The 115,374-nt window shown below is 35.9% G+C and overlaps 2 protein-coding genes across 2 annotated transcripts; one reads left to right on the plus strand and one right to left on the minus strand.

Annotated features, from left to right (window-relative positions):
* The first annotated feature begins 23,400 nt into the window (after positions 1–23,400).
* Positions 23,401–53,957, plus strand: LOC128989057 (urokinase-type plasminogen activator-like). The gene is made up of 4 exons (XM_054410913.1): positions 23,401–24,642; positions 33,258–33,455; positions 34,265–34,428; positions 53,729–53,957. Exons 1-4 carry the CDS (start codon positions 24,286–24,288, stop codon positions 53,955–53,957), a joined length of 948 nt encoding a protein of 315 aa, XP_054266888.1. The 5' UTR covers positions 23,401–24,285.
* Positions 53,958–81,205: 27,248 nt separating this feature from the next.
* Positions 81,206–86,196, minus strand: LOC128989681 (protein odd-skipped). Its single transcript, XM_054411669.1, has 3 exons — positions 86,059–86,196; positions 82,446–83,010; positions 81,206–82,110 (listed from the first exon to the last, which is right to left on the minus strand). The coding sequence occupies exons 1-3, from the start codon at positions 86,105–86,107 to the stop codon at positions 81,837–81,839; spliced, it is 888 nt and encodes a 295-aa protein (XP_054267644.1). The 5' UTR covers positions 86,108–86,196; the 3' UTR covers positions 81,206–81,836.
* Between the last annotated feature and the right edge of the window lie 29,178 nt (positions 86,197–115,374).

Below are 115,374 nucleotides of genomic sequence, written 5' to 3' on the forward strand. Positions count from 1 at the left end.
ACCAAGCAATAAACGTAAGGTACGTTTTCATATTACTCTTACAAATTACTAATTTAAAATCAATAATTAATTCTAAATACTCACCCTTTTAAAGCTGCTGTTTCTTGTAAATTCGTAGGATTTTTTGTTGAGCGGTAACTGACATAACAAAGAGATCAAAAGCGTGCGTATCACCCAAGTAGCACATATCTTAACAACTTTCTGCTACGGATCACGTAATCTCCGTTGAATGATTGCAGAAGAGTGTTGGAATGGAATCGATGATCTATGTAGCTTTGTAATTTAATTTGTTTATTTAGAAAGGATAATTGTAGAGCGAAGCTCTTTGGGATCGGCTTCAATGCAAACTTTCTAACACTATCACTCAATAACAGGTGAACATATTTTAGCCAAACTTACCAAGGTTTGGAAAGTTTAAGACGAAACAATTTCATTTTTTGACAATGCCTATAATAGGTATAATGTAAAAGTAACTCGAAGTTTTTAAATTTTTACATTGGCCTTATGGTTGCCTTGCCATATCTTAACAAATAAGGTATCATTACAAACTACATAAAATGTACTAACTATTGTGTCCCTTGCAATTTTTTTGTAAAGCTAACCGTTTTCGTGAAATTTGTCATTAAATATTTTAAATGGGTGCCATTTTGAAACTGTTGATGATTTTTTAGTAACAATTAAAAAAAGGCTCCAATAAGATAAACATTTTTGCAAAACCTCAACGCTGTAAGTCAAACCATTTAGGATTTATTAATTTTTTTGTAAAAAACTCATATATACAGACAGACAAAAAACTAGGCACCACGGAACCATGTTCCTATGGTGAAATGTGTTTGTATTGACCTAAGCAATAACGCTATATACATGTGTCTAGAGAGTTACGGGACACCGTGTATACGTGCTAACATTTGTGCTAGTCCATCCCAAAGTTACTCCATATAGCAAGTTATATTATAACAATTGTTGATTATTAATAAGGTTAAACGGTGTCCGGCACGGTAAAGGACCAATTCTGTGGTGTGGATAAACAGGCGTTTTGATGGATAACTGGAAGGACTGCAGGGTTTGGATACAAACTGTTTGCATCGATTCACCGCGGACCATCCTTTATATAACAATGTTTCTATATTTATTTTTGAATGAACCTTTTATACGAACCCTTCGTCTTTTGATTTTTAATCTTCAAATCTATTATATTTGAACATATCACCGAACATTTTTTCAATGCCCTTCAAATAATATGAATGAGTTACTTAACACGTGGTTCTATTTTGATAGCTTTGAGTATTCTCACCCCATTATTATCCACAATCTACAACAATAACGGCCCTATAAGTGTTGCATTCAAATTACCACGGTAAATTAGCGTATTAAAAGCAAGGTGGGTGGACACACGGAAGGTGAGTCAAAGGAATTGTCGTCTATCACGAGGCACTTAACACTAACACAGTCACAACCGTGTTGTAAGGTTTATGGCTACGATCCTGTCTTATCTCTCCGAGACTTCGTCCTGCTTCACGATCAAAAACAGGCAAAGCCACCTGAGGAGGAGATTGGAGTAACCCAAGATGATCAGCTTCTGGGAGGTCATTCGGGAAGATTCCTTTGTTTGTTGACCAATTTGTTTCCTTGCACCATTAATATATGAGGATAGTCGTTGGAATGTCTTGAGTAAAATCTGATAGAAGAATTGTTGGCCATTTTTATAAAAATAAACGAATTTTTCACCTATTGCACGATGTCAAAAATAGACTAGTATTTCGTCCACTAATGTTCATCAATAAACAATTTTTTTTAAGTTTTTTAATTTACCAGGAAGGTGCCCGATGGACCTTTAAAAATATAAGAGCATTTAGCCCGGTGTTAAAACACAGATCGACATGTCTCCTTATCCTCTCTACCTGGGACTGGGCAATGGTGTAAAGCCCGGGCCGGTCCCAGATAGTCGGATTAGAATTAAGATTTTTGTCTGTACATTGCTCAGAATTATTGATTTGTTTGTTATTTTTCCGATTTATACATTAAAGAAGCCGAAACCCCCCCCCCCCGTCTTATCTCAATTTCTGTCTGTCTGTCACGGCCCATAAGACAGTTTACGCGGCCTTCTCCTGAAAAACCAGAGAATCAATCGGGATTCAAATAGTCTTTTTGTATTCACTGGATTGGCTATAGTGTCTTTAGCCATTAACATATGGCCTCACTAATTTTGAAATAAAATAACAGACGTTCAAAACCCAAATTTTGTGCGATTTCTGTTTTCTCTAATGTTTACCATGTAATACGGCATTTATGAAATACTCATCTGTTTGGAGAGTACTAAATCTATGAAGTAATGAACAACTGATTGGATGAAGATTATCTTTTCTAGCTGTCACTGGACATGTTTACATTAAATGTTATTTACAAATACTGGAACCATTTCCAATCACGTTTTGTAAGAAAATCCAAAACCAAGAAAAATTAAAAACGTTGTGCCTTACATAAAATATTTTATTAATTGCAAGTGCAATAATGTGTAACTGTAAATGAAATTATTTTTCTAGGCATAATTCAGGTTGCTGGCCGGAGATTCTGTATGTGTGTGTGTCAAACTGTACTTGAGTTTTGATAACCAAGAAACAGACCCTGAAACTGTGCTGTATTCGGAGTTTTGCCTGCATATCTGGAAAAAGTCACACTAAATATGCAAACCAACTGCTGTTCTGATTATAAGGCTTCAACTGACTGCATGATCCCATCCGTCGGACGGGTACACAGCTAGTTTGCACTATAGACCAAACGAGAAACAGCCTTTTTTAAAGAAATTTGTAATTCTCTCATCTTTAAGAACCATCTCACACATTGAATATCTCCACTAACCCCAAGACAGAGCAGAGAGCAGAGGTGACTCTAGAACCAAGCTCCAACGCCTTTCAAAACATATCTCTGCTCACTCATCGAAAAAGTTCTTAACATAATAAATTGTACAAACTGTAATGTATTGCTTAACAGTTTGCCCGGAGATTATACATCGCACTGGACATGTTATTGTGAGATTTACTCCGACATTCCGATCGGCGAATCAAAGGCGGGATTTTTCTCGAATATTGAACCGGTAAAGTACGACCGCGATCGCGACCGTGGTCTTACACCGTCACATCCCGGGGCGCACAATGAGACATGGGTATGGATGGTCGTCTCTCACGGCGACAGACGCCCACGCGCCGCCGAAACTTGGCCTCTTGTCGCCCGTCATCAGCCTCGTAAAGCGCCGCTGGCGATCATGGTGGCTGTGTAACCGGATGTCACCATCAATCGATGTTATCTAGTACTTCAGAGTCAGAATCAGGATGCTCAATAGGCGAGTCTTATAACGGCCCCAGTGGGCTCATTAATGAAAAACCTTGTATTGTAAATAAAAGATACTATGGTAAAGAATTTAAAAACTTTCATACCCTTGCAAACACAGCTGGTGATGCAGTTACCGGGTGATCATGGTAGTTGTGTATTATGTAACATACCAACGAGTCGTCACTGTCAAACGATGTTATCTAGGCTTAAATAGATTTCTTAAGAGATAAGTCCTAAGACCTTCCAAGTACGCTCATCACCAACTGAAACACGCCAGAAAGCTTCTTTATGGTATACTGGAAAATCTTATCGATTACAACATTGTTCATTGTACTGAGAGTTTCTTGAAAACGAAAAGGCAGCGATCACAGAAGCGGCTGTCGCTGTGCAGCCTATCCCAAACATTGTCCTCTCCTCGTCAATCAATGTTCCAAGATGAACCGTCATCTGAATATGTATAATAGTTTAGAATCTTTTAAACCTAAAAATCTAGCGAGCTATTTCCAAATGATCCATTTCAAACTTGTTGACAGCGCTGTAGATTTTCTTGAAAATGGCTGTCCATGATTGCTGTACATAATTAGAAAAATGTAGATAGAAAACGAATATTATTAAACCATGAACTATCGTAACCATGAACTAACGAAGTATTCCAAAAGTTATAAGAATTCAACAGTCTAAGAAGTGATGTTGGTTAAATTCAATTAATTGGTAGTTTAGACACGTTTAAGGGTCTTTAATTGTTTATCGTGACACGGGGAAGGAGTGTATTCAACGTGCGCAAAATGTTACTGTACTACTTTTGACCCATCTTTTCCTACAATTGAGAACATATCAGCAAGCTCGAGTGTCAACATTACTCAGATCTAAAATTATTCTGGAATCTCCAGATAAACTTCCTGTTTCTATAAGACACATGTTGTAGAGTTTCCAAGGCGAGAGATGTCACCGTCACAGATAAACTATCTTTGACAAACTGTTAAGTGGTACAAGATTTATGTCACACCTTGTTCGCTTGTTGGCATCGTTATTTAACTTATCGTTGATTCTTTACGCCTTAGCGACACGGATTTGACAATGTTTCCACCTTGTATTTTATTATTTGATAATTATTGAATTTTAAGGGAGCTTTGCGTTTTATTCAAATTGGCACATACTATTTATTTGGGGTTATGAGAATTATGTTTATAACCAACGATAATGATGAACCAAATAACTATGATGATATCTCAAGTAACACCACTAAAACGTATAAAATCCAACTAAGCATTTGTATCACAACTACAACACTGTTGCGAAACCGAAACCGTTTCATTGCAAGATCGACATTGCCTTAGCTACACTAGCGATTTCCCAGACCTTGTGTTTCATTTGTTACACAACACATATTGCACGCAACTCAATCTTTGATTTATTGATGGCATGAGCTACAAAAATAGCAATCAGTTGATCGCGTGCTTGGTTGATTGAACAAGTAGTGCGGTCTGCGCAGGCGCAGTAATAGTACTGATGAGGATGGATGACTGGTTACCACGCGAGCGCTACTGGACCGGTCATTGAAAAAATAATATATTGGACATTCCTGAGAAAACAACTCAATTTGGTGGGCAATCTAATCGGGCTACCAGCTGGCGGTGTTAATTTCCAGCATGGACGTCTTAGATTGCACGTATACACTTATACGTTGAAATTTGTTTGAACGTGTTTGATGTTTTTTTTATCAGAAACCCACTGTAGGTAAACATATCACTGAACGGTTATTAGAGAGTTTGCCGAAACAAGTTCAACCTACTTCTGTGATAATAGCTGAAATCTACTTAATCTGTAAATAAATATTAAATTTGTTTTACATAATATATTATTGACTAGCTGTGTACCCGTTCTACTCACGGGGATCTTTTAGTATTCAGTTGAAACCTTCATATATAATAACAGCAGTTGGTTTGCATATTTTCAGATATGCTGGCCAAACTATTATACATAACTTCATTTTATGTTGTTTGTTGTTTTTCCGGATCGGTATGACAATCAATAAAAGGTTAAATTACCTGTGTCCGCCGGTCGATCCTAATTATTTATCATATTACAGGAGATGCATTTCGGCAAAATTAAATCGCCATCATCAGTCCTAATATCTAGACGGTCTTGAGCTTCCCATTAGGTGCGTCTTGGAGTTTTTGAAACACATACATGAACTGTACACTTATACACATGAGGAATAAAACTTAAATACATGGTATGCCTACTTTGATTTTTACTATGGACATGTAGACTAGCGTCAGTCGTGTGCCGAGTCTCGACTGAAAACGCTCATTTAAAAAATTTAAGTTTCCCAGCCATATACAACACTGATTCAAGGTCTTTTTCCCGGTTATCAAAACTCAAGAACAATTTTATACACAAAGAATCTCTATTTTCATTTAAGGATACCCTACAATTTATTGCACTTGCGATTAATTAAATCCGTTACGTAAGGAAAAACGTTTTTAATCTTACTTGTTTGGATTTGCTTTCAAAACGTGATCGGAAATGGTTGCGGTATTTGTAAACAACATTCAATGTAAACATATCAGTGACAGCTAGAAGAAATAATCTTGATTCGAACAGCTGTCCGTTATTTCATAGATGAATATGTGATAAACATTGGGAAAACTCTAAAAAAAATCGCACAAAATGAGGTTTTTAAACGTCCGTCATTTTATTTACATATTGAGTGACGCCATATTGTAATGGCTAAAGACAATCTCGCCAATCCAGTGAATACATTAAAATGATTTGGAACTTGATAGGTACTCTCGTTTTTCAGGAGAAGGCCGCGTAAAATGGCTCTTGGGCCGTGACAGACAGGAAGACAGACAGAAATTTAGATGAGGCCTGTTTTGGTTTCTTTAATGTATAAAACGTAAAAATAACTTAAATTTTTTAATTCTGAGCAATGTACAGTCAAAACTCTAATTTTATTTGTATAATATATTGTTATTTTCAACGATTTTAATATTTGTAGATGGAAAAGCGTATGGGAGGTTTAAATCCATGGTAAATTCTAAGACACAGTGAGGCGTAAATGACATATCATACTCGCATCCAGAGCCGAAATTATGGTGTTGCAGGACGAGATTGTATTTTTTATCCGAGACAGTCAACAACAATTCCTTTTGTAAAGTAAAATGCTAACTTAGTCTTTTGTTGATAAGTGTTGTAAAGTAAATATCAGTGAAATAAAAATGGAGATTATTGGAGAGTCTTATTTGTTACTTACTTTGCTTCATCGTTTTAAGCGTGAATTTGTTTTATTGGTGAACTTGTATGTAATAGGCCGAAATTACATTTGTACTGATATGTTGATGGGGTTTATCAGTAAGTTTGAAAAAGGTTCGGCCTCTTCAAAAAAATCATAAGCTTTCATCGTTGTTGACTGTTTCAAAACCTCAAATGCCATCTCAAGCTGCAACAGTAAAATTTAAACAGTAAAAAGTATGGACCGTGACAATTTTTTTTAGTTCAACACATATAATTTGTAAATTTATCCCGATATTTTTACAGTACGATTTATTATGATACCAAAATGGTGAAAATTACTGCAGGAAATATAAGTATGACGAAACCTAATACTATGTTAAAAATGTAATGCTATTTGCAGCGGTAGAAAACACGTTTTCCGCAGTCCGCGCCATATGGTACGTATTATTAATGTTGCTCGTCGCAGACGGGATTGAGACAAGACTATTCATCCGCCCAGATTACTTTCCTGATTATTTCCAAGATTAATAATTCCCCGGGTCGCCTTTTTTGGAATCTATTGTTTAAACAAAGTAGCTACTTGTAAGCACCCCCGTAGCGACTCCGGAATTGAATTTAATCGTCGAGATACGGTAGGTAGATAACGGGGACCCGTGGCTAGGGGTCCTCTTCATATATCACTGGTAGCCACCGACCATGGACAAGCGACCAACGATGTGGGTGTGGGCGATGACATGGAAGTTTGTCATCCGATGGGAGATATGCGATGATGTGTGGTCGAAAACCAGGGGTTGGCTTGTACTGCATTACTGACGACGTTGGAAAATATGTTTTGGACTACCATTCTTTTGGCTTTGACCTCAGGATGAATCGCCTCTCCGGTTGAAATCGAGGATGTAAGGAGCGTTAGCCATAGTCCTAGACAGCAGCATTGTAGCCACCTCAACTTGAAGTACCTCGACTTTGCCCATACCAGAGGAATTCTATAGCAATGTTTTCAACCATACTTCATGCACCGCCTAAAACTCACCATCAACAAACCGACAAATCCAAACCCAAAATACCCGACCAACCACTATAACAACCACCATGAACACTTACCAGACAACCCCCATAAACAATAAACCAAATAATCTTACCATCACCAGCACCTGTAACAGGTAGATAACTCTCGACCAAAAGTCCTACCAGCCCAGAAACTTAACGACCACTTCTTATTATTATATTATTAACTGATATCGTGTCTTAGAACGAGCTAGAATCACACACTTTCAAATTCATTATAGTTCATGAAGTATTTTCTACAACTTTCCTACTCCTCCCGTTTCCAGCGTTAAAGTTTGTATTTATTTATTGACGAATACTTTATTAAATTCCCAATACGGAGAGGTTGCGACCCCCATTAGGTTGGACGCAGGACGGCATCTCTAATGTAATTACTGTAAGGGCCCCCCGCTGCTCCCTACATTAACTACTGTTTCATATATCATCCGGCCCGATAATGATGATATCATTGCTGGATAAATCACCAGCCGCAGTTCCATTAAAATGCATGTTTCCACAGCGATACTCACGCATGGTAACTTTTTCACAGTTGAAACTAATCAAGTTCATTAGTCAAGTGTGAGAACGGATTTCCAATTAACACTTCGGACTACTGTCAGAATATATGGAATGAAGATCTCAAATGAAGATCCGTTCATCACGCAATCGTTCAAATTTTAGTTCTCGCTTGGAAACTATTAGCCAATGGGGTTATTGGGTGGAGGATAATGCAAACGAAACGTAGTTAGTTGTGAAAGTTAATGCGTATGAGATATATCTACCAACCAGTACCAACAAATAGCTTACATTTACCTAAGGTTTAAAATTGAAAATACTGCAACTGAAATCGGACGGAAATCATCTACATTTTTACGATGACATTTTCTAAAGCTCCAACTGTAAAACAAAGAGCGGAGTCAGCTGGTTCACACAACACAGTACCACGAAGACACAGTTATGCCTCCAACCCGGATGATGATGTACTTATAAAGCTATAATGTAAATCTGTGACACTGTGGTGCGACACGGGGGGCCTGTTCACAGTGTTTACAGACCAACCCTGCAGTTACCCCTGATTTATCCTTCCTTTATAGGGCTTCTCATTTAGATACTTGTCATCAACGTCTTCTCAGGACTTCCACAGAACGTCGTCTCAGCGGGATGTCGTCGGTTGATCTACAATGTGGAGTCTTGAAAACTCTTGGCTGTGTAAAGGCCCGTTTTGCCAGAAGCGTCTCGTGCGTCTGACGCTCAGCGTCTATCGCTCTGCGTCAATCGCTGCCCACTGCTTTGCATTGTTTTAGTTAAGTCTATTTTGCCAGAAGCGTCTATCGCTATAGCCGCCAGCGTCTGTAACTGAGACGCAAGCGTCTGACGCGGACCACTGCTCCTGGAGCAGACGGAGACGCAGTCGCTAGCAATTATTACTGGAATAAGCACGTGTTTAGTTGTTGACTTAACTTTTGTTTCTTTAAATAAGTTGTGTTTTCAAGTTTAGTGACATGTCACAAACAAAGTGGGGATTCAATAGTGAAGAAGATGAAAAACTGATTGAATCCATTTCAGCACACGACTGTTAAGTCAATCGTTAACTGATTTTCAATTAACAATTTAAAATATCTTTCTTCAGGCCTCTTTAAAAACATAGTACGCACTTCTTTCCTAGGTTTGGTTTGCACAACATTTCTAATATCTCATCATCGTCGAATTCCTCAGCTAACAAATACTTTACTATTTGCTTTTTATAGGTCATTTTCAGAAACACTCCTTTTGCCACCAAAGTAAACCACTTACTGATCAAATAATCGCAAGGAACAGACGCTTCTGGCAAAATAGGCCCGAGCGATAGACGCTGAGCGATTATTGCTCTAGCGATCATCGCTGAGCGTCAGACGCACCAGACGCTTCTGGCAAAACGGGCCTTAACAGAGGGTCTACCTGAGAGGAGGATATTTAAAGTGGTGACCTTTTACTAGTGATCTATCCTAGAAGGATGTTAATAAATGTGTAACTTGGTTGAGAATAAGATTCTTGAGGTGGGTCAAATGTTTTAAAATATGACCAAATGTTTGCAATCGTGGATCAGCTTTAGACTGCAAATTGACTCTGCAAATAACATTTTTGCTGACTAATTCATTATGAAAATATTAAAAAATCTGAAAAACTTAACTCCGATGCATGCAAATGCATACTACTTTCAACCGCTGATTTATTACGTAGAAATGCCTCTTACGTCCAACCTTCTCTTTAAAGACGGTTGTCCAATGTCGGGTTACGTTCCAGAAACACTTCACGAGCGGGAAATCAACATTATCTGAGACCGGTGGACACCTATAAACCACAATTAGACTCCAACTAACGCGCTCTGGATAAATATTATGAAGTGTGTCTCATAAATATGTGCTCCTACTTAGACCTGTAATTATAAAATATCGTGCAATTTGCCCGAGTTACATTTACATACAATCTGCCGGCTTGTTCAAATAATTAACTTACCATAAATCCGAGGTCGATGGTAATGTTTTCGTTACGGTTCATTATTGTGGAACCTGACTTGTCAACACTGGCATTGGGCGGCAAAGCGTGCCGAGTCATTTAGATGGATTGTTTAGTACGTTGAGTATGTAAAAGAATCTCAGGTAGGTCTACAATAAAAACGAAATAGTACCATCTAACTATTGACTATAAATAAAAGACATAAAAATTTTCCTTAATACTTGTACAACTTCATACACATGTAGGTAAACAACTATCATAAGTGGAATAAGGTATGTTTCTGACCGTTTAGAGCAGTGTTTTCTTATGCATATTACCGGTATTCAATTCATTATTCATTTTACGAACTTAAACTACTTAGGATTACTTGCATCAAACAAGATAAAGTTAATATATGTATGCAAAGCAAATATTACACCGGAATTAACTGTAGTTTAAAAGAGAGGAAAAGGGTTACTTATAGTTTCAAAGTTATACCGTATCACTTTGAATATTGGAGAAGATATTATAAACACACGTTTACTTATTTTAAGACAATTCACCGTATAAACAATACGCCAATACCGTAGGTCTCATGGTAAGACCTAGGCCCGGGATCGATTTACTTTTTCGTTTTGATGTCTCCCAGAGACCAAAAACGCCATCCGTTTAAAATGTTGTATATGTATTTATACTACTAAAATTGTAGATGGATTATTATATATGTTACACTCAAACTCCGAATTCGGACAAAGTCCGAAATTTTTACCCACTTCGCGATGTGGACTGCGTGTAATACCCACGTCGCGGAGTGAGCATTTTGTTCGAACATTGGCCGAAGCGAAATGTCCAGACCGCGTTGTGGGTAAACTGATTTACTCAAATAACGAAGTTAAAACGTTCTTCTGCGATTGAGAAAATCCAAAATACCCAAAACGCGGTGTGAACAAAAGCACAGATAATATAACCCCTACTAGTAGGGGTTATATTATCTATGACAAAAGTAATTGTCCACGTCGGGTTTTGGGTATTTCTGTCATGCGTAAACGCCGAATTCTCGTTCTCACAGGACATCCATAATGAAGACCTAAGTAGAGAGCAGTTAGTGTACCTTTGTGCACTCTTTGCCCAAGAAAATTTGCTATACAAACATGGGAAAACTGTGTAACTTCCTTAAACATCCAGACACAAAAAATTTCCAGAACACGGATAGAAAGTTAATCTCAGTTTCAGTCAGAGACAACGTAATGGGCATCATTCCTGATGTTGACCGGGGACTCTTGGTACTTTAGAAACCAATTCAAGGTGACTCCAAATAAATTTATTTGCACCGAGGATGTACCTGATGAGCAAGTAAACGTACGCAAAGAAGCATCTGGATCCAAGCAAGGTTTTATCAGGTGTGTTTGCAAGAGGACTGTTTAGGTAAATTGCGTAACGTATTAACGTTACTAACGTTGTGTTAACGTATTAGGTTGTTGTTGTATTAATAGTCAAAGGTTATACATAAAATGCAATTCTATATTGCATTGCAGTACATACTGAGCCAACAGCATAAATTCTATTCTACCTAGTGATTGTGGATTTCATGTCAATTTTGTGTATGCGGTAGTTTATACAGGCTATTTGGCGTTGGCGCAAACTAGAAATACCCACTTAATCGCCGAAGAACGTTTTGACTTCGGCATTTGAGTAAACAAGTTTACCCACAACGCGGTCTGGGCATTTCGCTTCTGCCAATGTACGAAAAGAAATGCTCACTCCGCGACGTGGTATTTTACACTGTCCACATCGCGAACATATTTATACGTCCGTATACGCGAGAGTAATGTTTGTGAAATTTTGCTTAAAGATGTAGGGCAGGATATACTTGACTGAGTTCATGAACCAGCACGATCGGATTATGAGAACGGGGTTTTATTGGGGGGAATTAAGGTCTAAAAAAAGGGGTTTCTCATATTTTACCCTAGAAACATTAAATTTTCCAATTTATCTGAATTTTGCAGAGCTTAAAAACAAACAATTTAGTATAGGTATTGAAGTGTTTTTGTACGGTTATTGGTTATGGAGAAATTAAAAAAATGTAAAACCCCCATGTAATTCTCATAGAGAATAAGTAAACTGTCGTATAGTTTGCATTTTTATGAATATTCTTTTCCCAAACTTGGCAAATTCATTAACTATACTAATCTATATTTTAATAAAACAAACTTTATAACCCTCCTTGTAGCAGAAAACCTAGATCCTCATTAAACCTAATGTTATTGAAATAGATCTAATTGAAAATCAAATCAGGCAAATGGAAATCCGCTTAGTCTGCAGGATTGCTGCAGTGGGGGTATTATTAAAACCATCGATATTCAAACAAAGCACACTTGAATGATCCCTAAAAACAGTGGAGTTATGTCAATACAATATTTCCCTTCAATAATCCTAATGGTACCATGAACGTTGTTGTCACATGACATATACTAGGCCTATAGCTAACATTGAGTTGTGCTTTCAAATTGGCTTGGCTTAACAGTCGGCTTTTTCTTTTCTTTTTACAGAAATTAATGCATGAAAGCAACAAAAACTGTCGGTGGGAGTATTGAATTATTTTCATTTTGGCATTGGGTCTTTCGGTGCTATTCTAGAAGGTGACCGTCACTCTTTTACGGTGAGCTGTGCCTACTAGTAGGTTATGTTTGCTTTGTTTAGTTTAGTCACAGAGAAGTAATATAATATTTATATAATGCATATGATATAATTTAATACATATTATATAACGTAATATATATTTATACTATACTACTTCCTCTCTGTGGTTTAGTTTGGTTTAGAATAGTATAGCTTATAATAATAACGATATGGCAACATAAAAAATAATACAATACTTATCTTTTTGTCAAACCTCTTATCCCTATCAAACCATTACCCTCTCTTCTGTTTGATGATTAAGAAAAAGGTTAATTTGGAAATTTTACCATATTTGTCATTATCAAAAAAATAAACCAACCTAACCTAAGCGCCAGCAGTACTCTGTAAAAGTGGCGGTACTCTTTTCGGAAGTCCCCCTGTTTCAGCTTGTCCTTATACAGCCTTTACCACATTCAGAGAGTTGCAAATAGTAATTACTAGTATGTCTAATGATCTGATTTCATCATGCTAGATAGATTAATCAGGTGCTATCAGGAACTTAAGCATTCCTCGGATCGCATTTCAGCCAATTTGGCAAACCTGTTGGCCGAATGCAAGTTGTGCACTCTATAAATAAGTGATAATAACAATGTTTAAGCGTCATTATCGCATATATTACACAGATCAAGGCCGCTCACGCCCCCTTCCCTCCCCCCTCTCCTTGGCCCCTGGATGACGTCACGTGACCCCGGCGTCACGTCTGGTCACGTTGTGTGACGTCACACTTGCAACAGTCTGCGTTGTGCTTGAATCAGCACAGGAACACGAGAAACAGTGTTTAAACTGAAGGGGAAAACTTGGAAACGAAACAGCTGAAATAAACCAAAACAGATCGTCCACTTCATCCAGCTCTTATCACTTTTGTGTACTAATTTAGTGGAAAGTACCTAGGGACCGAGCCATGGCTCGGTATAGTTTATTTCCATTGTAAAAGCAATTTATAAATGAAAATCACGTTTTAATTGCAACTAATTTTGGCTTTTATTGAGCGGAGCGAGCGAAGCGAGCGAAGCTCTTTGGGATCAACTTCAATGCAAACAATATAACACCATCACTCAATAACGGCTGAACACATTTCAGCCAAACTTAACAAGACTACTTAGACTAATAATGAGATGGTTTGTAAACAAACAAATTTCAATTAGATAATGCTAATGCAATTTAAAACGAACTTAAATTTTTAAATTTTTAACATTAGGCTTATGGGACTAAAGTAGCTATGAAAGTTTTTTTGTTTACAAGAAAAATGTAAACAAGAGAATCATAAGGTATTTCTGAACTTTCTATACTTTTCTTTTAAACGTTTTTAAACCATTCCTATGATTTTAATAAACAAGAAAATGCCGTTACAACATTTTTTTAAGGCGCGGAATTCACTGAAAATCGAGAAAATATACGGAACTACTTTCTCAATGCGCGGAGCATAAACAAGGAGCGGAGGGATACGGACCAGTGACTACTTTCTTGGGAACCTATTTGTGTTGCCAGCTGATTAGAAACAGCCAATGTTAGAAATCAGGATTTAATAAGCGATATATCGAACCACATCGAAATCTATATTTAATCCGATAGTACATCACAGATTATATTATGTTGAATTACATCGACGGTGCAGTAAGTTATTACACTTATAAATAAAACGCAGATTGAACACTGATCTAATTTAGGCATGTGGGGAAGGTAGGTCGGGGTTTATGAGTACTCGTGACTACATTAAATGTTTTGAAGTAAGGTTAGATTAGGAAGGTAAAGTGTAGGTTATAGGTAGGTGATCGAGTTGTTTATTTGTGATGCACCATATAATTTTTATCTTTTGGAATAGTTGGTTAAATGGGGAAACGATTCCAAAAATGTTTGCATATGGTCTTAACAAACCATCTACTGTATAGCATTGACTTTATATAAAGTCAATGATTGTAGCAAATTACTACATAAAAACCAAAAGAAAAGAACATTTGGATTTGGACCTTTGCCCATAGCAAAACTAACATATAATTTATGAAATGTGAAAGGTTGTACATCATTAAATACTATTCTGTAATATTAATAATTGTTCGGCAAATCCTCATTTTAATGGCTCGGCTGAAATGGAATCTGCATTTTGTGAAACAGTAATTTGGTAACAATTCAGTAATTTCAAATGTTGATAACAGTAGCCTATCCTAAATGAATACTGTTATTTGATTGCCAAGCCACGGACTGTACATACGTCCAGTTATAACCGTAATAAGTAAATAATTAATTACCTGGACTTATAGAAGTACACTTTTAACCACGGTTATCTTTGACTATCAATACAACTAGACATTCCATCCCCATGTTAAATTTATAGCCAGCTTTTTCATCAAAATCTTCTGTATCCAATGGTCAATGGTTTTATTAAGGCCAGTATTAAAATGCCGTCTCTAAATCGTCCCAATAATGGTGGAAGACCTACATTCCAGTTACATTACAATCATATCAAGAATACTTGGTATTAACAATCATAAATTATTTTCAGCAAAGAAAGCTGATTTTAACCGATTGCAAGGGTTGAAATGAAGACCAATGTTTATGTTGCACAGTTGAATTTAAATGTCAAATTTTCCCTCCTGATGTTATACTTTAATACTCACGTGTTTTTTAAATAGTTACTGTTTTTTATACTTAAATACTTTAAACCGATTGTAAGGGTGAAAAATGAACACCAATGTTTTTGTTGTAGGCTAAAGTTGAATTTGAATGTTAAATTTCCTTTCTCTTTTTTATACTTTAATGCCCTTTTTGGATGTTAATATCAGATTCCAACTACTGTAATATTTTCCTGGTCAAAACTACCAATGCACTTCTGGAAGAGGTGTCTGAATAACAAGATGTAGTAAAAACAAATTTGAATTATTACAATTATAATCAATAAAACAAGCATTAATACATCTATCGACTTTTTTACATTTAGTTACTTATACAAATATCAAATCACGTTTGTTCCGCTCAACTGGCTTTCACCTCTCTGAAAGCAACCCTAGTTATTTAAATTTCAGCGGAATTTCAAATTATTATGATGGGAATTTTTACCTGGCAAACCACAACACGTTAATTTATTTTACAGTCAATGGTAAAAACACTCCTTTATAATAGCCTATACTTGCATGATCATTGATTTGATAGTGTGTTTAAATTAAAATAGCTTTTTGTTTTAATTCTAATTTACATATAATAAATATTATATCATTAAATATTTATTTCACTACTAAACCAAAGTTTGTTGAAAATTGCCTCAGTACTTTATGGATTAAGTTTTGGTAGGAGTAAGATAATCAGTATTTGATCGGAACTATTTTCACCTATATCGAGAAATCCTCAGTGTAATCTTTGCTCAATGGTAACAACTGATGTTTTTCCCTTTGTACTGTATTTTGTAATTTGCTAGTATACTGTGGATGGCTTGTAATAAACACATGTTACAAGTCTTTTGTTTACTTTATCCTTGATATTTGGTTCAACCAACATACAGTAGTTACTTGGCAACCCATAGGGCGAATGTTTAAAAAATCGACTTACAATTTAATTTTCTTACGTAATTAGATTTTGGTTGGCAGTTGTAACTGCACGAAACACGTTTCATTAATCGAATAAGATGTAAAATCATTAAGCGAAATCTTCGAAGCAGTTTTCGAGATCTTTGTGCATACAAACAAGCAATCATTGCTCATATAAGAGTATAGGATAGGATATGATAGTTAACCTCCTTGTGAACATCTAGAAGAATTTCTGTTTATTTGTTTTGATTTATTTACCTTCGCTGGCTGTTTCATTGACAAGAGCAAGTGGATTCAGATCTGTGCCCCCTGTTTACTGCACGGTAAAATGGTAAATATAATGGTTCATTTCTAGTTTTGAAAGTTACTATACAGTTTCCACACTCCAAGACGAGAGCGCTTACGTGAGGAAGAACTGTGAGCTAGTTTTTACAGTATTTGTCCAGCCTTATAATTTATGCATCAATATTCAATACAATTATAACAAACAATTGGCATTTAAATTAAATCCTGATTCTATTGCTAATAACTATTATGTGGTAGGAAGACAATAAATGAGTAATCTAAACAAAATAAACTAATGTGAGTGGATGAAATGAGTTTTCTAGTTTTATTATTGTATTAGACTAATTTCTTTGATCACAAGATCGACTACAAAAATCATTTTAACAACAACAAAAAATACTAATGTAATGTGAGATATAATTCTTGAAGCTTTGTTACTGACTAAGACTAACTAAGTTTATTTCTTAAGTCATGATCATTTATCCAAGGACCGATGATGAAGGAAAGCTGGTCCATCGGTTGAGTTTTGAACCATCTAAAGCTACTGGATTTTCTCACAACACAATAGAACCGGCGACCTTCTGATTGTTTTTTTAGCAATAACCACCCAACTATGTCCAGTAAAATGTTTATTCTTCAGCCTGGGTCATTTATTAAAACACAATTGTCTAACATCGGCTAGGCTTCACTTTAATCCATCAGAGAGCCACTGAATGCCCTTGAATTGTACCTCATGAATTGTACACGTGAGCTATATCAAAACAGCATTAATCCAACAAGGATTATCACTATCAGTATTGTTAGTATGGGGTAGTTAGGGGGTTATGGAGGGGGGTAGTTAATAGTTACACTTTGAAACTAACTACAGTACGGGAAATCACGTTTAGATGATTCAATTCAGCTCTTCATGACACACGTCATACAGTACCAGCGTTATCTAAACGTAGTCTTCAAACACCTTTATAATTTATGCTAAAATAAATCAACCCGTCCTTGAACCCGGGAACCCTTGTTCAGCAATGTTGAATAATTATCAAATATTACCAATAGCATTATAAACGCTTGCAATGCAGACCCCTCATTACCTCCCGCCAAAATAATTATGCGCGAAGATTCGCGTCCACAGATGATGGATTTCCGGCGGGTAACAAAGTTCAATAAATCTGTGGGAGTGTGGGCAGTGGTGAAACAATTACAAGCTCGGTCTGCCTGCATATGCAACAGGTGAGCCCCCCAGGTGATGTCGCATTTACATGAGTGGGTGGACCGCGCATGCCTAGTCACTAGTCACCTCCTCCCCCCCTACTCTGGTCACCACTTTACACGGAACAGACTGTACTCGCGCCTCAATACCCGAGTGGAATATCAATTGCTAACTGCAATTATGGGGATTGTGAAGGTTGACATTTAATATTTCTTGACAATGTAAAAGAAAAACCAATAATGTATTCGATTTTGAGCAAGTTTTATCATAATGCACATTGATTAAAATTAGCGTACTAATGTATATAGCTTGAATCGCGTCTGGTTATGTGTTTGTCAATTAGTTAAATATTGTTTTTATTAAGGGCAATTGATTAAGGGTGTTTGATAGTACAGGGGGACCAAGCCTTGCTCGGTTGTAGTTAAAAGGGGAGCAGTGCGTGAAAATGCTCAAAAAATTAACTTTCATTAAATGATGACAAAATATTGTGTATTTTGTGCAGTTTAAGAAAATATATAACACTTTATACTTGGATATTTTCTTACATAAGAAGGAATCTTTAATCCTCCATTAAGATAAATTAAGGAAACTACCCATTTTCCCGGGTTTTCCTCATTTACTAAGCTTGTAATAGTCTTATCTTCAATCAAACTGCATATTTGCATTTAGGATACAAAAACTGAACGATTTTAAGTACCCATAGTCTTATATTGTAAATAAAAATAATTTTCCTGGACTTTTGAAAGAGGGCCCTTCTGGATTCTACTGAGCCTACCCTTCAAGGGTTCAAATGTGAATATCCGAAAGTTAGTTTTTAGAAGATTAGGTACCATTCTAAAGAAAAAAAACTACTAAACTCATCAAGCTCAAATTTTACACAATAATTCCTGTTACCATGGTGAATAGTTTCATGCATTTTTAGAATGTTACCATTAATTTTACTTTAAAAAAATTGTTTATTATAAAAAAAAACACAATTAAAAATTAGTAATTTTTATAAAATTTTATATTTTAAAAACTAGACCTAATTTCTTGTTTATATAGCATGAAATCATAGAAAACAATCTAAGGAATGAATATAAAAAAAAATTTAAGTCAATATCTCTAACGGTTTTAAAAATAAATGTACCTATCTAATCACATGTTTTCCCATAAGAATAACATGGAAGTAATATTTGCGCACTGCTCCCCTTTTAATTGGGTTTAAAAGTTAAAATTAAAACAATATTGTGAACATACATTTAATAATTACGAAAAACATTTTTATTACCAACCATAACCAGACGTTGGATCACTGAAATCATAACAAACTGTGTAATGTAAGAGCATCCAATTTAACAAAAATACGTCATTTTTAAGGTCTAAGTTTTTTAGTTAAATTGCTACTCACACAGAATTTTCCTCCCCTCTAAAGTCATTGAAACCCGTTGTTCGACTTGCACTCTCACTAAAGACAGCAGATTAAAATTTTACTAGTGTACCTGTTGCTTGAATTCGAGCAATTGCTAAGTATTACAGGTGTAATTTTTAAACTAATAACAATCATAACTTCTGATGAATTTAAAAGATTTGTCTCAAATATTATGGAAATACTCAAGATGTACATAACAGATCGATGTAATCAACATTTCTTGTAAATAATCATTTTTCAAGAGCTGATCTTGTTTTTTTAGTTTTTTCTACAAATACCTTACTCAAAACCGCATTAGGTTGGCCACAATAACGATTATAAATTCTAAAAAAAAAATTAAAAAAAATATTTCTACAGTATGTCTTCTCCTTGGTGGTGTTCTATGACTTTCCTATCTTTCCTTAGTTAACTGTTAAATTAACTGTTAAATTAATTGTAAAACTTATTGACTGTTTACGATTAACATATGCTCTTCTTCTCACTTTTAATTTCTGACAACAGCTGGAGTTTCATAACAATGATGGTTTCCCATGTTAATCTTATGGAGAGATACGACACTTTAAAGGGCCCCAGTGCCTCACTCTCTAATTATTAAGATACCAAAAACATGTAAATCGGTTCAGTAGTTTTGGAGGAGTAATTGTCACAAAAAACCTGCTTGCGTATTAAATAAGTATATAGATACCACGGTCAATAGACCACCATGACCAGTCTATTCTCTGTGATCATACAAACAAAATCATATTAGTTTCAGAATAGCTTGTGACTTTTCGCTTTTTCGATACTACTCTTAAGAAATTGAGATTCTGTTGGTTTTTTTCCATTTGGATTTAGCATACGGTAATCGTTTTATGCCAATTAAACCCCCCAGTTGTAATTAGCTTACGTGGAATGCCTCAGTACTTCGGGAATTAAGTTTTGGTGGGAGAGGGCTAAGTAAAATAATCATTATTTGATCGAAACTATTTTCTCCTATGACGAGTAGTCTTCAGTGTAATCATAACCTTTGCTCAATAGTTACAAACTGATGTGTTTACCCTTTTACTGTATTTTTACTTTCTCCCCCTATACCATAGTATATGGAGAAAGTATTGTTTTCGTCAAAATTTTCGAGTTTGAGTTTTGAGTGGATATATCAGTTTTGGGTCCCCCTGGACCCAAAAAAGTGGTTTTCGAAGTGATGTCTCTCTGTGTGTGTGTGTGTGTGTGTGTGTGTGTGTGTGTGTGTGAGTGTGTCCGTTAGCACGATAACTCAAACAAAAACCATCCGATTTTGATTAAATTTGGTATAAACGTGTAAACCTACGTCATTTATTCGAACGAGTTCGCGAACCAGCATGATCGGACATGGGAATGGGGGTTTATGGGGTAAAAGTGGGGTTTTCCCATTTTATGCCCTAAAAACATTAAATTTTGGAATTTCTTTCCCAACCATTTTGTAGATTCTTTGTTTGAAGTTCATTGGGTGTGATGTTGAGTTAATGTTGTTCAAAGGTTTATTGCGGACATTTTGATTTATGGTTTACTTAACATTTGACCATCGTGATGGAAAATTTCCGAAATAAACCTTTGAACAACATTTTGTAGAGCTTAAAAAAAGAAATAATTCAGTATATTGAAGCATTGTTGTATGCCTAATGGTTACGGAGAAAATTCAAAAAATTGCAAATTTAAAATTCCCATGTTATTCTTATGAAGAAAAATTAAACTGTTGTAATTTACTTGTTTATGGATACATGTTGATCAAATTTGGCAAATTTATTTATTTCATCCTATACTATTGATGTTTGGTCAAAAAACACTGTTTACCTTCCCCAGCAGCAAACCTGAGCACTTGTTAAATCTAATGTTATTTAAACCGGGAATAAATATATTTTATTAAGAAAATATTTTAGTGAATATGTAATCAGACAAGTTGAAATTCGCTTAGTTTGCAGGTTTGCTGCGGCGGGGGTATTAGGGATTTTTGTTTTTCCCTATCTTATATGTTATAGAGCTGGGTAGCTTATCGGTTATATTGCTCGCGTATTAACCAGACGATCGGTAGTTCATCCCTGAGAAAAGTCAGTAGCGTTGTGATGGCTCTAATCGGGATGCTGCTGTCCGTTATTACTACTGTAATCCTAGGTCACTGTTTTATGGCGGTTCATTTGAATTGATCTAAAAATACCTTTGAATCTATAATGCCCTAAATTACATGTTATTGTAAATCTCGCTAAGAAGTCAACCTTGATAAGAAATCGTATATGATAATCCCTAGAGGCTTGCTATAGAGGTTCTACTGCACCTTCTATAATGACATTTTTCCCAGTCCCATATTGATTATGTTTCAGGATATCTGTCCATTTCTTCCATGGATCAATGAGCACACGAACGTCTTCAATGGAACGAAAATCTCGAAGAAATGTAAATATAGTGGATCAGCACGAACTAATAACTCATATGGTTTATTATTTATTAATATCGTATTGATTGTTTTAATAAATTCATTTCTCAGGTAATGAACTGTTTTATTTATTTACTTAACTAGCAGTAGGCTACGCTTATTCTGCGCGTAACGACAATGTCATTTGTATGGGCAAATCAACCAAATCTCAGTCAACAACAGTCCTAACTTCTTGTCGATTAATTAACCAAAGTCATTGTTAATATACGTAATGGATTTCCTGAACTGTTATCAAAAAGAGAGAAATCCATCGTACCTGTACAAAACAAGTTGATTAATTGAAGCCTATTTCCTTATTTGTAATGAGGCCTATCATAAACAAAACTAAGCTAAACTGAACTAATATAAACCAGACGATTTTTAATACCGAAAAATCAAGGATATCTGGGCCTAGTTTTGAACCATATTAATAGTATATTTCGTACCTAGGGCCGAAAATGAGGTTTTGCCGGCTCGAGATAGTTTTTAAGTTCGAGACGAAGTCGAGAACTTAAATCGATCGAGAGCTGCAAAACCATTTCGGCCCGTGGTACGAACGCTATTTTTCACCACACTATACCACTATACCCTATTACACCACTATAATAATGCACACTGATAGTCAACACAACTACAACTTTAAGGTTATGTAAAGAAATAATTTGAGGAATCAGCAAAAATAAAAATAAATAGTTGCTAGGCAACGGCGACAATAACACAATTCTTTTGCAATGCTATGGATTTTGATTGTGTATTTAAAATGCATTCATGTTTTAAGAAAGTAAGCTGACAGCTGATTTTGCGGCCCCGGCCTGTAAAAACCTGCTCGGTCCCCAAATTATGGACAGCTGGCATCGCCAGCAAAACGTAACTTTCAGCCACCAATTAACGTATGTAATACAGCCAAAAACATCATAGTGTGGTGAAAAACAATTGAAGTTCCTCATGATTTAACCGACAACCTTTTGATTTTCATGCGAGTACTATTACTAATCAGCTGTCCAGTTATCAATCCATATACGAAAATGCAAGATCATCACACACAATCAACCGGGTAGGGAATGTGCATACGGGAGGGACGATGGGTAAAGTTGTGGTGACGTCATATCTATAGTGGCTAATGTCTTATCTTGAGGCAACACGATTACCGTAACGAGATGAGCGGATCCAGCGGCGTTCGTGGCATAGTTGGTAGCGCATCATACTAGTCTACAGGAATCTCGAGTTCGAGACCCGTCGGAGATATTAATTTTTGACAAAGATTTTCTATATTTGAATTTTATCTTATATCTTTTTTATATTATCAGCAAGTTTGGTTGGTTAGGTTAGGTTATGACAGTTTAATTTTATAATTAAAAAGTCAATTTTATAACTAAAAGCTATAAAATAACTTTATTTAAATTTTTCAACTTAGCGGTTCTAGCGGCGAACGCTGACAATATCTTAGCCATCGTCCCTCCCGTGTGTCCCACCGATCAGGGTAGCCAATGCACACACTGTCTACACAGTACACATATCACCAACGGTCATTAAAATGATCGAATGCAGTAAAATATTCTCATCATTGAATACTTGGAGATTCATATGTATATGTACATTCATTAGCTAACTGATAACCTATGGCATAGAGTAACCAACACATGGGACTATGTTTAATCTATGGCTATGGCTAATTCAAATCGTCCAGTCTGTCAATTTGATCACATGTCGTTGTTTTATACAATGTTGGTAAACAAACATAAATACTCCTAAACTTTTGCATTAAATTCAAAATTGTGTTGTTTCGGTTTCAAAATCATCAATGAAATTGATACTTGGATTATTTACTTTCTATTTTCAAACAATAGTCGTATTTAACCAAAATGTAGCCGGGGAAACAAATGGAGAACAGACCCAAACTTTATCAACAGGAACCAACCATTCTAACGATGAAACACATCTATTAAATACCAACCGAAGTACTGATGTCAATTTTACTAAAAATGTTAAGGATATGCACATTGTTTATGCTTTGGAGAGAACTCAAGATGTACCTGTAACAAATTCTACAAGTCTAGAGAACACAAAATTAGTGCATTTTAAAGTCAACAAGACAAAAAAGATTGTCTTCAACCAAATTGAGATTCCTAGCAAAGTCGTTGAAGACGGAGTTACAACGACATCTAAAAATGATATGCATAAAGCAACATTTGAATCAGACGTCATCCAAGCAGAACCCGAAGGGTCTTTCAATAATGGTCAAAACGTAGATATCGCTATGCATCGCTCAGACGTCGGGCACACGGAAGGCACTGAATTCAACGTCACCCAAACAGAAGGTTTGCATAGTAAGCCAACTGCATATTTTAACGAAGATGGAAATTTGAACAATTTGACTCATCCCACTGAAAAATTTCAATTTGACAACAAAAAATAACAGAAAATCTTGCACGACTCGCAGTTTAACAGTGAAAACAGTGAATACCCAGACACTTTCGACTGGAGAAGAAGAGAAGATTCTTACAATCTGACAGAACCAGAGCAATCCCCGTATTCTGTGCTCCTCATCGTAGTACGAGGCGGTGAAGTGGCAGGTCGGTGCACATGTTCGATCATAACTGAGGAATGGGTCTTGACAGCGGCACATTGCCTCGTTGAGGGTGAAAAATGTATAGTATACGCCGGGGGTCACTCGATGGAGGAGTTAAAAAAATTCGTAAATGGAAGCGGCCCCAGGCCTCCTACAGCCCAGCTGCTCCAATCCTCTAGTTTTATCATTCATCCTCGGTATGGGGGAGAAGATTTTGACGTGGGGCTGATCAAAGTGAAGGGAAAGTTCAACTTTACGCGGGCTGTGAGCTCGATACAGCTGACCACGACACCTTGGATGGAGAGTTACCATGGATATACGACGTGCGTTTTTACGGGATTCGGTACTGTTCAGATAGGAGAGGAGAACAAGGACGATGGCTACAGGAAGACGACTCGTCTGGAGATTAAAAGCCCTTGCCTCTGCTCGTTCAATCTGCGCATGCGATTTGGATCAGAGACGGTGAGTAAGTGTGTGGGCCTAGTGTAGTTTTAAAGTAAATGCAAATGGTATACGAAAGTCCAAATTTAATTTGGTAAATATTTCTTAATGATATATTTTTTAAGTCGCATTGTTGATGTCAAGTTCAAAAGTCTGTCACTGATAGTTTTTAAATAATTTAGCTTATTCTGTTTCATTGGGCACTTGTGAAGAGTACTTTAAGTAGGCCTATAGATAAAAGACTTTATAAAACAACTCTTTTACTTTTAAAATTGTAAGCTTCTTAGATTTTGTAAAATGGTTCAATATTTTATTCATACAATGTTAATGCGGTGAAAACATTTTGACTCGTTACAACTGACTTCGGCAATACTTTTCACAGCTGAGTTATGATAACATTTTTTTCACCACACTATGATGTTTTTGGCTGTATTACATACGTTAATTGGTGGCTGAAAGTTACGTTTTGCTGGCCATGCCAGCTGTCATCGTAATTTGGGGACCGAGCAGGTTTTTACAGGCCGGGGCCGCAAAATCAGCTGTCCGCTTACTTACTTAGAACGTGAATGCATTTTAAATACACAATCAAAATCCATAGCATTGCAATATAATTGTGTTATTGTCACCGTTGCCTAGCAACTATTCATTTTTATTTTTGCTGATTCCTCAAATTATTTCTTCACATAACCTTAATGTTGTAGTTGTCTTGACTATCAGTGTGCATTAATATAGTGGTGAATAGTGGTAATAGGGTAAAGTGCGGTGAAAAATAGCGTTCGTACCACGGACCGAAATGGGTTTGCAGCTCTCGATCGATTTAAGTTCTCGACTTCGTCTCGAACTTAAAAAAGGGGATTGCCCAACTCCGCGCAGTGGTCAAATTTAATCCGAGGAAAAATTTTATGGCCCCCGAAGGGTTCAGCCCAACTCCGCGCGGTGGTCACTTTTAGTGTCAAGTCTAACTCCGCGCAGTGGTCACTCCTAATATCTACGGTATTTGCTTTGGTAAAGTTTTTACCAAAACAAAGGCTACAGCACATTTGCATGGACGTGAGTTGAAGTTTCCAAAAGGTTTGCTGCTGCTATTACAATAATATCCCCGCCGCTTCAAAACTGCAGACTGAGCGAACTTCCATTTGATTGATTGCATTACCAGTAAAATATCTCTTTCAAAATATACTATTTATTCCCTATTTAAATATCATTAGTTTAATGAGTACACATAAGTTTGCTGCAAGAGGCGGGGTAATAAGTGTTTTTGTGAAATGTCAATAGTTAAGTGTAAAATAAATGCATTTCCAAATTTAATCAAAATACGCTCCTTTTACAGGAAATTACAACAATTTACTTATTCTCCATAAGAATAACATGGGAATTATAAAATTAAAATTTGTTGGCATTTTTTCTGTAACCATTATGGCGCATAATAACACTTCAATATACTAAATTATTTGTCTTTAAGCACTACAAATTGCTTTAAAAAGAAATTGCAAAAATGTATGCTTTTAGGCTCAAAATTGGGAAAACTCGATTTTTCCCCTTAAACCCCAGTTTCCATGGTTCCATGGCAAGATCGTGCTGGTTCGTGAACTCGTTCGAATAAATGTAGGTTTAACGTTCATATCAAATTTAATCAAAATTGTATCATTTTTGCTCGAATTATCGTGCTAACGGACATATATATATTTATATGAATTCGAATGGATGGTGATTTCGGCCTTTGGGACATAAAACCGAAAAATTAAATCAGTGGATCTCAGTGGAGTCTTACCATAATATCTACGGTAATAACTTATTCCCTATATGGGAAATTCGCTAAAACGTTGGTCCGGGTCTGGCTTCAATGGAAAATCCTCTTCATAGACGTCAAATTCGCCATTTAATAAGACGTAAAAGAAATATTTTAGCTTATTATACAAGCAAAATTATAGATTCACAACTGGAGGTGAAACTTGAAAACCACTAGGCTATGTAATATTTTCAAAAAGTCCGTGCGAAGAGTGGATACGTATGAAAGTTTCTGAAATTCACAGTTCACAATTATTTAATATGCTAATACATTTTATTAACGATTTCATGAGCTTTACGTTACACTTGTGTGCTGCGATCACGGATTTTACCTTTTTATACAGCAATATACTGCAAATTAGCTGTAATCTCTTTTTTTGTAAAAAAAAAACTTAGCTCTGCATTTAAAAGTGGCTACAATGAACTTTTTAAATAATAAAAAAACTTAATTATCTCTTCCAATAACATTTAACAAAGGAAACATTTTAAAATTCTTTTTGTAATCAAATTTAAAGTATAAGATTGTTTTTGAGGTTTGCCAATAATGTGATTTGGTTTTCTGAGAATTTATTAAGATATTACTTTAATCTTTAAAATATTTACGATTGTAAAATGTTTTACTAAGGTTAATATTGCTTCGCATTTTAAAGCTTATAATATTATTGTTTAACTATATTAATTTAAATTTATTATGGTTTTAAATAAGTGTAACTTTTGTAAATTTGTAAATATTTTACTTATAAAATTTTAGTAGGCTAAAAATTTGTATTTTATTTTTAGTACAGATATTTTAAATGAATTGTTCTTTTTTTGTTTGTTCTGTAAATAATATACACGATGTTTATGTTAACGATGACTAATTTGACAAATTTTGGCTCACTTGCCCTGGAATTTTGAACATTTTGTACGTAGAGTAATTAAATATAAAGTCAATTTTGAAGTCTGATGTTTTGTTAAATTCCTATACTGCTTTAAGTATTGATATAATTTTGTATTGCGAGTCATAAAAAACATAGAAGTTTGTCGGCCATTTTCTCCCAAATTTGAGGTGTGTAGCTAACTGTTGTATGACACAGAGATTACAGCTAATTTGTTATAGCAATCTGCGGTTGTATACAAAACTAATATTTATGAGCTTGGTACTAAAGTTCAGAGAGCTCATAAGCCCAGTAATGAATGAGTGAATGAGTGAGGAGTATTGTAGAATTTGGAAATATAGAATTTAACTTATAAATTAAATTCACAGTCACTCTTTCTCGCGGACTTTTTAAAACTTCTTATATTAGTGGTTTTTAAGCTTCATCTCCTGTTTTAGGTATATCTTATCTCTTTACTTTCCTATAAATGATAAACCTAACATAAAGTATAACACAATTTCAAAGTTCAAACACAAACTCTCAGCCGCCAGGGCTGTGAGAGCCAAAATTGACCACTGCGCGGAGTTGGACAGTCGGTTTTGACAGATTTCTGACCACTGCGCGGAGTTGGGATAAGCCCCTTAAAAACTATCTCGAGCCGGCAAAACCTCATTTTCGGCCCTAGGTACGAAATATACTATTTTTATTATTTGAGACCGGTTAAGATAATGGAACTTGAAATCGCATCTATTCAAAATTCGATATTAAACCTTTGCGAAGTCTGTTAAGATATTTGGGTATGTCGGGTTACATTTACTTACGTTACTTACGTTTAACGTACAGTACACATATAACGACTATATTTTGCAGATGCTTCCTTTAGTTTAGTATTATAACCAAAAACTACAAATCACACTGTAATTTTTACCCTTAAAAGAATATATAAAAAATAGTCGATATCAACGCATTTAAGCTTCATTACAAAACAGGAGACACTAAAAACGGCTCATTCTGAAGATTTGTCCATTTCAATATCATAAGATAGTAAGATGGATATCTAATGGTCGAACATCGCGCCACTCATCCTACACTCATCTCCATTCATACTTGGCTTAAAATACCTACTTTATATGGTCGCCATTTAATAAGAAAGTATTAAAGTATAAAACTATAATAGTTAATGGTTTAACGAAATTGATAATAGTAGTTTTTGACAGCACAAATTTGTTGTCCGTCATACTGCAGCAAAAACAGCCGTTTTAATGCATGCGTTGCGGGTCAAAAGTAGCAGTTTTGTTCATCGTTTATAGCTCCAAGGGAGTATGGTAAGGATCAGCAGTATGTATCGATGTTTTATCGATTGTAGATAATTGTTTCCGTATTGTAAATAGTTCGAAGTATCGATGGTATAATGTACACTAGCACAGTAGTAATGACGAAACGATTGCATCATTTACTAAACAGCTGCTTGTTTCCATTGCGGTAGCAAATTGAATTTAAAACAAGCTGAAAGTGGTTTTGAGAGTTCAAGTTTTAAATTATTAAAACTATTTCAGTTTTTTTAACATAGTTTATTTAACTAATGGTGCGTTATGACGATAAATAGTTCATCACACGGGCAAAAGGTGTCTTTCAACTCTCGCTTATTTTCCAGTGTTTAGGCCCTGACGATGACATATCCTATTAACAAAAAAAGGGTAAAAGGGTGAAAAATTCCAAGTTCAACATAAAAGTCATATGGTCATTGTTATTGTTTTTAAATCTTCTATATATAAAGCCAAAAGTACCCATGAACTTTTGAGAAAACTACAAGTCACACCCCCATAAACCATATACTTAAATTGTTCGTCATGACGAGAAACCTTGCGCAAAATTATCCATTATTTCACAAATTGCCCTTTAAGGTCGTAATTCCTTTCTAAAGGGAACTTTTCATATACCTAATGTTAAAAATACTTCAGCTGTACTTATTTGTTTGTTATTCTTTCAATTTATTACCTTATTAAAATCAGGTGTGATTATTTGTTTCTTTTACTGTATTTTGTTTATTTCAGGTTAACTTAACCAATCAATAGTACTTATGATGTCAAACGGGGTGAAGCCCGTGGGTAACAGCTAGTTAAAGTAAAAACAATTTGGCCAAATCTTGAAATTCTTTGTTATAAATTTTATGTTATGAAATGTGCCGTAAATATTGGTTGCCAATTTACAAATGTTAAATAAATCCTGCGTGTTTTACTCTTAACTTTCTCTGTGATCATGCTTTATCTACAAAGATCGAATATGCAAGTTGAGCACGCTGGGAAAATAATAAGAGGTTATCGTGTTCAAAATGTATGGGAAAACAAGAAGGTAAGGCTTTACAAGGAGGACGAATGCAGGAATAAGGACGATTTCCAAGGATTTTACGGTCATTCAGTATATAATCTACATGTTAAAGTGAACCCGTCATTAACTAAAGTTAGTGATATAATAAATGTCAGGCCACCAGACCACTTTAGGCTTAAAAATAAAACTCGTGACAAACACAAAGTAAAGAGAACGATAAATGAAAAAAACTCAGTCTTCCAAACTAGTCCTGAAGAAAACAACGGAGAAAAATACGATGTAAAAGTATTAAAAGTAAAAAAAGAAAAAGAAACAGAAAGAGGAGGAGAAGGACGAGTACGAATTAACGTATGCTGAAGACTTCTTCCCCTTATCTGTGCTTCTGATACTAGTTAAGAATGGGAATGACGAGCAGGGCATCTGTACAGGAACGATTATATCAGAAGAGTGGGTGTTGATGGTGGCGCACTGTCTGGACGAAGTAGACGGAGTTATTGACTACGCTGGCGGGAACTCTCTCCAGGAGTTCGAAGACTACGCAAGTGGGGAAGGCCAGCTTCCATAAACAGCACTACTGGTGAAGAGCGCGGAGTTGATAATTCACCCAAACTATGAGAGTGAAAAGGGCCATGATGTTGATGGAGACGTAGAGCTTATTAGGGTGGATGAGAAGTTTGTTTGGAACGAGGCTGTTACTCCGATCAACCTGACGACAACTCCGTTCAAGCAGTCTTTTAAAGGATGGGCCGCATGTGAACTGACGGGGTTTGGCGTAGTCGAAGACAACACTCGCAGTGATGACGACACGAAGAGGAAAAAGTACAGTTTTAAATTAAATCAGGCTGTTGGGAGATTATTGTAATGCAGATGGTTAAATCGTTTGAATTCGTTAGTTTTAGTAAGATAAATGGAATGTGTGTTATTGATTTTTTAAAGTAGCATAGGTAAATGGTAGAAAATCCTGTGACCTGTCTGTTGCAGACTAGCAGGTACCTCTTTATCAAACCCAAGCTGGATACGGCGTGTGTCCTGGATATTCTGGAGGAGGTTTGGTCCCTGGAGGGAAGGTACGAGAGTGGCCATGCAGATCATCAAGATGGGTAACACCAAACTCTGATCTGTCTGCTGACTGTTGTAGGCCAGCAGGTACCTCTTTATCAAACCCAAGCTGGATACGGCGTGTGTCCTGGATATTCTGGAGGAGGTTTGGTCCCTGGAGGGAAGGTACGAGAGTGGTCATGCAGATCATCAAGATGGGTAACACCAAACTGGATCTGTCTGCTGTCTAGCAGGTACCTCTGTATCAAACCCAAGCAGGGCTACGGCGTGTGTCCCGGATATTCTGGTGGAGGTTTGGTCTGTGGGGGGAAGGTACGAGAGTGGTCATGCAGATCATCAAGATGGGTAACACCAAACTGGATCTGTCTGCTGTCTAGCAGGTACCTCTGTATCAAACCCAAGCAGGGCTACGGCGTGTGTCCCGGATATTCTGGTGGAGGTTTGGTCTGTGGAGGGAAGGTACGAGAGTGGTCATGCAGATCATCAAGATGGGTAACACCAAACTGTGATCTGTCTGCTGTCTAGCAGGTATCTCTGTATCAAACCCAAGCAGGGCTACGGCGTGTGTCCCGGATATTCTGGTGGAGGTTTGGTCTGTGGAGGGAAGGTACGAGAGTGGTCATGCAGATCATCAAGATGGGTAACACCAAACTGTGATCTGTCTGCTGTCTAGCAGGTACCTCTGTATCAAACCCAATCAGGGCTACGGCGTGTGTCCCGGATATTCTGGTGGAGGTTTGGTCTGTGGAGGGAAGGTACGAGAGTGGTCATGCAGATCATCAAGATGGGTAACACCAAACTGTGATCTGTCTGCTGTCTAGCAGGTATCTCTGTATCAAACCCAAGCAGGGCTACGGCATGTGTCCCGGATATTCTGGTGGAGGTTTGGTCTATGGAGGGAAGGTACGAGAAGTGGTAATGCTGATCATCAAGATGGGTAACACCAAACTGTGATCTGTCTGTTGTCTGTTGTAGGCCAGCAGGTACCTCTGTATAAAACCCAAGCTGGACTACGGTGTGTGTCCTGGAGATTCTGGTGGAGGTTTGGTCTGTTGAGGGAAGGTGCGAGGATCGGCCAAGATCATCAAGATGGGTAACACCAAACTGTGATCTGTCTGCTGTCTAGCAGGTACCTCTGTATCAAACTCAAGCTGGCTACGGCGTGTGTCTCGGATATTCTGGTGGAGGTTTGGTCTGTGGAGGGAAGGTACGAGGGGTGGCCATGCAGCTCATCTAGATGGGATACAGCAAACTGTGATCCGTCTGCTGTCTGTCGCAGGCCAGCAGGTACCTCTGTATCAAACTCAAGCTGGCTACGGCGTGTGTCTCGGATATTCTGGTGGAGGTTTGGTCTGTGGAGGGAAGGTACGAGGGGTGGCCATGCAGCTCATCTAGATGGGATACAGCAAACTGTGATCCGTCTGCTGTCTGTCGCAGGCCAGCAGGTACCTCTGTATCAAACTCAAGCTGGCTACGGCGTGTGTCCCGGATATTCTGGTGGAGGTTTGGTCTGTGGAGGCAAGTTACGAGGGGTGGCCATGCAGCTCATCAAAATGGGATACAGCAAACTGTGATCCGTCTGCTGTCTGTCGCAGGCCAGCAGGTACCTCTGTATCAAACTCAAGCTGGCTACGGCGTGTGTCCCGGATATTCTGGTGGAGGTTTGGTCTGTGGAGGCAAGTTACGAGGGGTGGCCATGCAGCTCATCAAAATGGGATACAGCAAACTGTGATCTGTCTGCTGTCTGTCGCAGGCCAGCAGGTACCTCTGTATCAAACTCAAGCTGGCTACGGCGTGTGTCCCGGATATTCTGGTGGAGGTTTGGTCTGTGGAGGAAAGGTACGAGGAGTGGCCATGCAGATCATCGTGATGGGATACAGCAAACTGTGATCCGTCTGTTTACTGACCTATTACAATAATTTTCAATTTAGGCTAGGCCTAGATTTTGTTTTAGTGACGAGAGCCAAGATCTGTGGAAATAATAGAGTCTGATTAAATCACCATATAATAATTTATTTTTTCATTCACTTTACCCAGCCTATAATAACGATTATCCATTTTACAATAATAAATTCTTAGGCTAGTGATACCCGTACATGCAAATATACAATCATATGGAAAGCGCTCTATACTCAGGGAAGAAAATGAGGATCTTCGTTCTGCAATACAAAATAAATTGTCTGAGTTACATATCGGTATACTAAACTAACTAAAATAACGAATAAGGTAAATACAATTGTTTAACACGTGGCAAGAGGTTATGATTGGCAAGTATTTGAAAATATTATGATTGTCTTGCAGATTAACTAAATCTTCGTTGGAATCTGTTAAACATATAATAATTCTGATTAATATAAAGGATATTTTACAATGGATGTGCTCGGATACTTATAATTGCAACTTTTTACAATAGATCTACTCACATTTTCTAACGGCCTCCTCTATTTCCGCTCTCCACTAAAAAAAAAACAAAAAAAACAATGTCGAGATTGATCTGTACAACAAGGGCTACCAACCTACCAACTTAAGGCAACAATTAGTTCAATGATTATAACTTAATCAAATGTTTCCTACTGTAACAAATCAGTATGTTGTCTGTTGCAGGCCAGCAGGTACCTCTGTACCAAGCCCAAGCTGGACTACGGCATGTGTCCCGGAGATTCTGGTGGAGGTTTGCTGTGTGGAGGGAAGTTACGAGGAGTGACCATGATGGGAGTCAGGATAGACGACATGAAGAACTGTGATATGTCTATTATTGCTGGCATGCAATGCGGAGGCATGAATTCTATCAGTGTGTTTCAGGTGAGTGTTTAGTCTCATCATAGAGACATAGATAGAACATAGGCTAGGCGTCAGGCGAGGAGACTGTAGTCTTGGCCTAACCACTGAGGATGCCTCTTCAAAATAAGGACAACGGTTTCTGCAGCGATCTTTAACTGACGACTCGATTGATGCTGATCACTATGGATTCTGATAACGCCGACCTTATGAAGATACCGTAGGTCTCTCGTAGATGTCGTAGGTAAGACCTGGACCCGGGACCGATTTATTTTTTTCGTTTTGGGGTCCCCAGAGGCCAAAACACCATTCGTTCAAATTCATTTATATATGTGTGTGTGTGAGTGTGTCCGTTAGCACTAACTCAAACAAAAACCATCCGATTTTGATTAAATTTGGTATAAGTTGAAATTCGCTTAGTTTGCAGGTTTGCTGCGGCGGGGGTTATAGGGATTTTTGTTTTCCCCTATCTTATATTTTATAGAGCTGGGTAGCTTATCGGTTATATTGCTCGCGTAACCAGACGATCGGTAGTTCATCCCTGAGAAAAGTCAGTAGCGTTGTGATGGCTCTAATCGGGATGCTGCTGTCCGTTATTACTACTGTAATCCTAGGTCACTGTTTTATGGCACATTTGAAGTTTGGTTCATTTGAATTGATCTTAAAATACCTTTGAATCTATAATGCCCTAAATTACATGTTATTGTAAATCTCGCTAAGAAGTAAACCTTGATAAGAAATCGTATATGATAATCCCTAGAGGCTTGCTATAGAGGTTCTACTGCACCTTCTTTAATGACATTTTTTCCAGTCCCATATTAATTATGTTTCAGGATATCTGTCCATTTCTTCCATGGATCAATGAGCACACGAACGTCTTCAATGGAACGAAAATCTCGAAGAAATGTAAATATAGTGGATCAGCACGAACTAATAACTCATATGGTTTATTATTTATTAATATCGTATTGATTGTTTTAATAAATTCATTTCTCAGGTAATGAACTGTTTTATTTATTTACTTAACTATTAGTAGGCTACGCTTATTCTGCGCGTAACGGCAATGTCATTTGTATGGGCAAATCAACCAAATCTCGCTATGCAAGGATATAATAACTCTATCACAGACAAATAGTTTACATTCTTTGTACAGAGATTGTTAAATACAAGGAAAAACTATGTAAAGATAACAATAATAATATGTTAAGACCTAAACAATTGTTAATTATGTTCTTAAATTAATCATCTCCGAACATACCCTCCCAGGTGTCTGTGGTTTTCGAGACGAGGGTTTGCGTCGGAAGGCATAAGGGGCCCAAATACCTTTAACAGCTCCTGTGACCTCAAAATTGATTGAAACTTAACATTTACAGTATTAAAACCATAAACTTATTTAAACTTGTTCACGTAATGTGCACTACATTTTATACAAGAGAGGTCTTTGAGGATTAGTAACCAACGGTTCAAGCAAGGCAGTTCTGAGACTTTTCCTGCCTAGATGGTAGTTTGGGGATTTGTTAAATTTGGTCAGGCTGTCCGCATTCTTGATCATCAAACCCAAAATACGATCATTAGATCATTAGTTCTATTGGCCAGGCGCACACAGGCAATTTTGAGTCGCGCAACAGTTGCCTGACTAACTTCACAAACTTCACATACCTTAAAACTTCACACAACAAGAGAGCAAACACTAGTGACACTTCTGGCCACGAGTAGTTGAACTTCTGGGGTGAGACTGAGCGACACAGCGACAATTTAGTCGCATGTGTGCGCATCTACACTTGTTTCAATGGATACCAAACCTGGAGCGACAGTCCCGCAACAATTGAGTCGCAGAGCAGTCGCTGGCAAATTGGATCCGGGAACATCGGTTGCAACAGTTGCACGACTGTCCCTAGACTGTTGGTGTGCGCACTCCAATTTAAATCAGTATTGAACATTTTAGTCGGGCAACTGTTGCGCGACTCAAAATCGCCTGTGTGTGCCTGACCAAAATGTATATACATGTTTAATGAGTACAAAACCAAACTGCACACAAACATTCACTTACATTGTTTACCATCTTCACTCTACTTACCGATTCACAACCTTGTCGACACAAAGAAGCCCAGATTTACTGCCAGTTATTCAAAAACCCGTCCACGCGTTTCAGCCGAATCTCCAGACGATTTTTTACGGCGAAACTACAGAAATAATTGTGTAGATTATGCGGTCGTCGGGTGAGCATAAATAACGTGAACTTCCAATTACAAAGGTGGGCAGCGCCTTCCGTACTCGACGGGGGTCAGGGTGCCGAGTCCTGGGCCAAATTAGTTCATTTTGGAAACACTCCCCACGCACTACCAAATATTTATGCCGCGCCATCGCACCAATCGTCACGCTCCCATACAAGTCATAGCTAATGGGACCACAAAGCGCCTACGCTACGTGGGAATAGCCCGGGAGAAATTTCCAATATTTTCCCTCTGTTTTACGGGGTGTAAAATTTAGTGAGGACCTGGTGCTCAATGTGGGCTGTCGAAAGTTGTAACAATTATTGAATGTGATTGGTTTGTTGGTTTTAATTCTTCTAATTTCGTAGACGGGTAATTTTTACAGTTTTACCTGCTTGAAAGTAGATTTTAATGAATATATTGCTGATAAAACTTTCTTAGGCGTGCTAAATTTAAATAAATTGAAGCTTATATTATATGCTGGTATCCTTATACGAGGTATCGTTATAATACTCGTATATAATACGAGAATGTGATTTCTACGATACATTACTCCTCCGTTAAAAATGGACGGATTTTTACAAACGATAAGTCAAAATTAAGTATTTTTTGTGTGTACTCCCCCTTTCACAAATTTCTGTAATAAAATCCATCGGGCTTTGCCCCACAGGCCATCAAAATCCCAATGCATTTCTTATGAAGAAAAGATTTTGTTTACTTAAGACAACTTTGTTTTAATTACAGCTGCTGTTCATAGTAAACACATGATACACACAACAGCGTTCGTTTTTAGAGTGAGTTCGTATTCAGTTTCGATAACTAGAGTGGAGTGATTGATTACATTATCTTTGAGTTGACTCTTTTAAGTCATCGACAATTTTGACTGTCATTCTTTTTTAAATAAAGCCTGTAGAACTTTGAAATATTGCTCGAATACGAGCAACAGGTACACTAGTCCTATTATATTTTTTGCAACACCAACTAACAACGAACTGTTGCAGCAAACATTTGCAACCTGGTAAGATAACTGATTGCTGAAGCTATGTTTATGTACGGTCAATTTAAATAAAATTGATAAAAGACTCAATAGTTTTGGTACTCATTATAGTTTTAAATCAAATAGCGATTTTGGTTTGTCCTAGTTTAAGCATCACCTGAGAATTAGATAAGCATTTGTGCTATCTTGTGAAACTTTTTAGTGATGAACTCAACAATTAATTATTATGATACTGTCATTAATGAGAATCCCAGTGGACTATGCCAACGGGATTACGTTTCAAGCAGAGGCCTACTACAGACCTTGAAGATCACCTGCTAACGTCCATATTATTTTAGGAGTGCTACAACATCCTTAATTCATCAGTTTGTAGCAACAAACAACAATTTTTTCCTTAAAAACTAGATTATAATTATTTTATTTGCCAAACATAAACGGTCATACCAATTCACATCACTTGGCAAACCACCACCTCTTCTCTGAAGCGTTATTTTACCAGTCCAATTTTCTCTTGCTATAAGTCAAAAAGTCCGGATCTCCGAAACAATTTAAACATTCCACAATAAGCGGACCGTTTGAGATATTCTATTTTTATGCGTCATTACGCGGCGAGGGTGCAGGGTGGCTAATGAAGGCAAGGCACAGCGGGGTGTGCGCCTGGACCGCTCTCACATAAATAAATACATTAGGCGCTGAAAGGCTGAAATGCTGCCCAACGCAGGGTCCTAGAATCAATTTATTTGGGACCCGGACCCTAGTGTGTGAATCTTATAAATTTTCTAACAAGCCTTGTAAAAAGGGTAAGTTTGGACCAGCTCCGATGCAGTTATCTAGAGTACATAGCGGATCTATGAGCTGTTTCTGAAGAAGGATTTCAAGACAGATTTGCCACAGCCATGCCACCAGCAGCTAATGAATCAGCTAGAGGTCTACGAGATTACCGAGCGTCAAGTAATCTTTGGTAATATCTACGTTCTAGCGAGTATCAGCGGAGGTATGTTTTAGGATGTTTTCTCATGATGGGTACCGTACTAGAAAGTATGTTTAAATATTATATTTATTATAAAGTTCTATGTATATATAGTGACTAAGTTATTTTAATATTGATGGCATACGTTTTATTAACCTTTGTATAGTTATTGTGTGAGTGTCGATGTCAAAAATATCCGTAGAAGAAGAGGTAGAGCATCCAATCAATGGCAACCAAAATGTTGTGGTGATTGTGATACTGGGTTTGAAAATTCAGATGGATTGTACATTTCGTTTTGTTATTTTCTATTCATTCTTCTATTTCCTCAACAGTCTTCAGTAAGAGCTATAATTTCCATTCAATTCATCCTCACTCTCTCCGGCTTGCATTGCTCACACTCCATCAATTACAACTATAGATTAGAGTGTTTTCCACGGATCATCGGTTCAATCGAACCTGACCAATCTTCAGCGGCACCCACACAAAGTTTCCCGCCACGGCTACCAGTTACAGCTTACGTTTACGGCCTCGCTGTCAACTCGGCGCTTTATGTCTCCAGCTAATTCCGCATCCCGAATTGTAATTCATAAAACCTTATATTTTCCGGTAAATTAAAACGTGCTCGGTGGGAGATGGTTTAGAGGCCATAAACCGAGCGCAATCAAAGCCCGACGTCACGGCTTTATACCTCTTTGTAATTATCCTAGTTTGGTGGCCTTTGGTTCGGTGTTTTGGTTGTAAAACAGCTGTGCCGTGTCGGCGCCCCACCGGGAACTTCCTTCATTAGCTCTCGTCCCGCTACCGATTGTAAATAACGAATATTAGGTATTAAATAATAAAGCGTCTGCATGTATGGCTCGGCGGGAGGGAGGTAATGGGAGGCAGAAATTGAATGAGCTATGTATGTCTTGGACTGTATTATGTCGTCAGCTGAGGGAAACTGGACATTTGGACAGAGGGAGGGATTTAACTTGGAAATTGGCGTGGGACAATGGAGAGCTTATGAACGGAATTAATAATGTTTTTAGGGTACGCTACTTTTAATCTATACTGATCCTGGAATAAGTATTCTATACGAGAGGCTTTTCATGTACATCTTAAAAAACAGTTTCCTGCCCAATGAATGTTTTGCCCATTGATATCCCTCAATAAATGAAAACGTCTATAACTCAGTAAAACAAAACAAAAAAACATTAAAGTCTTAGGAAAAATTGTTGACCTTTTAAGTCAAGGTCATTCCAACTGTTTAGTGAACAGTTTAATTAAGTGAGTTCAACGCACTTAAGTTCTAAAAGCTAAATGAAAAAGATGCCTCTTTCTAAATTTTGATATTATTTGAGAGTATTCTTAAGTTGTATAATCGAGAAGGCCTTGCGCCAAAATGGAGACGCCACGGAAGCCGTGTAAAGGGTTCCGACCAGATATTAATTAGAAGGGGCGGGTCCACGGGAGCAAGGGGCGGCTCTGCTTTCGAAACCTTACATATTTAAAACACGGCCCCAAGATGTTTACTGCCCATCCATATCCAATTGGTCCAGGCGATCAATTAGCCTAACAGGTTGTACGCTGTGAAAGATAACCATTTGTTCAGGGGCGTTTTTTACTAATTGTCTTTAATGGGTTGGTTCGTGATTAGGTTTGATTATGTAAGGGTTCTAGAGAAATATTTAGTGATCAATGAACTTTGTAAATTTAAAAAAAGGAAATTTGATGCTTAAGTGACTTTTTTTAAACATTCAGGAGGTCTACTTTCATGTCTATTTGAACATAAAAATAAGCTATTTTACGGCGAATCGGTGACACGATTTTGGACGAGAAGTGACCTCTAACAGCAGCGTGCTATTTCAAAGACTTTGTAAAAAAAAGATGAAAACAAATACATTTTAAAATAAAATATAAATGAAAATAAATAAATTTTAATACATTCAGGAGATGTACTTTCATGTCTATTTGAACATAAAACTAGGTATTTCATGGTGAAATGGGTGTCACAATTTTGGACGAGAAGTGACCTTTAACAGCAGCGTGCTATTTCAAAGACTTTGTAAAAAAATAGAAAATAAATAATATTTTTTTCCTGAGTACGTACGATCCGTAAAAAAGGAGATTAGAAATAAATAAAAATACAAAGATTGGTTACATTTTTACATAATTCCTTACCTCCGAGATTCTGCAATTAAGATTGCAACTATGTAAAATAGCATAGTTCTATTTATGAAGTTAGAAACAGAATCCTTCAATTTGTAGTTTCTAAGATGCAGTTAATATCTTTTTCCTACAGTCACCCGACAAAGTTGGCTTCCTTGTACTGTTTATAGTACAGAAAGCTGCTAATTGCTGCATATTTATACTTTGCCGTACAGTTTATACTTTGCCGTAGGGTTTATACTTTGCCGCACATCAGGATTCCAACGAAACAACACAAAACAGCGTGGTTCTATTATGCACGTAATCCGTGTACGCTTGGAAATAGGTTGGCAACACTTAAAGATAATAATACTATGAGCAGCTGATTGACTATTATAATTACGATTTAACCTGTCATTTCGTGTTTATAGTTTCGGTATTTCTGAACTTTCTGGACTTTTCTTTTAAACGTTTTTAAAACATTCCTACGATCTTAATAAACAAGAAAATACATTTAAAGCGTTTTTTTAGGCGCGGAAACCACTTCAAATTACAAAAACATACGGAACTATATTATATTCTTAAAACGCGGAGCACATTTCTTGCCGAGGAAAAATAGCGGAGTGATACTGACCAGGCGTACTACTTTCTCTAGGGAACCTATTTGTGTTGCCAGCTGAACCTAAAAACGTGTTGTATAGTGTTTGAAAGACTAATTATTTATATACTTTATAGTGACTGTAGGAAAAATATAATGTGTAACACGAGTGAAAAAGGCCTTTGCTGCACTCGAGATCATTCCGCACTCGCCTGCGGCTCGTGCGTAAACATTGCTCTCGTGTGCAGCAAAGTGCCACTTTCACCACTAGTTACACAAATAACTATTACCTACGACCGTTTTTTAAAGTAGCCATTTCAGTCCAGTTCTTAGAATTGAAAAGTTTCACTTTACAGCTGTTACTTTCATATCAGCATAGTTTCATTTCATATCAGCATAGTTTTTCTCATATCAACACAGGTAACGGACCAATGAGGTTCAAGTATTGAGAGAATAGTATATTACGTTACTAGTCCTGAAAATAAGTGTTTACCGGACGAGTGTGGTCGTTCCCGTGCGAGACGAAGTCGAGTACGGGATTACCATACGAGTCCGGTACACACATTTTGGACGAGTTACGTACGATAGTTTACGCCATACTACTATAAATCCGTACAAATCCTTATTTCCACCAACTAAAGGACTAAAAATCACTAGTCATAAGAGGTTATGTTTTTGTTTATAACTACTCACTGCCACCTAAATACAGTATAATCAGCTGATTGGTGTCCGGCAAAACTCATTGCAGCACAGTAGTACGCAATGAAACCCCATTTGAATAAGCTGGTGGCAAACAGCTGTTTTCTGGACTAATTCCTTGCGTGGGAAGTTCGTCAAAATAATGTAGTGTGGCGTAAAAGAATTAAAATTGTAATGCTTCGAACGTCAACTAATCAGCTGATCAGCTGATCAGTTGACCAATTTAATTGTTGGTCCGACTTGTTCATGTTGATACTCGCGTATTCTTAATTAAGTTGGTGGAAGTCCAAAAATAAATGAAATATTTGCCGAATTGTACCTGATACAATATTATTTATGGTAAGAATGCTGCTAGCAATGTTAACGAAGTTTAACAAACACGTAATTACAGGAAATCAGCTGATTATACAACAAGTCGTTGCATCACATTCAGTGGCAATGACAATACACGAAAACATAACCTCTCTAAAAAGTTATCAGTAGTGATTGTTAGTAATTAAATCCAGATTGATAGTAATTAAAAAACGGTCGTAGGTAAAGTAGTGTACGCAACTCGCGTTAATAGTCTTTACGACACTCGTAGAAGTTTTTAAGGCACGAGCCTTGGCGAGTGCCTTAAATTTTCTACTCGTGTCGTAAAGACTCACTTAACGCAATCTTTGCGTAAACTACTATAACATTATACTAACAGTTTCATTTAGAGTACCAATTACTTCAAATTAACCTCTTCCCTTCTCAATATCTCTATAGCATCAGTCTATACAGAGATATCCATACAGAGACAAACAATTAAAAATTTAATTTTGGCAAGTATTGCCATTCCAACCACGGAGAAAACATCCCTAATTACCTACCCATAATCCAGCCATGAAACATTCGCAGAACAATGACTCACAGTCAAATTGATAATTGAACATTCGGTGGGCACGATCGCTCCTAATGCTCAAGTAGTTTTTGTGAAAGCCAACCCAACCTATATTTGAGGGTTGACTGGTCACGTCCGTAGATTGACACTTATTGTTTCAGTGGGAACCTCTCGTAAGGGCCCGTTTACGCTCCAAGCCTGTAATACGTCCGAATATCTCGGAGTGGACACGTCTCTTGTATTACTTGCTAAATGGCACTGATCGGTGGGAACCTCAGGCTAGCCGAGTTCTCTGGCTTGTGCCCGCGACTTGTCGTGTCTTCGGGCCATTCTGACTGCCACCATCCGGCAGTATTGGAGCGCCGCCAGTTACCCGTTTTTCATTTGTTCCAGGGGTAATCACTGCACGGGCGCTGAGTTCTCAGCAGTTATGATGAGATCTTTGAAGCATCTTGAGACTTTTTGGAACTTGAAGAAGAAAATTGTCTGATTTTTCAACTGCAGAAGGCGCATTCGGCGCACGGGCGCTGAGTTCCCAGCAGTTTTGGCGAAAATAAAAGAGACTTCTTCTATTATTCGTATAGAAGTCTTTATACTTAGAAAACGAAAGTATATTATTTGTTACGATTGTTAATCGCATATTTCGTGATAGTCTTGCGGATGCTGAGTTTGATTTTTTTCTTGTCGTCCTGTGATAAGTTTTAGGACATATAAAATGTTTTCTGATTCATTTAAAAGCATAAAAAAAGTATCTGATTTATTTGTGGTAAAGTAGGGAGTAGGCTTACTCCCACGCAGATTTTCCCAGAATATCGCTTGCCTAGTTGATAGAAGTCAAATGAAATCATCTCAGAGAATTCATCTGATGATATTTTCTCGTGCAAATAGCACAGTCTGCTTGCATATGCTGGGGTACCAACATTCTTGTGTTTTGCTTATTTTGAAGAGAGGGTTTCAAGAGTGATAAGCTTTTCCAAATTTAAAATTAAAGTCGTCCATGTATGTTATGTGTTGAAGTCGTATTAGTCTTAAGCTGATTCCCCAATAGTATCGTTTGCCTACATATGCAAAGTTCTGTGAAATCAACAAAATTGCAACCTTCGAAACTTACTCCTTTTAACTAACTCTGTCGGAAGACTGTTTAACTATGGCATAAATCAGCAAGGATATTAATGTTGAGGCATCAATATCAATAACCTTTACAATAATAACAATTAAAATACATCTGTTATACACCTCCCACAATCCAAAGATTTGAAGTCAACCTCAGCAAGTCAAAGTATCCACTAGTACAAAAAATCACTTGTATTCACTTACAAAATCCAAACGATTCCTCCCAGTTAACCAACAACCAGCTCGATGTTACAACAGTCATTACATCCTCGTAACCTCAAAATGATACATTTCCGAGCTAAGCCTCTTTTTACGTCTCTCTTGTTCCACTGGTTACTGTTTTGTATCATTGCGGAGCGAACGGACTGGCGGACTCACCAAGAACCCATTACAACGCAAGGTCGCCGCGGAGGAAGCATAAAAACGGCCATTTGCAACAGTCCTAAATCATTTATTGTTTTAATGGTTCACAATTTCCCCGAGTCAATTAAAAAGTGATTGTGGATACAGTAGTTATGGCGGTTGGCAGTAACCCCGCTGTTGCAGTTATTGCTCTATTGTGAGGTTGCCACCTCTTTGTTTCCGTCAATTACCCCATTACAAGATTGCCTCAGACTCAGACCGGAGCCTTCAATAGCCGATATTGGAACTTCCTGCAAACGAATGTCTTCTGAAGAAGGGTAAGTGGTTTGACTTTTTATGCTCAAGGTTTCCAGAAGGAATATTTCAAACTATGCTTCCATAAAACTCATATGATAATTTATATTTGGCAACAATTTTGTTAAGAAATTTGGTTAGTTTGATTTGCTTTGTTGTGTTGCTAAGAACTGCAATATAACAGTATTATCTCTATTCGTTTGGAGCCTTCAATAACCAAAACTGGAATTTCCCGCAAACGTCTACAGACAAATGTCTTCTAGGGTGAGTAGTTTGTCTTTTTTTGCCCAAAAGTCTTCTAAAATTAACATTTCAAACAAAGCTTAGTATTGTTTTCAATTAAATTTGTAATTAGCTTTTATTTTACAATAAATACTCAAAAATGTCAATGGCGAATACTCTTTAGACTCTCTACATTTCCTCAACTAACTAACCAAATGTCAAGGTGCCAGAACTTGAGATATTTCTCATAGCTTTTCTATTCCCATTCTATAGGGTATGGGTCCCTACTACTTTGTCGGCTCTGTATGAGTTTGAAATACAGCGTATTACTTGCAAGTGGATCAGAGACTCAACCATAGAATAAATAAACACCATGGTCTTTATTTATTCCATGCTACCACATTACAGTTTCACAGGACAATTTTCTGCTAATAAAATTCACATTAAACTCATTCAAAACACATTCTACTGCTCTTTCTTTGGTAGTCTCTTTGAAATATGAACTTCTCAGTTATTTTTATAAATGTGACGCGCATTGCTGCATACCGACTTTGATTGGCACCCGTGATGGATAATGATGACGGTACTTAATGGAATTTTACACCTTGACAATCTCTAATGGCTCAGCAGCCCCTGGTAGCTAATGAAGTTGCTATACCCCGTGTAATCACCAAGTGATAGTGCTATCAGCTGATTCAAAGCTGCTGCCGCATTACAGAAGCATCCATCATCTCAGCCACCGACACCGGCATCGCCTGTAATTGTCGGTTAATATCATGGCCATGTTTATAAATGAGCTACTTGTTCTCACGGAAGCTAATGTCTTTGTCAATTTGGACTCCACCCAGCTGATGGCCACTCTCTTGCTGCATGTCTGCTAAGTCTCACGGTTAGAAATATATCTGACAGGTGTGAAAGAATAATCAACAAATTGTTTCAATCTCACTTCAGCTCAGCAACACTCAGTCAGAAATTCACAGTTGGGCACTTTAAACTAATTTTGAATGTCGAATTGTAAAATTGAACCGTGTAGTGCTCTTCAAACGATTCATAAGATGAAATGTCCAATGATCAAGCACAGCTCAGTCCAGTTAAAATCCATAAAAAATACATTTTTTCTAATGTGTTATCTTATTATTAAACCGGCGAGCTTACCTGGTGATTACCAGGTGAGCTCTATACCTTTCTATAATCACACAACTACGTTAAGGGTATGTTTTTGAATACACGGACGGTACCAATTTCAACTAGGATTTTATGAATGTTCAACGAATTGTTTGTAAATTATTAAGCCTCCAGTATCTGATAGGCTCGTTTTTTAAATAATGCCTCACCATGACTTTGGGGAATAGAAATGTAAGTAAAATTTGAAAAAGATTTACAGCTCTCATACAGTCGCTCGTGTCGCTCAATATTCTTTCCCCCCACTTAAGAATATTATCGTCAGCAGGCCTTTGTATCTTTATCCTCTAAGCTTCAAGTTATGGCCATTTAAAAGACTAGAATAGACATTTCACTTTGATTCAAATCACCATACATGATAATTGATTTGGTTGATGAATCTTTTCAGAAGAACCACAGTGTTAATGGAACCTAGTTAACGAAATTATCCTTTTGAGAGACATCCCATATTTTAAGCTATGCCTTATATAAAATTTATGCATCTTCCTAACAATGTTGTTTTGTTTTCTTGAACATATTGACTTCCAGACTCCTGTTTGTAGTCCTGGACGGACTCATTGATCTCGGCGCCTCTGTTCGGAGTCATTAGCTAATGATTCGCCAGCCTAGACTGCCAGCAGGATATTTGCTCTAGTCAGGCTTCCGTGTGTCGCGGGATCATCAAAGGCGACGCCAAATTCTTCGATAACTAATAACTTTGGGGCTGGACGTTTTTGCGGCACCTGCGGAGCCCCCCTGCCGCTACGGCGCTATTAATGAACTTCTGAACCCTCTTCTCCCTCAATCATCCTTTTATACGCGCTGACTGCCGAAGTCCTTCTGATGTAGTTTTAAATTGACCGTTTAACAAAACTCTTGTCCTCTTTCTTTGATAATAGCCGTGTTAAATCGTCGTAATCTAAAGGTGACGGCGAGATTTATCTGATCAATAGAAATCCTGATCTGAATTGTTGTTTGTTGGTGACTGAACACTTTGTGACAATGTTATGTAAATCTTCAACCTCAACACTTTGTATGAGTGTCTCCATCACTATGGCACTGATTTGTTGGATATCGAGGCAGTTGCTAGTTTTAATCGGCAATCACGCTTGTAAACAATCGTGGGAGGAAGGTTTATTTTTATTAGTTATAAAATAACATATTCCTCCATTTAAGTGGAACTTCCTTCTTCTTATTACGAAGAACTCAAATCATATTCCGTCTTGTATTGGAATAGTTAATCAAGCGTTTTACCATTCAGTATAATGCATGTATGGTAAAAATATTTAAGTGTGAATCTTAGTGTCCCTTTATATACCTTTATATACCTTTATATATTTCACTATATAAATTATTCACCCCACCTTCAGACGTTTCCAAGATCTAACGTTTGTTAGGTTTGTTTTTATGTGCATAATTGTTTTGGATTGGAGGTTTGCACAGTAGCTCCCTTTTTAGTAACTGTGTTTAAAGAATATGACATTACTGGTTATATTAATGTAAGTGTTACACTTTTACACCGTATACTAACTGGTACCATGTATCGTGCAGGATTTTAAGGTTTTGTGAGTGACAAAGTTTCTTGTAGTCCTTGTGATCAGCCTCTCTTCTGTCCATCTGGGACAAATTGAGCGCTTTCACATCGGTGAGGACCGAGGCATGGTAATTTCGAGGTGTGCTGGTGTAAAATAATACCTAATTAGATCTCTATTCTATTTCATTAAAAATAAAACACAGACTATAATTTAATTAATTAAATTGTAAATTTGTGTACTGCACCGTCCCCTTTTTATGAGCTGGACAAAGAGTTTCATCTACTGTAGGCTACAGCAGATGACAAAGAAACCTTGAGACTTCTCCCTGGGCTATTTTTTCTAAAAGCCATTCTGCGGAGAAGCACGGTAGTCGGGGCGGGTCGAGGCGCAGATTTCGAGATTTATGTGGGCAAAACCACTTAGGCGGCAGCGGTCACCTGCTGTAGGGACTATTGTTCGAGATCCTCCACCGAAGAGATTTTGATCGTGAAATTAAAAACGTTAAAATATGACTGAAGTATAAGAAATGGTTTTTGACAAGGTATTCTGCAAACAGCCTACAACTGGGGGCCTGGTGTGAGGAGACATAATTTGCCGCGAGGACATCAAATGGTAAAATAATAAATATGTATTTAAAAGAATGGGTAACTTACTTAGTATTATACTGACCACACCGATAAATCGACTTCCAAATAAAGTTTTTAGTTAGTTTATATAAGAAAAAGAATGAATCAATAATTAATACACCCTCAGCAAACTCTATACGATACTTACTTATAAACATTCATGGAGCTACTATAATTTGTATTTCTTGTTTTTGTTTAAAAAACATATGGTATCGTATTCCTGTTAGTATTTACATCATAAAAAACTATAATAACCCACCAATAAAGAACAAAAGTACAATGTAATTAATTAGGCTATAATAATATATTGATAAACAATAGTTTATTGGTTCTCCTTATCCAACCCTCCTTTTTATTAATTAGCAAATTATCTTTTCATTATCATAGTGCTTCTGAATTTAAAATATACATACGTATATAATTAAGTATATATATTTGCTTTTTATATGGAATTAGAATAATACCCCCGCCGCAGCAAACCTGCCGACTAAGCGAATTTCCATTTGTCTTAATTAATTTTCAATTAAATATATTTTAATAACATTAGGTTTAACGAGTACCTAGGTTTGCTGCTACAAGGAAACTAATAAAGTGTGTTTTTTTTTTTGTAAAATATTGACAGCTTAGTACAAAATGAATAAATTTGATCAAAATACAAAATATATCCATAAACAAGCAAACTACAACATTTGAACAATATTCTCCATAAGAATAACATGGGAATTTTAAATTTACAATTCTTTTAATTTTCTCCGTTACTATTAACCGAACAAAAATACTTTTATATACTAAATTAATTATTTTTTTTAAGCTCTTTAAAAAGGTCTAAAGAGAAATTGGGAAATTTTGTGTTTTGAGGGTCAAAAGTGTGAAAAACCAATTTTTACCCCATAAAACCCCTCGTAAAGCCCCGTTCCCATGGTCCGATCATGCTGGTTCGCGAACTCATTCAAGTTTATCCCGCTTTACACATTTAAACCAAATTTCATTTTTGGTTTTTTCATTTAAAAAAAAAAATTATATATATACATATATAAAAATTTGAACGAATGGTGTTTTTGGCCTCTGGGGACATCAAAATGAAAAAGTAAATCGGTCCCGGGTCTAGGTCTTACCGTGCCACCTACGGTAATAGCTACTTCCCTATAGGGAAATTCGCTAAAAGTAGGCCTACGTGTAAAACTGTTTGAAAATTTGTTTACAGTACATTTTTTACATGCACTTAGTATAAAATATTATTTAGTTTTTAATAGACTACATGTAGCATTGATATGCTCTCAAGCATTATAATTTGCTTTCTACAAACCACATAAAAACTTGTTTTTTGTTGTTTTAATGTGTTTATGTGGGATTGATAATTTTTCAATTGAAAAACTTTAGTAAATTTATGATATATTGATGATATTTCATTCAATGTGTAACTTCGCCTTTTGTATAAGGGAATAGTGTACCAGAAACTTTTTATGATTACTCTGTTTCTAATTTTATATCTATAATGTTCATATTTATACAGTAGCACAGGAAACTAAAAAAAATCTTGGTGGAACTCACTTAACAAATTAGATATCTTAACCAAGCAATCTATAAAGGGTGTGGTAGATTTAGTAGATATGATACATAACTGTTTTCCTTGTAAACTCGTTCTAAACCCTGTCAATTGCTAATTTCTTTAGGAAAATAATAGTCCGCAACTCAAAAACACTCAGTTCACCTAGCCAAACATAAAAAGATAGGTCTATGTGACGAGAAGGTTGCCTCTGTCTTACAAAATATCTCCCGTATAAAAACTAATAATACGAGATGATTTTTATTAAATCCGTGGGGTAACAGTTAAATATGTGAAAGTGTCAACGTGTGTACGTAACTTTAATTGTGATTTTGAGCTAAACGTAAGTTTATTTTGTTGAAAAACTATTATTATTTAAAACCACTCTGCATTTTCCCCAAAAAATCAAATCAAATTCAATCTTCATAACGTACTACGATCTTATGGCCAAATCAATCTTTGGTTTATTAAAACTTATTGTTGACAAATAAGTTTAACCAGCAGTGGTGATTAAGGAGGGTGGTATGGGGTTGACTATCCCTCTCCTTTAGAGGAGTGTAAAGGTAAAGTAATGTAGTATTTATTCATGATAAAATCCCATACATGTTGGCCAGTTTTGCTTCCCTGCTTTACTGTGGTCAATCGCCGCCACCACTTTTATCAGACTGTTAATCCAGGATCTCTGTGTTTTGTCTAGGTTAATTTATTTAACAATCGCCTATTGGGTCTGATGATGATTGGAGTGTCCAATCGATATTGATCACTACTTACCATCTTCCATTTATATATTTACCGTCTTGTGAGTAACAGTATAAGCGTAAATATATGCTGTAATTGTTATAAGACGTTTCTCTTATTTACTTTCCATAAATTCATTTAATTCAGTATTAATTACAAAATAAATCCACCAGCCGTATTGCAGGTGTTTGTCCAACACATTGTGTTTAGATTGGCACGAGTTCCCTCAAATTGGCACGAGTTCCCACCAAAAGCGGCAGCCTGTGGTAGCGACCCAGGTATTAATTACATGGGGAGGACAGCGGGGCAATTTTTGACAACCATTCTAGCTTGGGACCGAACCAATTTCGTCAGATACCGTTCTGCACAGAGTCTACAATTTAGGAGGATCTTTATGGAGGTTGGGATATAATTAGCAAGAATCTCGGCGTTCCCACGCCAAACATTGTAACAACCCACTTTTACGAGCAGGCTTTGCTTTACAATGTCATTACCGGCTTCTTACGCAGCTTTGATTCCGCCGGTTTTTGCCGAGGGTGTGGGATGGTCCGTCATGCGATGCCGCTCGAGGCACAACTGGAACTGGACATTGGGTGTGTAAGGATTTCGTGCTGTATCCCTTGACTTGTTACTTGTAGGCTAATATAACTCTCGGTACAGAACAGCTAAATTGGCCCTCTTATGGGTTGCGAGGATTAAAGTAATTATTTTGACTCCTTGTGTGGAAAAGAGTCAGCTGGAGTGGAAGATATAAGTTGTAAATCTTTTCTATAACTTTGTCAGCTGGTCATGAATAGAAAAAATCCAATTAGTATGGAATCGTTTTCAATATTACACATTTGTGTAATATTCATCGTGTTACATTGAGTAATTACAACAATAGATTCCCCTTTGAGGACCATATTTGGATATTTTAATTTGAAATATGCAGTACTATCATTGACTATATAACCACAACGGATTTTTTACATAAACAATAACATAAACAATAACATCTTCAGACAAAATAAAATCAGCTGATTAGTTTGTAAACAAGTACGTTGACTTTCACCACAGCTGATTTAAAAAGTTTGGGTGTTTAGTGTAAATTAGAAAACAGTAAAAAGCTGTGCAATTTTTAAGCCATCCTAATGATTGATAATTGATAAAAAATACACTTTTTGGGGTTATATAATATTTTATTATTGTTTGAAATAATCTAAAATAGTTTAAAAATAACTTTCAAAGCAAACGCAGACTGTTGCATTGTTGTGGCAGACTTAGGCCGCATGCCTCGGCATACACTACATCTAAACCTCCAGCGGTCACGTATTACTAAAACTCTCATATCTCAGTTAATATTCATCCAATCTTAAAGATTAAGGTGTAAATCGATTTGTAATTAAATTATCTTAAAAAAGTTATTCATTTAAATCTTTTTTAAACCCAACGGCTTTTGAGTTATTTAAGAAACAAAAATTTTAAATGGCCACCATTTTGTTTTATGAATTTAAAAAATTTTCATAATTTTTTGTAGCTTTGTCTAGTTGTCATAAATATTTTTGCTAAGTTTCAACTACGTATCTCTTACCATTTTTTAGAAAACAGTTAATAAGCGAAAAAACAAAATGGCGGCTGTGTGAGTAACTAAGGACTTCCGTTCATTTTAAATATGATATTTGGATTTGTTTCTTACCCAGGAACAATACCCTAAAATATCCAACACGAATTCTGAAACACCCTGCAATACTCTATAGATGTATACATAAAAATTTAAACCAATGGTGTTTTAGGCCTGGACATCAAAATGAAAAAGTAAATAGGTCCCGGGCCTAGGTCTTACCTTTGACTATGCAATAGTCAATGGTCTTCCCGTGCCACCGATAGGGAAATCCGGTAAAAGATGTCCATTAAGCCTGAGGTTATACTTGCTCTATTTATGGTAAAAATCAGCCATAAACTATTAAATTTAAAACATTAACATAGGCTAACTGTAAACAATCAACTTTGACAGTTCTGCTTGGTTCAAGTCAACTGTTGTCATCATTACAAACAAAAGAGTAATAGTGATGACACCTGTTAGTAAACTTTGTAATTTTATAATACCATCGAACATCATAGAACCAACTTTTTTTATTGAGACTGCTGTTAAGATTGATTAATTCTTTTTATATGAACTAGAGGTCGTCCAGTATTTACTTTTGCCTTGCGTCCAGTGGTCAAAAACTCGACCAAAAATATGTAATGTGTAGGTTTCTCTATTTACATCCCACGCTGTAAATAAAACATGTGATTGGAATTCCTTCCATTTGTTTTGGTTTTCTGATTATATTTTGTTGTTGTTTCAGCAGCATAGCAACCCATAAGACCCATATATTTTTTTTTATTACGACTTAATTTTTTTGTTTATTTTTAGCTTATTTTAATTTATAAAGTAATTCTGCACATCTAGGAAAATATCTTTCTAATAGTATGCGTATATTTCCCCTGTGATGTAGTCAAGCTCAGAAAAAAGGTGTTATAGAAAAATGCTTATTTTTGTATAGATATATACAAAAAATAATGTTAACTCATAAGGTTAACATGGGAAACTCCAGAGCCACTGAAGCAGAGCCTGAATTTCAGATCCGAATAAAAACTGCTTAGTTTTCCTAGTCGATCTGTATATCCAAGTTGGTTCTGTAAAAATCTTAATTTTAGACTACCACAGTAAATATCCAGTTAATCTTGAAATCCTTAGGTTTCCTGTTCCATCCGAAAAGGAATAGATTCTTGACTCATTTTGCACATGATCAATAAATGGTTTCCAATGGCAAGTAGACGTTTGTTAATAACAATAACAGCATTTAAACATCCCCATTTAAAATCTAATTTAATGGAGATAAACATAATGTACAAATTGGCTTGCAGCGTATAAAATAAGCATAAAAAATACCTAGAAGCAGTAGGGGTTCCCAAAATTGGGATTTCTCACCTATTTCCCATTTGATATTTTTTTACTTGATATCGTTAGATAGGGAATTTTATATGCAAAATAAAAGTCTTGCTGGAATGTTTCATAAAATGAGCAGTTTTTGCAATTTAAGTCATAAAAGTTCAAATGCCCAAAATATTTTTCCAATATATGTTTTAATGATTATTTTTCCTGAATCATATAATGGCTTGATAAATTTGTGTACAGAATTTCACAAATATATCTATAATATAATTTTTAGTAAAACAAAAATTGTGGTTATCTTGCTAATGAGGCAATAAAAATTTTATAATATATGGATTTTCCTTTTATTTTGACCCATGAAACCTATTGCTATTTCGTTTTTACTTACTTACGGTACACCCTGTATAAGAGGGGAGTGAATTACTTGTCTATGGTACAAAGTGTTATTGGTGGTTTTTAATACCTCTCGCGATTTTATTGTACATACTACTAGTATGTTTTCTGTGCTTGAAGGCTTACATGTCTGCGATATATTTTTCCTCGTGATCGTGATAAACAGTTCTAATACATTTGTTTATTCCCGAGATATACTTTTAACGTCAAAGTTACCAATGTATGTCTCCGACATATTTCTCGTGCCACAATATTTCGTCCGTAAAATATTAGTCCTCCAGATGTATATTTCAGCGATATACACTCATCCACATCATCTCCCCGCGCTATACTTTTCCGCGGCATATTTACCAGCGATGTACTTATCCGCGACACATATCTTCACGATATACTTTTTACGTAAAATTTACCCACGAGATCTGTATTATGTCTGTGATATATTTATCTCCGAGATGTGCATGTCCGCGATTCACTCATACACAACATATCTCCCCGCGCTATACTTTTCCGCGACATATTTACCAGCGATGTACTTATCCGTGACACATATCCCCGCGATATACTTTTTACGTAAAATTTGCCCACGAGATCTGTATTATGTCTGTGATATATTTATCTCCGAGATGTGCATGTCCGCGATTCACTCATCCACGACATATCTCCCCGCGCTTTACTTTTCCGCGACGTATTTCCGCGATATACTTATCCGCGACACATATCCCCGTGTACGTACGCTGTTCACACGACGCAGTGACACCGGATATTCTTGTCGGCCAGTAATGGACGGACCGGAGCCACGACGTGCTGGGGGGCCGGGCTGGCGGTCGTCGCGTTATCGTCCGTGTAAAGTTTTACTGTCCCCACCCACACGAGCTACATTGCGTTTCACTTTATTTCCTCTTCAGAATGTTTTAACTCAGATGCGCCACACACGGAGACGGTCCTCTGCGGATCTCTTCATCACCTCGGGCTTCGCCCCTCCGGAGTTATCAGTCAGGGGACGCTAGATACCATCACTCGGCTTCTGTCCACGGTGACGGATCCCACCTAACTCACGGGATAACCATCTCCCTATCACGGCTACAACTACAAATTGGACCTCACACCTCAAGCCTCAATCTGATCGGGTGGATTGAAATACAGGCGTAGTTAAATTCACTTGTTTCTTCGCACGTTTCGGAAATTGATGAGCCCCTTGAGAGGGTGTGATGTTTCCTTTAATTGGCTGGTTTTATCTGAGACACCAGTCAGAATGGGATGGCTCTTGGAACATCTAAATGCACTGGGATCATGGCGGATGTGACGGGTGGTTTTGTGATTCGTACAAACTGAGATAAGTTAGGAATTATTCATAGACAATAGAAAAAAATAAATGGGAACTTTCACCCACTTTAGATCACACTATCATTACTAAATACAACTTTACAAACAAAAATTTTATTTTAATAAACAGTAATACCATTACACTGATCACACTAAAGCTGTAACACGACATAATACCACATATCCTAAGTCACTGCATATCCTAAGTGAATGCTTTTCCAACAGATCAGTGTTTCTTTAATTTTTTATTGTTCTTTCTATGTTAAACGAAATCCCTACCTTAACTACTCGATCCAGTCAAAGGGTATCCCATGCAGGTTCAAATTTCGCTTGTGATCTTTTGGTCTGCAGTATAGGCTAAAAATTAAAATATAAAATTATCTTTAAAAATCCGGTCCAAATTGTTGATAGAAAAAATCCAAATATAATCGACAAAGAGTAGTTCAAACTGCAATCCCTGAAAAGCGCTTTGGAGGATGAAATGCAGTAAGTTGAATAACACATTCGGAGATTTAAATGTATTCTCTACAAAAAAAATACTGGTTATAAAACTAGTCAGTAATGAAAAACGCTGAAATATTACAAAATGGTGGTAATATAAACGGGCTTCAAATACCGTTTCGATACTAAATTTATAAATTTCAAAATGGTAACTTAAAAAAATAACCACTGTTTGCATTTGTTATAAAAGATTTCAAACAACTCAAATCCAAAACCAACCCCCTTTACTAATAAACACAGTCCCTAACCAACCCTTATCCCCAGTCACAGCCGGGTAAGCCACTAACAGATACATTAGCGGGGGCGGTGCGTTATTATTCCCAAACCATGTTATTTGCCTACAACGCCCGCGGCGCCCTGTCCTAATTATTGTTTACAGGTTACGTCCCTAGGCGCCGCCTTAGGCGCCAAGCAGGTGCCTTTTCTCAAGGGAACGCACCCACGACCCCTAACACACCTACACTGCCCTATTTCAAGGGTATCATTTTATTTCTAGTGAACCTGTCATTAATTTGGATTTTTTCCAGGATTCGGTATTGCTCCGGCTCGGCGGCGGTCCTTCTGATTAACTACCAATAATTCTCACAGGCTGCCATTTTACTACTTTCTGTTTGAGATAATTGCTATGATTATTGCAATGCGTGGGACCGGGAAAGGTTTGGGGTGGTAAACGGTTGGAAATGTTTGATTGTTTGGGAGGTCAAGGATGAATTTGGTAACCACTAAGGGATTGATAAAATTACAAGGGTTATCGTACCGATTTAAAATTTTTTTAGTTGTGTTATTGTGGAGTGAATGTAACATAAACTGCTGTAGTATGACATTAGAATAGTATATTGAGGGATTGTCCGAGATGTAAATCCCCTTGGCGTTAATTTTTTTGTTGTTCTTTCAATGTTAAACAAAATCTCACCTTATGTACTCGATCTAGGCAGATGGTACCGGTATTCCACGCAGGTTCAATGTTTGCTTGCGAATAAAAACATCAGTTATCAATAAATATAACTAGGTATCTTTGTTTTCTAGCAACAAAATTTTAGTCTAGTATCTGATCAAAAATAATTTTAATATTTATAGTGTTTAAGTAAAAATTAAGAACTTCCTAGCAAAGAATTGTTACATCATCACTTTCCCCACCAGCTGCCACCCTCGGCTAATTGTGCTAATATGTGCTAAGGATGGTGATTACTTTTAAGAAAAACAAAACTAAAACAGTCAAATCTCATTAAAATTAAAATCATTTTTAAAAATCGATTGCACTGCCGAATTGTCCATTTTTTAATTTTCGGCTTACTAGTGCAAGCCATCTCAATGAAAAACGAATCTTTACGTTTATAGGAAAAATGTGATATCTTAAAATGTTGCTATATTATTTCTGTTCTATCAAACATTTGTTTGACATAATTATTGAGCAATTTCGAAGATCGATTTAGTTTTATTCAGCAGTAACTGAATGTTTTTTTTCCGTTTTACCTTTTATTTTTAATTTATCACTGATTTGATTGCCCTGTGGAACTACAGAAATTTATTAAAAATTATCATTAAGTTGTATTACATGTTGTAATGTCTTGGATTACTCTTTGTAAATTTTATTTATCAGCTGACTTTAAAATAAGTGTGTTTACTATTTTTGTAAATGCTCTACCCGGTTACGACCTGTAATCATGCAATCGTCTAAATATACAGCAACGCCATCTAAACCAGTCAAAACCTGTTAAATCTTACGTTGAAACAATCCTGGTGCGGATTTAACCCCAAAGGGTAAACGAGTGTATCTAAAGTAGCCGAATGGAGTAGCTATAACCAAAAAATCTCTATAAGACTCAGCCACCTCTAACTGTAGATATGCGTCCTTCAGGTCCAGTACAGTGAACTCATTTCCATTTTGTAATTTCATCATGATATCTTCAAAACGTGGAAGGGGATGTTGCACAGAACTAATGAATGGGTTTATAGTACATTTGAAGTCCCCACAGATTCTGACTTTCCCATTGGGTTTTATCGCTACAACAATGGGAGAGGCCTAACTATTTTTGTTTTGTATTGTTTTTATGATGCTGAGCTAAATACAATGGTTTTTTAATGTTCCTGAGTTTTTATATTTTATTAGTGATTTTACATGAGTTTCAACCAGGCGATCCAGTGTGGGTAAAACAACAAAACAATCCGTGTGAAGAAGGAGTAATTTTGAGAAGGACTGGTCCCGTATCATATATTGTAATTCAAGAAGGAAGGAAATACCGGCGGCACGCCGATCAACTGAGAAGCAGACATAACTAAGAAACAGACGCATTTTTCGAAAAGAAGAGCATGTGATTTTTTTAAGGGGGAAGATGTGTAATGTCTTGGATTAGTCTTTGTAAATTTTATTTATCAGCTGACTTTAAAATAAGTGTGTTTACTATTTTTGTTTTGTATTGTTTTTATGATGCTAAGCTAAATACAATGGTTTTTTAATGTTCCTGAGTTTTTATATTTTATTAGTGATTTTACACACGTTATGTTATTCTTAATTTAAATACAAATTTGATGAACAAACCCAATTTGAGGGATTATTCAAAACAGATGTAAATAATTAAATACCCCCGCCGCAGCAAACCCGCAGACTAAGCTAATTTCCATTTGCCTGATTGGATTTACAATTAAATAAAATACAATAAAATATCTAATTTAAAATGTCACATGTATTCCCCATTTAAATAGCATTAGTTTAACGAGTACTTAGGTTTGCTGAGATAGGGACGGTAAACAAGTGTTTTTAGTAAAATGTAAAATAGTTTACAATGAAATAAATATATTATCCAAATTTGATTAAAATATATTCATAAACAAGCATACTACAAGTTGCTTACTCATTCTCCATAAAAAATAACATAAGAGTTTAAATTTAATTTTTTTTTTGCATTTTCTCCGTAAAAGATGTAGGCGAATAACAACGCCGACGATGTAAAAACTACACGCTACGATAAATTGCAATAAATCACGCTACAAAAAATTACTTTTATCGACCGCCTTAAAACGAACACACGAAATTCGAATGTTCGAATGTTCACACATGAACATTCATGTGTTCATGTTCACATGAATATGATGTGTGGTGTGTGTGTGTACGATTCGAATGTTCGTATTTACGAACATTATGGCCAAAAATTTAAAAAAATCATTAACTTTTAATTTGTATTTAGGTAGCCTTTTTTTAGTTCCTATCATTGCTAAAACATCTGCGTGGTTAATAACAGTGCCTGGAAAATCCCTAATTCCTCATGCTGTTATCAGCTATATATCATCATTAGTTGACGGATGGATTGTCCGTTTTAGGGCGCTATTTTGTTATTACTACTTACAATACTAATTACGACTATACTTACAATTTTTTAGCTAATCCCTACCCCTACTACCCCTAAAGACAAACTTTTCAAAATTATTTATCATTATTGTAGCCCCTCTATTTAAATAGGTTTCCGGGAAACCCAATTTCATAAATCACAAACGGTTAAAAATTCAAAGGGTTGCAAGTTACTTTTCAGCCACATTTGTATACTCTATTTTATAGTGTAATCGGAAATTCAGATTTAAATTTGTAATTACTAAATAAAGTAACAAGCGTACACTGTTAGGACATTAAAAATTGTATTATATACCTAAATCTTTTGCCGCCACCAATTCGTTTAGGTCAATAACTGTAATACAATTTTGGAATATAACTCCAGCGGTTTTAATTAACCAGATATTGAAATGAAAATTTAAAAACAATCCAAGATTTTTAGGCCGAACCCAGGATTTATTTTTATTATGTTTAAGTGATTTTTAAAATGATTTATTCGGATTTAATTAAATATAGCGAGATATGTATGGTTGCCTATCTACTGTTTCCAAATAAGTTTTGTTACACTTAACCAAGTAGTCTTATGATATATCCATAAGTTGTCCACTAATATATCCTTTTTTCAAGCGTTTTAAACGTTAATTGCAATACAAATAGTTGCAAGAAACATCCCACTTTTTATGTTAACAGAGTGTTTATTTTTACTGTTGCATATCGTAAATGCATGAATCATTTAAAATATATTTAAGACAAGAAAAACTATTAAACTAGATTAAACATATAACATGCCGTATTTGATATTTATTTTAACTTCTTATCGCATATACATTTATAACAAAAAAAACCAAAATAAAATAAAAAACAGGACATTTCATTTGTACCGACTACTAGTCGGTCCCCTCCCCTAGGGGGGGAGGGAAATCCCTTGTTAGTTATTTGGTTTGTGGAAGATGGGGTGATTATTGTATGTATGCAAGGTAGAGAAAAAATATGACAGTTAACCAACAAACTTGTTGATTTATTCACAGAACTTGTTATCCAATATAAAGAAGCGTTAAGTGCTGTTTATTTTAACAAAGAGTAAATAAAAATACGCCCAGTAACAATGCTAACAAACGTCCAAACTTGTACTGTTCAAGACATGCATAATATGAATCCTACCATTTCCATATTTTATTTACTCCGTAAAAATAACAACACGTGCTTACTATGCTGATTAAGAAGTGTTCGTTTATTTTAAGATAAATAAACAGTATCAGCATTCTTATACGTACTTTCTCCCATAAGCTTGTCAACAACCTATATCATGGGTATGCGGTGAGAGTAAATACAGTATGATACACACACAACAGTATGATACAATATACAGTATAGTTAAAAATCACAAAAGTTGCAAAAACTTTTGAACCGTAATTTTTACGGAAATGGGATGTGTATCATTTCGTTTTGAATTTAAAGGACTATAACATGCTAAATCTTTAAGAAAATCCGATTTTTCCGTTTTTTATGGGAAAATCCACATTAAAAATCAAAATATTAAATAAATGAAAATAGCGTTCAAACTTTTAAGGAACATAACATACTAAATTAAATCAAACCTGGTTTTTTTCAAATTCCTATTTTTTGTCATTTTATGGGGTTTTTATGGGAAATAACATAATAAAAAAAAAACTGGTTGTATTTTACCGTCAAACCCAATATTGTCATACGCAGTTCTATCTATTTCAACTGAGTATTCGTTAAACTAACCAACGGAGGTACTATGAAGAAACGTGGATTTGAGTTGATGTTGACTTTTATTGAAGTTATTCTAATTTAATAAATAGTTATAATGAGCTCTTCTCAATTATGTCCAAAGATACATGGAAATTAATACATTTTAATATAGATATTTTTTTATTGTAAATTCACATAATAGTAGAAGAAATTTGTGTTTGCATCACTCATTAACCCCGATATAGGTAGAGTGGTTTAAGATGATGACAAATTCATGTTAACGCGGTAACATGCGAAAAGGGTATTAATTTTCCAGATATGTTAAATTTAAAATACCACTATAGGCATTGATACCTAATTTAGTGTTAAGAAAAGTCTCAGTTTTTCAGATCTCATAATCACAAAGTTTTTAAGTTGTAATCGATTATTTTTTACCACTTACTAAATGGAATCTCGACATATTTTGTATCGCTGACATTATGATGTATTCGTTTAATTTTCGCATCGTCAATTTATATTTTTATTGCTCATTATTGTCAGTAAATTCGAATCACAGTATTAGCCTACTATGCAGTATAATTTTACCATGCAAGGTAGATGGCCTTATTTTTTGTGTTAATGCATACACGTCTTATATTAGTTGCTTTGATGTGTCAAAAGAACATTTAAAACCAATTATTATTATTATCATCACTGTCCTTAACATGTGCTTTGGATGGATTTAGTAGGCGTACACATCTACGCTAAATGTCTGTAAAGACATTTACTGTACCAGACTAATATTTTTGTACAGTAATGTCATATATTTTATACACTTGTCTAAGTAGCTTATTTTAGTGAACTGTTCAACTGTTCATACTGCACCATTCTTAAAACATAAGTGATGTTTATATATATTTTTTTAAAATTGTAGACGTATTCGCAAACTTGATTGCGAAATATCAGTGAATAGAAAGCCTACATATGCTGCTCAATGGTATTTGTTTTGCCATATAAATACGGACAAAAATAAATATAAAATATAATCGTTGTCTGTTAAACATTTTTACTTGCCGATCGTGAAAATTTAAAATAATGCTTTTAAGGTAGTTGAAACAAACTTATTTATTTTAACCATCCTAAATCCATTCTTTATATTCCTCAGCCTGCAAATACTAGAAAACATGTTTAGAACAGTAATCATTAAATGGCCATCGGATGCTTTATCATCTGCTTTTCACCACGAGTTCTTTAAGTTGTTAAGCATATATACAGTATGACTCGAACCATTAGATCAACATAACTACTTATACCACCTACCGTGAAAATATAATACAATTGAACTGATGATTAGAGAATTGTGTTTTGAGTAGAAACTGTAATCAACTTCCAAAAATAAGTGTTTTCTTCAGGGAACTTGTCTACGGTCTACACAGCTTGCTGACATACATCCTTGTCGGAAACTAATCAATCTGTGTAGTTTCTCTGTTAAATAACCCTTTCGTCAAAGCAATAAGAGGACACTGCTAATTTCTTTGTGCGATGAGGTGGGTACATGTAACTATTGGATTTGAATTTGGGAAAGAGATATGATCCACAATGTAGCTGTGTTAATGAAGTTTCAAATTATTATTCACTGACTGTAGCTTGTTAATGGTTCTTCCTGGTTTATTTGCATATCTTCATAGTGTAAGCCAAGTTGGACTGTAACGTCTTAGAGCCTTAAATTTTTTACCACAAATTTGCCACTATCGGGCATTAATGCGTGTAATTGAAACATCACACAAAACTAATGTTTATGTTCTATATATATTCACCCTGGAAAATTATAAAAGCACGCCTTGGAGGACCCATTAATGTGTATTTGGTGTAGCCACACTACAATGTTAATAGTTTTGCTGAAACTATTAGAAACTATTTTAGTGACATTTATAAGTTTTGATTGAGCTACCCTGGAATGCGGAAATATTCTGTGACATGTTTGGTGAAGATTTTCAATTTTTTATTTCCCTATTTTCAAAGTGTTGTAATATAGTCTATATTCACAATATCACAGATTTGGTTAGCGTTCCATTGTGACATGAGTATTTACGTGATGTATACAACGCTCACGTGGACATACTTTGGACATATCCTGTTCTTTTTGATAATTCTTGTTAGTGTATTGGTGTTTCCTTATAAAGTGAGTGAAGTTGGACTTGCATGACTTATAGGATTGAGTTTTGTGAGAGTAAGATAGCTTTGGCTTAAGCTTAGACTTCATTTAGAACAAATTAACTGCGTACGAAGGACAAATTAACTTTATTTTTTCACAACTTGACTTATCTTTTACCGAAGAAGCCATACAATGTATTTACTGCTTGCTCAACATTTACATAAAAGGAAAATTGTGAAATATTCGCTGTAAATCGAGGGGCCGGGCGTTAACAAGGTTGGGTGAGGGCGGAGGGCGGGGGGCGTCCTGGCACGAGCGCCTGGGGCGGCTGGACCGTGGGAGCCGCTCAGCCGCCCACTCAACCGACATGGGAAAATCCCTAACGGACGATCTCGACCGGCGAATCTGTTACGGGGACATTCCGGGGGTAAATATAGGTGTTGGGATTGATAACATAATGGACCTCTGAGGAGGCAAAGGATTTATGTGGAGCTGCAGAGGAGTCAGCAACTAGAGCCTACCAGCGAGATGATGGATGGTCACGACTGGGGAAATTGAAAACGGAAATTTGGATAGTTCGACTGCCGAGTCAAGTGTCAAAATAGTGTTTGCCGTGTCATAAACGATTTGGTATCGAGCATACTTCTGGCTGATTTATCGTGCCAGTCAATTCAGTGCATTCATTATGGTACTGTAAATAATTGGCCATGGCTGCAGAACTGATATTAAAAAAAAAAAACATTATAATACCATTTATTCAACACTAGTTTTTTTACTAATTTTTGGCTTACAATTTGCAAGTTAATTAGTTGATACCGTATGCATCTAATCTCATCTAATCTATTTGACAAGATAATAAAATGGGCTATAATTCTCATTTGTCATACGTTTTTTGGGGCCTCGAACACGGGTACCAAAGTGAACATACGAGTAAACTATAATGCGCCCTACAGTAGTGCATAAGCCTCTACAGTAGTGCATAAGCCTCCACAGTAGTGCATAAGCCTCTACAGTAGTGCATAAGCCTCTACAGTAGTGCATAAGCCTCTACAGTAGTGCATAAGCTTCTACAGTAGTAATGGTGCATTTTATTAACGCTTTGACTGTTTGATTAATTACTTTACTTGAGTAGTAACTACAAACTTCATACGATTGACGTTTGGGTAAAGAAACATTTGATTCCAACAGTGTGCCCCAAACTATTTCACATTTCCAATAACAAACACATAGTATATCAACTAACTATCACTTAAAATGTATTTTTTACCAAAATATGATACTGGATTTTACCATCGTAAAATGTATTTATCATTCATAAATTATTTCAAGTACAATTTATCTACTGTAATTACAAATCGCCACAATTCCTATGGAGCCCGTTTTCATCGTATGTAATTTTAACGGCTAAGCACTGGTCCCAAATCATGTGTGACAAATCGGTGTTGAAAGAAGACGTGGATTTAAATTCGCGCTTCGCTGGGCCTGAAACGTTGGACCTCAGGCAGATGACGGATGAAGCAAGAGTTGTTGAGTTTCGTCACCAGACGGCAACACCAGTCGACGCTACACCAGCGCTTCCAGTGGTGCCTCGCCGAATTTAACTGGTGGCCGAGCTTTGCTTTGAAAAATTACTACATCGCTCAATAATACTGTTGTTTATAATATCAATTGTTTCACTCAAATTGTCAAATTAATGTTGCTAAATATAATTTATGACACATTATCCCTGTATTGTTTGCAGGATTGAAACCAGTTACAAAAATCAAGGTCGGCAAACTATAATTGATTAAAATTGTAAACTGGCAAGTAAGTAAATAAATAAATATTACTCTGTTTAAAATCCCTTTATGTACTAGTTAAGTGATGTTAGCAGTATGGTTATTAATTATAATATATGTATTTTATATATGTAATACAGTTAGGTTTTAACGAATTATGAAAATGCACTAAACTAACCTGACACAACTTACATTTAATAAAATCTGGCACAGCTATCGGATATTGATAGGCCCTATACTAATTTTATAACATAACATTGCTTTTACCGATCAAACTATTATTTGGTGTAAAACATTTTTTTCTCAGCTAGTGTGCTTCGCAGGGAAAATCTATGCACACTCAAAGAAAGATATTTTACTGTAGATGTGCAGAATTTTGGCCTTAAGGGTGTTTGCTATGCTGGTAACGAAAATAACAACGAAATATAAACAGAAAATCAAAACAAATGGAAGATATTCCATTTTTGACCACTAAACGACTTCTGTCTATATTATTAAAAGAATTTGTTGGATTTTTGTGTGCAGCAAATCGACCCCTAAATATTAATATTTATAGGCATATTGGGTATCAATTTTATTGCTCTTATCCTCTAATATCCCGTGAAAGCCCTTCGTCCTATAGGCATTAAAGATTTCATAGTTTGTGCTGAATTGTGTTGTCAATCATCTGAACTTTTTCAAGTTACCTACATCTAAACAGATGGCCATGATACAATTTTGTTTACATCCATACGAAAATGGGGTTATCTGTAGTTTGTGATGCTACATTGAATTCAAGTAAAATGTTGTAATGTTATTAGTATAAAATAAAAGAAGAAAATGACTTACGTTAGATTTTGTGTTTTCGTACTATGTTTTATTAGTATTTGTAATTTTTCTAAGATCAAGCACGCAATGAAAATACAGTAATAGGGATATGATGAGACATAATTAATTGTTTCCATTCTTATCAACTACATATCAAATATATATATATCACGGCTTTTGAAATAAAAAAAAGGGACGCAGGCTGTCAGTTTATTATAAGAATCCCATTTTAGAATTTATTGGAAAAATCATTAAAATTTAAATAATACCAAATATTTAATTTTTATTTTTAAAACAAATTTTCGAATTTTTTACATTTTTTTTATAAACAAGACAAAATTTAAAAATGTACATTTATAACGAACCAACTATCAAATCGTCGAAATTAAAGCAAATGACATGGGTTATCCTTGAAAACAACTTAAGTTTTGAATACAAAATAATAAACCTGTTGCTATCCTTTTGAAATAAGGTAACACGTTATTTTCCCATCAAAATTCTCCAATAATTACTTACTTATATCCTGTAAGATTACATTGATGAAGTCGAAATTCCAACACTTAATTGGAATGAGTTAGGACACGTTGTACACGTTTCCATCCTAAATTGAATCTACAATAAAAATTTATTACTTGGTTTACATTGCTGCCTAAACTTACACAATAATATATCTAGTTGTTTAGAGGGTCCACACATTTTTTATTATCTACTAATGAGTTATGACTCCGAAAAGAAAACTGCTTGAGTATTAATAATTTAATATATAGTTAATATAGACCCAGGGAAAAGTAAACAAACAAACTATAAAGAAAAAGAAATCTAACAGCTAATGGATATTTCGTTTCAAATGTAATTGGATATAAAAGTTAAATGAGGTTAATGCAATTTGGAGAGGGTTTATTGAAAAACTGATATTTTTCGGGGAACTCACACTCATGACCTTTATCATTCAAGTATGGGGTTGTGAGGCTTACGGGTTTCATTAAAGTTCGCGATCCTTATTAGCTTTATATATAGATGTGAATATAAAACAGAAGATACGTAATAATTTAAGTAGCCTATTTTACCATGGTATAAATTAATTAATTTTGTCTAATACTTCACCATTTTATTCTCTACTGTAAATGAGACCAATTTGAGTTAAATGTACCTTTTCGGGTTTCAATCACCATGTCCCCGCTAATAAATGTAATTTTCCACTTGCAGTGGGAGTGGCGGGAGGTGGGCTCGGCCTGGGAACGCTTTAGGCGCCAAAAACTCCCGCGCGCCGACCAGCTGATTGATTTGTTGTTCGCATTACACGATTACACCCATTCCCAAAGTAACCTTTGACTGTGCACAACCACCCCCAAACTATGATCTGATAGTTGAAATTTTAAATCCAATTACGGTTTTTATTCAGAAAACCGTGCAGGAAATCGGTCTTTAAATAGTGGGTTGCGAAAGATTGAGCCTTAAGGAAAAGAAATATTCGAAATAAAACAGTATCTTCTAAAGGTTGCACGTTAAACATTAAATTTATTTCATGATTTTTTATGCGCTAAGAATTTAAGAATTTAGTTTCATTGCTATTACCGTTACAGATTTAATTAGGAAAATATTAAAGGGAGCATATGTTTAGTGGTGATATGATAGTGAAAAGATGCTTTCAACTTGGAAACATCTTTGGGTACTATGTTGTACCTCCTGAACTTAAGCTCTGTTTTTACATCGTTGGATAAACGTAAGCGTGATGTTTCTTATCACCCATCAAGGCCCATATAATCTTAAGGTTTTAATTCTCTACAAAACATATAAAAATAAACTCGATTAGTCTAAGAAATTAATCTTAGACACATGTTCTCGATGAGAATGTATTACTGTTATCCAATGTTTACCGATAGTACAACTTACTGATCTTGAACTTTACCGATTTTATCATTTGTTGCCTATTTTACCAATTTTACCCAATTTCAAGCTTTTGGTTCTGAACTATTAGGATTTGGATTGTTTTTAGTAATGATTTTATGGGATGGGTTGATTTCCCATTCCAGATTATATGCATTATGTTGTAATTGTAATACTTTAAATTAATAGTTTGTTATATGGGATCGTTTAAGTGGTAAACATGTAATATTCCGCAAAAGAAATTGCTTTCTGCTCTTATACAAAAATTCCTTTTAACCCAAACAGTGACAATGTTAAAGAGACGTAGCTTGCGAATTAAAATAACAAAGTGATATTTTATAGTTATTTTTAGGCCTATACTTTGAACAGGGAAGTAAAAACATTGCTGAGCGTTTTACCACAGATTACAGAGAGTATACATCTCTGATCTGTGGTTGTGGTTGTATACATCATGTAAATACATACTGTACGATTTTCGATTGGCTTTGAGATGTACATTTTAGCGTTTCGACTTAAAAACAACCAAACGCCAAAGAGTATATAAGATGAGATAAATCCTTGCATGGAAGTATATAATAACATTTTATCTTAGCCGTTAAGTAAAAAATTTACAGTTGCCTATGTTTTAAGCTTACATGCTATAATGCCAAAACTTACCCTAAAAAATAATGTTGGATAAACCCTTGTATGGTGTTACATAAAATAAATTTTTCTTCCAAAATTTATTATTGACAAGTCCCATTGTTTAATAATACTTATAAAAATAGTTTTATCTATCGAACCATTGATCTTAAGGAGTTTTTTAATAAAAAAAAAGACTATTTCGGTTAGCTGATGCATAAATCAACCAAGAAGCTAATAACAATTAAAATATGTTTGGCTATGATCCAGTATCAGTGAATCATTGTAAGTATTAATACTATGATGTGCTAAGAATTAGGTTGTAAAAAAATAAAAAATAAAACTAGATTTATGAAAACAAAAACGATTTGAAATACTTTATAATACCCATAACTACCTATAGCCTACTTTATAATGCAAGCATTACGAATCGGGATTCAAATTTTTTGCCTTTGAAATAAAACATGTGCTCTCTTTACAACTACAGTAAGGGGTTGCGGACGGTCAGAATACTTCCCTTAGTTATAGAAATACTACACAGTTATTTAAAAAGAGCTTTCAAGAGTTTGATAAACAAATTATCACTATTAAATTAAGGGACGGGAAGTAAAACTATATCGTGATATAGAATTCTTATAATATAATAAGATTACGATAACGTTAATGAAAATAACAGATCAAACCTTTACATAGTCTATGCACTAAGCATAATCATGGACTATACAAATGATAGTCCATCATTTGTTCAGTGTGTGAACATATTAACATGTACATACACTGAACAAACAATTTTTCTCGAACTTTTCTCGAACTTCAAAACTATCTCGAGTCGGAAAACCCTCATCTTCGACCCTAGGTACGAAATAAACTATTTTAGCCCCTTGGCCTAGGGAGTAAAAATCAGCTGTTGTCAACTCAGTTGTAAATTTAGATTGTCAACAATTGCATGTATCGGAAATATATCGATTATTTAATTGGTGCCTTATTGTAAATATTAGTTCGAAATATCGATAGTGTAATGGACACTACAATGCACTACATTAACACAGTCAAATAGACAAAACTGAATCACTTACCAAACAGCCATTTGTTTCCATTAGCAAATTGAATTGAAAACAAGCTATATAGAAGTAGTTTTGAGAGGTTATCAAATGAAAACTATTCCAGTTTTGTAACATAGTCGTTCAAATAATCGTGCAATATGACGAAAAATATAGTTCATCACTTGTCAAGTGTCTTTTCAACCCTCGATCATTTTCCAACCTTGGCTTCACCTCGATCGTAAAACTGGAGCTCGGGTCGAAAAGAGTCACTTTAGGCTCTAGTGAATAAAATATACTACATATTGTAGAGTACTAAGTAAATAATTTAAGATAAAAGTCCAAAAAACTGCAAATTTTAAATTCTCGTATTAATTTTAGGGAGAATAAGTAAACAGTTGTAGTTTAATTGTTTAAGGATATAGTTAAAGAAATTTGCCATATTTATTTCACACTAATCTATCAACATTTCACTAAAAGCCCACACTTTATCACCTTTCTGAAGCAGAAAACGTAGTCATAAGTCATAAGTTCTTTATTCCAGAATTACAAAATTACATTGCATTGGAATAGTCAAGTTTATAATGAAATGTACAAAAGATAAAATATAAAAAACTGTACTAACTAAAACAATGTGACCTTCTAGTAATCTAACAAGACAGAAATCACTGACTACATGACAGTGGAAAAATCGCGGACTCTGTAGCAAGCATTTTCAACCAAAATTTGTTTAAGTTTTCTCCTAAACCTGAGCAAATCAGTCTCCAGCTTTAGATGTTGAGGAAGTTGGTTAAAAAGTTTAATTCCATTGTAAAGGAGATGATGTTTGAAAAATGAAGTTGAATGGACGGGAATGTTTAAGTTGTATGATGTGCGTAAGTTATATGTACTGGAGCTAATGTTGGTGGTAAATGATGACTGATGTTTTTTTACAAATGAAAGGGTTTCAAGGATGTATAGTGAGGGAAGAGTCAAAATTGCAGCTGACCTGAATGATTCCTTACAAGATCGTCTTCTGAAAAGAGAAAATATAACACGAATAGCCTTTTTTTGCATTTACTCATTAAACGTACTCATTAAACGTAATTTACAATAGAGAATAGAGGCAACTTTAAGGAAATACTTAAGTGAAAATCAAATTAGGCAAATAATTCGCTTAGTCTGCAGGTTTGACACTGTACACCCTTTGTAATCAGAATATTTTCATGATGAGGGTTGGAATAAAACCCCCCAGATACAGTACATGATTGATCTGTGTAACATTGTATCCAAGACATGGTCAGCCCCCCCCCCCCGCCCCCGGCGCCGAGACTGTGACCCCTGACCGCCCCTGCTATTAGCCAAGAGCAGTTTAACGCAGCACAAACCCAGCAATCAGGACCTGCTCCCCTTAGAAACCAATCTGTGGGGTAAAGTATAATTAGTAGCTTGGCCCGTGTCAATGTTGCATGCGATACGGTTCCCAGGATACAGGGATTCACTTTCCTAACTTTGAAGTACGTTTTTGGGAAATCCATATGGGTATCTAGAACTCTAAGTGAGTTATTCGTTTTGTTTACAATGATTACAAAGTAGCGTTAGAGTATTATGGAAAATAAAGGTTTGAAAACTAAGATATAGTCACCCAGAGAGCAAAAAGGTTAAATCATAAATAATTTCAATAGATTTTATGATGCGTTGAAACTAGAGCAGTTTCCATCTTTAGCTTCCTTTCTTGGCTAAGGCTGGTTTTATGCACCGCGACAGTCGCGAGTCGCGAGTCGCGCCACTTCTTGCGGCTGACCAAAATGTCACGCGACAGCGACACTTTTTGTCACGTAAACTCACATCCGGTGGTGGGGGAATTAAAGAAATCAGTCTGTTCTCAATCCAATGTTGTGTGTTGTGTTTGTGATGTAGAAGTGATCAAATATAGACCCTGTAGTGTTGTACACGTTAATGACAAAATCCCAGTTATTTAAACAACACATACAATTCACAGTTGAAATGGGGTCAACCCTCTTAAAAATGTCATTACATAATATGATTATGTAATTTATATTACAAATAAAGGGTAAAGAACTCATTAATATACTAACTATTAACGTTAATCAATATAAATATATGGAGAATATACCACGTGGAGTATGAAAAATACTACTGTCGCGCCGCGACTGTCGCGGTGCATAAACGTGCCCATTTGATCCAATAGAACTTGAACCGCGCGCGACACATTTCTTGAAGCTGCGATTCTAAAACCTGTCGCGGGTATTTAGAGATCTCCGAGTCGCTCGCGCGGCAGTTTGTCGCTGTCGCGGTGCATAAATGCTCCCATTTAACTCAATAGAACTTGAGTCGCCCCGCGACACGCGACTGTCGCGGTGCATAAAACCGGACTAACAGCTGATCTAAGTAAAAAAGCTAAACAAGTTGGTCCACTCCGTCCTGCGTTCGTATTCATCTTACAATAGACTACGTCAAAGACAATTAAAACATAGCATCAGTTCAAAGCCAAAGTGTGTTAATTCATTAAGAAAAATGATGCTAAAAAAATCTAGTATTTTTTTACAGTCTACTAATTAGTTATTATCATTCCTACATTCACAAGAAGTGTGTATTATATATATGTTTATATATATTTTACAAAATGCAACGATAGTAAATTGATTCCAGCGTACTTGTATTTGCTATAACAAAGCTACTACCTATTATAATGTTTATATTTTACATATTTAATTATAGTTTTTAACTAATACCATTATGGTTTATTATTGTAGTATATTTCTATACACTACCAACAATTATGATTATTTTATATTTTAATATTTGTTTACACATACAGTATTCAATCAATTAATAATAATTGTGAAGTTCCTTATAGATATTCAGACCAGTTTATGAACAATTCCTCTCTTTTTTACAAATAGGACAGTTGTATTCATTGTCATTAAACCTATTTACGTTTTATTTTCAAACTGCATTTGTGAAATTAATTAATAAAAATATATGCCTAATTCATTCTGAAAAAAGATGAATCAGAGATACTTTTATTTTTATTTAACAAGTGCCATATTTTAAAGTAATCCCATTTTGATTAAGTTAAATTTATATATTTACAGAATAATGTGGGTACGTAGGCTATAGAGTTAGGCGATTTCGTTTTGACTTATATAAGGCAGCGCCTTCAATGTCCAACCTAGCAATTTAGCTACTGTCCTCCGCTGGCCGCTCTGCCCCTGCCTGTGTAATTCAACAAACACTTCTATCATAGATGAAGTAATATAATTATATTATTATATTATAATTATATTACTTCATCTATGCTTCTATTTCAAGTCTCAGACAAACTTTTATACACAAGTCCTTGTTTTTAACTGTATTCAATGTAGCTTTTAGCGAATTTCCCTATAGGGAAGTAGCTATTACCGTAGGTGGCACGGTAAGACCTAGACCCGGGACCGATTTACTTTTTCATTTTGATGTCCCCAGAGGCCAAAAACACCATTCGTTCAAATTTTTATATATGTATATATATTTATATATATACGTTCGTGAACGCGATAACTTGAGTAATTTTTGTCCGATTTTGATGAAATTTGGTTTAAAGATGTAAAGCGGGATAAACTTGAATGAGTTCGCGAACCAGCACGATCGGACCATGGGAACGGGGCTTTACGGTGGGTTTTACGGGTCAAAATTGGTTTTTCTCACTTTTGACCCTCAAAACACAAAATTTCCCGATTTCTCTTTAGACCTTTTTAAAGAGCTTAAAAAACTAATAATTTAGTATATAAAAGTGGTTTTGTTTGATTATTAGTAACGGAGAAAATTAAAAAAATAGTAAATTTAAAATTCCCATGTTATTCTTATGGAGAATATTGTCAAATGTTGTAGTTTGCTTGTTTATGAATATATTTTGATCAAACTTGGCAAATTTATTTATTTTGTACTAAGCTATCAATATTTTACTCAAAAACACACTTATTAGTTTCCTTGTAGCAGCAAACCTAGGTACTCGTTAAACCTAAAATTATTAAAATATATTTAACTGAAAATCAATTCAGACAAATGGAAATTCGCTTAGTCGGCAGGTTTGCTGCGGCGGGGGTATTTTAATTATTCAAAGCACCACTTATTACATAATAAGGTTTATATACTGTGGTATTATTCTGCCTCGTATCTCAAAAACCTTTTTTGGATTAGGCCAACTTATATTTTAACACGTTTTCATAAGCTCTCTTTCTTATCCGTTCGGTACAAATCTTAAATGCTTAGTACGACTTAAAACGTGGTATTTTAAAAGGTTTTTTTTATAAATTATTTAAACATGTGGTGGTACGGGAAAGTTGGGAGGTGGGTAAATATTATTAACTTATTTTTCATTACATTCTTAGTTTTATGAATAATTTTGATCTTTTTTATAGTTAATTATTTTAATGTTTATCTACGCCACTGACATTTGTAACGTTTCTTTAAGAAAACGGTACAAATCATGATATAATTAAATATTGAATAATACAGGATTCAAAACTTTTCAGGATTAAAATAGTTTAGTCAAAAAGTAAAACCTAATGTGGAAGGACACATTTCTCAACAGTAAAATAATTTAAATTATTATTTTAGGTTAAAATTTACATTTACCTAAAATAATATTACAATTTTGAAAAACGTATAACAGAATCAACGTAATCAAATTGTACCATCAAAAAAATTGAGAAACCCCTATTTTGCACCCTTTCTCAAATTGCGAAACGATGGATTTTAAAGGGTTTGGATTAAATTGAAGTTAGGCGCCATTTTCTTGCATTTGGTATCATTTTGATGACGATACAATAAATATATACAGCATTATTTAAAATATCTATTAGGTGTCAATACAGATAACATATTTTCTGTTCTGTGGGCTATAGTTTCTGTTCTAATTAGAAAATTTTGACTTTAATTCAATTACTGTTATTTATTTTATTTATATTGTAGACTAGTAGCTTGGGGAATATTGAACCGCCACGAGTTTTATGACCGTTCCGAGATACTTGAACCGCCACGATCATTAGAGCGGATTATAAGGGCCAGTTTCACAGGGTTGAAAAACAGTTGAACTGCCACGCGGGTTCTGCAGGTATAAGGTATACCTTATAGTTCAGATATAAGGAACAGCAATAATTCAAGCGACAAACTGTAGTTGTTAGTACAGGTTATCATAGTACAATAACACTATTACAGTTATTATATTTAAGTGTAGCCAACCTATTTCTTAGCGTACCCAGATTACGTGCATAATAAACCCACGCTGTTGTTTGGTTTGAATCCTGATGTGCGCCAAATCATGAATCGTACGACAAAGTATAAACCGTCTGACAAAGTAAGCATAATAATAAATGTAGCAATTAGCAGCTTTCTGTACTGTAAACAGTGCAAGGAAGCCAACTTTGTCGGGTGACTGTAGGAAAAATCTTTTTCACCATTATCAACTATACATCAAATATATCACAGACATTGAACTGTGATTATTTTTACAACTGACGGACAATGTGGATACAATTGTGGACTTAAGGATTGCGGTCAATGTAAATCATAACATGGTTCCTCAATGCAATTAAAGCTAGCTTTGAAATATTTTTAAGTTGTCATAATTAGTTCTTAACATGATTATACAATTTATTAAAATCAGCTATCTTATCGAAAGTATTGTATCAGTTTTGTTCATTAGGTCATGGAATCCTGGAAAAAAACTGGTTTGTTATATATTTTAGTTGGTTTATAGTTGGTATATATCTTAGAGCCAAGAATTAAACAAGCCTGGTATAAATATAAAATATCAAAGTTGAACATTCCTGTATAAAGCTTGTTATCAATAAATAATTCGTAATAGTAAAGATGCAAATTGTTGGTTGAGGATTTACGCGAAAACAAAATTTACCTGCTTACTGCATGCTTATGTTAACAGTTATGTACAAATCTAGGCATATACCGAATACCACACCGTCTACTATGCGTGAATTCTTCGGGTTGCCGGAAGTTTACCCCCTTTACATATTTCTAAGATTTCAGAGAAATGGCGATGTACGGGCTGGAATTTCAACCCCCCTCAAGAAAAATTATTTGTGTAGCCAAGTTGGAGTTTTACCCCCTGTACAAATTACTTAAGGTTTCACAAAAATGTTGATGTACGGGCTGGAATTTCATGCCCAAAATGAGGCTAACACAAAGACCTGAATTAACATACAAACGAATTCGGTCAAATTACCAATAATTGAGTTCTAGAATGTATAATGACAGTACACTCTGTATTGGATTCAAATTAACCTGGTTTTATATCAGAGCTTCTTAGCCGATATGGTGACAGTTCACTTAAAAAAAACGGACAATATAAATATTGGTACCATTTAATATTCTGTTGGGCAATTTTATAAAATTGGCAAATTCTAAATAAGAGTTAATAGCTTATTTGTAATGTGTGATGAATGTGATAAATTTTCGATTGAAAGTGTGCCTATCATGTGATAAACAAGGCAATGATGGATAGCCAAACACCAATCAAAAATCCGTACCGGTAGCTGTCTCAACCTAGGCGCTGAACCCGGTATTTAAAAGCGCATGAGAATAGTTTTATGAATATAATTTTGTGGAAACGATAGAAAAATCATACCGTTTATATATTTAAAATTATATTTTTATGTTTTTGTTAACGATGTTGAACATTTTCGCATAAAATTGCACAAATTACTCATAGCAGCATTAATTAAACCTGTAGGTAATTAATGTACGTAATTAGGTGTTGAGCATTAATTACTCATAACGTTAATATTCAATTTTTTAATTTTCAAATTAGCTGTGTAGCAAAATACGAATTTTCTTAAGGTAGTGGCTGTCACCAATCACGGTATTAGGGCTACAAGTCCCTAATTCCAAAATTTAGTCAAAATCCTTCCGCTGGATTTCGAGGTATATATTACAGACAGACAAACAAACAGACAAAGCTCGTATTATAAGTATTATAAAGTAGGATATACGCAACATTTCTCTGCAACATCAATTGCTGTGTTTTTAAAATATACAATGCTGAAATAATAATTAAACAATAATTAAAACAAAATTCAAAAGTTTTAACACTATCCCACATTATAAGAAAAACGTAGTTCATTTCTCTTGAAATGAAAAAATCTATGGGAGAATTAAAATGTTAACTCAAGTAAAAGTAAATAAACACACTAAAACCAAAACAAATCTAACAGCTTATGTATCTTCAATATTTTAAAGGTGATAAAATACAGAACTTTAGAGTTAGTATAGAACATATACTGACATATAAACACGTAGTATGTTTTAAAAAAAATAGGAAGGAACTATCAGAAAACGAAATCCTTAATCCTTAACATTGTGTTTCTGTACTAGGAAGTACATCGTTTTTTGCTCGCAGTAGCCTTGAATCTTGACTTCTCGTCCATCTATACTGTATATTATATATTATAAGTGGAAAACTGGAGGGATAAATATTTCAAAAAGTTCCCTCGCTACCTGCAGAACCCGCGTGGCAGTTCAACTGTTTTACAACCCTACGAAACTGGCCCTTATAATCCGCTCTAATGATCGTGGCAGTTCAAATATCTCGGGACGGTCATATAAAAATCGTGGCGGTTCAATAACAGCCAGTAGCTTTAGACGCTATCAAGATTTTACGCTAGTGGGACCAAACACAATCCAAGGACTAAAACGTCCACTTTAAAAATTTATTTTCCATATTTCTAGAATAGTTGACCAGTTAATGTTGTCTTCGTAGCCTTGTTCCGATTACACTTCGATGATAACCGTTGCCGTCGGTGATATTTTATATCGGCTCCAACCACTACTATCCCAAGTTCAGCTGCGGCACAGCGGGCTGAAGTACACACATCTGACTGTAAACAGTCACATGATCTACTGGCGAGAGATGCTGTCACAGCAATAGACAAGTCTCTCCACTGCGGGCGAGAACCAGTAAACAAACATTGCCACTCTTATCAGGGTCACGTGTTCAACGATAGCTGGCCTGTAAACAAGTGGGGACTAAGTAGAAATGATCTCACTCCCAGAAATTGTAGTGTACTTTACTGGCTTCATGGAGATTAGGGTGGTTAGATACCGAAGCTACACCATCTTTGATTTCATTGGTACACACCCTTTAGAACGGACAAAGTTTATTATGTATGTGACTAATATATCTTCCTATCGTTTGCATCACTACCTCAGTGGTTGAAATCTGCCCCAGCTTTCGTTTACACCAGTTGTTGTTTTAAATGACCCTAGCCAAAGAATACCTTTAAACCTGCTTTAAAAATGTCCAGCGGGAATCAGTGACTTCAGCCAAAAGTGGTCGGATTCGTTCTCAGCCCACTTTATCGTAGAACAGCTAGCCTTTCACATGAAACGTAATCCCCACAATTTCCGACAACCCCAGAACAATTCAGCCAACATTAAACAAGCATTAAACCCAATTCTTCACCCCTTCACCCTGAAACCGAAGAGATTAAATTAGCGTCGGTGTTGGCGGGTGCGGGAATGTTTGCCTGTAGCCCGCGGGGCAGAGTCCCGTCTACGTCGGTATATCACACCTGGCTGTGGGAACCCGGCCACCGCCCCTGGCCAGCACGCGCACGCCATTACACAAAAACTGCTCGTGAAAGTACTACACTACAACTAAACACTAATCCTGTTCTTGCTTCTCGTGTTTGGCTCGTGAGAACCTCGTCCAGATAATACCTTGTTGCGAACGGAGTCCCACAAGGATCTGTTCTGGGGCTTGTGTTTTTTATAATTGTGGTTCCAGGACATGTTGGTTGCAGTTTCTGTCAATTTTATATAGTTTAAACCACAATATTAGATTGCCAAGGAAAAAGCTCCGGAATGACAATATTGTAACATGCCAGTGTCCTACTGTATCTCACAAGGCTCTGCACAAAGACTTTTATGATTTATCTATAAATATTAAAGGAACTACACTATACACTATTAACCAACCCTGTTCTCGATTCTAATGTTTTGCTCATCTACATAATGTTCCTAATGGGATGCCACCAGGATCCCTTGTGGAAAAAGTTTTTCCTATGAGTGGTTTCAGGAAATAAGGATGATCGCAGTACGGACTATTGTTCCTACAATAGTACAATGTGGTCGATATTTCAGTTAAACATTCAACCACAGTAAAATTTTAAACAAGAGACAAAACATTTTGAATTATTCGTTTGCCTCGTATGGTTCCCCTCGTTTAACTTTGATTGCTCTTTGTAATAAAGTTTAAGAAAGTGCGTATAACTCAATTAGGTACACTATAATCATAGACAAATAGAATTAAATTTAGACTGTCAGCCATGCTTCGGTTAGCATAGGTTCTGGCGCACACCGCTGGAAGCGCCATGTAGTTACGGCTTACATGCGCTACGTAACTACACGGCGTTCCCAGCGGTTTGTGCCAGAACCTATGGTAACCATGGTAACAACAGCACGGCTGACAGTTTATATTTAATGTTTTTTGTCTATGCTATAATCCACCTAACTGATTGAATTGGATTAGCTTCTAATATATTTCAACAGTATTTAATTAAAAAAAAATTGCATCATGCATTGATCGGTTAATAATTTGGGAGAAGACATTGTTAAAATTAATTTCTACTGTGTAAAAAAACGTTACATTACTATTTCTTACACAATCAAAAATAAGCATTATAGTTAAGATGTCCATTGTATCATTTTTAGGATCCACAGTTCTTTTCTCCTAGCCTCCTTTCAAGCTTAGGCTTATATTCATTAGCCTAGCTTAAGAACATAGCTCATTTAATCAAAATCAGCAAGCTCGTGATAAAATTGTGGATGTATTTCATTTGTCATATTCGTAGAGCTATCATACTAGTTTGGTTATACCAAGGATACGATTCTGTAATAGAGGAAATAACGTGATACAATTTTGGTCCATATGAAATGCTAATAAAAAATCTAGCAAATTTATCCAATCTTTATATTTTTATTACAAATTTCAATTGTACTCATAATCATAACACACACCTCAGCAAACCTTAAACATCAACATAATTACTTCAGAATGATATGATTCATGTCAGCAGATTATCTTTCGTCACTAGTCGTTAATGTTCATCCCGTGTACATCGGTAGGCAGGGTTTAATTTGAGATAGGGAAATTCCGAGGTAAACATCTGGCTAGCAATTGGCAGCCCTGATAAACCGCTCAGCTGACACGGTTCTCATTTTAGCGTTATCAGCTGTGACACGGTCTGCGAAGTGTCTATGCTTCTCAGATGAGGCGTGCAGGGGTTGACAGTTTACCGCCAAAACACAGAAATCACCCTCCCTTTTTAACACCGCAGTTCACACTTCGGGCTAATGAGTTGGACCTTAGTCTTTCTGGAACTCTTCAAAAATCGGAGGCAAAAAGCATTCGGAGACGCGGTTAATATTTGGGTTTTTAGGTATGTTTTCATAACCGATCTAGAAAGTGTCAGGGGACATTTGTTTTCCCGGGGTGATTTATTTGTACTAATTAAAGTCGTGGAACGCAGATGTCACTTTTGATTTTCACAGGTGGTTAAAACATGAATAGGGAAAAAAGCTGCCTGGGGGGGGATTCAGGAATTCACTGAATGGAGTACACACTGTCAGTTACACATTTATTCATTAGACTGGATTAATAAACTAAAACATAGTTCATAAGAAAATCCGCAAGCGTTTAATAAATTGTGTCTTTAACTAGTTTTTTTTTAGACTGAGCTGCAATACCAGTTTGTAGCATATTGAAAATAAATCTCCTTGCTTATAACATAGGCTACACAATGTTAATTTTTGTACACGTCACATTCCCACACTGTAAGTGTGGCACTGTAATCTGTGTGATCTGGCACTGTAAGTGATTTCACTGGATGGTCTGAAATAATATAAAACACAACTTCTCTACCCGTCGTCGATGTTCACTTTTAACTATACTTCTCAAAGTGATCAAACCACTTGGAATATATTTATTTGTATGCCATCTTATGGAGATAAAATTTAATATTTATGTGATAATATGAACACATATTTATGACTGCCCTGGTCGCTGAACAAGTATTTCTAATGGATCCAATCAGAGCATTGCCCGAATAACCATATCAGATTTCATATTATCCTTGAGGAATATTTGGAACATTTGCAATATTTTGGGAACCTGATACGGGTACCCGTATTATCAATATGTATCATAGGATTTCTTCCATATCGATTGGTTGTGTGTAAAGCGTGCAATTATCACGCAGATTGGGTTAAATAGCGATTACACTTACACTGGACAGAAGAGAACGGATAGTAAAATATTGTTATAATTAAAACACCGTCGCCTGAATTTGAACCAGCAATCAGGTAGACCAATTGTAAGTAGGTTATTCAGATATATCTCATCTAGACTAGAAAGGAGTTTCTTTCCCTAATTTAATCATTCTAGCCACTCAAGGGCTCAATGCCAGGGAACGTATGTCAGGGAATATAAGGGCTGCAATTATAAGGGTTGTAATATTAAGGGCTCCTATATTAAAGGGTGATGTGCTAACGTATATTACACTATTTTCTGGTAAGTTAATTACATCTTTGATAATTGCCGGTGTGTTAATGGGTATTATTGTAAGGGCAGTGTGTTAAGGTATTCTATATAAAGGGATATAACTATTATAGGTGGTTTTATATACAGTTTTGTTAACTGTAAATATACGCTAAATTCTTTTTAAATCATGATTCATATGATAATGTGAGTTACTACGAATAGCAACTTGAACTACTTATATTTTACTACAAACTCCCCCCTTAACACTAATCTAAATATTCTGAGAGATAAATATGCAAAGCTACCGACGATTTCATCAAGGAAATCAATTAACTATTGTTCACTCCGAGGACTCAGGCCAAGTAAATCATTCAGGGGTAATGGATGCGGCGCGCACGGACGTCTGATTAGGCAGATAGGCAGATGTAGCAGGCAGCAGGCAGCAGGCAGCAGGCAGATGTTGTGTGCGTGCTGCGTGTGCTCTCCTAGGTGGTGGTTAGCTACCGGCGTAGCAGGTGGGTTTCCGGACTACAACCACATATCACAACCGATCATTACCGCTACCGGTCTAGGTTGTCTAGACTGCCAACTGGGACTGGAAGTGGACCAGAAGTGACTTGGCACAGTTCAGTGCAGAGATTCAGTCATAGGGGTAGTCCACTGAGGCTATTCCAGAGCAAAGCCTTGGCTTTAGCCTTCAGAGAAATGTCTGCAATTGCAGAGATACGGCCATTGAGGCCAGACTCCCATTGGTCAGCAAAATTATAATTTTTCGGCAAGTAACCAGGTGACTGAGGCTGTTCATGGGCTTTGGCTCTTTTCAGTCTTCAAAGAATTACTACAAATCGAAAGATTTAGTCATTGGAACCGCAATACCATAGTTTCAGAAAATTTGTGACTGTTTAGTAGATGTAGACTCATTGCACTTTTACTGGAGAGTAGGCTCTCTGAATAGTTCATCAGAGTATTATAATTGTAAGTGAGTAAGTTATCTTAGTCATAAGTTAAGCATTTACTATAATTTACTTGGAGCTAAAGCCGTGATGTATAATGGTCAAGCGTCAATTAATCCGGTTCATATCCTTTTGTGCTATAGGCCTAACGCAATGTACCGATGGGTTAGGTCAGGCAGAGCTACAGCTATCCCTGAAATCATCGACTGGAAAGGATTCAGGTTGTAGTTTCAAGAGCTCCAGAGTGAGGTTGGATACATTATTGGGTCGCAAACTACATGTCCGCACTCTTCAACTTGTCGTTGGTTGTTTATGGTAACACACAGTTCGATATCATTAGAAAACTGCCCTATGAATAAATGCTGTAGAATCTATAATTGCAATTAGTTATTATCTGAGGATAAATTGCAGATATTTGAAATTTCTTCTGAGATAAAATTTAATTTGAACAATTTGAGCCTTACTACTATTAATATTCAAATTATATGCTAATAGACTATCAATGAACATTTTATTATTTTTTATTAAATCTTTAACAGGATTATTAATATTAATCAAGTCAAAAAATATTCCTTTTCACTTCATTAGTAATGAACAATAAATTATGTTAACATTTAAACTAGGCTACTTGTATAAATATGTTGTCATAAGTATGACAACTCTCGTCAAACTTATCTAAATTTGTTAAAAATCACGTCAGCCTATTTTTTGAACACCCCTACTTTAAATAAAGTGTTATAATGATAGTAAATTGGTTAATGAAAACAATCATATCACTTGGAATAAATAACATTAATTTTATTTACAATATGATATTTTTACATTTACAATAAAATCTTATATCAACAACATATTACAAATAATACACCATAAATAGTTAATTACATGCATACATAGGAATATTCCATTAACATACAAGCTATTTACAAAGCCAAAAATGTTTTTGGTAAAAAAGAGATCAGCCTAACCTGACAGGAACTTAAAATTAATTAATTCAAACTCGGACATAAAATACGATATTGATTGGGAAGTATTTCACTGGCCCACAGACTATGTGCTAATAATACTGTTAAATGCATAACGTAACATATAAACTATTAAAAAAATATAAACAATGTGACTGCCCTTTAGTTTGTATGTCTACAATAAAACGAAATGCATTTGTATCCACTAAACGGAACAAAGTGAAAATTGTTTGAAAACTTGACAAACTATATCCATACATTATTTAGAGCAAAGATATACCAACGTGAAACACTTAAAAAATATATTAAACAATTAAACCCCACTTTGGGAGATGAATCAGCCTACCACTCTTAACTTTGTACTGCAACATTTAGGAAGTTGAAAACAACAACAACTTTGGTGGTTAAGACTAGAGGAGGAGCTAGCACATGAAGCTCCTTATCTTCGGGACATGATCTCGTCGATGGTGAAGCCTAGCCTTGGAGGCGGCGCGGGGGCAGATAGATCTAGAGCGGGGGCAGCAGCGGGGGCGGCGTGGCTCAGCAGGTGGGTCTTGAGGTTGGACCGCTGATTGAAGCTGCGGCTACAGACAGGACACTTGTGAGGAGACTCCTCCAGGTGGAGGATCTTGTGTACCGCCAGAGTACGCGACTGACAGAACCCCTTGCCGCACTCTCCGCACTTGAACGGCTTCTCCTTGCTGTGGATGTACCTGCAAAACACAGTAAAGGTTAGGGAATTGTCTAGGAGGTTTTTTAAAAACTTGTAAGATTCTTTAAAGAATCAGATAAAGTTTTTAAAAGTCGAAAATTGTTAATGATTCAGTTAAAGAGGCATTGGAAACCGTGTGCCCCATCTTTCCACCGAAAGTAATACTGATGTTGTTGAGCATTTTACCCTAGTTGTAAATAAGATAAGATTCAATTAATTTATTCAGATAAGAAATAATTGTTTAAACACATTATGTTTGTTTGAAATCAACTGAAATGACAATAATTACGCCAAGAGTTTGTAAATTGCGTGTGTATGTTAGATCATGATTCTCACCTGTGGTCTCTGAGATGGTCCTGACGACGGAACGCCTTGCCGCAGATGTCACACGAGTAAGGCCGCTCGTCCGTGTGAGTGCGCTCGTGGATCAGCAGGTTGTACGACTTGGTAAACTGTCTGTTGCAGAACTTGCAGATGAACTGCTTCTTGGGCCTGGTGGACACGCCGAGCCTGGTGTGGGCGAGAGGTGCCCGAGGAGGAGGCCGACGTGGAGGTGGGTAAGGGTAACAGCGCCGAGGGTCAGGGTAGAGTGCGGTCCGGAGCCACTGGTTGACCAGCCACTGGGGGTACATCAGCAAGGGGATGTTCGGCTGGTCCGGAGCCTGGGGTCGCTGTAGAGGGGTGAACGCCGAGTCGGAGCTGCAGCACCACCCTCCGGACGGCAGCACTGGGGTGTGTGTCGTGGCGGGGGTGTCACTGCTACAGTCGCTGCGCTCGTCGTCGTCCACGATGACCTCCTCGTCCTCAGGGTCGCTGAAGGAGAACCTCGGTCGTGGCGGGGAGGTGGGAGTGTGTGGTGGAGTCAGCAGAGGACTGTGACTGTGGCTCTCGTCCTTGTATCCTGTAACACACAGAGTTATGAAGTACGTCTGCAGGCAGTTACTAAACGTTACGCTTCTGTTTTTAATAACAGAAACGTATAAATTAAATAAAGTATGCATATTATATGTATCACTTAATTTGATTCCTTCGATACCTTTTATAGAGCATGTTGAAGCCAAGTTGCTTCTATTATTACGTGTTTTATTATTGAACATAAGTTCAAGAGCTATACACGAATTTGAGTAGTTAACCCGGTAGTTGACAATTAGTTTTTATGGCGATTTAATTCCTTTAAGGTCTGCATGTGCTTTGTTATGTTTAAATATGCTGTATTTATATTGTAAATATACTGTATACTAGTTCGCTACTATATACTGACGTGTGTGTTATACAGTATTACAGATTAAGTTAATATAAACAACGCTACAACCAAATTTAAAAACTCAAACACGAATATGTTATTTCTAGTCATGAAATTGTTATTTCCAATCTCGTAAGGACAAAATCATTCTCTCTCTAGTTAATCCAAATTTAATCCGAGCTTCTAACTCGGTGTCAAATAGTTTATTCAAATCAGCCACCTAGACCACACAAAGACCTAAACCACTTCTACCTCACTTCACTTATCCGGACGGATCTGAGCCGTTTACGGATGTTCGAGGGATAAGACTCCGTAATGCGACGGCGATTGCCCCATTTGAACTTATCAGAGGTCATTTTATATCAAGAGTATTATCAGACTGTATAGTTCAAGGATTATAACTTAACAAAGGTATTCTAGTATTATAATGAAATGCGCAATCTTTTTTTATTTACGGTAATGTGACTATTTTTGCAATATGGACACTCATAAGAATACCTGGATTCGAGACAGTGAAATACATAGTAGATAGAGCTAAATGATCAATTAAATTATCAGTCCTACACATGTTAAAGGTTTATATAGGCTTTAATACAGCAAAAATAATAGTCAATTCCTAAGACTTATAAATGTTTAAATGATAGGCTAGTCGTTTTATAAATATAAAATATTGATATGTGTCCGACGTCATCTTTGTATCAGTTTAAATCAATGTTTTTTTAGTTGCAATTTATTATTTTTACGTTTTAGTTTATCCGTGGGGTTTCTCACATACCAACAATTACTAGTGATTTATGTTGTATTTAAACTAAATCAAGGCAAACAAATAGTAAAGAGCGAAAAAAAACGTTCAAATAATATTTAATGTGAAGCACATCATAGTAAAGAAATAACTCTTGTACCTCAAACCTGAAGGCATCAATTTTCAACATAACTCATATTTTCAAAGCCAAGTATAGATAGTGGTTTTTGAGCCAAGTCGAAGCTCTTTAATTGTTTATGCAACTACATACCTTAAACTTAAACAATTCTACTAGGGCCGCATGGCACAATAAAACATCGTTGTTTGAGGAAACGAAGGAAGGGTCGGTGCAAGACCGGTTTTGAGTTTCAGTTACAAATGAAGTGCGGCCCGTGCCCGGCTCCGGTCGGACAAAAAATTGGCCCGAGGCTTCCCAGAAAGCACGACTCTTGTCTTCTGTGGGTGAAAGTTGTAAACTTTGCCGTCCAACGGGTATGGCTATGTTGAAAAATAATTGTTACAAGGAGAGATATCTTTACATGAGCCTCTAACATGAATGTTTAAAAAAAGTGTTTAATAGTGTGGGACTGTGTTAGCGATAGTTCGTATCTGCCAAAGGGTCTGATGAGAAAGAAAAAACCTTGGATTGTTGCTAGAAAGAGAAGTACAACGCTTGCGGATTTATAAACATTTTATTATTAATTTGTCACTTATCTTTAGTGAAAAACATCATAGAATTTCACACGCAATAAAACTCAAAAAGTGGGCAACTTCCTATCGTATATGATCAATTTTAACTATATATTATCACCATAAATATTATAGTTGATTGCGTATACTATACTTTGTTTGCCAACGCATTGATCGCATTTCCATGGGGATATTTATGTTTTATATTTTGTAAATATTATAACTAAAGGAATTAATGTATTTATTTAATCTATAACTGCCCTTATATTAGATAAACGGCTAATAATTTATTTAAAAACATTATTGAGAAATTAGTAACACAAACAAATTGTCTGTTTATAGATTATGTTACCTTGAAGTACTCAATTATAAATGAAAACGTAGTCAATATTTAAACTCCTCTATGCATCGACAATATCATTCCATTTTCAACAGAGATATCTATCATGTCACTTATTATTTGTAATTTGTTAACTTAGAAGAACCACCCAATCAGTAAAGCCTTTCCCTCCTTGAGATAAAGCGATTCAAGTGGGAAACTAACTGTTCACTCCTTGTACTTGAACAGATAACTGGATGGAATTAACTTTATGGTTAGTATCAACCGAAATTGCATTCACTATCAAAATATCAATGTTACATTGTTGTAATGGGGATAAGTAGACATACATTTTACATTTAGAATAAACCTACAACCTAAATGGTCCGGGTTTAGTAGTATTTTACTAAGAGTTTTAAGAGATGGTTATAAACTAAATAAATAATAAATTGTATGTTCAGTCGAGTGATTATTCGAGCATTCAAATCTGGTCAAATACTTTCAAGGTCGCTGGTTCGATCCGTGGCCAGTTTCATTCTGGACCCATCACCAATAAAAAAATTATATTATCAAACGAGCTAATTGAACAAGGTTGGATACAAGTACAAACATCATTGTTTGGATCGTTCTGTTGCAAAAGACGTACCTCATAAGTGACAAAAAGCGCTTAGCGCATAAAAAAACATTATGAAAAAAATACCGAATCAAAAAGATATCAATCAAAAGGTAACCTGGGCAACATTACACATATGCGGGCATTATTTGGATGCAATTTGATAGTGAATCTTCTTGAATAAGTGTCAACTACACGATCATGGTCACATCATAAGTAAATGTAAAAACGCTAAAATGGTTGCGCATCAACCAAATTTTAATTGTGCAATCGTTTAGGATAAAAAACGTAAAAATAGAATAAACTACAGTACTACAGTTTAAAAATGAATCAGTTTCTTACCTGTATGTGTAGGTGGTGGTGGTGTAAGGGGGGTGCACGAACTTGCCATGACGCGGTGAAAACTACAAACAAACTACAACCTCAGAACATGCACAAAAATAGACAACTAGACGTGTGAACTAGAGGACTGTGCGCGCAGTTGTGAGCTCCAGCCCGTGCAGAGGGCCGAACCAGGGGCGAGCATGCGCTGAGAGGGCGGAGCTAGTGAATCCGACGTTGCTATTGGTCCGAAATAATCGCCCGAGAGCATGAAGGCGGCATCTGTTCTACACCGCCTCCTCGCCGAGGTTTAGAAACACTAGCTAATTTATTTGGGGTGAAATGTACACAAAGAGAATGTCACTCGTGGATATATAGACCGTGACAAAATATTTAGCCAGAGCTCGACCGCAGCAAGCGGGTTCTCGGAGGCTTTTTGTGTTTGGTTTTGTTTGGACGGAAACAATTGGATGTGGTGACCCGTGTCGTGTGAACACTTGTGGATGGTCATCTGATTGTTGTTAATTGATGATATGATACACACAGAGCAAAGTAGCACGTAGCTCAAACCAGTTACAAAGTTGAGATGATCTTGGCTATCAAGTTGTTGCAAATTTATGATTAGATAGAAGAGAAGAAGCGCCGAAATCTCTAGTAGCAGTTGCAGCAGCTCAAACAATCAGTACAGAAGAATCTTGGTATAATCATTTTCAATGATAATGGAGAGAAGATGTCAGAGTTCTGCCACGTATGGATTCTAGATCTATTCTATGGCACGTAGCTCAAACCAGTTACAAAGTTGAGATGATCTTGGCTATCGGGTTGTTGTAAATTTATGATCAGAAGAGAAGAAGCGCCTAAATCTCGAAAGTAGCAGTCTCAGTAGCTCAAACAATCAGTACAGAAGTTACAACGATCTTGGTATAATCATTGTCAATTGATTGTCTGGAGAGAAGATGTGCAGTGTTCTGCTACGTATGGATTCTAGATCTATTCTATGGCACGTAGCTCAAACATTCAATAGGGAAGTTGTGGTAATGTAATTTTGGTCTATATTGATCCATTATCGGGATATACACAGGGTTCTATTTCTATTACGTAGCACATAGCACATAAAATGGCTAAAACAATGTGTTGTAAGGTTTTGGTATTTGTGTTCGGAATAAAGATACCACGCGTTAAGTTTCTAAGCCACACGAGCTATATGTGTACGTTTGTCTATTGTACACTGTCGAGATTTTGCACTGATCATCTGAATAGAGGATACCATGGACTGAACATCAAAGTCAACGAGAATATAATATGCACAAGTTACCTAACCTAATTATATACATATCTAAACTATGTCTATACAGTGTGTTTCCAAATTGTCTGGACATATTTTGTGGACTTGTTCCTTGAGCTAAGACAAACATAAAATTCCATATAAGTATGGGTCCAAAATGCCTAGATTTCTGTTTGTCGGTCTGTTTGTGATTTTTAAGAATTATTTTAAATCTTGGGCATTTTTCAAGATATAAATTTCAAAATGATAATAAATGTGTATTTTAGTAGGTAAAAGAGCTTACAAAGTTTCCTTCCAACATCCCAAGCCGTTTCAATATGGGGGCCATTTAAAATATTTAATGCTAAATTTCGCAAAAACCGTAAATATTAAGAAAATATTTTTATGGATTAAATAAGATAGAGAATTTAAATCCAAATCAAATGAGACCTTGTTTGTTAAAATCGTACGACAAATAATCGAGTTATCAGTTTTTTTCTACATTCGGCTACGCAATTTAATAGAACTTCCATATTGTTTATTATTTTTTATTTTACACAGCAGTATCATGGTATTATGCTAAATAATACATAATATAAAATAGGCGCTGATGCACATAACATACTTTAACTAGCTAAGTTATATGATTTTATTTTTAAAAGATACAATTACTTACACGTTCTTTTAGATGAAAACACTACCGGTATTTAAATAAAATTCAACGTTTTCGATGTCAATATTTCCCAAATATCATTACAGTTCGAAAACTGATCCTTGAGGAACACCTGCTCATATTTTGCATATGGTTACCTTTACCTTAACCAACTGACCTGTACAAGACCTACCATACACGAAACGATTATTTTAAAAGTACAGTACTTGCACAGACTACAGGTGGAATTGACAAAAGAGGGCGTTGCTTGTATGATAATGCCTCTCACCCTGAGCAGGGACGGAGAGGAGGGCTGCTGGTATTATTATGGCACTGTATGATGGCACCCACAGTAGACTGCCATTGTGGACATATGACGTATGCCATTCTGTTATGTATATTTACCTACGACCGTTTTTTAAAGTAGCCATTTCAGTTCAGTTCTTAGAATTGAAAAGTTTCACTTAACAGCTGTTTACTTTCATATCAGCATAGTTTCATTTCATATCAGCATAGTTTTTCTCATATCAACACAGGTAACGGACCAATGAGGTTCAAGTATTGAGAGAAAAGAATTAAAATTGTAATCCTTCAAACGTCAACTAATCAGCTGATCAGTTGACCAATGTAATTGTTGATCCGACTTGTTCATGTTGATACTCGCGTATTCTTAATTAAGTTGGTGGAAGTTAAAGCAAGGCAGATTACCCGATATTTGCCGAATTGTACCTGATACAATATTATTTATGGTAAGAATGCTGCTAGCAATGTAATATTTAACGAAATTTAACAAACACGTAATTACAGGAAATCAACTGATTATACAACAAGTTGTTGCATCACTTTCAGTGGCAAATTACAATACACGAAAACATAACCTCTCTAAAAAGTTATCAGTAGTGATTGTTAGTAATTAAATCCAGATTGATAGTAATTAAAAAACGATCGTAGGTGTACGCAACTCGCGTTAATAGTCTTTACGACACTCGTAGAAGTTTTTAAGGCACTCGCCAAGGCTCGTGCCTTAAATTTTCTACTCGTGTCGTAAAGACTCACTTAACGCAATCGTTGAGTAAACTACTATATTGATTGATAGGAAACTATTTTACGATACTTCACATCACGTTTGAAGTGAAAATAGCTTGAAAGATTGTTCTAAAAAGGCGGTGTAAAGGAGAAACTCATAAAGAAATTTTCATTTATTTATTCGTTTATTTGAGAAGGAATGGGTGACAGCGTTAGAATCAGAGTTGGGACAAAAAATTACAAATAACACAACAATGGTCTTATTAAAGCTTCAAAACAATAGGATTTTATTTCAAAACTGATATTTTCAATAGTTTAGAAAATAAAACATGTTAATCGTGTAAATTAGCAACGTCGATTGCGGAATTTCCTCCGATGTTAGGAGTTGTAAACAATCGGCATCTGTGTATCACTTATCTTATCAGCTGCCTTTTACCTCTCTTGTACCCTTATCTGTGCCTATGTCACGTCCATAATCAGGTGACAAGAGTTGTAAAACTGCATGGCTCTAAAATGGGCGATAAGTAAATTAGGTAATCGGAAAGTAGATTTCAAAAGTTTCACAAATTTACAGAATCGAACAGGGGAATAATTATAGAATTATCTTGAAAGGAAGGTTTAAAGAGCTTTCTGTAAACTTGTATTATTAGTCGTGGCAAAACAAATCGTCTGTGTTGAGTTAAAGGTGATCTGTTATTAATGTAATTGATTAATTAGTGATGTTATCTACTGCTAATAAGTTATTAATTCATCAATTAATTGACGACGAGCGCTTAAAATCCAAATATTTACCTTAGATTGAGAAATCAACCTGTTATTCAGTGGAGATATTTTGATTAATTGCAAATAAATGTTTTGCATAAAACTCGGCAACGATCAATTCCTAAATTTATATTATTTTTCAACTAAAAATATTTATTTGTCTCTACGTGTTTGGTCTTTGGGGTGATGGTTACGGATCCCCGTCTGGTTTCTATAATGATGTGTTTTCAAACGTCATTATCTTCAACTAAAATCATAAACACCATTCTATTCACACAATATATGGGTTGATGAATGCAAACTACTGAACCATATAGTGTTTCCAATAAATTATGTATTTGTACAAAAAGCCCAACTAACCTTGCTTACGTGCTGTGAAATAATCGTCTGGATAAATAATTTAAACTCTATGACTGCATTCACGAATTCACGATAAGATTGACAAAAATCATATAAATTAAAAGGTATTTGTAGTAATTATTCTAATTCTGCAGAACACTCTTGCACTGACTTGCCATTTTGCACTTTTGCATCCTATACGAATTAATGATCAGTGTACAGCTTTGAATACAGTGGAAATGTTAGACTATACGTACAGGTGGAAAGGCAGCCATCGCTATCCCAACTTTATTGGCGTGGAAACAGATTTGTTTCCCAGCTCTGATCAATACACTTCCAAGCGTAGATTGGATGATTGAATGTGACATCAGTGTTATCCAATAGTATGAATTCCACCAAGGTCGATAGTGATCCTTTAGATTTATAGATAATGAATGCGTCTACTCCTTATCATAGACATAAGGAAATTCTTTATTGAGATTAGGCATTTTAAACGGTCTATTTAATAAAAAGTGGTGTACGAGGCAGCAGCTCTTAGAACTGGAGTCGAAATTCATAGAAACATGTATCGCAGAAATTAGGTAAATAGTGATGTCCCTTAAAGATATTTCAGAAAAATCCAACTTTACACAGTAGGAATCCGACTCATGTGTACGGTTACTTGACGACCATTTCTACTACAGACAATTTTACTGGTGAAATACAAACGTTTTGGATAGATCAAGCGCGAGGATGGTGACCCCGCGACAAATTAAGCCTAATCCGCTAAGTGTTTTACTGTGTCGCCACCCCGCGAGTGTTTGCACTGCAAATCCCACTGTTTGGGCGGCCATGTTGCCCTTTCATCTCACCGCCCACGCTATCAGCCGCGCCACAACTACAATCACAATCGTAAAATTCAGGTAGGCAGATAACGATAACAACTGTCAATACACGATACCGCGCCTTCTGGTTACGACGAGCCGCTCCGTGTAGTTGTACTACTGATAGGGCAACACCTGAGAGCGGCAATTAACTCGCTTGGCTGAGAACGTGAAATGATCAAGATGTACATGAGATAGCTGCGGTTGCAATCTGCTGCTCCGTCCTGAATGTGCCAATTAATTCTGATGGCTTGGAACATTGATTGAACAAGATATACCTTTGATAGCTAAGGCTGCGAAATGTTGTTCTATGGTCCATGGCGGAGACAATGATACGATCAAGATCAATACGTACTTATAATAGCTGAGAATGAATTTACAACGTAATATTTCTTCTTCTTCAACATCCACGGTGAAGGAAATGAAATTATCAAGACGTCAAATTCAGCTAAGGTTACGACATGCTGTTTCTTGTTCCATAGCGAAGACAACGTTATCAAGACGTTCATTTGATAGCTGAGGTTACGACACAGGGCTAGTTACGACATCCTGTTTCTCGTTCCATAGCGAAGACAATGTTATCAAGGCGTTCATTTGAAAAAGAAGGTTACGACATGCTGTTTCTTGTTCAATAGCCAACGTTATAAAGTCGTACATTTGATAAAGAAGGTTACGACATGCTGTTTATTGTTCCATAGCGAATACAACGTTATCAAGACGTTCATTTGATAGCTGAGGTCACGACACAGGGCTAGTTACGTCATCCTGTTTCTTGTTCCAAAGCGAATACAACGTTATCAAAACGTTCATATGATAGCTGAGGTTACGACATCCTGTTTCTTGTTCCATGGCGAATACAACGTTATCAAGACGTTCATTTGATAGCTGAGGTTACGACATCCTGTTTCTTGTTCCATAGCGAAGACAATGTTATCAAGGCGTTCATTTGATAGCTAAGGTTACGACATCCTTTTTCTTGTTCCATAGCGAAGACAACGTTATCAAGACGTTCATTTGATAAAGAAGCTTAAGACATGATGTTTCTTGTTCAATAGCGAAGACAACGTTATCAAGATGTACATTTGATAGCTGAGGTTACGACATGCTGTTTCTTGTTCCATAGCGAAGATAATGAAATGACCAAACGTACATTTCTGAGGTTTCTGACTGCTGAACAAATAATAATATAATCTCGCGTAGCTTTAATGGTCTTACTCAGTGGCAGGGCATATTTTATTGGAAGATTGTTTGTGTTATAGACAAATGTTTAAGAGTTTCCTCCAGGTTTATTGATACGAAGAGCTAGTTCAGCATCGTGGTCTCCTTGGCTGGCTGGTTAGTGGTTAGTGTTTAGCGTTTAGCGGTTAGCGGTTGGCAAACGTGCAGTCGTGTGTGTCGCCACAATCAGGTGTGAATAGATCGGAAGAACGACAGCAAACAGCGGCGAGAGTCAAAGCTGGCAAACACGCGGGTGTTCTAGGAACAGGGGCTGCGGCGATAGAGAGAGAGAGAGGGAGAGACTGTGTGAGAGAGAAGACAGGTATCGGTTATAGGTTGGAGGTTGCGGCGAAATAATTATATACTTGCTGCCTCCGCGGAATGATTCATTCCTTTGGGTTTGACCTATCAAATTGAAAGCGAAAATCACCTCTACCTATGCCAAGACGTTTGTGCATTGTGCTCTGAATCCAATATTGCTAAAACTAAAATTCTAGCCCTATAAGATCAAGGATTCGATTACAAGGGTGTAAAAAAAGGATATATATATATTATAGATAAGTCAGTGAGTTTGAGATAAATTTCCTTCCCGGGAGTGGTCAACAACTCAAAGGGGTCAACATTTATAAACATGGGTGAAAAAGTCAGTTTGCTAATAATAAGAGTGTTAATAAAAATGTATACGTACAAAATCATGTTCGTGTGCAACCCGAACCACCGTGTCGTAGGATTGTCGCTAAGCTAATTCGTAAAGTTATTGTTGGGATTTGAGCCTGGGCTTGCAAAATCAAAGACAAGACCCAGACTCTAAACAGCCCGTTGCGCTTGCAGCAACAAATTCAGTTGTTACAACTCCTCGGAACGCACATAAGTATTATAATTTCCTTTCAGAAGCTCCCAACAAAATAATAATGCCTCCTGTTTCAGCGACGCAACAGTGTTGCTTTTTAACGCAAGGAGCCATACTGTGTTGGACAGTATCCCAAGCAAAAACCGGCAGTGTTACACCCTGACAAAAAGTGGTATCCGTATTTGTTTAAAGTGCGCACGCAATTTCAGACGAAAGCTATAAACTCGTGCCAAATTAGAGCCAATAACAGAGAAGCCGCTAAATACAGTACTGAGGGTCCGATACTTTGCGGGCCCAAATTGGCCAATTTGGAGCCGGTCCGGGGCAACTATCTTGATAATTACTGATGTTAAAGAGCGGCTAGGGCGGCGCCGCTACTGTGTCTGGTGGCTCCGAAACCAAATCGATTCTAATTTAAAGTCTATGCCTTGGCGAGAACTTGCCCAGGTAAAAACCACTTTCGGGCCGCTCTGAAACGAACTCTGTATTGTTTAGTGATAATTTGTTTCAGATGTATTGCTAAATTACAAGAATTGAATTGTTATTTTTGTAACTACTGTAGTGTGCGAAGTGGTACTTTGCTGCACATTAGAGAAATATTAATAGTTTATCGAGTGCAGCAAAGCCACTTTGCACTCGCGTTACACATTATATTTGTCCTACAGTTACTATAAAGCATATATATAATTATTCTTTCAAACACTAACAACACGTTTTTGGTTAGGTCAAATAAATCCAAGCATCGAATGAAATGGGAAAATCTGAACCAGCTGATCGTAGTTGTTGTATCTTTTAGTATTACCAACTTACTTTAATGCGTACACGAATTACGTGCCTAACAAAAGCACACTGTTTTGTGTTGTTTGGTTGGAATTCTGGAGTGCGGCAGAAAAATATGTGTGGCAAAAATGAGTGGGTCAAAAACAAGTAAATGCAGCAATTAGCTACTTTGCGTGCTATAATCAGTGCAAGGAAGCCTACTTCGTCAGGTAACTATAGGAAGAAATTAGTTGACGTATTCCTTCATTATAGAGAACTTGCACCCCATGAATTATACTTCTTGTTTTAATATATGAATGAACTACTGGTAATAGAAAATGTGTGACATATAAACACAAAGTGAAATCTTGCATTATCAGGGAAAATATGCTGACCACGATATTTTCTTTTAACATATCTTTAAAACTCGGCGACCAGAAATTGGGTCTTCTTCATGGAGTTTGTACAACCATAAATGGCGGTTTTTTAAGTCGCTTCTTCTAATAATAAAAAAAAAACACAGTAAATGGGTTTTCCTAATATAAAGACCCTTTAAGGTTTGTCACACCAGTTTGTTGCTTTGACTTGGTCATTTTATCATTACGTTAGGTAATAGTAGTTTACGCAACGATTGCGTTTTAAGTTAGTCTTTACGACACGAGTAGAAATTTTAAGGCACGAGCCTAGGCGAGTGCCTTAAAAACTTCTACGAGTGTCGTAAAGACTAACGCGAGTTGCGTACACTACTTTACCTACGTCAGTTTTTTAATTACTAACAATCTGGTTTTAATTACTAACAATCTGGTTTTTAATTACTAACAATCTGTATTTTACTTACTTACAATCAAACTTCTTAGAGAGGTTATGTTTTCGTTTATTGTCATTGCCACTGAAAGTGATGCAACGACTTATTGTATAATCAGCTGATATCATCATGTAATTACGTGTTTGTAAAAAGTCGTTAATAATTCGTTACATTTTTCAGGGAATATGTTCTGCTAGCAGAATTCTTACCATATTATACTGTATCAGGTACAATTATGGAAATATTGCATATTTTTTGGACAACTGAATAATATAGTGAAACAGTTAATTTACAGTTACATCTCAGCATCGAATATGTGGTCCACAACGAAAGGGCGTTTCAAAATAAACCAGAAGCACATTTTAATTTATAAATTTACCTTATTTTGTTTCGTCCATTTAATGAATTGCCGGTATGCAATTTCATACCTTTGTTTCGATTTTGGTGACAAAAGATTCGCACAAACGGTTTGTGCTCTCATTTCCATCTCGTCAACTTCACTTTCACTAACTGACATTTTTAAATCAGTTTAATCTACCTTCATTTAACTTCCACCAACTTAGGTTAAGAATAAGAATATCAACAGGAACAAGTCGGTTCAACAATTAAAATTGTCAACTGATCAGCTGATCAAGCTGATTAGTTGACTTTCGAAGCATTACAATTTTACTTCTTTTCTCTCAATCCTTGAACCTCATTGGTCCGTTACCTGTGTTGTTATGAGAAAAACTATGCTGTTATGAAATGAAACTATGCTGTTATGGAAGTAAACAGCTGTTAAGTGAAACTTTTCAATTCTAAGAACTGAACTGAAATGGCTACTTTAAAAAACGGTCGTAGGTAAATAATTTATCGTCCCCGTTGTAAATTAAACTCATTCAGCCCACCGAAATATGGAAAACAATAAATCATGACGACTTGGGAAGATTATACTTTCCCATAACCGTCTAAAAAAGATGGATCGTCCAGTTGATCCACATAACGTCCAGTTGATGTGTTGGGGGTGGTGGCGCCAGTTTTGACAAATGATAATCAGCTGGGCAGTTGGCAGCCACTGGTCCATGCTAACTGCTACTGCTACCAGATGTGTCGTTAACATTCCTGCGCGGTGTCCTGTGTCCTCGTCCTTCTACTAGATCCTGGTCCTTGAGGCTGTCAGCGAGTCACGGGGATCAAGTAGAATAATGTCCAAGGCCCCATCTTCAGTGAAAGAGAGAGAGAGGATAACAGTGTTGATCTAATTTGTTCTCTTAATCGTTGTTCTCTGACATACTGTCAAGAATTGTGATTGTAAATGGCAAGTCGAGGGTTCGTGTTCCTTATAACATTCATTAGTACAGTTCATCCTTGTACACTGTACCTTGGCTGGCTGACAACGAACTGCACTCACGGTCAAAGGAATTTACAAGGGTTTGAAGGGTAGCCCGCCTAAGCCATATGGAACTGCACTCACGGTCAAAAATCGGTCTTTCACGGCTGACCGCTTCGCTAGCCCCTTAGTCATCTGTTTATTCCGTCCTCTGTCTTACTTTATATAAATACTTCATTTAATACACGTTTTAGTGTCTGTCCCAATAAATACAACAATAAATAACCTTACCTAACCTAACCTAACCTTTACAAAAGAATCTTCGTTATAATAAGAATATAGCCTATCATGTTATCGAAAATACTATGCTAGAATTTTCTGTGCACATATATATGTGTATTTTTTACAATGTCAGTAGTAAGTTTATTTTTTGACGTTTAGATTAATTTAATCAAAACTTTTCAATATATTTCAACTAATTTAATAAGTTTTAATCAATTCAATCATGGTGTTGCACAATGTGATATAGGCTAATTAAAAACTGACCGTGAGTGCAGTTCCAGTACCTCCAGAAAGGCTCAAAGTGACCGTGAGTGCAGTTCCGTAGTTGGATTAGGACCAGGGACTGACCGTGAGTGCAGTTCCAGCCCTCCCCCTTGGCTCACCGTTTGCTTTGCTTGACATATTCCATGCACAGACCACAGCCTCAAAGGCTTATGCAGCAGGAGCAAATACAAGGTTAAAATGGCAGCCCACCTATTAGAAAATAAAAAGTAAAATATGACACCTTTGATGAATTTTACCATTTCCAAACATTGTCAATATCTGTATTAAGTTATTACTCAATGGAAATAAATTCATTTATTCATTTGATATTGTATCCACATTTATGTGTACAACGACCAACTTGTACTATTGATCAACCTCCCCAACATTCAAAACATCTTGTCTTACCTCCACTACATATCGTTCTCTCACTGACCCCTAGACTAACCACTGCATTTCTCCCATAACTCACTCATTGATTCGTCGCGCTCAAAACGCACCACAAAACATTTGGACAGGGATGTCACCATAATGAAGCGGCCCGTAAACATTGTCAGAATGGGTTGGAAACCGGCACTTCCTAGCTTTGTCAACATCTTCCCACGAAGAAACGGAAGTTTCTCCTGACAAAAAGCTAACCCGGAAACAATGGAGAAAGCGGTCAACGCCCCACCCCGGTACGGTCTTTCACCCTGATCGCACCCTGTGTAAATCAGATTCTGGGTGCAACGGCCAATGACGTCACAAGTTCGTCAACCCTAGGGACAGTAAATCAAAGGCGAGTGTTTTTTGGGAAAAAATCTCCGTTTAGAAAGAACGGCATCACCGTTACCCAACAGTACCGGGGTCGTTCCCCGCTATGTTTTGGTGATTTCTTTAGTAATTTTTTTTGGGTTGTAAATTGTCTTTATTTAGTTCCGAAATGTATTTTTAAGGTGGTAATCTTTTTGGTAGGTAAAATGGTCTTGTTTGGGGTTTATATGCGTTTTGCATTTTGTATTTGTAATAAGTTGGATCATTTATTTTTGATTTGCTGGTTTTTGAACAAGTTTAATTACATTTTGCCTATGAATGTCAAATTGTACGTGACTGATCAGTGGTTTCAGTTAACAAAACTCTTGTGAAGATGGGACTACTGTATTAACATTCTGGAATCACCAGTGGGCATTACCTTCATATTTCTTATCTACAGTAGTAGTGATACATCTTTGGCACATTTTCACCAAAATAAGAAATGAAATTAAGGTGGTGTGGTAAATGATATGTGAGTGATGAGTAATTGTATACTTGTTTGGTGATAAAGGATTACGGCTTTATCAATGAATTTAAAGTATTTAAGAGTTATAGAATTTAAAGAATAGTAGTTGGTGATTAGTAAACATTAAATCTACATTTTAATTTTAACCAAAATAAATTACTAAAATGTATAAACTTATACATATAAGTTAGATGAAAATGTTATTAGCACAATTTTTTGCTCCATAACTTGGTTTGGTCTAGTCTCAATATAACGTAACGAATGTCATAATGAAACGGTGATAAATAACTAAAAGCTCAAAAATCAAATCATATCAATTTATATATTTCTTGATTATAAACTTAATATCTTCAAAAAATCAAGCAACCATATAATTTATGTATCTTTATCTTATGGACCTCCAAAAGTTATATTACAGTTGTATACATAGTGCAGGGATTTGAACAAATCCTTTAAAATATTTCAGTACAATAGTTTAGTGAAAAATGTGTATTAAAATCATATTACAAAATATTTCATAGCAAGCATGAAAGTTTATCATTAGACCTATTTTTTCAAAAATATTTTCTTTCATATTCACGTTTTGGCTAAGCACTAGTTTTAAAGGTTTTGGCTGAGTTATTTAGTTATGAAGTATGTGAAGATCTATGTGTTGACCCTGAAATAAAGACAGGTAATGATTATGCCTCGACTACAATAACGTTCATGATTTCTGAGACCGTGAACCATGATTTCTTTTGGGTTCTAAAATGTTATCTTGTTAAGGAACACATTGTGTGGTTTTATATAGGGTGGCTGAAAAGTTACTAGCACCCCCACCCCCTTAACTTTTGAACCCTTTGAGAAATTTGAAATCGGTTTGCGGCAACCTTCTTACAAATGAGAGGTTACAACATTATGGTTAATTTTAAAAATTTTAAAATCCAAATAACCGTAAGGGTGGCTGAAAATTAACTTGCACACCTCTTAACTTTTTTACTATTTGAGATATTTGAAATTGGTTTACGGTAACCTTTTTTAGATATGAAAGTCTACAGTAATGATGGTCAATTTTGAAAATTTTGCTCTTAGGGTTAGTTGGGTTGGGGGTAGTTCAAATATAAAATGTTCAAATAGGAAGTAAGGTCGAGTTTGGAATCATTTTACAGGTGTTGACAAGACTAAACAATTAATATAAAGAAAATTGAAATCGCCAAATCGGACCATTAATAATCAAATGGCAGCTAAAAATGATAAATACAACGGTTATTACAATTAAAAGTAATTATGTTAATTGTTTACTTTTGTCAACAAACCAAAACAAAACCTGGTTTGTGTTACCTGTAAAATGATACCAAACTTGACCATACTCACTATTTGAAAATTTCGAGCTACCCTTAACCTAGCTCTTCTGAAACTAACTCCTTACTCCAAATCAGGAGTTAGCCTATTATCAAATTATCCTATTATTAGTATCATTAGTATCCTATTATCAATTATCATAGATCTTATTTAAAAATCTATCAATGTAGTAAGGGTCTATATACAGTTTTTATAATACCAAGATTTAGTTTTAAACATTGTTTAATCATTTAGTATGATTTAATAAATGTTACTTATTGATACCGGTACTGTGTAATGAATCCACCTAATTTGTACATACACTAAAATCTAATCGGATCGCAAATTCCGGCAATGTTTAAAGGATTTATACTAATAATCAATTCGGTTTGTGTCTTATTTTGTATTTTTGAAATCTGAATTTAATTCGATTTGTAATGCTTATGTTGACACTCAACAACAGATTACAGGTTAAGTCCAAAGCTTCAAACGACAATTAAACACATCGATTTTGTAGTGTTGCCAACTTGTTTTCATGCATACACGTAATAATACATGCACACTATTTTGTGTTGTTTGGTTTAAATACCGGAGTGCGGGAAAGTAAGTTAATGCAGGAATGAGCTACTTTCCATGCTACAATCAGTGCAATAAACCCCGCTTTGTAAGGTAACCGAAGGAAAAATAATATCTGGGGCGGATGTAAATACTATCGTTTGAATATTATGTAACCAATAACCTATAATAATTTTAATAGGCTCTTATTAGACACAGAGAAGTAAGGTAGCTCTAATTAGACCTAACTGCTTAATCTACATTTTGGATATAGCCAATTATTAAGAATGTTATTTGGAAAATTTATTCAGTTTGGATTTATGTTTTTAAAGGATACTTTTGGGAAAAAATGTTAATAATACCCAACAACAGTTGTCAATACTCCCTATATATAGATAAATATATTATTTGAATGATTGCCACAAGCTATGTGAAGCTTTTCGAATTCCTCTTCAACAGTTTCACGATTTCCATACAAACTAAACATAAATTTGCTGAAACTAACTTTGTCAAAACCTATCTCTTCGAAACCAAACTAAATTTACTGAAAATTAATTACTGAAAAATTTAGGTAGTAGCTATTGTCATTGCTGAATTTAACAAATCCTTTCCCGTAGAGTAAACTACGATATTTTTTCTATCACAAGATTTGTATTTTTAAACATTGTTTGTTTCAAACATGTTACTTTTTGATGCAAATGTTTCTCAAAAGCGTCTCAAAACACAATTACCATTCAATCGAGCGGATGCAGATGGAGTCTCGGGATCAAAGGTACACCCGGGGTGGGCGGGGGTTGGCGGGGGATGAGGTGGAGGCGGCAGTTCGGGGGCGGCGCTGCCTACGTTCCAAGTTTGATTGTCAATTTGGCAGCGCCCGTCCCACAGCTAGTTCTACTGAAGGGCCCGTTTCCCTAACTCGATTTTACCTCAATTTCAGCGACACAAATAACTTTTTGTTTTGCATAAACGCTTTTGAGCTGAATAATAGAGTTGGGCACAGATTGAGCTGAAAATCTGCGCATATTGCTGGGTGGTGAGGGGGATAATTATAACAGTTTATATTTCTCCCTTTAGCGAGGTTGATTGAAATTGAGGTTTTAATGATGGTTTAATTGTACATTAAGTGAAGTTGAATGAGTTTTGCCATTATTTTTCGTTTATGCAACTGAACATACCTTTATACAACGGTTTGTTTTGTTCTGAATGAGGTTTTATATTCGTGAGAGAATATTTTTACTTAAAATCGCAGCATGTGTTTTATCACCATAAACTACATGTAGAGTACGCTGTGGAGTATGCTAATTCATTAATGTACTAGAACATCCTTAGGATTTGAGAATTCTGTACTAAAGATTTGTCAATTAATATTAACAAATTTATTAATGTTAATTAAACTAACACAAACATACTCATGTTTTATCAGTTTGCAATTTATAATATTATACTCTCTTAAATCCAAACAGGCAAATGGAAATTCGCTTAGTCTGCAGATTTGCTGTGGCGGTGGTATTATTTATATAGAATAACAGTGTATAGGCCACATTTTATTGACTTTTATGAACATAACAAATGTTTCTTATGTTAGCGAAATATTTGGGGTTTTCAATTACTTAAATAAAATAATTATAATCAGCTAGTGTCTGAAAAAACTCGTACCTTACCCAATAACACAATTAAATCTAATTCGATTAAGCAGGTGGCAAACTGCTTTTTTCAGAAACAATCCTTGCGTGGAAAGTCCATTAAAATAGAGTAGTATGGCAATAGTATATTTCGTACCTAGGGCCGAAAATGAGATCGTTTTAAACTATCTCTAGCCGGCAAAACCATTTCAGTCCGTGGTACGAACGCTATTTTTCACCACACTTACCCTATTACCAATATTCACCACAATGATAATGCACACTGATAGTCAACACAACTACAACTATAAGGTTGTGTGAAGAAATAATCTGAGGAATCAGCAAAAATAGGCTAATAATAAATAGTTGCTAGGCAGCGGTGAAAATAAAACAATTCTATTGCAATGCTATGAATACTGACTGTGTATTTAATATGCATTCATGTATTAAGAACGTAAGCGGGTAGCTGATTTTGCGGCCCTAGGGATGTAAAAAACTGCTCGGTCCCCAAATGACGATGATACAAAACGGCCTGGCATGGCCAGCAAAACGTAACTTTCAGCCACCAATTACCGTATGTAAACCAGCTAAAAACATAATAGTGTGGTGAAAAATTGTTATGTACGATGCTAGTATAACTTTTTCTCCAGTGGGTTATTGTGCAGAATGTGTCTGATTCAAGGTCTTCGTTCTGGTTATCAAAACTCAAGAACAGTTTTATACACAAAGAATCTCTGGTTCCTGACCTGGATATGATGCCTAGCTATTTAATTTCATTTACGGTTACACGATATTATTGCACTTGCGATTAATTAAATCCGTTATTTAAGAAAAACTTTTTTAATCTCACTTGGTTGGGATTTGCTTTCAAAACGTGATCGGAAATGGTTGCGGTATTTCTAAATAACATTTTGTAAACATATCAGTGACAGCTAGAAAAAACAATCTTGATCCGAACAGCTGTTCTGTACCTCATAGATGATTATGTGATAAAAATTAGTCGAAATCTTGACAAAAATCGCACAAAACTGCATTTTTGAACGTCCGCAATTTTATTTACAAAGTAGTGAGGCCATATTTAATTGGCTAAAGACACTCTCGCCAATTCAGTGAATTCATTAAAATGACTTGGACCTTGATAGCTACTGTCGTTTTCCTGGAGAAGATTGCGTAAAATGCCATCTTGAGTGTTACAGACGGATAGAAGGACAGGCAGACAGAGATAGAGGTAAAACTCGTTTCTGCTTCTTTAATGTATAAAACGTAAAAATAACCTAAAAGTATATAATTCTGAGCAATGTACTGACAAAACTCTAATTTTATTTATATAGGCCTAGATAAGAGATTTCAATTCCTATGATGCAATTGTAACTTTCTGTGTTATATATCGTCCCCAAATATCACCTCATATAAAATACAAGCTCACAATCCCCCTTGGGGAGTTACCCAGACTTGAGAGTTTTCCTATCTGGTAGGAAAATAGCTAGCCGAAAGTTCTTGTAACATTTCCTCTTTCCTATACTTATGTTTCAATCAGTTTCTCAGTTTTAACCAATCCTCCACTTGCCTCACCAGGGTGATTTTGCTGAAAGAGCTTAATCTACTCTTAAATGTATAGTGTCCAATTTCACGAATTCATACCTACTGGATGAAGAGTTAACAGAAACATCATGCAACGTTTGTTAATTTTCATTTCAATCAAAATCTCCCACCTAGGCCATCCTTTGCTTCCTTCGTCGGGGTGAAAGTCTGCTAGAAGGGGGTGCAGACAGTAGTTTTATGACACATGTCCGTTAGTTGCAGTCTAGCAGGTAGTTCCCACTGCTGTCGTCGCCTCCAGATATACAACCGGTAAAATCGGATCGTCACGGCGACTGTCCAAATATTGAGGAACAACGACACGACGAATCTTCAGTCGCCGCCGCGCTTTTGTCCGTTTGTGACAAATTGACGGGTTATTGGCGAGAAAATGTGCGCAATGTGTACAACTGTTGGGTTGCTTTTAACTTGCAACTGTCATTTGACATGTTTTTACTACTTATCAACAAATATTGATTAAACTTAACTGAGTTAAGTTTTAAAAATAAATTTTTTTTATCTGCATTTTTTATATGGCTTATTACTGATCGTACATGATCAGTATATGATACAATGGGAATATGGCCTCATACTTACCACGGAGTATTGAAATCACATTTTTATCAAAAGTGTTTATTTAATCAAACACTAAAATTTAATTACATGTCTAAATGAAATCGAATCAAGGGTACCTAAAGGCAGTATTCTTGTTAAGTGACCATTTTTAACATTTATCCTTCCAAGAACACAGGGCATTACAGTCGCAACATTCGAGATGACACTACCTTTTTATCATGTAATCGGGATCCTATTTTGGCTGAACTAAATTTACAATTTACAGATTGTGTTACGAATGAACTGACAAAAATGAGTATTAGGTGAAAGTAAGTACATTGTTTTATTTGAACGATTTCAGTTACATCTTCTTTGATCAAAAGCCAACACACAACTCACTAATTTTGTTTACATTCTCTTTAAAATAAATAAGCGTGTGTTTTCATTATTATCAAGCATGCCAATTGAAAATATTTACATTGTACAATAGCTGGTAATTTCAAACCAGTAAACACAGCATACAAAACAGACTCTATTAGACGACTATTATTAATAGCTACGACATTGGAAAATCAGAGTAAATTAAAAAAAATCCCTTCCAAGTTACTATATCTATAGTATGCAAGACTTGCCACCCAGTAACATTAAAATGTCATGTTTCTACAATCGAATGAAGCAAAATACAGTTTAACTCAAATACTGTACTTTGAAAGGACGTCGTTTCCAGTTACCCTTTACTTTGTTGAGTTTGTCCAAAGGTGCATAGATGTTTAGATCCTCTGCTCTAATTTTTTTTCTCGCATAAAACGGTATTGTCCTGTCAATTTTAGAATTTTTTAAAGAAGGAGTCCAGTAGATTTCTCAAAGAGTAAATATTGAGCCCTTATTTATTCTTTGTCAAAAATTTTTTTGTGATTAAATTCATCTCTGACTACATCATCGTTTTGTGCTTTTGTATAAGTAACCACAAAATTATGTGTTTCTAACTGCGTAAGTATAAATTAGTTGTCTAGTTTAAGACCATAGATTTTCAAGACTAAGTTTTCTAACTACTTCATCAACCCATGGTTCCATAAACAAAGTACTGTACATGGGTAAAATCTAAACTAGAATGATAAGAGCTGAGTATACTGTGTGAGGTCTATTAGTTTTAATATTGCAAACAGATAATGTGATTATACACATTATTATATTTTATGAACTTAAAATGCTGTTTATAGTTAATTTATTGATCTGTTAGCAAACACCTTAATAATGAATAATTTAAAGTGAAAAAATAGCGATCATTTTGTATTTGGAGTTTGTGGAATAATCATCAGTTTGTCTCGGTTACAAACGTCCACCTACATAGCAAACATTCAGTTTCCATAAACTAGACAGTTTCGGTTTTTTTGGAAGTTTACCTAATGTTAATGTTTGGCGTATGGGAGTTTAAAAAGACTAGAGCCACGTTATAAGTAAGTTTGAGTATAGACACACACCATAACGGAATCAGATATACTTCACAGATACATATTGTGATAAATTTTTAATAGCAGTCATAACACCATCTTCAGCACAACAATAAAGACAGAGGAGTTACATCGCAGCACGCGGGGAGACAATCGTAAAGTGTGTTTACCCACGGGATGAGCGAGAGTGACTCAGAGCAGAGTCTAATTGGAACTCCTCAATGTGTCAACATCGAACCAATCAGAGGTTATGGAGGCTACACCGTAAACCGGATGTAATTAATTGTCGCAATAACGGCGGCAGTGTCGCCCCTACCGACGACTTTGGCAAACACAATCATCCTATCCTGCCTTCCCGAGATGCCTCGCTGGTAAACAGATTCACAGCTACACAATCAGTTGATAGGCAGCGTCTTTGGCGTGCTTTGCTTATCAGCTTCTATATACACAATCAGCTTAGCAAACTTGCAATGCGTACCAACAACTTGCTAAGCTACACAGTTAGCTCATAGGCAGTCTCCCAAACTAGAGTTGCTTATGAGTAAATATGCATCTTCACTGCAGTAGCGACTCATACACAATCAGCTAAGCAAACTTGCAATGCGTACCAACAACTTGCTAAGCTGCACAGTTAGCTCATAGGCAGTCTCCCAAACTAGAGTTGCTTATGAGTAAATATGCATCTTCACTGCAGTAGCGACTCATACACAATCAGCTAAGCAAACTTGCAATGCGTACCAACAACTTGCTAAGCTACACAGTTAGCTCATAGGCAGTCTCCCAAACTAGAGTTGCTTATGAGTAAATATGCATCTTCACTGCAGAAGCGACTCATACACAATCAGGTGACAGATTGCCCAACTTGCAATGCTTGTTCACAACTTCTAAAGCTACACAATCGGCCTTGAATGCTTTGCTTGTGACAGCGGCTATGTCTACATGATGCCCAGGACTGCGCAAAACATGCAGTCCAAATGAAAGGTTCGAAAATGGTTCTCTCTTGCATGCAAGGAGACTGCGAGAAGGTTTCTGGAGTTTCGTATTTGTTTAAAGCTATTGTGAAATTAGAGTGAGTTATTGCGTCATCGTGTAACAACTTCTAAAGCTAAACAGTCGACCTTATTCACGTGCTTGTCAACAGCTTCCAAAGTTAATAGCTTTAAAAGATTATCTGTCAGCTTATCCAACTTTTAATGTGTGTAAACGAATTCTAAGGCTACACACTAATCCTTTGCAAGTTTTACTTGACAACTGCTTCAAAAGATAATTTATCACCTTATAGTAACTTTAGTAAGAAAACATCCCTTTGAACAATTACACAATCAGCTGATAGATTACTCTTCTCGCGAAGTGGATCAAAAGCATAAAGCTATACAATAAGGCTTGCACGTTTTGCTTATGAATAGCTTCCAAATATAACAAACAGCTTAAAGTCAATTAACAGCATTCCTTTATTTTCAAAATTGGCAAAGCTACAAAATAACCTACTGATAGTCTTGTCTTCTCCACGTGCATCGCTTACCAGCTTTTTTTTATTAGACCGATTCATATAGGAATTTTCACACACACAATTTGCTTATAGAGACCATCGATCTCTATTACTACAACTAGAAACCAAGGCTGTTTAAGTCATTATTGTGTGGAACAGATTTTTTTTTAACTGCAAATTCTTCTTTCGTTATGTCCAGGTCCAGAGAGCTGAAGCCCTACTGAACTGATGAGACTGTTCTATAACTATGACTGTTCTAAAGGAATATGACCTCCGCAGCCAAATGATTGCACCTTGGTGATTTGAAGTTTAACATTGAGTATTTGTGACTGAAGACTTGTGTTTGAACCAAGCCTGAAAAATCCGTACTATCTGGTCAAGGTAAGATCTGCCATGCAGTGTTCATGCCTGACTGTTCTACAGTTCAGCTTATGAAATATATTAAATTATATAACGATAGTTTGTTATTAGGGTACATAGCAATATCTGTTACTGAGCTGCTATTTGATCAGAATCCCTCGCTTGTCAACAATAACAGCACAATCAGAAAGCAACTTGCCTTCCCGATAAAGCGTGTATATCAACAGATTCAGGTTTTGCGAATTATCCGATGAACAAGTTCACAAGACTGTTCAGTATTGTGATTTGAATTCGCTACGACATGAATTTCTTGATTAGAGTCTATAGGTACTATACTTACTTTCTTGATTAGAGTAGAAAAGGATAATTGATTTTAGTTTCAAGAATCCAGGAGTGCAAGGTTGTGCATTCCAAAAAAAAAGCACCTTCAACTGTCTGTGTTTTAGACGTAACTACTACAGAATTTATTGATTGAATCAGTACTGTTCGATAGTATAGGGTAATTTATAGGGTAAGCCGATGGCTGAGTGCAAAGTAAAGTAAATTACTGATTTCTGTGAATACTTTGACCACTTCAAACTGAAAGGATGACTTATTATAAACTAACAAATTGTAACTTATGATAAATACTAATGATGAAGTAGTTTGTAGTTCATCTTTCCCTGTTGTGCCACATCAAACAATCGCACTGAATAAAGCTAAGGGAGATAATACAGTTTTAGCCAATGACACACTCTGCGAGCAGCTCATTCAACTATGTTCTATTTAAATTAATAAATTATAACCACCATAATGTTCAATATCGGTGGAATATCTAAGCTTTCATCAGGATGGTATCAAAGATATTGTCAATCGTATATTTACTAAAAAATTCAACATTTTAAATTATTTTTCTGTGAGTTCGTTGCAGAAGAAATGTTGTTTTATGAACGGTCTGTTTACAACCCTATGTTGTCGTCAAGCAGCAGAGGAGGCCCACACATGGCCTCGCCTCGGATGGCACTTGTAGCACCTCTGAAGACAAGTGGACAGTTATTGGCTAAACAGTGAATGTTTATCTGTAAACAGAAGATACAATATGTGACACAGACTCGCTATGTCGTCTGCTGGCTGTGTAGTGTGTAGTGGGTGACAGACATTGACAAAGAAACGCTATTGAGACTCGAGACGGTCCAAGTAGATAAGAGAATCTCTAATATAAATACACTACAACGAGGGAGACTTGCACTTCCATGTCTTTCTACAACATGAACACAGTTATCCAAGTATTATCTGACTTTTAAGTTTGTATATATTAATAGTGCCTTAAGGATTATAAATCTTCATTTTTGAATCTTACCGAAGTTCCCTATAGAAGTTCGATCATTGATTATGGTTCGATTATGAGAAGATGCAATAGCTTTTTGATGGTTCAAAACTGGACCCAGCAGCCATCCATTATCGTTTTTGGCTTTTATTAAAAACTAGGTTAACCGTCGCGCGTTGCTGCGATTTCAAGGAAGTTAACCATTCCATTTTGAATCTCTGGAGGATCGTTTACATCTTTAGAGCATTCCATTTTTTGTATTTTTTTTAAAAATACATAATTATTATTTATATCTAATTTAACAGTAAAACTGCATTTTGCTTCAAAATCTTAAGTCAATCAAGTGCTTTTTTGTAAACAATATTTTTTGGTTTTTCCGTTTGGTGCATAAGGAAATAGATTAATTGTTTGGTTTTCCAACGTGAGAGCAGGTCACATAAAGTTGTCCATGTGAGAAACATGGATTTGTTAAGTTTAATTCCACACTTGCAGTGATTGCACTTGAGATTTTTTTATAGTTATTGCAAATGCGAGACGCACAGGAAACTGTACCTACTCGTTTGAATTATGTAGGGATCGTTGGAATGTGTGGCAAGAGGACTACTTCTCCATAAAATTTTCCATTTAAAATAGTCGCTTCTATTCCTAACATTGGTCATCAAGTTTCTGCACTATTATGTCGTGTGCCATTACATAATCGTGGAGGGTTGATGTTAGGTCTTAAATTAAAAATATGCACACACAAATTTGCAATCTAGCATCGATATTCATTTATTTATCGTATATTTCGAGTCATGCACAAAAGCAGCTTCCTCACTGTACATGTCTTATGGCAGTTAATTTTTTTTTTAGTTCGTTTGGCTCTTCTACTTTGACGATCTTCATAATTTTGACACTTAAATGATTTTGCTTGAAACCTTAACAGTAACCGTAGAAATAAACGGCTTTCACCTAGTCTTACTTATTTTTCAAATCAATGACACAATCTAAAAATAAACTAACCTACTACATGGTTGTACAGTTTAATTAACCAGCGGTTGCCTTAATTGATAGTGTTAATTCAAAAGTATTCATGTGTTCTAATGTAAAGAAATCTATTCTCTTTAAGGATAACATGGGAACTTTAAAGGCCACTGGGGCAGAGCCCTGAGGAGTTTTCCAACATTTTATTTCAAACAATCCTTTCCGGGGATGTATATAACAACTTCCTCATCATATCCATAAGTGAGAAAGTTTGGATGTGTGGATGTTTGTGACAAGGAAATGTGAAAAATACAAAACCAACAGGGGTGAAATTTAGTATGATGATAGCTAACATACCCGATTAACATTAAGACATATCTCAAAAATCCGTTCCGGCTCCACCCCAGTGGCTCTGGAGTTTCCCATGAACTTTGTCAGCTGTTTCAACTGCACAAGTTGGTTCTTTAGTATTAAATAGCATTGAAAGGTTATAAGGTTTACCAACACTGTTATTTTTTCATTTATGACACCAGCTAATTTGAACCAACTAGCAACAAAAAGATAGTAGTAGTTGATCAATGAGAACTTTATTTTTTTCTATGGTTTAGGCGCAGTGGTAGCAGTGGTAACATTATGGCTATGTTATATGTGCTATACTATAGCATACCACATGAATTAAAAGAACCAAATTTGTTTAGACCTTGTCCTCTCCCATAACTGCAATAAGCTTTTTATACTTATATGCCAACCCCGTACGAAAGACGGATACTCTGCTAGTTACTCATATAGGGATTAAAATACTACTACAGTAGTTGCATCCCTCGTCTCAACTAGTAAGGCTTAAATCTTATTTACACTGAGTCATTATATTGTTACAGTATAACGTCATATTTCCTCCAATGTTTGTTTGCAAAGGAGAATGGTGTAACAAACATTGTCAGTTGCGGTACGCCTCTCCAAGCCCAAGGTCTGGCTCATCCCATGTCGAATGGATGTTAGGGCTGTATTTTGCCAACTGTCCTTCTGTTGTAATATAGGTCAGTAGGGGGTGTCCTTGCACCCTCTATAAAATGTCGCTTTCTGTATAAGCAAGGCCAGGGTCGCAGCGAAAGTAGGCCAAACAAGTGGTTCCCAGGCCTTTTACTTTCAGAGTTGTCGCTTTTACTGTCTACGATAATTGGGTCATCCTCGGTAGAACAATAAGGGTCCTTCCGAATTCGTCCTCGCGCCCTCCAAGAACTGCGACACTACGACAGAGAGAGAAAGAGAAGTCTGTTTGCGGACAGAAAAGAATAGAGCTTGAATCATTTTTCGGAATTGTAATTTCAATATGTTGTTATGTTAAGTCGTATGTCATGTTGTGGTGAATCACGCCTACTAATTAAACATAGGTTTTGTAACGGTTTGGTTGATGAAGTGGTTTGAATTTTTGAATTTTGTGTGCTTAGTTCCAAAAAGGCATTAGAATTTGAATGCGGTAAAGCATTATCCCATAAAAAATGGTTTGCTTGATGACATTCAACGATCACTAAGTAGCATTTTTACCCTCTAAAGAAGTAAAAAGCGTTTTTAGACCCTAGGGAGTAAAAATCATTAGTTGTCAACTCAGATGTAAATTTCGATTGTAAACTATTGCATGTATCGAAAGTAGGTTACTCATTGTTTAATCAATTGTAGTTAATTGTTGCCTTTATGTAAATAGTTCGACATATCGATATTATAATGTACACTAACACAATCGTAATAGACGAAACGATTGAATCACTTACTAATAGCTGCTTGTTTCCATCAGCATAAATCGAAAATAAGTTAAAAGTATTTGTGAGAGGTCATCTAAAAAAAATTATTAAAAAATTTTCAGTTTTGTAACATAGTTTGTTCAAATAATAGTGCAATAAGATGAAAAATATAGTTCATCACATGGGCAAAAACTGTCTTTTCAACCCTGGCTAATTTTCCGACCTCGGGTCTAAAAGAGTCGCTTTAGGCCCTAGTGATGGAATATAGGCTACTATTAAACAGATGAATGCTATACTGAGACAACAACAAAATTAGGTAAATGCTATATATATTTTTTTAATAAGCTTGTTACTCAATGGGAGTTAACCCCAAAAAAACTCAAAACGATCCCTCACTCTCACTACATCAAGAAGGAGAAAGTGTATAAACTTGAAACTTGACATAGTGATTCTGATTTAGGTCTATGAATTCAATAAGTCGTTGTTAATAATGTAAGTGGTGATAAATCCACCTTAAGAATGGACAAAGACAAACTCAACGCATAAACTGTTTACTGCATGACCGCTTAATGTTTTACATAAATTAATTGTCTAAACTAGCAAACAAATATTTAACTTCACGAATCTTTAGTAACCCAGTTGGATGGGCAGCCTGCAGCTGTGAAAATAGAAAATGTCTTTAAAAAAGTAACAAGCAACAAGATGGCATATGGAAATACTGTTTCTTAAAAGAATCAATTCCTTCAGTTGAGTGTTCCTCTCAATAATGTGCTTAGCTAAGCTCAAACTTTCAACAAAATATATTTGTTAGAAATGTTTGAATTCATCTTAGGAATTATTAATGTCATCGAAGATAATAAGAAGTTGCTACCAGGACTACATATAACGCTCTAAATCCTTCACACTCATAGTCAAATTAACTGGTGTCCACAGCCCATTTTACAGCATCCAATCTCCCAACTGTTAAAACGATCGTAAATCTATCTCTCTGAATGCGTTCCAGGTAGCGGTTTACAGCCGTGGACCATCCTGGACAACAGAAGATAATGGCGAAGGGTTAAACTGGGGTTTACAGAGGGCAATCCTAATTTAAATAGGACAAAAAGACGGCATAACCCGACTACGGGGTAATAGAGATACAGGGTGGACTGTAAACTCGGCGATCTCTACACGACCAATGTCCCTGCCTGGAGCCCGTAAATGTCAAATAAATCTAGAGTTCCTCGAACTGGACCGAGAAAGTGTTGTCAGATGTTGATGATCTGTTAGACAACATGAGGGAATGTGTCAAAATACAGGGTGACTCGTATTTCAGTGTTCAGCGACAGAGGTGAAATTTTTAGTTTACATAACCTCCTCTTGTGGTCTTTAAGATTTTCATTGACGATTGAAGGTAGTTTTGTGTTCATTATTTCGTTGTAGTCTTTATCGTGTTGATTTAAATTTAAAACACATTTTTTATCCAGTTTCTCTCTTGCAGTTTTAACACTTTTCACTAATATTTAACGCTCGTTTAGGGTCCAGTTTTCCTCATGTGTTTTTTACGATTTGATTGATATTTAATATTAGTTTTGTATTCAGTTTTCTTCTATTGGTCTCAACTCCTTTCATTGGATTTTAGATACCACTTTCCATAAAGTTTTCCCTCGTGGCCTTTGTACTTTGATTTAACATCTAAAAACGCATTGTATTCAGTTTTCCTCTCGTGGTCTTTTTTTATTTTTATTATATATATAACTTTTTTAAAGAAATTTGGCTTTTTAAAATGTTTGATGCCAAATTCCATGAAACGTTAATTTGACAAAACATTTGCTAGTGATATAAAATCTAGTAAATTGTATTCAGATTCCAACGATATTTTATAAGCTTAGTTTTGACAAAGAATAGCTGAGAAATTAATTTTTCTTCTTGCCACACCTACAGTTTTCTCCATTTAAAAACAATGTTAAATTGATAAAATTACTTTTTAACATTGTTTAAAATGAGAAAACTGAAATTATGGCAAGAATAAAATTTAATTTCTCAGTTATAAGACTTGAGTTAGTACAGATAAGAGTTAATACTAGATTTCAACACTGTAGCTCAAACAGTTAAGGAGGTCGTGTTTGTAAAAATCACATACAGACAGATATACCGAAAACGGAATAAGAAAGGACACATGTTATTAATTTTTTTGTTTTTTTTTACATGCTGAATAACGTGTCAAAGTTTGTTCATATGGTTGCAAGACACCCTGTATAGTATTAGGATACCGAGCTTGAAATTGTAAAATAAGCATTTGGCATTTCTGATATCTAACATTTAAATGTCAACGCAAAAAGATAAACATTGTGAATTTTCTCATGCTTCCATGGAGACCAATTAATAATTTACTTTTGAAAACCTCACCTCATAACGTTTGACATCCAAGGGGCGTAGCCCGAGAGAAACTCAAGGAAGTAAATAGGCCTATGACGTTCCTAGAAATGTGGACCATCTTTGTGCTAAATTTTGGCTATATCGGTTGTTTGGTATTTCAGTTGTGACAGACACATAATAGTACTAGCTGCTGTACCCGTGTTTCTCAACGGGAAGATGTACTTCACCGCCTAATCCAAACACTTTGTTAAGTAGATCGACTTTATAAACAAAAAGTCACCAAATTTTCACACAAAAGTATGACCTACCTACATTGTAATTATCCTACGGTTTACATTAAAATACATCAATATCATAATTTTTATAACTTACGGTTATAGAATCTTTCTTTGTTTCCATAATCAATTACATAAATAAACCTAGGTACCCAATAGTTGTGTTAGTATTTTTTTCACCACACTACTACTACAGTATTCACAATAGTAATAATGAAAACTGATAGTCAACGCAACTTTAAGGCTATGTGAAGAAGAAATTTCAGGAATCAGCAAAAATAATAATAAACAGTTGCTAGGTAACGGTGAAAATAAAACAATTCTATTTCAATGCTATGGATACTGTTTGTGTAATTAATATGCAAGCGGACAGCTGATTTTGCGGCCCCGGGATGTAAAACCCTGCTCGGTCCCCAAATTACGATGACAGCTGGCATGGCCAGCAAAACGTAACTTTCAGCCACCAATTTAACGTATGTAATACAGCCAAAAACATCATAGTGTGGTGAAAAATATTTTATTTTATTTGTTTGGATCAGCTGTCTGAAATTGAGGAATAGGCCTAAGCATTTAGCAGTTTTGACTGTTTACATTGAAATGTTAACGCAAAGTTAAACAAAGTTTGTGAATTTGCTCATGCTTCCATGGAGACCAATTAATATTTACTTTTGAAAACCTCGCCTCAAAACTTTGGACATCCAAGCGGCGTAGCCCGAGAGGAACTCAGGGAAGTGAATAGTCCTATGACATTCCTAGGTATGTGGACAATCTTTGTGCTTAATTTGGGCTGTGGCGTTTTAGTATTTTAGTCGTGGCAGCCGGATAGACAGACAGACAGACACAACCTCAATTTTATAATAGTATAGATACAGTAGATAAATATATTGCTATAAACATTATCTGTATCGGCTGTTTTATTAACTGCAGCTACAAAAATGGATTGACGATAACATGGGTACTTAAAAGGGCTGTAGGGCGGAAACTGGATTTTTCCCAGCCTTGTGACCAACTCCAATCGATTTCTCGTGGCCAAATACCCCATGAAACAAAAAAAATCCTTTTTTAGTAAAATCCTTAAAAATCCGAAAGTAAAAGTTTGTCCATACAAGCGCTTGTTTTAGATTATAGTATAGGATAGGATATACATGTGGGATACAATTGCTGATAGTTTACAAATCTTTCTTTTGGCTTGGCGTGGTTGAAAGAGAGTTCGACTGAGTTCGATACTCAATTCAACTACGGTCATTTTAATTATACAACTGGTTATGATTTTATACCCTTAGCAATAAGAAAGTGCCCCTGAACGTGAGGTAAAATACATATGTTCAGGGTACTTCAATATTAGGTATTAGATGGTATTAGGATGATATAAGTTAGAAGTTCTAGTTTTATCCATAGTCAAAGGTCAAAGATGAAACTCTCAACGCAAACGTGATCTCGAAACTATCGAAATGTCCCAACAAGCACTCTGTTCCACTTAACGCAATAAACTTGTCACCGAAAGTAAAGGGATGTCAAAAATTTCCAAATGAATTCGCAACGCCTCCTACTGTATAAGGGACACAATATTTTCGCCGGGACAGTTTTAGTCTAGGGGCTCCAGGCTTTGAGGCGCTGCCGCCGCCCTTTTGAGTGACAACTAATAAACCAGCTACCGTCCCTACTTTCGCAGAACCTAGGAGGCTCATAACAGTTGTAAATCAGAGAATCATAAAACAGAAGCCGGCCTACCTGGAACTAAGTTATATAGCGGTCCTATAAAGTCAATTTGAAACATGGTGTGAAAACGTGCTCTCTGACTGTTTTCAGGGTGAAAACGTTAAAAGGTTCGATATTGAGGTTTCGTCCATGTTCTGAAGTTTCACACGATTGTAGAAGAAAACTTTATCAGTAAAACATTTTCAAGGTAGAGGTAACGTAATTCAATGATAACGTCTATCAAAAAATACTAAAATTCGATATTTTGTGTCAATGTTTATAATTTAAATTCAATTTTCCACGCAGTTAGATGTACACTACTTAGTGGCTTTTACCCTATTTTGGGAAGAAGTAACTATTGACTATTAATGGGAAATATTTGGTCGTGGAATTTGTTAGTAAATTATTTCACTTTGT

This window comes from Macrosteles quadrilineatus, unplaced genomic scaffold (assembly GCF_028750875.1).
Source record: "Macrosteles quadrilineatus isolate MER2022 unplaced genomic scaffold, UCM_ALF_1.0 Scaffold_3__2_contigs__length_128488019, whole genome shotgun sequence".
In the NCBI taxonomy this organism is placed as follows: domain Eukaryota; kingdom Metazoa; phylum Arthropoda; class Insecta; order Hemiptera; family Cicadellidae; genus Macrosteles; species Macrosteles quadrilineatus.

Bases quoted from the DNA above. Each gene is read 5' to 3' on its own strand.
- LOC128989057 (XM_054410913.1), top strand. From the start codon at position 24,286: ATGGAGGAGTTAAAAAAATTCGTAAATGGAAGCGGCCCCAGGCCTCCT. The intron at 24,643-33,257 runs GTGAGTAAGTGT...TGTCTGTTGCAG, and splicing joins TGCGATTTGGATCAGAGACG to GCCAGCAGGTACCTCTGTAC. The intron at 34,429-53,728 runs GTAATGAACTGT...GTTTTAACTCAG, and splicing joins TTAATAAATTCATTTCTCAG to ATGCGCCACACACGGAGACG.
- LOC128989681 (XM_054411669.1), bottom strand. From the start codon at position 86,107: ATGGCAAGTTCGTGCACCCCCCTTACACCACCACCACCTACACATACA. The intron at 83,011-86,058 runs GTAAGAAACTGA...TGTGTGTTACAG, and splicing joins ACCACCACCTACACATACAG to GATACAAGGACGAGAGCCAC. The intron at 82,111-82,445 runs GTGAGAATCATG...TGTGTTTTGCAG, and splicing joins GACCATCTCAGAGACCACAG to GTACATCCACAGCAAGGAGA.